This window comes from Thalia democratica, chromosome 6 (assembly GCF_965202585.1).
Source record: "Thalia democratica chromosome 6, ktThaDemo2.hap1.1, whole genome shotgun sequence".
In the NCBI taxonomy this organism is placed as follows: domain Eukaryota; kingdom Metazoa; phylum Chordata; class Thaliacea; order Salpida; family Salpidae; genus Thalia; species Thalia democratica.
In genome coordinates, this window is record NC_139170.1 from 60,733,095 (window position 1) to 60,854,990 (window position 121,896).

At 25.5% G+C, this 121,896-nt stretch overlaps 2 protein-coding genes and 51 non-coding genes across 53 annotated transcripts; 23 read left to right on the forward strand and 30 right to left on the reverse strand.

The window, feature by feature from the left end:
• Positions 1-22,285: 22,285 nt before the first annotated feature.
• Trnap-ugg (transfer RNA proline (anticodon UGG)) lies at positions 22,286-22,357 on the reverse strand. The gene has a single exon. It is a non-coding gene; the product is annotated as a tRNA-Pro (tRNA).
• Positions 22,358-24,501: 2,144 nt separating this feature from the next.
• Positions 24,502-24,574, forward strand: Trnak-cuu (transfer RNA lysine (anticodon CUU)). Its single transcript has one exon. It is a non-coding gene; the product is annotated as a tRNA-Lys (tRNA).
• A 522-nt stretch (positions 24,575-25,096) lies between these two features.
• Trnag-gcc (transfer RNA glycine (anticodon GCC)) lies at positions 25,097-25,167 on the reverse strand. Its single transcript has one exon. It is a non-coding gene; the product is annotated as a tRNA-Gly (tRNA).
• A 1,087-nt stretch (positions 25,168-26,254) lies between these two features.
• On the forward strand, positions 26,255-26,325 carry Trnag-gcc (transfer RNA glycine (anticodon GCC)). The gene has a single exon. It is a non-coding gene; the product is annotated as a tRNA-Gly (tRNA).
• A 403-nt stretch (positions 26,326-26,728) lies between these two features.
• On the reverse strand, positions 26,729-26,801 carry Trnak-cuu (transfer RNA lysine (anticodon CUU)). The gene has a single exon. It is a non-coding gene; the product is annotated as a tRNA-Lys (tRNA).
• Positions 26,802-27,270: 469 nt separating this feature from the next.
• Positions 27,271-27,352, reverse strand: Trnas-aga (transfer RNA serine (anticodon AGA)). The gene has a single exon. It is a non-coding gene; the product is annotated as a tRNA-Ser (tRNA).
• A 1,125-nt stretch (positions 27,353-28,477) lies between these two features.
• Trnap-ugg (transfer RNA proline (anticodon UGG)) lies at positions 28,478-28,549 on the forward strand. Its single transcript has one exon. It is a non-coding gene; the product is annotated as a tRNA-Pro (tRNA).
• Positions 28,550-28,632: 83 nt separating this feature from the next.
• Trnae-cuc (transfer RNA glutamic acid (anticodon CUC)) lies at positions 28,633-28,705 on the forward strand. The gene has a single exon. It is a non-coding gene; the product is annotated as a tRNA-Glu (tRNA).
• Positions 28,706-29,420: 715 nt separating this feature from the next.
• Trnav-aac (transfer RNA valine (anticodon AAC)) lies at positions 29,421-29,493 on the reverse strand. Its single transcript has one exon. It is a non-coding gene; the product is annotated as a tRNA-Val (tRNA).
• A 709-nt stretch (positions 29,494-30,202) lies between these two features.
• On the reverse strand, positions 30,203-30,274 carry Trnad-guc (transfer RNA aspartic acid (anticodon GUC)). Its single transcript has one exon. It is a non-coding gene; the product is annotated as a tRNA-Asp (tRNA).
• A 699-nt stretch (positions 30,275-30,973) lies between these two features.
• Positions 30,974-31,045, forward strand: Trnad-guc (transfer RNA aspartic acid (anticodon GUC)). The gene has a single exon. It is a non-coding gene; the product is annotated as a tRNA-Asp (tRNA).
• Positions 31,046-32,530: 1,485 nt separating this feature from the next.
• Positions 32,531-32,603, reverse strand: Trnak-cuu (transfer RNA lysine (anticodon CUU)). Its single transcript has one exon. It is a non-coding gene; the product is annotated as a tRNA-Lys (tRNA).
• An 83-nt stretch (positions 32,604-32,686) lies between these two features.
• Trnap-ugg (transfer RNA proline (anticodon UGG)) lies at positions 32,687-32,758 on the reverse strand. Its single transcript has one exon. It is a non-coding gene; the product is annotated as a tRNA-Pro (tRNA).
• A 1,074-nt stretch (positions 32,759-33,832) lies between these two features.
• On the forward strand, positions 33,833-33,914 carry Trnas-aga (transfer RNA serine (anticodon AGA)). The gene has a single exon. It is a non-coding gene; the product is annotated as a tRNA-Ser (tRNA).
• A 468-nt stretch (positions 33,915-34,382) lies between these two features.
• Trnak-cuu (transfer RNA lysine (anticodon CUU)) lies at positions 34,383-34,455 on the forward strand. Its single transcript has one exon. It is a non-coding gene; the product is annotated as a tRNA-Lys (tRNA).
• A 1,563-nt stretch (positions 34,456-36,018) lies between these two features.
• Positions 36,019-36,089, forward strand: Trnag-gcc (transfer RNA glycine (anticodon GCC)). Its single transcript has one exon. It is a non-coding gene; the product is annotated as a tRNA-Gly (tRNA).
• Positions 36,090-36,588: 499 nt separating this feature from the next.
• Trnak-cuu (transfer RNA lysine (anticodon CUU)) lies at positions 36,589-36,661 on the reverse strand. The gene has a single exon. It is a non-coding gene; the product is annotated as a tRNA-Lys (tRNA).
• Positions 36,662-38,264: 1,603 nt separating this feature from the next.
• Trnad-guc (transfer RNA aspartic acid (anticodon GUC)) lies at positions 38,265-38,336 on the forward strand. Its single transcript has one exon. It is a non-coding gene; the product is annotated as a tRNA-Asp (tRNA).
• Positions 38,337-40,085: 1,749 nt separating this feature from the next.
• On the reverse strand, positions 40,086-40,158 carry Trnav-aac (transfer RNA valine (anticodon AAC)). Its single transcript has one exon. It is a non-coding gene; the product is annotated as a tRNA-Val (tRNA).
• Positions 40,159-41,455: 1,297 nt separating this feature from the next.
• Trnar-ccu (transfer RNA arginine (anticodon CCU)) lies at positions 41,456-41,528 on the reverse strand. Its single transcript has one exon. It is a non-coding gene; the product is annotated as a tRNA-Arg (tRNA).
• A 2,318-nt stretch (positions 41,529-43,846) lies between these two features.
• Trnav-aac (transfer RNA valine (anticodon AAC)) lies at positions 43,847-43,919 on the forward strand. The gene has a single exon. It is a non-coding gene; the product is annotated as a tRNA-Val (tRNA).
• Positions 43,920-44,229: 310 nt separating this feature from the next.
• On the reverse strand, positions 44,230-44,302 carry Trnak-cuu (transfer RNA lysine (anticodon CUU)). The gene has a single exon. It is a non-coding gene; the product is annotated as a tRNA-Lys (tRNA).
• An 82-nt stretch (positions 44,303-44,384) lies between these two features.
• On the reverse strand, positions 44,385-44,456 carry Trnap-ugg (transfer RNA proline (anticodon UGG)). The gene has a single exon. It is a non-coding gene; the product is annotated as a tRNA-Pro (tRNA).
• Positions 44,457-46,285: 1,829 nt separating this feature from the next.
• On the reverse strand, positions 46,286-46,358 carry Trnar-ucg (transfer RNA arginine (anticodon UCG)). The gene has a single exon. It is a non-coding gene; the product is annotated as a tRNA-Arg (tRNA).
• A 5,501-nt stretch (positions 46,359-51,859) lies between these two features.
• Positions 51,860-51,975, reverse strand: Trnal-caa (transfer RNA leucine (anticodon CAA)). Its single transcript has 2 exons — positions 51,938-51,975; positions 51,860-51,905 (listed from the first exon to the last, which is right to left on the reverse strand). It is a non-coding gene; the product is annotated as a tRNA-Leu (tRNA).
• Positions 51,976-56,976: 5,001 nt separating this feature from the next.
• Positions 56,977-57,049, forward strand: Trnar-ucu (transfer RNA arginine (anticodon UCU)). Its single transcript has one exon. It is a non-coding gene; the product is annotated as a tRNA-Arg (tRNA).
• A 1,007-nt stretch (positions 57,050-58,056) lies between these two features.
• Trnai-aau (transfer RNA isoleucine (anticodon AAU)) lies at positions 58,057-58,130 on the forward strand. The gene has a single exon. It is a non-coding gene; the product is annotated as a tRNA-Ile (tRNA).
• An 8-nt stretch (positions 58,131-58,138) lies between these two features.
• Trnad-guc (transfer RNA aspartic acid (anticodon GUC)) lies at positions 58,139-58,210 on the forward strand. The gene has a single exon. It is a non-coding gene; the product is annotated as a tRNA-Asp (tRNA).
• A 2,870-nt stretch (positions 58,211-61,080) lies between these two features.
• Trnar-acg (transfer RNA arginine (anticodon ACG)) lies at positions 61,081-61,153 on the reverse strand. The gene has a single exon. It is a non-coding gene; the product is annotated as a tRNA-Arg (tRNA).
• A 5,897-nt stretch (positions 61,154-67,050) lies between these two features.
• Trnar-acg (transfer RNA arginine (anticodon ACG)) lies at positions 67,051-67,123 on the forward strand. The gene has a single exon. It is a non-coding gene; the product is annotated as a tRNA-Arg (tRNA).
• A 2,100-nt stretch (positions 67,124-69,223) lies between these two features.
• Positions 69,224-69,297, reverse strand: Trnai-aau (transfer RNA isoleucine (anticodon AAU)). The gene has a single exon. It is a non-coding gene; the product is annotated as a tRNA-Ile (tRNA).
• A 999-nt stretch (positions 69,298-70,296) lies between these two features.
• On the reverse strand, positions 70,297-70,369 carry Trnar-ucu (transfer RNA arginine (anticodon UCU)). The gene has a single exon. It is a non-coding gene; the product is annotated as a tRNA-Arg (tRNA).
• Positions 70,370-75,118: 4,749 nt separating this feature from the next.
• On the forward strand, positions 75,119-75,234 carry Trnal-caa (transfer RNA leucine (anticodon CAA)). Its single transcript has 2 exons — positions 75,119-75,156; positions 75,189-75,234. It is a non-coding gene; the product is annotated as a tRNA-Leu (tRNA).
• A 625-nt stretch (positions 75,235-75,859) lies between these two features.
• LOC145839282 (E3 ubiquitin-protein ligase CCNB1IP1-like) lies at positions 75,860-77,382 on the forward strand. The gene is made up of 4 exons (XM_082946879.1): positions 75,860-75,969; positions 76,227-76,237; positions 76,860-77,056; positions 77,371-77,382. The coding sequence occupies exons 1-4, from the start codon at positions 75,860-75,862 to the stop codon at positions 77,380-77,382; spliced, it is 330 nt and encodes a 109-aa protein (XP_082803005.1).
• A 2,603-nt stretch (positions 77,383-79,985) lies between these two features.
• On the forward strand, positions 79,986-80,058 carry Trnar-ucg (transfer RNA arginine (anticodon UCG)). Its single transcript has one exon. It is a non-coding gene; the product is annotated as a tRNA-Arg (tRNA).
• Positions 80,059-81,912: 1,854 nt separating this feature from the next.
• Trnak-cuu (transfer RNA lysine (anticodon CUU)) lies at positions 81,913-81,985 on the forward strand. The gene has a single exon. It is a non-coding gene; the product is annotated as a tRNA-Lys (tRNA).
• Positions 81,986-84,003: 2,018 nt separating this feature from the next.
• On the forward strand, positions 84,004-84,076 carry Trnar-ccu (transfer RNA arginine (anticodon CCU)). Its single transcript has one exon. It is a non-coding gene; the product is annotated as a tRNA-Arg (tRNA).
• A 693-nt stretch (positions 84,077-84,769) lies between these two features.
• On the reverse strand, positions 84,770-84,842 carry Trnav-aac (transfer RNA valine (anticodon AAC)). The gene has a single exon. It is a non-coding gene; the product is annotated as a tRNA-Val (tRNA).
• Positions 84,843-85,800: 958 nt separating this feature from the next.
• Trnav-aac (transfer RNA valine (anticodon AAC)) lies at positions 85,801-85,873 on the forward strand. The gene has a single exon. It is a non-coding gene; the product is annotated as a tRNA-Val (tRNA).
• Positions 85,874-86,581: 708 nt separating this feature from the next.
• Positions 86,582-86,654, reverse strand: Trnak-cuu (transfer RNA lysine (anticodon CUU)). Its single transcript has one exon. It is a non-coding gene; the product is annotated as a tRNA-Lys (tRNA).
• Positions 86,655-91,772: 5,118 nt separating this feature from the next.
• Positions 91,773-91,845, forward strand: Trnav-aac (transfer RNA valine (anticodon AAC)). Its single transcript has one exon. It is a non-coding gene; the product is annotated as a tRNA-Val (tRNA).
• A 297-nt stretch (positions 91,846-92,142) lies between these two features.
• Positions 92,143-92,215, reverse strand: Trnak-cuu (transfer RNA lysine (anticodon CUU)). The gene has a single exon. It is a non-coding gene; the product is annotated as a tRNA-Lys (tRNA).
• An 84-nt stretch (positions 92,216-92,299) lies between these two features.
• On the reverse strand, positions 92,300-92,371 carry Trnap-ugg (transfer RNA proline (anticodon UGG)). Its single transcript has one exon. It is a non-coding gene; the product is annotated as a tRNA-Pro (tRNA).
• Positions 92,372-95,091: 2,720 nt separating this feature from the next.
• On the reverse strand, positions 95,092-95,164 carry Trnar-ucg (transfer RNA arginine (anticodon UCG)). The gene has a single exon. It is a non-coding gene; the product is annotated as a tRNA-Arg (tRNA).
• A 2,437-nt stretch (positions 95,165-97,601) lies between these two features.
• LOC145839283 (E3 ubiquitin-protein ligase CCNB1IP1-like) lies at positions 97,602-100,210 on the reverse strand. The gene is made up of 5 exons (XM_082946880.1): positions 100,093-100,210; positions 99,044-99,240; positions 98,485-98,615; positions 98,412-98,421; positions 97,602-97,835 (listed from the first exon to the last, which is right to left on the reverse strand). The coding sequence occupies exons 1-5, from the start codon at positions 100,208-100,210 to the stop codon at positions 97,602-97,604; spliced, it is 690 nt and encodes a 229-aa protein (XP_082803006.1).
• A 598-nt stretch (positions 100,211-100,808) lies between these two features.
• Trnal-caa (transfer RNA leucine (anticodon CAA)) lies at positions 100,809-100,927 on the reverse strand. The gene is made up of 2 exons: positions 100,890-100,927; positions 100,809-100,854 (listed from the first exon to the last, which is right to left on the reverse strand). It is a non-coding gene; the product is annotated as a tRNA-Leu (tRNA).
• Positions 100,928-105,738: 4,811 nt separating this feature from the next.
• Positions 105,739-105,811, forward strand: Trnar-ucu (transfer RNA arginine (anticodon UCU)). Its single transcript has one exon. It is a non-coding gene; the product is annotated as a tRNA-Arg (tRNA).
• A 3,060-nt stretch (positions 105,812-108,871) lies between these two features.
• Positions 108,872-108,944, reverse strand: Trnar-acg (transfer RNA arginine (anticodon ACG)). Its single transcript has one exon. It is a non-coding gene; the product is annotated as a tRNA-Arg (tRNA).
• A 2,810-nt stretch (positions 108,945-111,754) lies between these two features.
• On the reverse strand, positions 111,755-111,827 carry Trnak-cuu (transfer RNA lysine (anticodon CUU)). The gene has a single exon. It is a non-coding gene; the product is annotated as a tRNA-Lys (tRNA).
• An 870-nt stretch (positions 111,828-112,697) lies between these two features.
• Positions 112,698-112,779, reverse strand: Trnas-aga (transfer RNA serine (anticodon AGA)). The gene has a single exon. It is a non-coding gene; the product is annotated as a tRNA-Ser (tRNA).
• Positions 112,780-115,703: 2,924 nt separating this feature from the next.
• Positions 115,704-115,776, forward strand: Trnar-acg (transfer RNA arginine (anticodon ACG)). Its single transcript has one exon. It is a non-coding gene; the product is annotated as a tRNA-Arg (tRNA).
• A 2,001-nt stretch (positions 115,777-117,777) lies between these two features.
• Positions 117,778-117,851, reverse strand: Trnai-aau (transfer RNA isoleucine (anticodon AAU)). The gene has a single exon. It is a non-coding gene; the product is annotated as a tRNA-Ile (tRNA).
• A 1,005-nt stretch (positions 117,852-118,856) lies between these two features.
• On the reverse strand, positions 118,857-118,929 carry Trnar-ucu (transfer RNA arginine (anticodon UCU)). Its single transcript has one exon. It is a non-coding gene; the product is annotated as a tRNA-Arg (tRNA).
• Between the last annotated feature and the right edge of the window lie 2,967 nt (positions 118,930-121,896).

Here is a 121,896-nt window from a genome sequence, read left to right on the forward strand (position 1 = left end):
CTTTTACTTTTACTCTAGATATTGTAATTACGTCAAATAAATTTTGTTTATACAACTCTAAATTGAAATGACGCAAACGAGATTAAAGATGTTTAAATTCTGCATTTTTTTTTTCTAATGCTGTTAAAAATAAATACTTTTTGACATTAAAAAAAGGAAAAATATATGCTAGTTTAAGGTTTAAAAATTTTTATAGAGTAGTTTTATCATTTTATTCAGCTATTATACATTTTAAATAAGTAAATAGATGTTTTCTATAGCATTTTTTATACCTAGAAAAAATTTTATAAAATGGTTTTGACCATATATTTTAAATTGAAAAGTACTTAATATAAAGAAAAAAACTTAAACTACTATGCTAGACATTTATATGTAAGAAGGTTAAACTTTTATTTAAAAAAAAAATCGATTTAAAGAAGTTTAAAAGCTAAGAAATAGCTTTTTATATGTTATTTAAGTTCAGCTTTGAAAAACTATATTAATTTTCAATATGTTATACATAATTGATTTAAATATAAGTAAAACTTTCACAAAATTTGTTAAATCTAAATTATATTTTAGTTTTTTTTATAGTTTTTAACAAAAAGCTTAACTCAAATGTAGGTTGTATAAGTTTTTTTGCAAAAATAATGGAACATCTTTACCTTTGAATTTAATAAACTTTTTTTGTAATTAAAATAAAGAAGTCTTAATGATAAATTTTTGCTTTTTAATATTAAAAACTATGATTTAAAGCCAAGTCTTATAGCTTAATAGCTCCGTCTAATTTATTAAAACATATTAGCATGCATTGATAATCAGAATCATAAAATAAATGTTTTTGAAAGTTGTGAACATTATTGAGGTTTTAAAGAATTAAATGTTAAAAAACAACATTTTAAATGTAATGAACTTTGACTAATTTTATTCAGCTTGATTTTAACTTTTACTATAATATACTTTTTGTTCGTGATAAAAACTACATTTTTTGTTTTAAAATAGAGATGAAAATGAAAAGTTAAAAATTTTCAAAACTTTCTTTTTTATACATGCGTTTTATCGTTTGAAAACACACTGTTGAACTAGTTTATTCTATTTATTTTAAAAGATGCTTAGTAACATAATTTAAATATTTTTGCTGTTATATTTTACAAAAATACAAAAGTTAAGAAGTTAAATTATTTTGTTTAACTTTTATTAGTAATATTAATTGAACAACTGTATAATAAAGTATTTAACTAACTAACTAACTATTTATTTTACAGTGTATTGTTTACAAGCAGTTTTATTTTTATACTATTTGTTTTTATTTGCTTTCTCATAATAAAATTTGTTTATGTTTTGTTTAGCGCTTTGCTCACAGCTGCTTAAAACTTCTTATGTAAATTTAAAACAGAGAATATACTTTTTTGTTTTCATAATAAACAAAAAAGTTGTTTAAAAAACTGTACTGACTAAATTAGCATTTTATGCTTAAAAATGTTTAAATGATTATATTAGAACTTAAATTTTAGAATTGAGTTATAATTTATGTTAAACAAAGTTTTTAGTTTTAAGTATTTCAGTAGAGAATTAAAGTTTTATTAACTCTTTTTCTTTAATAACAAGTTTGTTTTTAATTTATTACTGCTTTGCATTCGAAAAGATGTTGTTTTTACATTTTTCAAAACTAAACTAACAATGCATATGGTATTGCATACTTATGTAAATTAACAAAGAAATAAACACATCCAGATTAACAAAATCAAAAAAATGAGTTATGATCAGTTTAGTCCTAGAAAGGAAATAATTCACACCCCAAGTGTATGCGAATCGTTACTTTCTGATCCTGCAAAGTATGAAAAACTTAAAAAATTAACTATTTTCGAATTTATCGAAAAACAAAAAGAAAAAGAATTAATTGATTATGAGAATGACTATGTTACTGTATTAAGAAATTGTATTAAAGATGAAAGTAATATTGAAAAGAAAAGCAGCCCTGAAAACGGGAGAAGTATTGAAAACAGAAGTAGTGATGAGAATGATAGTAAAAATGCTAATAAACCATTTAAGAGTATCAAAAACATTAATTTATCGAGATGTAGAAGAAAAAGAATTCTTTGTGTTAAAATGCGATTAGAATTGCCAGGAAAACATCCTAAAAGTATTATGCTTCGTAAAGCGAAAACCCATGGTGTAAGTTGCTTTTTTTTTAATACTATTTGATAAAAATTTTAAGCTTCGTTAGCAATGGCTCTATTGTTTTTTACATTGAAAACAACTAACAAAACTTTTCATATAAACAAATATACGTATACAAGTAGACAATTAACTAAAGATGTGTTTACTTTAATACAACATAAATTAATCTATACTGTTCTTAGTAAAACAACTTTTAAGTTAACTGTTTATCTTCTAACTACTATTAATTACAGCCAAGAATATGCATCCTAGGCCTCATTTATTTATTAGTAGGATTAGTTTGGTGGGATTGTTCAAAAGAATTATCATCTTTTATTAACTGTCTTGCTATTGGCTTATACGTGAGTTTTGAAGGTTTAAACTTTTAAAGAAACAAAAATATAGTAGCAAAGTTTATGTGTGGATTTAAAAAATATACTCTGCTTTTCATTTAAATAAAAAACAAAAATAATAAAAAAATTTAATAAATCACTATTTTTTTAAAGTATTTGAATTTAATAAAGTTTGTATTCACTTATTATTTTTAAAGTATTCAACTTTTACAAGTTTTGTTTAATTCATTAAATAGGTCTTAAACTTTTACATCTTTAAAAATTTTTCGAAATACATTCAAACTAGACAATGTATTTTATTGAAAGCATATATTTAACTATTTAATACAATACAAAAACTCATTTAGAAATTTTTTTTTTGTTTAAAGCCTTTTTATATTTATAAATATTTTATTTTCTGCTTAAACGTTTTTATTTAAAATTTATTCAACTTAATTAATTCAACAGCTTATCATAATTGGATATGGAGCAACTTTGTATTCAAAAACCGAAATCAAAAAAGGCGTTAGTTATTTGAAGAATTAAAATTTTGGTTTCATTATTCATTTCGTTGTACCACTACTGTACTTACTTATAAACTGTTATAAGTTTTGACGAGTTTTTGAAAAGACTTAAGTTCCTTAGTTTAAAAACTTTATCATAAAAAAGTATGTGTGTTTTAATTTGATGATTTTGTTTATGTAGAAGCTTTATTTTTTAATGAAAATTAAAAACTTTAGATTTAAATTACTTTATTTTTCTATGTTTACATTTTTATAATATCAAATTAAATGTTTTACTTTTATAATAAATCCTTTAAATACTTGATGTACTTTTGTACTAATACTTTACTTTTACTTTTTTATGCATAATAACACTTTTAAGGTGAAAAAGAATAATACATTTCTGAAAAAACGTGTTCTTCCAATCACACAAAGATACTTTATATTTGATGTAAGTTTACTATAAACGCTATTGTATTGAATTAAAATAGTTTTTATAAGTATTATAAAAGAAACTAATATTTTTACAAAATATAGCTTTACAAAAAATACTCTTGTTAAAAGTTTTTATATTTTCAAGTTACAAATGATAGCATAAAAAGTATTTATAAATTAAAAATAACACTAATGCTTATTACTAGCTTGCTTTAACAAAGTAGTTCATTAATTTAAATATTGAACAAAATATTTTTTAAACAAAATTATATTTGTATTAACACAAAATGAAATCAAGCTTGGTATATTTTACTAGTTAATTTAATCGAAAAAAAAATTAGTTATAAGAAATTTGTACAGGTTGTAACGGCATTAGCTATGACTGTTGGATCACTAGTTTGTCTGGAAATTATGTTTATTTATGAGTTTGTTGCTTGGTGCAACTTTAAAACTACACCATGTCATCAGATTAATGTTAGTTAGATTCTATATGTCCTTTATTTGTCTATATACAAGTTATTTTAATGGAAAATTACCATAGCTTCAAAAATTTTAAATTTTGGTTGGTTTTTTTTTATAAATAATTTAAACGTTGCTGACTTAGTTTAAATTTAAACAATAGATAATTTTGAAAGTGTTTTATATCAATAAAGACCAACTAAAAGATTAAAACACGAGCAAAAAACTTAATTTTTATACATTTTTAAGAATTTCAAAATTATTGTACAAATAAACTTTTATCAACTTTTTTAACAGACGTTTTTTATTGACAATGACATAGTACGAAACAGTATATCTTGGATTATCCTTCTTTTTTCATCGTTCATTTCACTTGGATATTTAATACATATTGCTTCAAACTTGTTGAAAATTGAATTACTAATATGGGTTCGTGATTGTTACTTATTAATAACATAAAACTAGTTTATGTGGAAATACAATTTTGAAGTATTTTTAGATTTAAAACACGTCAGACCATTATAGCTGATGGTTGTACTTAAATTATTATTTAGGACTAAATAATTTCTAAACAATTTTTTACTTGTATTATTACAAATTACATTAAACAAAAATGCATTAGTGTTTAAAGTTTACTATTGAAACATTAGTAACATTTTTGCTTCTTACATTAACGAGAAATATAAAATATAAGAAATAAATAATAAATTATAATATTTAGTTTTTTTTTTATAACAGCAAATGGATGGTATTTTAAATAAAACTGATTGTAAAAAGAAAACTAAAAACAATTATAACTATATAATAATAAACTAATAAATTACTAGATAAGCAACTGAGCTAAAACTTTTAAAAACAGGACCAAAAAAATAAAGCGGAAAAGAAGTTAAAAAGAAAAAATGAAGAAAAATTGAACGAAAAACCAAGAACAAATAAAAATGACAAAAGCACAAACAATCTTCTGATGAAGCCAAATAAAAAGACCAAACGAGATATGTTTAGAAAATCATTTATTGAGTTAGTTTTTTTATATTTGCAAACATAAAACTTGTTGTAGTAAATTTTAACTAAGATATAAAAAAGGTATTTCTATTTTAAAGCACAATTAAGAATACTAATAACAGCTGTTTGATGTAGATTAAATGCTTTAGTTAGCTCTGATATTATTAGAAACAAATTCTATATTTAAACCTTAAATTTTCCTTTTTGTTTTGAAAATTAATACTGTTTTTAGTTCATATTCTAAACAGAATAATAGTACATGGATAGAATAATAAATTTTAAAAGAACTTTTAATTTTATACTGTTTGAAAAGTTCTAATATTACCAAAAGTTGTATGTTTTATATACAGCCACAGAAGTAGCAAGCAAAGAGAAGTTGAAATATCTGAGTTCAAGTACTCTAACGTTTGAAACTCAAACATCTGAATTCAACTACTCTGATGTTTAAAACTGAAACATCTTATTCCAAGAACTCTTTTGTTTAAATCATTCATTTTGTTTTTTATCATGTTCAAATTTTTTAGCGAATCATAACTTATGTGTATTGTGTTTGAGTTACTATGTTTTGTTTTTCTGTCTACATTTTACTGCTTAAGCAGTTGTTTTTAAAAATTAGCTTCATACTTTTACAGACTTCAGCAGAAAAATAAAATTTACTCAGTTTAAGCTTCTACTAGTTTGTACAGTATGGTGTTTCTTAAAGTTATACTTTTATGTTTTTTCAAAATCTTGATAGTTTAAGAAACTGTTTAGTCTTTGTAAAAAAAAAAGTAAACGTTAATCATTCCGGTTAGAGCATTTTTTATTGCTAGTTTTTTTCGTGTTTTACTATTGCCTTTATGAAGCGTTAGTGCAGCTAAAAATTCATTTGTTAAATAAACAATAGAACGCTGCATAAAGCATACTTATAAAAAACTTCTTTGAATTACTTTAATTGTTTATGTTTAAGAAAATTTTAACCGAGCTTGACTTATAATAAATAGTATTGAGAATATCTAAAAGTATAAAGATTTGATTTAGTGTGAAGTTATTAAATCCTTTTTTAGATTATAAATATATAACATGTAAAATAAAAACAAATTATACAGTAATCTTTATTTATTCTACCAACATATGTTTCTGTGTGTCAACGAATCAACACACTTCAACTGGGTTGTTAATAGGAAAGATAACTCTCCTATTAATTTTATCTTTCCTATTAACAACCCAGTTGAAGTGTGTTGATTCGTTGACACACAGAAACATATGTTGGTAGAATAAGGAAGATTACTGTATAATTTGTTTTTATTTATATTCCAGTGAAGTTACTTTACTAGGATCTTTTATTAGCAAACAATTAAAACTATATTTTGAACAGTTATTATGTAAAATACTTATTTAAATATTGTTTTTGTTACTTTATTTTGAAAAAAAAAGTTTTAAAACTTTTATTCAAGTTAAAATATGCAAACTTGAAAGCATCCTCAAATGATATAACAAAACTTTAAAAGTTTGTACAAAATTTGTTGAAAACTACTTCTGTTAACAAAAATCAATTTAAGTTAATATTAAAAGAAAAAATGTCAACAAATTTTAAAGACTAAACCTTCAAGTTTCGAAAACTAATGATGGTAAACACAGACAAAAAAATCTATTGAATCTTAACTATTAGTGTAGTGGCTTGTAGGTTTTGATAAAATCTACATGTGTTTTTTTTTTCAAATTTCTAACACTTTTTGAGATATAGTGTTTTAAATATTTTCAAAAGAATTTGAATTGTCGGAACTTGAGTCGTCCAAATTTGAACTGTCATGGAAGCCAAAAAAACAACTGTTATTATCATCTTATAAATACTATTTGAACATTTTTGAATGTTATTCGATTTATAATCTTTATTATGTATGTTTAAGCTGAAGCATATCTTATCTGCCCAGTTTATTTAATCAAATCATGGTTTAATTTATGACTGTGTTATATTTTTATAAGAAATAGGTTTTGAAGAAAATAAGAGAACAAGCAGCTAATTTCTACAGTAAATCCTAAAAAAGAGTTAATTTAATGTTTAAAAAGTAAGTTACTTGTATAGAAGTTTTATTAAATATACATTAGAGTAGTTTTGATATAGTAAATAAAAGCATTTATAAAGCCTTCTCGTAAATTTTTACTGAATAGCTACTAATTTATTTAAAAAACATGTAATTGATGATTAAAAACTGAGCAAAATAGGTAAACTAATTATAAGAAGTTTTAAAATAAATTTAAAAAGTTCCATTCAGCTAATTACCATGACAGTATACCTACCCTAAATAATGGGAACGGGTCAAAAATGCACGAAGACGAAATTACACGATGTTACTAAATTGTACGAGGGGACTAAATTGAACGAAGCCAAAATTGCACGAGGGGACAAAATTGCACGAGGGTATAAAATTGCACGAAGACAAATTTGCACCAAGGGTCAATTTTGAAAGAGTTACAATTTTGCACGAGAGTAAAAAAAAACAGAAAAAGTATATATATATATATATATAAAACTAAAAGATAAATTAATAAAAAAAAAATAAAAATAAATAACTGACCGAGGGTAAGGGTTAGGGCAGGGGTCGGCAAACTGCGGCCCGCGGGCCAATTGCGGCCCGCGAAGGGTAAATCTGCGGCCCGCGAGCACGTTATTTTTTTGAATGAAATGCGGCCCGCGAGAGAAAATTTTGTGGCCCGCGAGCATGTAAATGTGGCCCGCTGAGCAAAAATATATTTCAAGTTAAATTTTTTTCGGTAATTCGATTTAACATGATTAGTTTGGTTTTAAGTCTCTGTATAACATTTAAAAATAATTAGAAGAAGATACTGCTTTAGTTAAGTAATTATCTGAAAAAAGAGTGTAAAGAGTGTTTGAATTTAATAAATTAGTTAAATAATACCTATTTATTTAATAAACTAAATGCAAATGTTTTTCATTTTGTACAAAAGTAATGCACATTAATTAACTAAAGTGTCATTTCTTTATAGCTTAGATATTCTTTTTCAACATGTTTTAAAACAAAGTTTCTTTTATAGATTTTTATTTGTAAATGTTATATTTTAGAGTAAAAGCATTTAAAATAACATAGTAATAAGAAATAAGGTTTATTTAATTTTTGTTTTTACAAATTTTAATTATTTAGAAGTTTTCTTTGCACTTAAATTAATTTATATGCACAACAACTTAAAAAGATGCTCATATTTTAAACCGCTTTTTATTTAATACTTTAGTTAATTTAAGTTTAGTTTATGCATAATTTTCTGACATTGTTGTTTCTACATGTGATATCTAAATTTGTACAGACACATTTAAAACAGTATATATGACATAAATTAATAAATTTTTTTTAGGTATAAATTTTCATTTTTCATACATTGTTTATGTCAAACTAAGTTAACTTTTATGCCTTGCATATCAATATACATATTTGCTGTTTTTTGGAGCTACCTATTTAATATAGGTTTAGAGATGGTAAATTTGTCAAGTTTGTACATTGTTAATCAAATTAGTTCAAATTTAAGCAAATAAACAACTAAAAATTGACACACACTCAGACTATCACTATTTGAAGACTTCAAATCTCAGGCCAATTAAGTCTTTTTAAAATTTTTTGGCTAGAATTTTTTTTTGTATACAAAAATATCAGGAATGTTTTTGTTGACTCAGGCTGGCTTTTTTGCTTGAAAGAGTGGCAAATTAAACTTATGATGTAAGTTTTGCTCAATCCACAGTTTTAGTTTGAGTTATAATATATGTTAAATTTTAAGTCTTGCAGCTGATATAATTCAAAATATTATTTGTATTATTGTGTACATTTAAGTGTGAACAATCAGTGTTGCAAAAAAAAATTGAATCCCGGAAAAGCTTTGAACTTAAAAATTTATGCTTAAATATTCAGGAAAAAAAATTGAATTTTTGAATTTTTGAAAAAACCTAGAATTTCAAACAACTTTTACATGTAAAGTAATAAAATTTCTATTTGACACAAAAAATTTAGCAAATAAAATTTTCTTTATTGAAATATATTAAAGTAGCTTAACAGTGTTTTTTAATATTGATATATTTTTTAAGACACTTTTTAAACTTTAGTTAAACTTTGTACTAAAAATAAAAGAAGGAATTGTACTTCTAAAAACTTTGTATTTGTGCATTGCACCTTTACTTGTGAAATTTCACCGATTGGTGTGCTTCATGTTGAAACTAAACCAAGAAATTCTACTAAAATGTCAAAGTTAGTAAAAACATCTTTAATAAAATTTCTCAGATGAGCAATAGTTTTTCTATCAGTGCTCTCATGTTAACATATTGATTAAAGTCCTAATTTGATTTATGCGAATTTATAACCTTAATGCATTTCCTAAATATAACATTTTGATGTCGTTGAAGAAATAAACAAAAGTTTTTCACTACTGCCAACATAATTTCTTTAAAAAAGTTTTCAATTATAAACGGTATCTCATTTTAAATAATAAATTTTGCTACTTTATAACTTGCTTTAACAACTTTTTCTGATAATTCTATAGTTACTAAAGATAATCATGTGCTTTGTTTAAATTGACTTTGGTGATTTGTTTTTTTATCGTTTTTCGCAATAAGTCCTAACTAACGTTGTTTTATTTTTGGAGCTCGTCTTATATTTTACAATTAATATTTTTAAATGCAATATTCTTATTGCAGATAAAGAATTGCTTTAATGCTAAATAAAAAATAAGTTTTTATATTTCGCTAATGACTCAATAAAGTTTTATACTTTTGTTAAAATTGTTTAAGAAACTTAATTGTCCATTCAAGCTGACTTTTACTTTTTTTGGCATGTAATTTATTTACTGTTAATAACTTTCGTTATTTCTTTATGTTGTGAACTTTGTTTTAACTAGGTTGCTACACAAACAGGCTATTTTAAAAGTTGGAAAACTCAGGTGTGTGTGAAAATTTTATTTTAAACACTTTAAAGAAATCTTTTAATTCCCAGAATAGTTTTTATGACTGTAGTGTAGTTTACTAATTGTAGTTTTTTCTTGTTTTCTTACACTTAGTGTACTTTTTTTGATGATGATATTTTTACTAGGTATTTAAGCTTGTTTAAAACGATATATTAGCTTTTTAAAATTTTAATAAACTTAGACTGGTTTGATACAACTCAGACATTTTTGCTTTTAAACAAGGCAACCATGTAAAAGACTAATTACTAATAAGATATTTTATTTAAGTATTCGAGAATTAATTATGTTAAAGAATTTGTTCTAGCTTTCTGGAATACACACAGGTATTAATCTTATTAAGTTAACTAAATTTTTAAATGAATGTAAACTATTTAACACGCAAAAACTTTATTTTGAAGTAAATACTCTTCAAAATTTAAAAAAAGGGTTGATAATATAACAAATATATAAAATTAACCCATAAATTGTCTTTAAAGTTTGGTTTTTATAAAGAGTTAGGTTGTAAGTAAAACTACAAAAGTATTAAGTTTAACTTATTAAATGCTTGTGAAAATACATAGTTTATTAACACTTAAGTATATTAGACATAGAAAATTTTATTCTAATAAATATTAATTTAAATAGGCATTTTATGTATATCTAAAAGTCATTTAAAATGATAAGGTGAATAAAAGTAAAACTTTTTTCTAGTGTGACTAAAACTAAAAGTTTATCAAATGTCACTAAAACTAAAACTGCGGCCCGCGAACACTTTGTACACTTGAAATTTGGTCCGCGACCACCAACTGCCTGCCGACCCCTGGGTTAGGGTAATAGTAATAGTAAAAAAAAAGAAACAAAAGTTGATATTAAAAAAAAAGCTAGTGACCGAAGGTAAGGGTTAACAGTGATAGTAAAGTAAAAATAAAAAAATAACGAGAAAAAATTATTGTAAAAAAAAATTAATTAAAAATAATAAATCAACTAAGATAAATCAATTATTAATAAATATAAATAAATATAAGTTACTGACCAAGGGTTAGGGGTAACAGTAATAGTAAAAAAAGTTTAAATTAAAATTAATAAAATAAATATTAAAAAAAAGTTTAACCCGTGAAAAAATGTCTTCATGTAAAATTTTCTGTTCGTGCAAAAGTTTCTTCGTGCAATTTTGTACCCTCGTGCAATTTTGTACGCTCGTTAAAATTTGACAGCTACCCCTAAGTAATATGTTCGTTCTTTTGCACTTACCTGACCTGAAAACTTTAAAAAACATGATTTTTCGCATCAACTTTATAGTAATCTCTTATTTTTTTCTAAGATAAAAAACAAACTATACTTTTTTAATTGCTCTATACGTACCTTAGGTTGTATTTCTGTACATTTAATTTAATGTTGTTGTATGGGGTTGTAGAAAAAATATAAAAGGTAAAATAAGCAATTTAAATTAATTATTTTAATTTTTATATTTTAAATTTATTTTTTTTAAGAATTATAACTAAAAAACTTATTTATTTACAGGTTATTTACAAGCTTTATTTGGTAATAAAATCAAGTGCTTAATTTAGAGAAAGAAAATTTCAGTATAACTTTCATTAAAATTAGTTATATATAGTCAAATTAAATACTTGGCGACTTGTTTGTTTGGTAAGAAAACTAAAACTAACAACTGAACTGTTTACAATTGGCAGCAAGATTATAATTTAAAAAAAAACTATATAGTCATATGATGCTCTTTTTGTTTATAATTTATTTTTTAGTTATTTAAGTCAAGTATTTTTTCTTTGAGGCTTTGTTGTTTGAAATATGATTGTTTGAGTTTACTTCGAAAGTATACAATGTGACATTTCACAAAGTTTTTTTCACAGTATTTTTAAGATTAGTATTTGTTACATTTGTTTAAGTTGGTTATTAAAGTTCTTCAACTTTCGTAAAAAAAGCTAAAACTTTGTTTTTTTATTTACTATGTGACAGCCTAAGATTTATTTGTTACTCAAGAAACAATACTTATGTTATCTTTCAGCTAAACAAAATCATAATGTAAAAGCAGTCTAAATTACTTTAAAACTAGAACATTTAATGAGCTTTTAATATATTCAAATTTTCCCAAAAGTTATATAAAAGCATAAACTTCTATATTTTTTTAGAATGCGTTTAAAGTTAAAATAGTTTTTATTTTAAGTTAGATAAAAGAGTTTTCCAGACACAAAACTAAAAAAAATAACTACATAAAATGTTAAGTATTATTTTTCTTATAAAAAAATATGCTTGATGCATGTGTAAATTACCTGTACATAGACATTTTTATTTTTTTGAAGTTTATAAAGTTCAATTTTCAGAAAGGTGAAAAATATTCAAATAAAATGAATTTGGAATACATGTTTAAACCGGAAATTAATAAATACCGGTTTCGTCTACGAGCCTATGACAATTATTCGGAAGATATATTGGGTTTTTATGAATTTTTGTTTGAACATTATACTCGAATTTTACCATCACTTGTGCATAAAAACAAACTCAAATGTAATTTGCTTTTAAAAGCTAAAAGGCAAGGAGTAAGTAATGCTTATAAATTCAAACATTTAAAGAAAAACAAAGTTTTTAGTTTTTAAATAGTTTTTTCATTAACTCTAAAAACTTTGTAGATGTGTAATTTATTCAATAAAACAATTGAAGGTTTAAAAATTTTATAATTAGTTTGAATATTTTATAAAGATGAAAGCTTAAAACAGCTTTTGCCTTCCTAAAAACTCAAGTATTCTAAAATGACATAGTATTTTTGTAACATTAAATGTGAAACTTTATTTTCAAAGGAAATAAAAATATTTCTTTGACTTAAAACATAAGTTTTATTTAAAAATAACTAAGCAATTAAAAATAAAATTTATATACTAAAGTTGATTAAAAAGTATATTGTTTTTAATTTTATTTTTACATTATATTTTCATTTTCAGGAAGTATTGTTTTCATTGTCTTTCATTTACGTTCTACTAGGCTTATTTTGGTGGGAAAGTTCAAAAGAATGGAGATCTTTTATTTGTTGTCTTATTTTTGCTTCACTTGTGAGTTGCATTTAATTACAGTATAGACAGATGCTTATCATTTTATCATTATTAAAAGTTGTTATTGGTTTTATTAACGGTTTAGCTATTAGTACAAAAACAAATAACTATGTTTGTAAAATTCGTTTTGTTAACTTATGCTTCAAAATTACAAACTTATAAGTATAAACTGTTTTAAATTTCTATGAACAAAGATCATTGATTTTTAATAGTTTAGTCTACATGGATCGAAAATTAAGCTTTATTATTTTATTAGGGAACTAATCTTTATACATGTTTGCTTTAAAACTTTTGAAACTAAACTTATATATAATTTTTTTAAACTAGAATTTGAGCACCAAGTTTTATACTAAGGTTTACAAGCTTTAAAAGCGGAAAGTTTTACAATAATAACTTTTCACCATTAACATATTATTTGGAAGTTAACAAATTTTTTACAAATATTTTTTAGTTAACGACTACAGAAAATGATAACTTTATAATCTTTTGATAATTGCTTAAGATATTTAATATTAATTATTTTCAATTTGAAAACGTTATTTTCTTGCTATTTCAATGTTTCTTTTTTGATACTTTGTGATGTTTATTAGTTTTAATCTAATAAAAGTTCAGACCGTAGGACAAAATGTAACTTTTTTACTTTTTTTTCAGCCACTCTTAGTCGTTTGGTACTTTACAGTTTATGAGTTACAAAAGGAACTGAATAAGAAGGTTTATTTTTTAAATACAATCTAAGTTTATATCAAAATACTTAATAGAAGTGTTTCAAAATTTTTAAATTCTGAAGCATAAACGTTGTTCTAGCTTGATACTCTGTTTAACTTAACATTTTGGTAAAAATTAAAAAAAATATGTAAACAAAATAAACAATAAATTCTACACATATAAAACTAAGTAAAACTATATACAAAGTTCTCATAATTTTCTAAAATTATATTATTATGTAAAAAGCGTTTTATTTATTTTTTTCTTTTTGTTTTAGATTTATGTTGATTTAACCCAAAGACGGCTAAAATCGAAGAATGTAAGTTAAAACAGTTTTTAGTTTCCTTGAATTTTTCTGAATGTAATTAAATTGAAACACATGTTTAAAGTGTTAATTTAGTATTACTTACAAAAATGCACTAATATTGTTATGTATACATTTTAAACAAATTTTTTTATTTCAAGTCTGTATAGCATGCCATATTTGTGTACAAATTCTTTTTTATATATGATAAGTAACTATTTTTAATTTGTTTTTATTTAGAACTCGACCTATGATTTGTTTACTTTTAAATATCAAATAACGTAAGCCGTGATAAACTTAAAGTCTTGAATATTTGGAATATACAAAATGATTATAAGTGCTTTTTTTTTTTGACTAAAATGCTTTTACTTAATTTACTTTATCTACACTTTAATGCTTGTAACAAAACTCAAAAGCATTTATTTTAGTTTTAATTAAAGCCTGTAAAAAAAATTATCATAAAAAAATAACTTGTTAGTCAACATGTGAAAATATATTTAGCACTAGTGAGCTAAACTTTTTTTTTATTGTAATCGGCTTTAATTATTCTTTTTTATATTTGAATGTTTTATAATAACAGGACATCCTTCACAATTTAAGCGGTGTTATCATTACGCTTTGTTCCATAGGTGTTTTCTTGGTGGATTTTGTTATATGGTACAATTTAAAAACAGATCAAGATAATGAATTTGATGTAAGTTTTTTTTAATTTAAATTAACATATAATTTACTACCTTAGCATACTATTTATGGAAAACGACATTTAGTTCTTGAAGCATCTTAAAAAGTTAATCATATAGTTTATTGAATAACAAAAAAAGCGCTCAAAATTACTGGTCTAAGGACTTAGTTCAAAAAAAACCTTTCGGTCATCGAGTCGCCCACCACGGGTACCTTTTAACGTCATGTCCAGGACAATCAACTTTAAAATACTCTTATTTACAATACTTTTTTAATACTAGGATTTAGCATTTTTCTAGTTAAAATTTGTTTTAATAGACTATTAACCGGCTAATAATACATCACATGTATTGGTAATTTAAATATTTAACATGTATTCAGTACATATACCCAACCATACTGATAGTATATTGCTACAAAATTTTATAATAAACAGTTTGCATATTCGAACGACATTTCAAAACTATTGTTAATTTTTTTATACATATCTATTACGAAAGCTAAAAATAAAACCGTTTTGTTATACAACATTTAAGTCTATAAAACGTTTTTTTTTAATAGGTGAAATTTAAGACTATTATTTCAAAAAAAAAAAGCTTAAAAATAATATTTAAATTAGTTTAACTTAATTTTCAAAAAAAATAAATAATTAGTAGTTCTTTTGGAACTGATTAAGTTTCAACTCAAACTTTGTAACAAAACTAGTTTGTATCTTGTAAGTTTTCAAACCTCGAAGTATACAAAAATTAATTTTCTCAACTTTATAGTTAAAACATTTTTATTAAGTTGTAATAATTATTACAGCTGGTAGTGATACTCTCTGACAACAAAATGGTTCGAAACAGTTATGCTTTGACAGTCTTGCTTATTTTATCAGTAATTTCATTTGGTCATCTGATGTATATTTACATTAAATTACTTAGATTGGAACTCAGAATATATAAAATGGTTTGATTTTTGTATTGAATTTTAAGTCGCTAATAAATACAAAAGTCTTATAAGTTATAAATAAAATGGACCAGTTTTATGTTACCTTTAACTAACAATTTTATGAAATTTTGCTTTTCTTAAAAAACTAACGATATTTTTCCAATTTTGTTTGTTTATCATAAGTTTAAATCGATGAACAAAAATTTTATAATTAAATATTATTACATTTGAAACTTTATAAAATGCAAACAAAAAAAAAAGTAGTTGTAACAACAAAAGTTAATTGTAAGGTTTTATAAACTGCTTGTTTTTATACAGGAGTTAAATATTGAGGATGTAGAAAAATTGGTAAAAGAAAACAACGAAGTAATGATAAATACAGAAGTAAATTCAAAAAACAAATAAAACTAAAAATTTTCCTGATTGAGCTCTTGAAAAATGTTTGTAGAAAATACTTGGACAAGGTGTCTGTAAAGTTAGTTTGTTAAAAACATGTTCAAGAAAACTTTAAATTTAAACTACAAAAGTAAATCAAAAACTTTCTTTTATATAACAAATTCAAAAATCATTTTCAACTATATGTTTTTAATTTTTTTATTTTTTGTGCTACCTAACTCCTTATTAGAAATAATAAAAATTTTTTTGAGAATTTGAGTAAATAAAAATGCTTTAAATTCAAAACAGATCTATAAACGTGAAATAGTTGTGATTTAAAGTTACAAATGGTTTTTGTATACAACAAAATTCTTTGCGACAAACAATATTGTAAACTATTTATAAACAAAACTTATTTTACAACAGGCTTTATTTAGTGTAGGTTTAAATCTTTTTTTTTCAGACTACTTTTACTGATAGCTTTGTTTTTAATGAAGTACAAAGTATTACATTGAACATATTTTATTAATTGAAAACTACTTATAAACCGAAAATACGTTTGAATAACTTCAATAACTATCGTTTACTGGTAATATTTTACTTTGTCTTGAAATAACTTAGTTTTACTTTAAGAAAAATGGCAAGGTCTTATTTTTAGAATACTAAAAGTAATATTGTTCAACAGAAAAAGCAAAGAAAAAGAAACCACGACACCAAATTCTGAATACTCTATTGTTTAATAACTGTTACAAAAATCAAACAGTTAGCTAGTTACATGTGTTTTGAGACATATTCTAAATTTCTTTTTTACGAAAATATTTGATTATTTTTTAAATTAATCACAGTGAAAAAAAAACAAGTTTTTGCAAATTACATGTTTGTTTTTTCGAGAACGTTTTATTCTATTTATATTTTAAATGTTTTTTATTTGTTTACAAAATAACACTATGCTTATTTTTAAAAAAACAACTTGATGTTTACTTTCGTTTTTGACAAAGTCATGAGATTTCATGTGATGTTAATATTTAAATATGTTTTTTTTATTGTTTATACAAACTTGGTTGATCTAAAACACATTTTATCACATGCTAAACTTTTTACATTTTATTTGTAGCATAAAAGAAAAAAATAAATACTTTAGTTTATTAGAAAGCGATTAAACATTTTTTAGTTGCACTGTCTTTTTTTCTAGTTTCAATTTTTAACCTAATGTGAACAAAAATGTATTTAGTTATAAAATAACCTTTTTTTTAAATCTTTTATGCTTTAATAAAACAATCAGTTTAGATATTAAACAAACACTCTAAACTTGTAATAGTTTTGTGTAAATTAACTGATATTTTTAATAAAAAATGTAAAATATATAGTAAAGAAGCTAGAAATAATCTGTAATGCAATTAAAACATTTTCAACTGAACCTTGAAGTCTACGAGACTGTAGTCAAATGTATGTACAATAACTAGTTTTTTTTTAATTAAAATTATAAATTTTTCAAAACTAGAAATTGCTTAAAAAATTTCTTGATAAAACATTTTTGAGTTAAAAAAATATATCACATAAAAAGAATGTACTTTAGAGTGAGTTAAACTTTCAAAAATAGTTAACCGATTTAAACTTAAAACCCAAACTTATAGCTATAAAGTATCAATAAGTTTAAAAGTTTTTTTAAGAACAAAAATAAAAGGATGTAAGTAGTAAAATATTTATTAAAGTATTAAAACAACAAATTGAGTGAAAAAGTTCTTATATGTATTTTAGTATGTCTTGTGCTAAACCTTTAACTTTATAAATCTTTATCAAAATTTTATCGGTCAGTAGTCAGTGATGACATATCTAGTTTCTGTAAACGTTTAAGAATTAAATAGTTTGTTAACATCTAACCAAATTTAAATCATGTTTTGATACTTTTTTGTTATATTTTTTTCGAGTTAGTAAGAGCTTTAAAAGTAATCTAACTAAATAAAATTTAATACTTAAACATAGATTTTAGTATTAAACTTTTCACTCAGTAAGGTGGGCAATTTTATAGCAAGCAGATCATACCAACTAAAAAAATGTTTTGATAACTTAAGCGAGCAAGGTTATTTAGAACATTTATCATATAAAAAAGACTCCTTAAATTCAATTTTAAGGCAATAATATTTTAATATACTGTACTATATATTGAAATTTAAAGGTGTGTATTATATAATAGCTTTTTTTTTTGTTCAAACTTTTTTCAAGCTAAAAATATACATAATGAGTGTCAAAGAGTAATTATGTCATAATATCTGGGACACTGGTATAAACAAAAAGTATTTCTTAAAAAATCTAATGTGAGAAGTCTTAAGGTAAATTCCCGGACAAGTTCAACTTTGAGGTAAGTGAATGCATTACTACGTCATAACATCGTCACAAAGGCTTTATAAAGTGAACTATGTTTCCGATATAGCTATATAATTTGCACCTTTACCAGGTAAAATTATATTTTCACTGATTTGTTCTATTTTCAATTCTTAAGCTTGAATGGAAAAATTTTTATTAAAAAAACTACCTTTGTTTTAAGAAAACTGACACTTTTTAAAAGTTACCGCTTTCAAAGTAAAAAACTACTTTTTTAAATCTATGTTGTATTCTTTTAGTGTTGCTATAGTAGATAAAGTAATAAGAACTATTTCATAAAATGTTGAATAAAGTAGTACCGACAAAAACAATTATTTTCAAAGTTATCATGTACTTCAAGTTACAAATATAGTTTCATTAATTTGTAACCTAATGCGCATTTAAGCACAGCTTGTAAATTTGAAAAACTGTAAAATTGGAGCTGTACATAAAACACTAAACACACTAATTTTGGTCAAAATGGTCTTTTTGAGTATGTCTTGAGTTGAACCTTCTGTTTTAAAAACTATGTTATAGATAAACACAGGCTGCATGTATTTAAGTACATGCATTCTGTAAAAACAAAGAAATATAAATACTTATTGTATGTTAACGTTTAAAAAAAGTTTAAAACTAATCGACATCAAATTTGTTTCTAAATAGAACAGATTTGAGTCTAAGCATATTTAACTTTTAACAGACTCACATTACCTGTCAAATATACTGTTTTCGTACAAATTTTCATTAATAAAGTATTTATAAGACATATAACTGATAAACATTTAATTATTTTGAAAAAAATGTACACAGTATACATCAATGCATACTAAAGGAATTCTTTACAGTTTTTTAAAGCTTAATTAACCCTAGTAGTATATTTTAGATCATTTAAATTAAAATAAATTGTCTCTACATACTGATAAAACAAAATTTAAAACTATATTTATATGAAGACATTTTATAATAAACCAAAAACTTAATTTTGTATATTTTATAAAAAGTAATTTCAGTTCAGTTTTGAATGTATAAAAGCTTATTGTAAGTCAGTCATTCACTTAAACCAATAAAATCAAACTTGAGCTGTTTTAAAATTTATACTACTAAGTTTTAAGCCTTTAATAAACATGGGAAATTCTTTTTAGAATACTTTTAGTTTAATCCGAAAATGGTATTAAGAAGTTAATTAAAATTTAATACTTTTCTTTATACAAGTTTAAAAGACCCATACATGGTTAACTTCTTAAGTAGTATGTAAATCAAAACAAATGCACTAAAAAAACTTGACAAAATAAAATTATAAACATTATAACGCACTTCCACATGTGTGTGTAACCATGGATAGCTTTCGTTGGTTCTAGGGATCATACGTCGTGAGTATTTTTTTTGTATAGTAATGGGGAAATTTATATAAGCTAAACAAAAAACAAATTGTAAAAAAACTCGTCAACTGGAAATGTTAGAACTCCCGGACTCTAATCTAAGACAATCTTTCTTGTAAGCCAGTAAATGCATTATTACGTCATAAAGGCTTTATAATACCAACATTGTTCATTTTCAACGCTCCCGGCTAGCCCAGTCGGTAAAGCGTTGGACTTTTAATCTAACGGTCGTGGGTTTAAAGTTAACTTTCAATATAATTTTTTTAGCAACAAGTCAATATACTTGCCTTGTTTACGAAGCTTTCTTTGTCAAATTGATAGTATTTTTCATTTTACTACCTAAAAAAAGCATGCTTTGAACGCATACCTAAATTAACCAGTATAAGAAAAATATTAGGAACCCAATAAGTTCAGCACTTTGACAAAAAATAAATATTTAAAGTTTTAAATAAAGTATTTGCAACACTGTTTTAGCTTTAAAATATAAAGACTTTGCTAATCATAATTCTATTTAAAACAAAATTGCATTGTCCAGGAATCGAACCCGGGCCTCCCGCGTGGCAGGCGAGAATTTTACCACTGAACCAACAATGCTTGTGGGGTGTGGGCATTGTTGCATTTATAAATTTAAAGTGCTTGTAAACTTGACATTTATCAACAGAATTTTTTAGCTATCTGTAATTGTTCATTATACTTTTATGATTATATTACATATGGTCTTTATATATAAAGTTGTGTAATTTATTTTGTAAACTTATCACTTCTTTCTTTTTTAGTAGTTTAAAATCTTTAGGTATGTTACATAATTTTCAATTTTGATGCGAAATACAAAAGATTTTATAACGAAAAACTTTTAATAATGTAGCAGCACATAGTTTTATTTATTTAAGAATTCTTAACAAAAACAATTAACGTTAATAAAATAATTTATTCAGCAATTTTTTTATTAAATCAGTTGTGCTTTGTTTCAAGTCAAAAAAGTGTACAATGCAATAAAAATCAATTTATCTGTAAGTTAAGAGTATGTTCAAAAAAAAAACATTTAGTACTTTATGTAAATCAACAAAAGTGCAAATATGAATAATTACAATATAACTAATAAAACATTTATGTTGCAAAAACAAATTGCACTTTTATAAATAAACTTATAATAACTTAAACCTTAATTAGCAGCACTTAAAAAAAAGTTTAAGTATTACCTGGAATGAAAAATTAAAAATATTGACATTTATAAAAAAGTTTTTAGTAATATCATTTTAAAGTAATTTTCATTTAAATTGTTTAATTTATATTACTTACGTACTCTAAACTATCAAAATCCTTATAGTCATGTAAACTTAAAATTTTAAAACTTACTACCAATAAAAATAAAAAAGGAAACCTTAAACCAAAATAATAATTGCACTGTACAAAAAAACTGAAAATTAGGTTTGTATATTTTCAAATAACTTTTTTACTTTTTATCATTTTCTCCAACTTTACCTTGTGTCTTGTAAAAAAAATATTACTAATAAAACTTTAACTTATATAAATATTGCTTTTGATTTTTAAAAGAAAGTATGTTTTCCAAAATATAAAATCAACAAAGTATTTGTATAGACACCAAGGTAGCAGCCTATCTTAAACAAAGTTGCATAAATTAAAAAAAAAATTAATTGCACTGCAATTTTAACAAAAAGTTTAGAAAAATAAAAGACTTACTACAATTCAACCAATTAAATTTTACTAGTGCATATAAATTTAATTTTACTAGTGCATTTTATAACTTAAAAACTGCGGTATATTAGAAAATATATTTTTTGACTATTAAACTGCAATTTTGCATAAACAATTAATAGAATTAAAATAATTCTAGTTATTTTTTGCACTTTAGTAAATAACCAGAAAAAAATAGAATAAAATGTTATTGTTCAAATGAAATAATCATCTTAACTTTTACCAACAGTTAAAAGCCTGTCAAGATAATTTTTGAAATAAATTTATGCCATTTACTTTCAGTATAACTGCAGTAACTTTTTTTAACTAAGACTTTCTAAGTAAATTTGCTAGATAATTCTTAAATTTATGAAAAAAGAGAAATAATAGCGTCTTCGTCAGATTTATCATGAGCATCTAATACTGTATCATTTTTAGTATTTTCCATGAAAATATCGAAATTTGGAAAATTTGTCTTATTCGGATCTGGATCTAATGATGCAACTTTCGCAATATCTGAAAAATATTAAATGAAATTTTTTTAATACAGGTAAATAAATTATTTTTTGAAAACTAATACTTAAAGTAACAGTACCTGTAACTTTGAAACATTGTCTTACATTACAAGGGCAACTTTGTATAAAAAGTTTGGTTTTTACAAAATCGTTCAAAAAAACTACGTTAATAAAACTAATTTCTTACGTTTTAAAAACAACTAGTTATACTGAGCTACCTTTCTTAAAACTTTTAAAAACTACTACTGTATAACATCCTCAAATAGTTTGTAACAACGTGCCTTAAAAGATAACTTTGAATTTACTATTTAATCCATTTACTGTCTAAGAAAGTTTGAAATGTTTAAAATGTCCTACAAATTAAACTAAATGCACAATTGAAACCTTGAAACTTTTCCATTAAGGACCAAAAAACAACCAATTAGACCACAAATGTCAAAAAGCAAGTCTTTTAAAATAGTAGAATTGCCCAAGTCAAAAAAGACGGGCTCGTCCGGGATTTGAACCCGGGACCTCTCGCACCCAAAGCGAGAATCATACCCCTAGACCAACGAGCCACTTGTTAATACTATCGACGCACGGTTTATATTCTTACAGGTATTATGACGTAATAAAGAGGATACATTCGAAAAAAAAACACTTGTTTCATTGTGGCCTGAGTCTTATGCTTAACATCATTTAGCTAGTCAGGTTTTAGTTGTTATGGGTTTAATATTACTCATCATTCTTTAATCTTATACAAAGGTTAATGATTTATTAATACTGATTTATTTCTTAAACTAACAAATTGAAAGGTTTTAAGTTTTATATATTCAGTTTATAAAAATAATATTTTTCAAGATATCATGATTGAAAGGATCTAAAAAATATAAACACTCAAAATTTTAAATAAAGTATACCACACATACTAATTAAACTAAAATCTTTTAATTTAGTAGTGTTTTCATGTACAAGTTATATTTTTAAAAGATAAAAAGTATATTTTAAGTTTGTAAAAATTCTAGAATCAAAATCTACATAAAAGTAAAACTCCATAAAACTAATATACCAAAAATTTTAGTATAAAAGACTTTTATATTCAAAAAAAGTTTAATACATCACAAAATATTTCACAGAGTCAATTAAATAAGTAAACTTTAGCTAACTCTCTTTCTATAATACTAAAGAAATATGAAAAATTAGCTAGTTAAAATACTGAAATGTAGTTACTTGCAAATTATTACCTATTTAGAAGTTTGCTAATTTTACCTTTATTAAAAACTCAAATATTAAAAGGTCTGGGAAAACATATGTAAAAACTTTTAGTAAAATTAAATTATAAAAATGTTTGAACGAACTTAGATATACAGGAGTATTCTGAAAATAAAAACTTTAATTTCAATATTTTTTTATTTTTTGCATTGTTAGTAAAAATATTTTAATGCTTCATATATACTTATCATTTAACTATCATATATACTTAAAAAATAACTGAACCTTCAACTCAAATAATAATTTGTTTGATAAATTTTTACCAATATTTTAAATACATAATTCAAGCATAACCTGCCTAAATTCGTGCATATACAAAATTTTAATTAGTGAGCTACTTACAAATAATAGCTCTATAAACGCTTATATATGCCTCCACTCACAAGTCAGACTATTTTCCTTATCAATTAAGCTAAAGTTTTTTTGAGTTTTTTACAGTTATTTCTATGTGCGTTCCATATTATAATGAACTATTTTAGTCTGGCCTACATATATCTCTTTGCACTTTGAACATTGGGCAGAATATTCTCCATAACTTTTACAAGCCAGACTAAAAATATTTTTAATGTAATATGGAACGCACATAGAAATAATTGGAAAAAACTCAAAAAAAATTAGCTCAATAGGAAAGGAGTAGAAACTGCCTTATTCAAAAACTACTTTGAGAATCATCTTGCTGATATTGAAAGTATAGGAATGGACAGTGCTTACAAGATATTTTTTAGAACACCCTGAATTCAAAAGTTTAGACTACAAAGAAAGTTTAAGAATAAAACGACTAAAAGTAAAAACTAACTTAAACAAAATAATTTATGAGGATAAAATATTTTAGATCGTGGTATTTTACGTTTATTGTGAAAAGAGAATTTCTGTACATGATGTTTTAGCTTGTTTACTTGTATGCATTTTTGAGTTGTTAGTTGTTAAAATTTTAGTTTTTGAAATTTATTTGTATTTATGTACTTATTTGTTTTATTGTGGAATAAACGTTTCACAGTATTATATAGCCCAAAAAGTCTAACTTTTAGCTTTAATTTTGTTTACTTTATAAGTTTGTTACTATCAATTTTAAGCATTTTCATTTATTCACTTGAAAATGTTTTTAATAAAACGAAAGTACTTGTGAAATAAAAAGCGTGCATGTGTTCAGGTTAAAAACTGTTGAAGTAACATCGCTTTATTAAAACAATTTTGTTATTATATATATTTACTTATACACTTAATTGCTAAGAGGCTAGTTAAAGTAAGGGCTACATGTTAAATATCAATTACAATTGTTTTTAGATCTTTAAAATGTATTTTATCAAGTTACTGGTTGGTCTGAGAGAATGTTATGCAAGGGTCTCAGGTTCAAATTTCGGTCGAGCCCTTTTTGACGTCAGTAAATTCATTATTACGTCATAGCATCGTCAAAAAGGCTTTATAAACTCAACAAGTACTTATCCAACGTGCCCGGCTAGCTCAGTCGGTAGAGCGTTGGACTCTTAATCCAACGGTCGTGGGTTCGAGCCCCACGTTGGGCGCACCTTTTTTGTCTTAATATTTAAAGATAGTTTTCATTTCTCCATATAGATTTTTTAAGCAACAAGGTATTATACCTACTTTTTCAAAGCGTTTTACTTGTAGATTCTTTATTTTTCACTACTGACTTGAGTTTAACAGCCATGCAAAACTTTTACAATGTTACTGAAGTCAATAGTAAAGATGGTTGTTTTTTATAATGAAATCTACATACGTATATATATTAGGGTGATTACGTTTACAGCCACTTTTGATTTTCCGGCTGGATAAAAATTTATGCTTCGGAAATATCATAAAAAGACCCTGTGCAAATTTTTAGAAGAATTGAAGAAACTTTTACCTTGGCACCAACCAATTTTCTAAAAACCACCACGATACAAAATGTGTTGAATCCAAAAAATGCCATTTAAAAGTATATAAGTACTCTATATTTAAACTTTTCCTTGCAAAAATAATTTAATTTTTTATTATAGTTACCCCATCAACTTACTAAACAGTTTAAGTCAAAAAGTTAGTAACGAAAATGCATTGTCCGGGAATCGAACCCGGGCCTCCCGCGTGGCAGGCGAGAATTCTACCACTGAACCAACAATGCTTGTGAAGTGAGGGCATTGTTGCGTTTATAAACTAATAATGCTTTTAAAATTGGCATCTGTCCTGTAAAATATCAGCTTTTAAGTACAACTTTTAGCTTAAATTGCTTTTGTTCCTTTTAACTATAAGTGCTTTTGTCTTAAAAAGTTGTTTTGTACTACAACCTAACCTAAAATTACTAAATTTTATACGGTAGTGGTTGTACATATCATGTATTCAGTAAATTACCTCAAAATTGTTTTTTAACAAAATAAATAATTCCAATAAAGTAATAATATGTTAACGTTGCGTGTGTACAAATACTCTTAAAATTTCAAAGTTTTAAAGGGTATCATAAGTAGTTCAATAGTAGTGTAATCTAAGAAAACTTATTTGAAATAAAAAACAGAATAAAATATTTTTATAATAAGTGAATAATAAAATAGAAGTTATCTTTTATAAAACATAAAAAATACTTCTGAAGGAGAAAAATAATGCAATTTTAGAAATAAATAAAAAATGTTAGTATAATTAGATGTAAAAAACATAGTATTTACAACTATTATATACCAAGAAAAATATTGACAAACTGTATTGGCTCAACAAATGGTTTAAACTAAAATTAACACATATAATTAGTGCCCCAACTAAAACCAATAAAAAAAATTGTATGGAAGTTATATCCGTTATAATCTAAGCTGGTAAACTATTAATCATTAAGAGAAAAGAAAATTATAAACATAAGAAAATCTTATTGTACTTATAAGTAAGATAAATAGAAATTTATAAAAAATTACGTACAAAAATATGAAATGATTTTACATGTTCACAATTTATAGAGTAGTTTTTTTCAACTTTTGGTTCCTGTCAATAATTCGACGAATATTTAGTTTAGAGCTATTATTAGTTTTTAGAAATAAAATTAAACAAAAGTTATGTGCTATAACTATAAAAGTTGGATAATAATGCATAATTTAATTCTAATACAACCCCAAAACAACAGAAATTTGAGCAAAAAAAACTGGACTTGAAAACAGATGCTTTGAGGATAGATGTCAATTTTACAAGTAGTTTAAGTTTATAAACGCAATAATCCATATATATAACAAGCACTGTTGGTTCAGTGGTAGAATTCTCGCCTGCCACGCGGGAGGCCCGGGTTCGATTCCCGGACAATGCATTTTTGTTACCAATTTTCTTAGTTTGATTAATTTATCAATAAAGCCGATCGTAGACTAAAACTCCATTTACCCGTTAACGATTTAACGAAACTTTTGAAACGGTATATGCACGTTTATTTAAAAATGATAAATAACTATTGTTACAATTTTTAAACACATAGTGCACAGTTTGTAAGTTTAAAAGCTTAGGCAACCCTAATCAAACCAAAAATAGTATAAACTAATTAGTAAATATTTGTAACTTTCTTATCAAACCAATTCAAAAATATTTTATAGGAGAATTTCATTGAAAAAAAATCTAAACCACATCTTTTTTAAATGAATAAACCTTAGAACAGATTTAAGTTGGTTGTGGTTAAAAAAGCAATAAGAGTTAATTTTATAAACATTACAAAAAAGATGCGCCCAACGTGGGGCTCGAACCCACGACCGTTGGATTAAGAGTCCAACGCTCTACCGACTGAGCTAGCCGGGCACGTTAGAAATGTACTTGTTGAGTTTATAAATCGTTTGTGACGATGTCATGACGTAATAATGAATTTACTGAGGTCAAATAAGGATCGTATGAAATTGTAATACAAAGCTGTAGGTATTTTCAACGGTTTTTTTATGGGTTCCCTAATTGTAGCAAAATTTTGCAAAAACGGCTTTAGTTTTTTTTTTAATTTCTGACGTATTTTTAAAACTTTTTTGTATAATTATTTAGCTAAGGTATTTTTAAAGATACTTTTTTCTGAACTATTCAATTTTATTTTTACATGACGTTGTTTTTAAAACTTTTTTGTTAAACTTGTTAAACATTGTATGAATTCTATAGTTAAGCAAATGCTTTAGCACATTGTTTACCTTTTAAATAGTAATTTTGATTTTAAGAAACAATTATCTCACAATAACCTAAAACAAAACTACCCAAAGTTTCATGATTAACTTAAATTATAAAAATGCGTCGTCGGCAGGATTCGAACCTGCGCGGGCAGAGCCCAATTGATTTCTAGTCAATCGCCTTAACCACTCGGCCACAACGACTTGTGGAGAGAAAAACATATTAGGGTTTATAAAGCTATTATTTATAAATTGCTTAACAATAATTTTTGTAGTTATAAGCAAGTTTTATCAAATTTTAAGCTTTATAGAGGTTGTAGAACAAAAAAATTCCAACTAAAATTTTGTTTGGAAATTGTTGTTAATCAGGTTTTTGTTTTTAGAATTTAATTATTTATTACATTATTCTTAGAATGCATCTATGCAACTTGTTGTTACAGAATTAAATAAATACTAGTTATCTCAATTTCGTATTACAGTTTTTAGTGATCGGTAATAAAGCATTTTAAGAATTAACTTTTAGTTAAAACCATTAATTTGTTTCGAGTAATTTAGTTTCTGTCAATCACTGCTACTTACAGGTTTCTTAATTTTCATGTTTAACATATGAACAACTTCATATGCATTATGATTTTTCAAAAAAAAAAAAAACGTAACTAGATTCCCAGTGTGAGTGAAATTTTATTATAAGATATCGTAACAATATTCATTTCAATTTACATCTGTTAAATTAGACTAAATATAGAAATAAAATTTTGTCAACATAACAAAAAAGGTGCGCCCAAACGCCTAACACTTGAAATTACTTGTAGAAAAACTTTTTATATTCACAATTACATAGCATTAGAAGTATAATAGAGTACAAGTACAAAGTTCGAATAATTAGCACAGTATAAAAATGATGCACTCACGACCACTGAAAGCAAGTTTTAATTTTTTTTTTTACTTTCAAAAAATACTTGACCAAAAAATCTGGTAAATTTTAGTTTTCATTAGACAACACACGTACAAGAAATTAAACGATAATCATCACTTTACAGAATTCAAAATCAAACTACCATATATATATATATATATATATATATATATATTACCATATATATATATATATATATATGGTAATATATTTATTAAGCAATCAATTAATAATGAAAATATACACAATCGTTTTTAAACAACGTCTACTACTTTATTAACATTTTAACTAAATTGTATTAACTTCAAATACTGTTAAACAAACAGTTTTGTAAAACGTAATCACAACATACTAGTTGTTACATCATGATACCAGATATGATTATAAACCGAACATACCTCATTTTTACAAGTGGCTCGTTGGTCTAGGGGTATGATTCTCACTTTGGGTGCGAGAGGTCCCGGGTTCAAATCCCGGACGAGCCCATTTTTTGACGTGAGTCAATGCATTATTACGTCATTGCATCGTCACAAAGGCTTTATAAACTCAACACGTACATTTCTGACGTGCCCGGCTAGCTCAGTCGGTAGAGCGTTGGACTCTCAATCCAACGGTTGTGGGTTCGAGCCCCACGTTGGGCGCACCTTTTTTGTTTTTATGTACCTTGTACCTTTTTTGTTTTTATGTACCTTTTATCAAAATCATACTAACAACCAATTTTTTGCAGCCTTTTACAGCTTTTCTAGTCTGCTAGACATTTCTCATAAGTTTAATTGTTATACATATGTAATTAAACAATTCACACATGAAATCCAAGTATTTTAGACATTGTTTTAATCTTAATTTTTGGTTATAGTCGGTAGACTAAAAATGCTTTGAAAAGATGTTTAATTATTTCCAAACAAATACATCGTTGACTGAAATTTTAATATTAAAAAATAGTTATTCAAGCACTTTTGATTTATTACTGAAATTATTTTTTTGTTAACAACAACTTAAGTATATAGATTTGGTCGAACTTTAAGTAATGTTATACGTTTTAGCTGATGGTTGTAGTTTAATTTGTTCAATTATTTTAACTTCTTTAGATTTTTATTGCTAATGAAGGTCCTAATGTATTTTTCCATTGATTTTAACATACTAATAAACGTTTTCAAATAAGCTTTGCTGGTTGTTGACTAACTCATAAATAACTTGATTCAATAAGTTAACTAAGAGCTAAGATATTATTTTTTTACAATAAACAACCTATGTAAACAATGTAAAATAATTTCATTTCATTTTTTTTTCATATAAATAGCGATTAGTATATTGTGTTTAGAAGGGGTACCTAAAAGTAAGAATTTACAATAAAAATGTTTCCGCCCGGGCTCGAACCGGGGACCTTTCGCGTGTTAGGCGAACGTGATAACCGCTACACTACGGAAACTTGTGTTGAAGAGCAGTATGTTGTGTTTATAAACTTAATAAGTGAGTTAGTACTTGACTGGCTTTATATGAAGCTTACATAGCATTAAGAATGGTATATTGTAGTTTTATAATAAATATTTGCATATCTGCAGAATAAAAGCATTACAAATCATTAACAAAATTTAAAACATTTCGAGTTTATATATATTTTATTTTTATCACTAAATATTTTTTTTTGATGTTTATGTTATTTATTAGTTTTTACTAATTATAATTATTATTTTTGCAGTTTTTTAAGACTAAAATAGTTTTATCATAAACAAGAAACTATAAACCAATTAAAGGTTTTTTATGACGTAGATTAGACTTCTTATTTATCAAACATTTTAATTGATATATCTACGTCACAATAACAACAGTTTTGTTTGAAAAATATTGTAACTTTTATACATATATTACTACATTGACAAACTTAAAAGCAGTAAAAATTTAAAGTTTAACTTCTTTTTCTAAACTTATTATATACCTAGACTAAGACTATACTTGAAAAAACAGTTTATATTTATTTAAATTACCATAAAGTAGAACAGCATATAATGTTATTTTATTATAACAAGTGTAATTATTTTTCCATTGCATTTTTTAAACTGTATAGAGGTGTAAAAGTAAAATGTTATTTCAAAAAATTCATACATATTAGAATAGCACATAATATTTTATAAAAAGACCTCCCCGTCGGGGAATCGAACCCCGGTCGCCCGCGTGACAGGCGGGAATACTCACCACTATACTAACGAGGACTTGTAGCATGTTCATTTGTTCAGATTATAAACTTAATATGCTTTAAAATTGTACTTAAGCTTAATCACACTTGTTTACAAAACAATAAGCACTGAGTTGGCTTGTATGGCTTGCTGTTTTAAATTAGTGAACTTATTTTGATTTCTTTTTGTATAAATTCAAACTGTTTTTATACTTTAACCTTTTGAAATGTAACTATTTACAAATTTTAAAATGTTTGAATAAAACAAGCAAGCTATATATAATTTAGTTTTTTGTTAAGGTTGATGATTGCTTCAAATTAAAACAACTTAAGTCAGCTGTGGTACAAAAGCTAAAAGTATTTATTAAACTAAAGTATTTTATTTTTTAAAAGTATTTAAAAAACTAACTAAGGCTTTTAGCTTTTGTACCACAGCTGACTTAAGTTGTTTTAATTTGAAGCAATCATCAACCTTAACAAAAAACTAAATTATATATAGCTTGCTTGTTTTATTCAAACATTTTAAAATTTGTAAATAGTTACATTTCAAAAGGTTAAAGTATAAAAACAGTTTGAATTTATACAAAAAGAAATCAAAATAAGTTCACTAATTTAAAACAGCAAGCCATACAAGCCAACTCAGTGCTTATTGTTTTGTAAACAAGTGTTCTTAAGCTTAAGTAAAAACTTTCAAGCCCATCAAGTTTATAATCTGAACAAATGATCATGCTACAAGTCCTCGTTAGTATAGTGGTGAGTATTCCCGCCTGTCACGCGGGCGACCGGGGTTCGATTCCCCGACGGGGAGGTCTTTTTATAAAATATTATGTGCTATTCTAATATGTATGAATTTTTTGAAATAACATTTTACTTTTACACCTCTATACAGTTTAAAAAATGCAATGGAAAAATAATTACACTTGTTATAATAAAATAACATTATATGCTGTTCTACTTCATGGTAATTTAAATAAATATAAACTGTTTTTTCAAGTATAGTCTTAGTCTAGGTATATAATAAGTTTAGAAAAAGAAGTTAAACTTTAAATTTTTACTGCTTTTAAGTTTGTCAATGTAGTAATATATGTATAAAAGTTACAATATTTTTCAAACAAAACTGTTGTTATTGTGACGTAGATAAATCAATTAAAATGTTTGATAAATAAGAAGTCTAATCTACGTCATAAAAAACCTTTAATTGGTTTATAGTTTCTTGTTTATGATAAAACTATTTTAGTCTTAAAAAACTGCAAAAATAATAATTATAATTAGTAAAAACTAATAAATAACATAAATATCAAAAAAAATATTTAGTGATAAAAATAAAATATATATAAACTCGAAATGTTTCAAATTTTGTTAATGATTTGTAATGCTTTTATTCTGCAGATATGCAAATATTTATTATAAAACTTCAATATACCATTCTTAATGCTATGTAAGCTTCATATAAAGCCAGTCAAGTACAAACTCACTTATTAAGTTTATAAACACAACATACTGCTCTTCAACACAAGTTTCCGTAGTGTAGCGGTTATCACGTTCGCCTAACACGCGAAAGGTCCCCGGGCGGAAACATTTTTATTGTAAATTCTTACTTTTAGGTACCCCTTCTAAACACAATATACTAATCGCTATTTATATGAAAAAAAATGAAATGAAATTATTTTACATTGTTTACATAGGTTGTTTATTGTAAAAAAATAATATCTTAGCTCTTAGTTAACTTATTGAATCAAGTTATTTATGAGTTAGTCAACAACCAGCAAAGCTTATTTGAAAACGTTTATTAGTATGTTAAAATCAATGGAAAAATACATTAGGACCTTCATTAGCAATAAAAATCTAAAGAAGTTAAAATAATTGAACAAATTAAACTACAACCATCAGCTAAAACGTATAACATTACTTAAAGTTCGACCAAATCTATATACTTAAGTTGTTGTTAACAAAAAAATAATTTCAGTAATAAATCAAAAGTGCTTGAATAACTATTTTTTAATATTAAAATTTCAGTCAACGATGTATTTGTTTGGAAATAATTAAACATCTTTTCAAAGCATTTTTAGTCTACCGACTATAACCAAAAATTAAGATTAAAACAATGTCTAAAATACTTGGATTTCATGTGTGAATTGTTTAATTACATATGTATAACAGTTAAACTTATGAGAAATGTCTAGCAGACTAGAAAAGCTGTAAAAGGCTGCTAAAAAATTGGTTGTTAGTATGATTTTGATAAAAGGTACATAAAAACAAAAAAGGTACAAGGTACATAAAAACAAAAAAGGTGCGCCCAACGTGGGGCTCGAACCCACGACCGTTGGATTAAGAGTCCAACGCTCTACCGACTGAGCTAGCCGGGCACGTCAGAAATGTACGTGTTGAGTTTATAAAGCCTTTGTGACGATGCAATGACGTAATAATGCATTGACTCACGTCAAAAAATGGGCTCGTCCGGGATTTGAACCCGGGACCTCTCGCACCCAAAGCGAGAATCATACCCCTAGACCAACGAGCCGCTTGTAAAAATGAGGTATGTTCGGTTTATAATCATATCTGGTATCATGATGTAACAACTAGTATGTTGTGATTACGTTTTACAAAACTGTTTGTTTAACAGTATTTGAAGTTAATACAATTTAGTTAAAATGTTAATAAAGTAGTAGACGTTGTTTAAAAACGATTGTGTATATTTTCATTATTAATTGATTGGTTAATAAATATATTATATATATATACATATGGTAGTTTGTTTTTAAATTCTGTAAAGTGATGATTATCGTTTAATTTCTTGTATGTGTGTTGTCTAATGAAAACTAAAATTTACCAGATTTTTTGGTCAAGTATTTTTTGAAAGTAAAAAAAAAACTAAAACTTGCTTTCAGTGGTCGTGAGTGCATCATTTTTATACTGTGCTAGTTATTCGAATTTTGTACTTGTACTCTATTATACTTCTAATGCTATGTAATAGTAAATATAAAAAGTTTTTCTACAAGTAATTTCAAGTGTTAGGCGTTTGGGCGCACCTTTTTTGTTATGTTGACAAAATTTTATTTCTATATTTAGTCTAATATAACAGATGTAAATTGAAATGAATATTGTTACGATATCTTACTATAAAATTTCACTTACACTGGGAATCTAGTTACGTTTTTTTTTTGAAAAATCATAATGCATATGAAGTTGTTCATATGTTAAACATGAAAATTAAGAAACCTGTAAGTAGCAGTGATTGACAGAAACTAAATTACTCAAAACAAATTAATGGTTTTAACTAAAAGTTAATTCTTAAAATGCTTTATTACCGATCACTAAAAACTGTAATACGAAATTGAGATAACTAGTATTTATTTAATTCTGTAACAACAAGTCGCATAGATGCATTCTAAGAATAATGTAATAAATAATTAATTTCTAAAAACAAAAACCTGATTAACAACAATTTCCAAACAAAATTTTAGTTGGAAATTTTTGTTCTACAACCTCTATAAAGCTTAAAATTTGATAAAACTTGCTTATAACTACAAAAATTATTGTTAAGCAATTTATAAATAATAGCTTTATAAACCCTAATATGTTTTTCTCTCCACAAGTCGTTGTGGCCGAGTGGTTAAGGCGATTGACTAGAAATCAATTGGGCTCTGCCCGCGCAAGTTCGAATCCTGCCGACGACGCATTTTTATAATTTAAGTTAATCATGAAACTTTGGGTAGTTTTGTTTTAGGTTATTGTGAGATAATTGTTTCTTAAAATCAAAATTACTATTTAAAAGGTAAACAATGTGCTAAAGCATTTGCTTAACTATAGAATTCATACAATGTTTAACAAGTTTAACAAAAAAGTTTTAAAAACAACGTCATGTAAAAATAAAATTGAATAGTTCAGAAAAAAGTATCTTTGAAAATACCTTACCTAAATAATTATACAAAAAAGTTTTAAAAATACGTCAGAAATGAAAAAAAAAATAAAGCCGTTTTTGCAAAATTTTGCTACAACTAGGGAACCCATAAAAAAACCGTTGAAAATACCTACAGCTTTGTATTACAGTTTCATACGATCCTTATTTGACCTCAGTAAATTCATTATCACGTCATGACATCGTCACAAACGATTTATAAACCCAACAAGTACATTTCTAACGTGCCCGGCTAGCTCAGTCGGTAGAGCGTTGGACTCTTAATCCAACGGTCGTGGGTTCTAGCCCCACGTTGGGCGCAACTTTTTTGTAATGTTTATAAAATTAACTCTTATTGCTTTTTTAACCACAACCAACTTAAATCTGTTTTAAGGTTTATTCATTTAATAAAGATGTGGTTTAGATTTTTTTCAATGAAATTCTCCTATAAAATATTTTTGAATTGGTTTGATAAGAAAGTTACAAATATTTACTAATTAGTTTATACTATTTTTGGTTTGATTAGGGTTGCCTAAGCTTTTAAACTTACAAACTGTGCACTATGTGTTTAAAAATTGTAACAATAGTTATTTATCATTTTTAAATAAACGTGCATATACCGTTTCAAAAGTTTCGTTAAATCGTTAACGGGTAAATGGAGTTTTAGTCTACGATCGGCTTTATTGATAAATTAATCAAACTAAGAAAATTGGTAACAAAAATGCATTGTCCGGGAATCGAACCCGGGCCTTCCACGTGGCAGGCGAGAATTCTACCACTGAACCAACAATGCTTGTTATACATATGGATTATTGCGATTATAAACTTAAACTACTTGTAAAATTGACATCTATCCTCAAAGTATCTGTTTTCAAGTCCAGTTTTTGCTCAAGTTTCTGTTGTTTTGGGGTTGTATTAGAATTAAATTATGCATTATTATCCAACTTTTATAGTTATAGCACATAACTTTTGTTTAATTTTAATTTTAAAAACTAATAATAGCTGTAAACTAAATATTCGTCGAATTATTGACAGGAACCAAAAGTTAAAAAAAACTACTTTATAAATTGTGAACATGTAAAATCATTTCATATTTTTTGTACGTAATTTTTTATAAATTTCTTTTTATCTTAGTTATAAATACAATAAGATTTTCTTATGTTTATAATTTTCTTTTCTGTTAATGATTAATAGTTTACCAGCTTAGATTATAACGGATATAACTTCCATACAATTTTTTTTTATTGGTTTTAGTTGGGGCACCAATTATATATGTTAATTTTAGTTTAAACCATTAGTTGAGCCAATACTGTTTGTCAATATTTTTCTTAGTATATAATAGTTGTAAATACTATGTTTTTTACATCTAATTATACTAACATTTTTTATTTATTTCTACAATTGTATTATTTTTCTCCTTCAAAAAATATTTTTTTGTTTTATAAAAGATAGCTTCTAGTTTATTATTCACTTATTGTAAAAATATTTTATTCTGTTTTTTTATTTCAGACATGTTTTATTAGATTACACTATTATTGAACAACTTATGATACCCTTAAGCACTTTGAAATATTAAGAGTATTTGTACACACGCAACGTTAACATAGTATTACTTTATCGGATTTATTTGTTTTGTTAAAAAAAACAATTTTGAGGTAATTTACTGAATACATGATATGTACAACCACTACAGGATTAAATTTATCAATTTTAACTCAGGGTTGTAGTACAAAACAACCTTTTTTAACAAAAGCACTTATAGTTAAAAGGAACAAAAGCAATTTAAGCTAAAATTTGTACTTAAAAGCTGATATTTTACGGAACAGATGCGAATTTTAAAAGCATTATTAGTTTATAAACGCAACAATGCCCTCACTTCACAAGCATTGTTGGTTCAGTGGTAGAATTCTCGCCTGCCACGCGGGAGGCCCGGGTTCGAATCCCGGACAATGCATTTTTGTTACTAACTTTTTGACTTAAACTGTTTAGTAACTTGATGGGGTAACTATAATAAAAAATTAAATTATTTTTGCAAGGAAAAGTTTAAATATAGAGTACTTATATACTTTTAAATCGCATTTTTTGGATTCAACACATTTTGCATTGTGGTGGTTTTTAGAAAATTGGTTGGTGCCAAGGTAAAAGTTTCTTCCAATCACCAAAAATTTGCACAGGGTGTTTTTATGATACTTCCAAAGCATAATTTTTTATCCAGCCGGAAAATCAAAAGTGGCTGTAAAAATAAGCACCCTAGTATAAATACGTATATTGCTTTCATTATCAAAAACAACCAGTAACATTGTAAAAGTTTAGAATTGCCGTAAAGCTCAAGTCAGTAGTAAATAGAAATCATCTTTAAGTAAAACGCTTTGAAAAAGTAGTTATAATACCTTGTTGCTTAAAAAATCTATATGGAGAAATGAAAACTATCTTTATTTAAGACAAAAAAGATGCGCCCAACGTGGGGCTCGAACCCACGACCGTTGGATTAAGAGTCCAACGCTCTACCGACTGAGCTAGCCGGGCACGTCTGAAATGATTTTGTTGAGTTTATAAAGCCTTTGTGACGATGCTATGACGTAATAATGAATTTACTGACGTCAAAAAGGGCTCGACCGAAATTTGAACCTGAGACCCTTGCATAACATTCTCTCAGACCAACTAGTAACTAACTTTAAACAATTGCTTTCAAGGGTATACTATCAAAATCCACCCGATTATGTGAAAACCATTGAGAGCTCAATAAATAAGCGAAAAAACCATAACTGACATGCAAATGTTATTTATTACTAACTAATATACTAACTCTAGTCAAGATAAGTTGTTGTTTGAGTTTTTTATTTACCTTATATTTTAAATGATAAAATATTTAATTTGAAAGCACTTGTTAGCTGACGTAAACTCTAAACGTTGTAAAAGGCTTCCCTCCTAAATACATACTAATCAAAAGATTTCTCTTGTTATTAATAGTGTGTTATCAGAACTAAATTGATGAATATGTAAACTTTGTTATTCTCTAAGCAATTCTTACTTAAGAAAAATATACTACCCTAAAACAACACTTTACAAAGTTTTATGAACTTTTCAAAACTCTGTAACTTAATATTTAATGTAAAACTTAAAATTTTTTATTGCTAAACCAAGGCTATCTTAACTTCTAGACAAAAAGTTTAAAATAAACTTAAATTTTAACATCTTACTAATAGCTGAACTTTATTAAATTTCTTTTTCTAATATTCAAATTATCTAAATAAACTATTACAACCAGTTATGATACAAAATCATATAACAAAGGCAATTTTCAAATCATAACTTGCAAAAAAAAGTTTTTTAATAATAAAATATCCTGTCTAAAAAGTTAGTGATATAAATAGTATTGTAATTATCTTCAAATAAACATTACTAGGTATCACTATTTGTATATTAAAATATGAAAATACAACAAACTAAAAATTAATGAAAACATAGGTATAAACTAAAATTTAAACTTGGCCTTTAATTATTATATTTAATTTCTTTTTTTAAACTTAATAGTTTTAAATTTAATTTTATGGTAGTAAAATTTTATTTATTGAACTTAAATTTAAATATTCACTTTCGTATACAAATAGAATTACTATAAAAATTTTAAGTAGAAAACAAACATCATGAATGGTTATTGTTTTCATTAATTCCTCTAAAAAGTAATCAGCTAGGCAGCATTAATTTTTAATAACATGATAATAAATGTAAGCTTTTCTATTCAAAAAAATCACTATAGATTTTTTTAAATAGAAAAAACTTAATAATTTTTAAATAGAATTAAAAGAATACAAGAAAAAAAAGTTCAACGCTTTTTTTTAACTAAAATCAAATTATTGTATTTTTGATAAATTATCATTTTTAAAGCTACACTAAATAATTTGAATTTAAACACATTAAAGTTCTAATAATATGAATAATTCAGATAACAATACTGTAATAAAAATAAATTACCATAAACCACACAAAATCAAACTATTCGTGAATACAAATTTAACCATACACAGCCAACTCAGTGCTTATTGTTTTGTAAACAAGTGTGCTTAAGCTTAAGTACAATTTTAAAGCCAATTAAGTTTATGATCTAAACAAATCGTAGTCTAACAAGTCCTCGTTAGTATAGTGGTGAGTATTCCCGCCTGTCACGCGGGCGACCGGGGTTCGATTCCCCGACGGGGAGGTTTATAGATTTTAAATTTTGTTAGCTACTTTTTTCATTTAAGTATATTCTGTAATAACTTACTATTACATTAGTTTAAAATTCGATATAAAAAAATAATTAAACTTGTTCAAAAACTGTATATAAATATAAATGACTTATATACTGTTCAAGTTTATGGTTCTAGTTTAGTTAAGTTTAATTTGTATATATATATATATATATAATACATATTAATAAAACACTAAGTTTTATAATACAATTGTTTTACCAATCTATTAAACAGAATAAGCACTTTAGTTTGTTATTATAATATAGTATTTAAAAATAATCAAAATGTGCACAAAATTGAGCAAAAATTTAAGGATTGTTACGTCAAATATACGTTATCTAAATAAGTGGAAGACAATGAGAAAAGTTTATAAATTAATTTATTTTATTTTCAAATTTATACAGCTAAACTATTTCATATATGTCAGTGTAACAGCAGTTTATTTTTTTCTTTCTTACAATTTTTCGTGTTTTGATATTCTGCAAAAATAGTGAGCTAAAATTTGTTCTACAAATTTGACAAAATAAAAAATATACAATAATACTATTACATACAATCGAATGTTATTCTATAAATTTTGTCATAAGTATATTAAAAAATATTTTTATTAAATACATACTTTTACATATGTTTAAGATTTTAAAATATTTTTTTAAACGTTTGTACGGCGTTTAAAATCATGTTTGAGTTTACAAAAATAACAATTTACTACTTGGTGTGAGTTCCTATAATGATATCAGTAAAACTCTTCTATGCACTTAAAACACTGTCAATGCTCAATATTTAAACAAAATAAAAACAGTGTAATTTGACTGCATGGTCAGATTTAAGAGACTTTACAAAAGCAATTTTATCAATTAAAAATCAGAGTTAACGTTGTTGTCACATGTATAAGAAACACGTTTGAAAATTGACTACACAGATTTAGGTAACAATGGGCAACGTACGGTCTGCCAATGTTAACAAAAATTTAGTGAAATCCTGCGAAAGGTAAAACTGCAGCCCGCAAAAGCATGTAAATCTAGCGCATGAAATTCATACTATATTTTCTGAGATTCGAAATGAATAGCAAAAAAGTTCTTAGGTACAACTTATGGTAGATTTTAAACTGACACTAGATATAGTAAAAAAACTACATAGAAATAGTTTTGTCAAAACGAATTGGATAAATTTTTTTGTGAAATAAACGAAATTAAAATGCTCAGGCCCGCCAAGGACTAAATTTTTTTACATCTGGCCCTCAAACTGAAAACGTTGCTAGACTGAAGTTTACAGGTACAACAATTAATGGTCTTTTGAAAAATGTAAAATATTTCTCATGAGATAATTGTTTAGCTATTTATTAACCGTTTGAAAAAAAACTGTTGACGATCATACAAATATTTGTATTCTAATGTTTTCATTTAATTATTCTTTATTTCTATCTTTATGCGTCCTAGTTGATAATGATAGTTAAATCTGTTCAATTATTTAAACTTTTATTTATTGTTACCTTGCAGGTCTTAATGTAGTTTAACATTACAATATATTTAATAAAAACTATTTTCAAAGTTGAGTATAAAATAATTTGACACATAGATTGTCAATTAAAGTTTAAAACAGGGTCTCTATAGAGTTATGAAACAAATAATCATCTATTAAGTTATAAGAGTGGCTGTCTCAAATTAGGCCATATTAATTTACCTCATTCTATTATTGATGGCTATATCAAACAAAAGTGTTTCCGCCCGGGCTCGAACCGGGGACCTTTCGCGTGTTAGGCGAACGTGATAACCGCTACACTACGGAAACTTGTGATATGAAGCAGTATGTAGCGTTTATAAACTGATTAAGTGAGTAAGTTTGTGCTTAGAGCTTTTATGTGAAGCTTACATCGCATCTATCATGGTAAATTGTGTTTTGTTTGCATATCTGCAGAATAAAAATTAAATCAAGCATTAAAAAAACTAATTGTTTTGCAGTATTTATATATATTAGAGTGCTTATAAATACTTTGGTGACCTTTGTGTTTACAACTAATTTTTTTTTCATTTGGCAAATATCACAAAAGCACCCTGTGCAAAGTTTTAGATAATAATAAAAAACTTCCATATTAGCACCATCAAATTTTCTAAAAACTACCCATATTCAATCTGTATGGGACCAAAAAGTACGGTCTTAAAGTTTTTAGCTGGAATTTTTTTCTGTGCAAATTATTATTGAAAAACATTTTGCATGATTGAAGACAATTATTTTTCTATTAAAGCAGTTCTTGATTTTTTGAAAAAAAAACCTGAAATTTAAAACTTCCTCAAAAAATTACATAGAACCATGTTTTAATGATAATTGCAACTAGAAAAAGTTTCCCTTAAAAACTTTAAGATCTTATTATTTGAAACAGTTTTATTGAAATAACCATCAATAATAGAATGAGGTAAATTAATTTGGCCTAATTTTAGACAGCCACTCTTATAACTTAATAGATGATTATTTGTTCCATAACTCTATAGAGAGCCTGTTTTAAACTTTAATTGACAATCTATGTGTCTTAAAAGTTAATATTCAACTTTAAAAATAGTTTTTACCAAACGTATTGTAATGTTAAACTACATTAGGACCTGCAAAGTAACAATAAAAAAAAGTTTAAATAATTGAACAGAACTAACTATCCTTATCAACTACGACACATAAACATTATTTTATATCGATTATCTAAAATTGTTTAAAAGCAAATAAGCAGGTAGATAGCTTAATTTCTAAATAAAAAGTACCTGAAGAAATTTTTACTAATTAAATACAATATTTTAATAACAAAACTTAATTCAGCAATGTATTTGCTTATTTATAATGACTGTAAGTTCAAATGGTTTTCTTTTAGCAAGAACAACAATAAATTAAAAATCAAAGTTAGTATGAAAACCTTCACAAACTTTATCATGTAGAACACTTAATAACTAAAACATAGTTAGAAAAAAACGAATACAAGTGCAAAAATTTTGACTACGTATGTGTAGGAAGTAAGATTGTTATAAATTTTATTTAAGAAAAAAACTTTTCTTTAAATAATTAAAATTAATTAGCTCTTATTGCACTTAAGATAAAAAAGGTGCGCCCAACGTGGGGCTCGAACCCACGACCGTTAGATTAGGAGTCCAACGCTCTACCGACTGAGCTAGCCGGGCACGTTAGAAATGAACTTTGTTGATTTATAAAGCCTTTGTGACGGTGCTATGACGTAATAATGCATTAACTGACGTCAAAAAAGATTCGTCAAGGATTAGTAACTTAACATTAACTGTTGACGAAACTTTTGATTGTAATTAATAAAGGTAAAGATAAAAACGTTTGTACTATTTTAAATTAGGTCATAAAACATATTAAGAAAAATTTTGGTTTTGTGTAACACGAGGTAACGCATACACTTTTAACAATATGCCTGAATTATAAAGTTAACATTTGTATATTTCTTAACATAACTCCGGATAGAAAATAGACTACTAATAAAATTCTGTACTTGAAACTAAAAAAGTTTAAAAATACTTAAATTAAGATGCATTTAACCTAATACGCCCTTTTGTTACTAAATTCGACATGACTTTAAAAAGTTCAAGACAAAAAAAACTAAAACTTAAAAATAATGGATTGCTGAATTGATTAAAAAGTTCTAAGCTTGGAAACAGAATTATATATTTATTGCATTAGTTGTTTATAATATGAAGCGTATACTTTTTTTGAAGATTAGTTTTCTGAAATTTGCTTAACCGCTGATTTGTTTAGTTTCTAATTAACTTTTATTTAATGTTTAAAACAGTTAGTAAATTATTGAATTCAACATTTGTTTTTATTAACGTAACCTTGACTAAATAAATAAGGAGGCTTTTAATCTGAAGTTTGTGAAACATTCATAACTATTTCTTTATTATTTTTAAATTCTTACTTAAAATTTTTATTATTAAATAATACTTAATTGTTTATCCTAAAGAAACTTTCAGTTATTCAATATTATTAAAATTATCAATATAGTATACTAATAATAACACTTTTTTACAGTAAATTATTTAAATTAGTTATAAGAAGTAATTCTGAATCATGAACTTTTAACTTTATTGATTACTTAGCAAAAAACCATAAAATAATCTTTATGATCAAGCAATCTTAAGCTACTTGGTAATAACACATAGTATTAAGATTATCTTTGTAAATCTAATGTAGAAATACCTTGTTATTTATTTTAGTATGTTGTGTAGTATCTGTAAAAAACAACGAATTAAAACAAACAACTAAACTAAGAACTTGATTTTTATATTTATACACTACTTAATCATGGTTACAACTATGACATTTGTATAGTATAAAAGTCATTCTTAATTTAGTTGTTTGTTTTAATCCGTTGTTTTTTTATCACTAATTTACATGTTTTTGTTTTCTTGTACAGGTGTTTCAGCGCACTACATGCTTTCATCGGCAATATTTGTGTTCAATAGAAAGCAATATAAAAATAATTTAAAAAGATGTATATATATATAGAAAATAATGTGGTTAAATAAACTTCAACACTTTCCACAGAACCCACTTGAAGGGCTTTTAAATAATTTAATAAGAAATATAAATTTTTAAAAAACAGAACATACGCTTCATAAAGCTGAATGCTTTAATCTTCAGCTAGTACAGCTTGAAATAAATAGCTAAACAATGATACAACAGATATACAAAAAACAAAAAACACTATGACGTAGTTATTAAATAAGTTCAGTACAAATATTAAGTGCAGAATTAATCTTCATCCGAAAAAACAATGTCACAAATTATATTTCAATTCACAAGTTATATTTCAAACTACAATTAAGTGACTATGAAATACTTTTATAAGTTATTGTATTTCAAGAGGAAACTTTTTTATATGTCGACAAAACGGTATAAATTCACTTCTCTTATTTAAGCAACCTTCTTTTTTCAACGCATACACAACGGCCGTTGATTCTTTTAAGCACAGCCTACAAACAGGCTTATTACCATCTGCTATTGGCTGTGCTCTTTTTATCACTTCCAACGTTATTCTAAAATCAATGTTTTTGCGCTTTAGGTCACAAACATACTTTGAAAGCTCAGTCTCATTTTCATATAAATGATTAGCATATCGGAGTCTGAACTGAGTTGAGCATAAGCCAACGTAGAACTTCTTTTCAAGGTCAGAGTTAACTGTTGCCTTGTAAATAAAGTTCCCAAAACGGCAATTGCCCCCCTTTCAAATTACATTTGCAGCCACCAGAGCAATTGCATTGATTCTATATTAGCTTACTTATAAGATATACATATATATTTATATATACATTAAAACCGAAAATGTTTCAAGTTTGGTCAGGATTTGTATACCAATAATTATTAAAATAACTACAATATACCATAGCTAAACAGTATGCGAGCTTCATATAAAACTAGTCTTTAACCAGCTCACTCATTTATACAGTTCATTAACGCAATATACTGTTTGCTACCACAGGTTTCCGTAGTGTAGCGGTTATCACGTTCGCCTAACACGCGAAAGGTCCCCGGTTCGAGCCCGGGCGGAAACATTTTTGGGTGAGCTTATTATCGTTAATACCAAATGTTACATTAAAAATTATATCATGTTAAAAAGCTTTTTTAAGCACAGAGAAATATTTATTTCAATTTTGTAGTATGATTTATTCTTTATACCTCCAAAATTAAAACAATCATAAATTAACTTTAGAGTGTTAAACTTTTTATTAAAATGTTAATCAAAAGTATCGAAAATTTAGAAAGCTGTTTTGAAAATAGGTAATTGTATACTTAAAAACTAGTTGCTGGTATAACTATGACAAAATTAAACAGTATCTTATTCCAGATACCTAAAAGAAGCTGCGCCCAACGTGGGGCTCGAACCCACGACCGTTGGATTAAGAGTCCAACGCTCTACCGACTGAGCTAGCCGGGCACGTTGGAAATGAACTTGTTGAGTTTATAAAGCCTTTGTGACGACGGTATGACGTAATAATGCTTTAATAGACACAAAAAATGGGCTCGTGCGGGATTTGAACCCGGGACCTCTCGCACCCAAAGCGAGAATCATACCCCTAGACCAACGAGCCACTTGTTAAGAAGCATGTAGTCAAGTTTATATTATGCTATATTTGCTGTCTATGACGTAACAATGTGAGCTCAATGTTCAGCTGCTAGTTATTCGATTGCTATATTTATGGTTAAACTTAAGGTTTTACTTGATCAGTTTGAAATGCGCTTGTGTGCTGTTGACTTCATTGTCAATATTTATTTATTTTAGCTTTACATAAACTATGTACATCATTTCTGAACAATAATTGATTTGATACTACAATATTTTTAATATACTATTTACAACTTTGTACTGGAAATTCAAGAGCCAAAACAAGCTTATTTCATGCATTTTAAATGCCAATACTAGCTTAAAACTTTCAACAATTTAACCCACTAACCATTTGTGCTTCTGGCGAAATTTGCTTGTGGGTAAATAATTTTCTTTCTATTCGGAGTGCTATGTTGTCCATTACTGCTACATCCTAATAAAATACTTTGATTTAGTTAACAAATGTTTTAATTATATAAAAGCTCAACCGAACAAAATAAACAAAAAGCTGTTTCAATAAAGAAAATAAAACGTTATTTATAATTTTAATGAGTTTTATTTAAATAATGTCGCATCATTAAATGTTCTGACATAAAAAAAAACCTTACTATTAATACTAAAAATTGAAAGTGGTTAATTTTTTACAAAAAAAATACTTATAAAATACAGTTGAAACTTTTAAAATAAGTTTATAGAGTTTTTTATTTAAATAAAAGTAAAAAAATTACAAATTGCTTAGTTCATGTATTTTTACTTAAAATCTATTAAGCTTTAAAAACAATTTACAAAGGACATATAGTTTTTAAATTTACTTTCTGATATTTATATTAAATATTAATAATAATAAATTCAAGTTATTCTTTAAAATTACAATTCTTGTATTATAATTAAGTGTATTTAAAATAAAAAGAAGACATTGTAAATATATGAAATTGTACTTTATGTTCATTGCTCATGTACATAATTTCATTATAATTCAGTTTCAGACTGACAAAACTTATAATCAAAAACCTGTTACATGTTTAAATTTAAATTTTTTTAGCAATTAAAAGATTTGTTTTCCACCTATTAAAGAATGTCAACTCTTACAACTATTTGTAAAACTTTATGTCACTTATTTGTAATAGCAAAAGAGTAACCATAACAGATTATAAATTTTGTAACACATATACATAATATAATATTTTGTGTTACATATACAAACAAATAATCAGTTTTGCCTACTTATGATTAAACACAAAAAATTTTACTTAGTTTTAGTACTTCACACTGACAATAATAAGGTTCAGCCAAGAATATTGCATTACATTAGTATTTAAATTAGCAGATCTTCAGGCACAAGTAAACATATTTACAATAAAATCATTTATATAACATAAATCAATGAATAGCAAACTACTATACTTATAAATTGTAAATATTTTTACAACTAGGTATATACAACGACAAACAAGCAAAAAGTACTCAAAAGTTATTTGGTAATAAGTAGAACTAAGTAAAGTATACTTTTCAATTAAAAATAAACTTTTTTAAATATTTTTAATTAAAATATATTATAAGCAACAAAAATACAAACACAGCACAACGAAAACAAAACATGTTCTGGACTTGGATCGATTTTATATAAATAACTACATTAAAAACTATCAGAAAACATTTATTTGGATAAAATTATGATAAACAAATTAAAGGGAATATAAGTCTTATTTTGACAAAAACAATAATTATCTAAACATTTTGTTATATATTTAGAATATGATCATGTGAAAATGTTTTCTGTTATTAATGTACTTATTGAAAATAAAAACAAAAAGACGACCATGACGGGACTCGAACCCGCAATCCCTCGATTCGAAGTCGAGTGCCTTATCCATTAGGCCACACGGCCGGTCTATTGAGATTGGACATACGCGTATATAAATGCGCTTGTTTAGCTTAACACTCTCAAATAAAGCTCTGCGTAGCAAATTGCTGTGAGAAATTTTTTTTTCAATTTCTCTCTTATTAAAGCAGCTTGCTAGCAATGCTAAGTTTGCTGTTTCTCTATATGGTTGAAGAAATAAAATCATTTCTTAAATTTTAAATTAAATGTTATGTAAGGCATTATTGTGTTTAAAATATAACCAATTTATTAATTTTTAAAGATAGTATGTTAATACTACAGAAAAAACCTTTAAGTAACTTTTCAAACTTGATGTTTTCAATATACTCTTCTGATAGAACTTTTTTTTTTGGAATTCTTTATATCAAATATAAAATTAACAGTTTTAATTTTACTATACAGTCTTTAATGAACTTACTTTTTTTTTTAATTCTGCTTAACTTAAATTAAACTTATTAGCTGATATTATAAACTTTTTAAAAAGCAACACTTTTTTAATGTTTAGGAAGTATAAGTTAGTAGTTTAATTTTTATTTTTTTTAAATATTTATTATACTTCTTCATACAATTTTCTAATTCAAATTTGCTTCTATTGTAAAATTAATTACAGCTTCATATGTTAAAAAGCTTAAACTTTACATAAAACTTTTTAAACTTATTTTATATTTATTTGTTTATAGCTTATTTTACAATTCAAAATTGATAAAAGTTAACAACAATAATAAACTAAACATATATCAAAAAGTTGAAAAATTGTATATGCTATGAATATGATCAGATATGTTTAACAGTAAAATAAGTATAAAGATAACTGCTGAAAACAATCTTTTTAAGTAAAGTCAAACATATAGCTTTTTTAGTAATAAGTGTTTTAACTTTATAAATTAACATCTTAGCAATCAAACTTCAATAGAAAGGAAATAATCTACTTTGTTGTAAGCAAAACATTTATAGCAAATAAAAAGCAGAATAATTTTAACATAGAAGGTATAAAAATTAAATAACTTAAAAATTAAAGTTATTTAAATATACGTAAAGATAAAACACATAGCATTATAAATTGAAACAAACAAGTTTAATTTAGTTTAGCAGTTATAGTTAATAAAATCGCAACTATTATTTTTCGATATATTTTTAAATAAAATAAAAGTTAGATTTTCTTAAAGAGCTACTTTTAAGTAGAAACAAAACTGTAAGAAAAAAACTGACTGTATTAGTTTACTATATATACATATATATTACTATATACAGTGTTTCAGCTACAAAAATCACTAGAATAACTTTCTAATTTATTCATGAACAACTTTGTTTCAAACAGCAATGTTTGTAGCATAAAACCCAAAATAAAGAATTAACTTTTTATGTCAAATTTATGTTCTTGTAAAAAATATATAAAACATTGACAGCAGAGTCCCAAGACAATTTATTTAAAAAACTATAACAGCATGGAGCTATTTGTATGACATTTTATCTTACTCTACACAAAAAGAATCTTTACTATAATGTATTTTTCTCAAAATACTTATATGCAAGTAACATTAAACCTTGAAAATTAATTTAGCTTAATAACCTTAGTTAATCTATACAAACATCATTGCATAAAAAAGAATTTAGGCTAAAATGAATACTTTAAATAATAATTGCTTAATTTATCAATTACATATACAATAATTAAATTATTACAACTGAAAATATAAGCTTTTATAGGTTCTCATTAAAGTATTTTACTTTTTTTACGATTGGGATGAAGTTACAACATTAAAACGTTAATAAAAAGTAATACTAAAATTCGCATATATAAAACACAGGGTTGCCACTCTTTGAGTCAAAAAATCTTCCCTGAGTGACCAGAAACTTCCCTGAGTAACCTTAAACTTCCCTGAGTTTCCCTGATTTTTTTTCAAACCCTTAAAATTTTTTTTATTTATTAAAAAATTACCATTTTAATTCTAAGAATATTGAAGAACTTGCCGCTTGGCTTACAATTTTTAAATAAGCACTTAAAAATGAATAAAATAAACTTTTATGAACAAAATATTGAAACTGGATTAACTGTATCTCATTCTAGATCTAGAAAAAAATTCCCTGAAATTTTTAGAAAAAACCAAAACTGCCCTGAGTTTCCCTGAATTAAAAAAAGAGAATCAAAATTCCCTCAGTTTCCCTGAGTCTCCCTGAGATTTTCTACAACTTTAAAATTCCCTGAGTTTCCCTGAATTCCCTGAGTTCCCTGAGTGTGTGGCAACCCTGAACACAACAAAATCGTACCTAGTACGTTGTAAGCAGGTTCCTGTTGAGAACACACAAATCTTCTGTTCTTGAAGTGGTTGGTGATGCTGGGTGTTCTACTGTGCAGCTTGCTAATATGAGGTGACTGGTGCCTACTGTGAAGTTTCATGTGAGGACTAACTTGCCTACTGTGGAGTTTGTTCCTCATCTTCTGCGTTGTGAAGTTCATCTTAAGTTTTTGAAGTTCCCTGTTCTTCTCACCCACTGATGCCAGTAACTGCATGAATGAAACAGTTAAAAACTCATTAACAAAAAACGAAAATAAACGGTTTGGGTACTAATGTATAAGTAGATAAAAGTAGTTTATAAAAAATATTTTTGTGTATTTTTTAAAAAGGAAAATAATATTATCAATTTTTCCAGTAACTGTTTAATGGGAATGGTTGTAGATTTTTTTTAAACAATATATAACAGTAGTTTTCAATCTTCTATAAATCATTTGATTTGTGTAAACCAAAAAGGTTTTAGTTTTCAGACTTTATTTAGTTTATATTCTTTAAAATATTCATATTTGGATATGTTTAAACCAACTAATATTTCATATACAAAGAAGATTTATATGTATAAGACAAACATTGTTAAAATTTTAGATTTGTTAACCAATAAATTATTTAACCACTATTTAAAATTCAAACATATTTAAAACTTAACTTAAAGTAGTTTAAAAAAACTAAGTGATACTTAAAAATAAAAACAAAATCAAGACAACAATTAAGTTTATCTATGACATGTTTTCTCATCATGATTTCAACTCTTATCTACTAAAATCATTATTTTAATTTATTTTTATTAAACACTAACCTCACTGTGGCTAGTTTTAACAGACTTGAGTTCTTTCGATTGATCAGTAAGTTTTTGTGACAGTGAAATATTTTCATCTTTCAAGCTTGTAAAAGCGTGAGCGTACTTCTTTTCTATTTGCTCTATTTTTTCCTTGTAACTTTCTATGATGTGGTCCTAAAAAAATGTAAATTGTTCAAGACATTTAATTCAAGAGACTTTTAAAATTTATAGAAATTAAATTTAATATTATGAATGTATAATATTCTGTACCTCTACTGTACAACCTATTATAAAAATTAGTCAACAGTAAAACATTTAAAATGGTTATGAAAAATTTGAAATACCAATTAATGTTTATAATATTTAAAATCACATATATGAGACTAAAATTAGCTAAAACTTCATTTTGTAAATTATTAAAAACTAATAACTCATTTGAAAAATTTTAACTTTTATGAATAATCACATAAATAAATAAAAAATTAAATAAAACAACAAATAAAATATAAGTATTAAAACTAGGTTCATTCAAACAAATTTTATACTTATTCAAAATGTAAAAACTAACATGTTGCATTGAATGTGTAATTTTAACAACAAACCTTATACAGGGAGTCTTGGGTGGTCTGGAATATCCAAAAGTTCATGGCTCTGGTGCAAATGTCCATGATGACATCTGGTTTGTGGCCAACCAGGGACATGGTCTTGTAACCCTCTGAAGGGTTGAGGTTGACACGGACAAACTCGTATTCCTCCCCCTTCATTATGTGACCACACACTGGACACTTGTGCTGTTGTACTGTTTGATTGTAAAAAGTATAGTTAAATATGTTATATATGTAGTACAAACTATAAACTACAATTATGTGCTGTTGTACAGTGAAATCATAAGAAATATTAATAAAATGTGGTTTTTAAATAATTAAATAAGTAATTGAACACTAACAGCCTAGAAAAAGCAACATGTGTGTAGTTTAAAAATATCACAATTAGAATAAGATGTAACAAAAGCAAATTTACAATGAATATAAGCTTTTTTTGCATATATAAGGTATAATAAAGCTTACAAAGCTAGTTTAAAATATTTGGTGGTGGAAATAAAGCCACATACAAAAATTTTAAACTACTTGGTGAAAAACTATACTTCTAAAAACAAAAGAAATCAGATATAGGCAAATATTTGTAGAGCTAAAGAAGCAGGTAAACAACTAGACAAAGTTAAGTTACTTCAAAACAATGTAAAACAACAACGTTTTGCATCTTTTTTTACTGTTATGCTTTAGCCAAAATTAAACAAATAGTTTTTCAATATGTAATACTTATTTTTATTTTATTTATACTAAAGCTTTTCACCAAGGAAAAGTTAGAATGCTTTTTGGAATAACCTCTATACAGAACATTTAGACGAAAAACCATTTTTTTATCTAAAATATAGATTCTAAACACTAAAATTGTTGAAGTAACGTTAGATTTATTTAATTTAAATACAGTTTGATTATCAACTAAGAATATACCCAACTTTAAAATAATTCACCTTAAAAATGTGTATACATTGGACAGCTCAAAGCTTTCAAAAATATAGTTTTTCAGAAACAAAACCTAAACAAAAATACTACCAAATTAATAATCATTCAGAAAACGCGCAATTTAACTCATGCTGCAAAGCACTGTAGTAAGTAGTAGCAATTGTATTTTCTCACCTAAAAACTTGTTGCCGTGCTCATTGCAGAAGATGTGTGAGCAGCAAGTCACCCAAGCGTGACCGTTTGACAGCGGCTTGCCACATTCTCTCAAATTGCACTTCAGTTCGCAGTCCATTGTTAAAAGTTAATTTTTTATTTGCTAGTTCTGTGAAGTAGCAAAATGTTAAAGGTTGCACTTAAAAACTGATGGTTTACAATGAAGTTTTTATTTGAACAGCATTTGGAGTTTTTTGATATTAGCTATTTAAATAAAAACATTTAAAATTTGCTATTTTTTAATTAATTTTTATAATTTTAAACATTTTTTTTTCCATTTATAAGTAAGCATTTGATTTTTCAACAGCTAAACTTGCGTAATTTCAAACAAACAAAATAAGCAGTATTTGCAAATTTGTAAATATTTGTCATTAATATTGCTTATTAAATTGATTTTACATAATAATTTCATTAATCTATGCTTAAAAAAGCTTAAATATATTATTTATTAAGAAGATGTTGAAACGTTTAAAACTTAAAAGTTGTTAAGTTTACAGTTAAATTAAGTATTCTAATATTTTTGTGTATTTCAACTTGTAATTAATTTAAGATAATGCACTTAATAAATTTAAGCTTAAATAATTATAAACTTTTTTACAAAAATTAATTTAAAAACTTTAAAGGTACAAAATACAATTTTTAAAGTTAAAACTTGTTAAAGGTATACTATAAACACTAGAAAAGTATATAAAAATGTGTCAGAAGTGGGATTCGAACCCACGCCCACAATTGTGGACCAGAACACTCAGCATTGCATGGCAATGAAGCATTACGCTTGAGTCTGGCGCCTTAGACCGCTCGGCCATCCTGACTTGTGATAGAGCCAAATAGTATGCATATATAAAGCATACTGCATTGGTAGCATACAGTTAATGTTAAAATAAACTTGCTTTTGGCCTTCACACAATTATATTGAATATTTTAAACTTGTTTGAACAGTTGTACTTTTACTAGGATAGGGTATGTTGTTTGCAAAATTTAAAACTTAACTTATGAGGTATAAATCTAATATATAGTTTTAAAGTCATTATCTTTGAATTACAATTAAAAAAAACTTTCACTTCAAATATATGTTGTATTTTATTTCAAAAATGACTAGTGAATAATAAATTAAGCACAGTATACTTTTTTTTTTGATTAAGTATTTAGGTTATAAAGTTGTAAACTTCAAAATGAAATTTGCATAAGAAAGTAATTTTAGATATGGTCAATAATTTCAAAAAGATATGTTATGACAAAAACAGATAGTAAATTTTTTGATATTATTGTGCAACAGAAAGCATATCACTAAAATTTTTAATAACCTATATAATTTAATGACTATATAATTTAAATTAATGCTTAAAATTAACAATTTTGCAGTTCATTTGAAAATTTTAATAAAACACTTTATATGAGAACTCTAAACATTTTAATAAAAAATGTGTATAGATAATTTTATATTTTGAAGATAAAAATCTTTTAAATATGAAAATTATACAAAATAAACATTTCAATTCTTTTTCATGCACAAAAATGTTTATACCAATAACCTTTTTTTAAGACTAAGAAGGTATAAAAGTAACTATTTTATGAACAGGTTTTTAAAATTAACTTTAAAAGGACTTTTTACGACAAATATAATATATTTAAAATACTATTATGTTACATAGGTTTTAGATACTTAATATTCAATATGACACACTAAAATGCTTAAACCTACTTGTCAGATCTTTTGAAAACTATTTAAAGTTTTTATATATGTAGGAGTTTTCATAATATAATTAATTTGTTATGTTTTAAATATTAATGGACTTAACTTAAACTAATTTAAGCAAGTTTGTTTCAAAAAAAAGTTATAAACTAAAATATTTCTTTATGCCATCTTGTTAAAAAACTAGAAAACTATGTATATTTACTTATTAAAGCTTACAAATTTACCATAGATTGTTTAAAAATATACATGAAATAGTACACTTTAATTTTATAGTTGAGATTGTATAAATTTAAGCTTGTTTATATTTTTTATGTGCTTCCGATTTAACATGTTACACCTTTTTAAAATTTGCTTACAATTTATTTAATTTGCACAAAAATAGATGTAATTATCATCTTGTAAAAAATTGCAATACTTTTTTAAATTTGTCTAGAACATATTTTTTTATGAAATTTTTTCAAAAATGTTTTTTATACCTTTTCAAGCTAAACATCACTTGCTCATAAGTGAAAAACCATTTAACTGATGGCATCTTTTACATTAGCCTCACTCTACACAAAAAATATTTTCTAAACGTTAAGTTAGTTAAAGTTTGTTAGTTACAACATGTGTTAATCTACCTGCCAGTTCAACAACTAAGGTCATAGGGGTTCTACATTTTTTATTTTTCTGTTTGATTAAGAGAGGTTACTGGAAGTTGATCATAAATTGTAATTTTCTATATTAGCTATCAAAAGCTTTTTACCCCTTAACAATATTCATAATATTTGGATACAAGCAATCAAAGCTAAAGACAGGGTTCGTGCGCAACTTTTTTTTTTTTATTTAGCCTGACTGAGACTAGTTTAGCCTGACATTTTTTCAAAGTAAGGAAAATCCCCTTTAGAAGTCAATTTGGGTATTGGGTAGGTCTTGATTAGTACCATTGTAGTCTCCGACTTCAACCAGCTTTATATCAAAAATATTTTCAGCTTTAAAATTCTGCAAAAAGCAACTTATAGCTTAGTTACAACTGAATAAAATAAGACTAAATTGTGAAAAAGGTGATTGACAACCAACCAAAAGGTGAAAAATGAATTGTACCTAAAATTTGTAATCCCACAAAACTTGGTACTTATATCTTAAAGCTAAGTTTTAGTGTTGTGAATACCTCTAATAACTTAAAACAAACAGTAAATCTATGAATAAACTCCTAAGAGTTTTAATCTAAAAGTATTTGGTATAAAGCATTCAAATTAGAAATTAAAACAGTTCAACCAACTAAGCTCTGAAGAACATAGCTGATTTAAACAAATTTAAACAAACAACTAAGTTGTTGAACTAAACTGTAATGTTTAAACTGTATTTTTTTATAAACTTTCATAATTATGACAGATATCATCTACTCAAAATAAAATAATGAAGATTATTAAAAAAAATTAGAGATTCAACATAAGGTTTTTAGCATTTATTATAACAAATACTGACTGATTTTGTCTTTAATAACAAAAACTTTATTTAGAAATAAATTCACATATCAATTTGATCTAAAAAGATTTCTCAATTTGTTTTAATCAAAATTTTCAAGCATTTGAACTGAGAAAAACTGAGATTCTCAAATTTTTAATTAAAAAAACTGATTTAGCCTGACATTTTTCAACTTTTTTCAAAAAAACTGATTTAGCCTGACTTATCCTGATTTAGCCTGACGCGCACAAACCCTGTAAAGAGTTCAATAAGTACCTTATGACAGCAAAAAAAGTATTTCATCATAATGATAATCTATTATGTTTTTTTTTTGAAATTTTTGCATCTCCCATAAGATTCCTATCGTTGCCTCTGACTTTGACTGCTATATCTTCAAATTTATTTTGAATTTTTTAAATCTGTTAAAAGCATTATGTAGCTGAGCAAAAACTTTATAAAATAAGATCAAATCGTGAAAAAAGTGTTTTACCACCCCCCTATGCCTTCAAACTAAAAATTAGAATTTTTTACACCACCTTTAATTCTGCTTTTATTTATTTTTTTTTAAATACATAAAAATTGTAACACTACATATATTTCAAACATTTAAAATAATATTGTCTACACATTTGGTGTTTATGCTGAAAAACAAAAAGGTAAGTTTTTTTAAGGAAATTGCATTTTAAAAAATACAGTTGATCCATACCTTTGTATTGGAAACTTTTTACATACATGACTACATCTCATAGTTATTTACCAATAAAATCTATCTCCTTCTTCATTTTTTAAGCAATTTTCTTCAAATTTTCAAAGAAAGTGTATTATTAAATTTTAAAAAATTAAATGCAGGAATTTTTTTAATTCTTTTAAATATTTTTTTATTAAAAACAAACCACCTTTTTTTTTTGTTTTTTTTGATCTAAAATTTTTATTTTTTAATATTTTTAAAATTCCAACATTTAAAGTCTATTAAATTATAAAAGGAAAGTTTCCTAAAAGTTTGAGCTCAAAAATGGAGGAGATAATAGATATTAGTGTTTTTTTAATTTCTGAGAAAATTGACCTTAAAAAACTTGCGGTCCATAAGTTTGTATTTAAATTTTTTTATAAAGATTACAATATCTTAAAAGTTAAATAAGATTTTCTAATTATATAAAAACTGGCTTGTGGTTTATATTTTAAGCTTTCATATAAGATCCAATGATATTTTTAGTAAAAAAATGTCTAAACCCCCCTATGCCTTTGACAACCTACAAATTTTCTGTGCCCAAACAAAGTTATAAATTGAAATGCAGCTAAGTTTCTTTCAGGTTATACATATAAAGATAAGCTATTACCTTATAATTTATTTCAAAAACCAAGCAAGTATTAACCATTATTTTAGCTAAGTCAGAATTTTTATATTCATTAAAAAAACAATACTTTTGGTATTCTTTGACCAACTTGCTAATATGTTCCTTTTTATTATTCATTGAAAAAATAGTCATCAATGTGTTAACCACTAATCAAAATATATCCTTTAATAATTATTATATTTGGAACAATTTATTCAGTAATTTATACATGATATTTACTACAAAAAGATTGTGAAACTAGAAAGTTGAAAAGTTGTCAACAACTTACTTAATACTCCAGTAGCATTATTTAGTATTACAGTTTAGTAATAATTAGTAATTAACATTCTTAGGTAAGTATTTGTTAAAGTCTTATTTATAAACAATTGAAGAAATACAAAAAAGTGGTCACTCACAACTATGGTCAAGGGATTGGTGTTGAGATATACTTTTTGCTCATCAAGCTACACAACATCTAAGTAGAATTGTTATGTTTGTTTTACCTTAAAATGTATATTAGAACCAATATAAATTTTAGTCAACAGTTTATACTAATTGTATGGACAAGAGACACAGTATTTTATTAAATTGTATCTGTTGTTTTTTTAAGTAATAAAGTTTTTTCATTTCATTTGCTCATTGTGAGCTTGTGTGTTTACCTCTCCGCCCAACTAAGCTAATGTTGCCATATATTATAATTAAACTTTTGTTGTTATATATCAGGGGTCAAGGTTAGTTTTATGAAAGTAAATCTAAAAGCTTATCAACAATAGATATATGTTAATTGAACGAAGGAAAAAAAGCGCTCAAATATTTGGTCCAAGGACCTGGTGTACGAAAAAACCTTTCGGTTATCGAGTCATACACCAGGATACAGTTTAAAGTCATGTCAAGGACAATGGTTCAATAGTAGATATACTACATTTTTAAAAAAAGATAAGCAAAAAAAATTAAACCAATCTTATTAAATTAAAAATATCACTTGTTTTTAGATGATGAAAAACTTTAGCAGAAAAAATTTCAAACCAAGTTTAGCAAAAATTTACATCAACCACTGATGCTTATTTTTATAACAAGTAAAAAAGGCAGTAAGCTAAACAAATTTTAGTTTATCAAAAATTATATTAGTTTATGAAAAATATATTATTAATACTTTTAAAAGTATTTAAAACTACACATCCTACAAAAACTAAAATCATTAAAGGTTTTTCAATCCAAAAAACATTGCACTTAAAAAACAACACAAAAGTTTTGAACAGCTCTAACGCGTTAACCCGCAATAAAGACTATTCTTTTTTTTTTGGTATAAATATTTACTATTTGTTATTTCTTCAAGTGTCTCCGTAGCGCAATGGATAGCGCGCTGGACTTCTAATCCAGAGGTTCCGGGTTCGAGTCCCGGCGGAGATGCGCATTTTTTTTTATATTGCCTTTTATAGTCAAGTTTAGTACTTAAAAGTCTAATAATGTTGGTATTGACCAATCAAGTTTTAGTATTGCTATCTACTTTAATAAAAGTTTTCGAATAGAAAACTAAAGGTGCTTTTATAAGTAGTTAGAATTATAAAACTTATATAGCTTGTTTTGAATAACAACTAAGATTTTTGTATACTTTTGTTTTAAGTGTAACAATTAAAGTTTTTAACTTACATTAAAAGAAATAAATACAAATAATTAAAAATAATAATTTACCCTGTAAGAGATTTTATTATATATGTAATGTTTAAAATTCTAAAAATGAAAAAAGTACGGATAATAAGTTTTACCAAAAATTTAAAACTAGTAAAAAGTAATAAACAGTTATAAACTACTAACTAAAAGAATATTGTTCAGAATTGTGAAAAAAATTTCAAGGTTAAAATCTAATTAGATAAACTATTTTTAGATATAAACAAAATTAGATAATGAAAACGACAAACTAAGGTTACAAAAACTTGCAAATAAAAACTGGTAAACATATGCATTGTCAGGTAAAACTAAAATTAGTTTTATGAAACTACCAGGAAACTAAACTGTTAAATGTACTTTCTATTTAAAAAAGATTATTTTGTCATTAATATTAATTTTATTGGCTAAAATATAATACTATAAAAACATTGCAAACTTTGAATTTGAAGTACAACTTTCCTGTTTTTATATAAAGTCTACAATAATAAGATAGTCATATATTTACATCTAGTACATTATTTCCGTTAAAATAATTTAAGTTGCTAAGTGTGAGTTCATAAAATGAGGGCAGGAAAAAGTTATTCATTTCATTTTTTATCGCTAAAACTGTTACCCAAAAACTGCTTAGTGCATAGAAGTGTAAATTGCAAAGCTTCAATAAAATACTTAATATGAAGGGCTATTGACAATAGCAGCGCGAAAAAGAACAAATTAACTTTATATAGCATAAGTTTAGCCTACTGACGTGTGGCCGGTTAGCTCAGTTGGTTAGAGCGTCGTGCTAATAACGCGAATGTCGCGGGTTCGATCCCCGTACTGGCCACATATCCATCCTCGTTAGTATAGTGGTGAGTATTCCCGCCTGTCACGCGGGCGACCGGGGTTCGATTCCCCGACGGGGAGATTTTTATGATTTTTATTATACTCCAAGTCTAAATAATTTTAAAAGCATTTGAAACCTAATTATATGTTTTTTTTAATTGAGCTGTATTTTTATTGAAGGAACATAAAAAGATATATAGAAAATTAAAAAATGTTTATGATATGTAAAGTATCATATTTGTAAATGTATACCAAGTTATTGACCATCTAGCCTTTATTAGTTACTTTATAAAATTTGTCTTATAAAGGCAAAAACAATTAATCTAAAAGTATATAAGACTACAAGAAAGTGAACTAAATAAATTAATAAAATTAAAACAAAAGTTTTATTTCATTTATTAATTAGCAAATGATTTAAATTCCCAAACCTTTTTCTACTTTATAGGAATATCTTAACTTGCAAATGAAACTAAAAGTGTAACCAGTTATTAAAAGTTTCAAGTTGTTTAAAAATCTAGTTGTAAAACTACTTATTAGTTAAGCTTTAAAAATGATGTAAATAACTAACTTTATAATAATGTTTTCAAATATTGTTTAACAACAAAAATCATATATATTTATTAGCAAAAGAACTGCAAGCTATTTTTTTCTTAAATACAGATCTAAGAGTTTAGACAGTTGTAATTTATCACACAAAAAAAATTGATTAACAATATAAATTTGTTTTTTCCAAGTTTTCTAAGCTTTTGACTACGAAACATAATTAAAAACGATAATTATACTTTTTATTATAGCCAAATAATAATATTTAGGACTGGGTTGTCTTATTTATGATTCTTACAGGCTTCAAAACTATTTTGTGATGCAACACAATTTTGTTTTAATTATTAAAAAGTGATTTTATTACTTTAGAACTTTTATAATTTAATTTGTTTTATTGATGTTTAATTGTAGACTCATATTGAATGAAGTAAAGCAAAGTAAGTATCATTAAGTTGATATTCAAAAATTTCCATTTCATTTTAAAACACAAATAAGTGCCTATATGATTTAATATGTAAACTATTTCATAGCTTTGACTTTGTTTTGATTTTATGTACTTTCTAAGTTTTAAAGAAACAGTAGCTTACCTAAATTGAATAAAGCTAATAATTATTAAACTAATTGTTGTACAAGTAAAAATATTGAGTTTAATTTAGATGATTAGTGGTATCATTTAAAAAGTAGTTGTGTTTAATTGTAAGCTAAGTAAAGAAAGTAATAATTATATTAATAACTTACTAAACCAATAAAGGAATTATATATTGTAATATTTAAGAGATAGATTAGTTCATGTACATTTATTTATAAAAAATAGAACTGTAAAACCATACTATATAATTACAGATTGATTACTAAAAAGGACATAATCAATTAAACATTAAGATGTAACAGTTTACGATAAAATGAAAGAGGTCGAAATTTTAATTTAAGATTATAATTTAATTTAGTAAATACTGCAAATTAAACCAATATAGTATTTAGTAAGTAGCATGTTATGAATTTTTATAACTTTAAACTCTTCTAAAATGTTCAGTTTCTTTGACAGCTTTTCCATCTTTCGAAAACTCGCTCCTCTGTTTATATTATTAAAATGTTAATCAATAAATATTAAACTATGTGTATATTGACAAGAAAACTAACTGCAATGTATTCATCATTGCCGAAGTTACCTATTCTATGACGTCGTTATTAATTGTGTTATTTATATTACACGAAACCAAAATATATATTAATAAATACAGTAAGCTCTCGCTTATTTACGCACATTGTGTCCACAGAAAAAATGCGTAAAGGTACGAGAGATCGTAAAGATACGAGAGGTACCAAATATACTTACTATAATGTCTGTTTTTTGATATTGCTTCTAGTTCAAAGCAGACTGGGGACTTTCATTTTCTTTTTTTGTTTACTTTATTTATAGATATGAAAACAAAAGATAAAACTATACATATATTAAAAAAAAAAGGATTTAAATTTATATTGTACTCTACTTAACAAATTAAATTTATAATTAAGCATTTGTTTACAATTAAGAAATGGTGTGGTTTCTATTTTAAATTTTATTTCTATAGCCTTTTACAAAATTATGCATTTGGGGCTGTAATGGATTTTTTCTATCGAACAAAAACATATAAAATCTAAAAAAAAATGTTTAATAAAAGTTATTTATGTTACTACAACTTTTTTTAAATTTTATCTCTTATTGTTAACAAAATTTCTGAGGTATAACTAAATGTTTATCAATTAGTCGAAGAACATAAGTTTACAAAGTCTAAAGATATAGAGAAGTAAGTTAGCATTAAAAAACATATTCTAAATTAAAAATATAGAATATAATTAATTTCTGCAATATTAAAAAAAATAAAGTTTTTGTTTTTTAAACTTTTGGAATTCTAAAATGTGTAACTAAACGAGAGTGCGTAAAGATGCGAGAGGTTACTGTACATAGTTTATCTAACTTTATTTACGTATACTAACCGCAATGTATTTATCATTGCCCAAATATTCTCTTTTGTGACATCGTTATATGTATTAATTATTTTACTTATGTTTAACAAACAAAAAATATATTTTAATAAATACATATTTTATCTAACTATATTTACACATACTAACTGCAATGTACTCATCATTGCCCAAATATTCTCTTTTGTGACATCGTTATATGTATTAATTAGTTTATTTATGTTTAACACACAAAAAATATATTTTAATAAACACATATTTTATCTAACTTTATTTACGCATACTAACTGCAATGTATTCATTGTTGCCCAAGTATTCTCTTTTATGACGTCTTTTTATTCCGTTCATTTCAAATTCCGCCCACCCGTCAACAAATTCCGATCGTTTCAACTGAAAACAAAATAAATAACTAATGAAATATTAAGTAACAAAATTAAAAAGAATGACCACGATGGGACTCGAACCCACAATCTTCCGGTTCGTAGCCGGACGCCTTATCCATTGGGCCACGCGGCCGGTCGAGTGATATCTTATATCAGCGTATATATTTTAAAGTAAACGCGTAGTCTGTTACGTCATAACGCAATTTGCATTTTGGTCGCACATACAGCTTGATGAACTTGTTGTTGTATACTTTTGGTTGTAAGTGCAGTTTTTACAATTTTTAACTCGTATTTATAGAAAATACAATTATTCTATTGAAAAGAATTTTTTTACTGTATTGATATCCAGTTACAATTACTGTCTTATTCAATTGGAATACTAATGCATTAAAATAGATCCTTTTTGTGTTTTGAAATAGTATAAATATTTCCTAGTTATGTAATATAGTAATTGCTATCAAATCAATTGTTTTTTAATTTTTTTATGTAGTGGTTAAAATACTTATTTTATTTTTTGCTACAAATACTCATTTTAATTACTATTCGGCAGAACTTTCAGAATTAATAAAAAAGAGATTTGTTTGTTTAAACTTAAAGTCTATGGTCAAGTAGATATGTGGCAATTTGCTAATAGAAATCCAGCAGTTTTGCTGTTCTACAAAGTTGCCGTAGTTTTTTTTTTAAGTTTAAGTTTGTAAGTGTCATGCATGTGATGAGCTAAATACAAAAAAAGTATAAAATTTAGGGCACTTAATTAAAAATAATTTTTTTCTATAGGTTTTGATTTGAACTGACTACGAAAACCAGTTAAAATCAAAACTATACTGTTGGGTATTATATATAGTATACTACATATAGTATGGCTAAAATTTATTTATTCTCATACTAATATTAACTTGTTTTCTATCCTGAAACTTAATTGTGACGTCATCACTGTTGCTGGTAGTAACAATAGTGTACCCGTCTTTCTTCAAGGTTTCCACGTAGCAACCATCACCCTTATTTTCCATGGTAACGGTAACCTTGGCATCCTCCTTGTGGTATTGTTCAAAAACTGGTAATTAATATTAGAAAAAAAGATAACATAAGAAGTTTATGAATTTAGAATAATGCAGGTGTTTTCATTTTCTACACTGAAAACTACTACTAATAATGGCGGTATTAATATACACTGAAGTTTTACGATTAAAGATTGTAATATTATCTTCTAAAATCAAGTAATGTTTACATTGATTTTAAAATTTTGCTTAAATTCATATGTGCAAAGTTACTACCAACAGTTTTGAAATATTAATCTACAATAAGGTGTTTACTTAGACTATTTATTATTTTCTGAAATAAGTGATTTAACTTTTAAACTGCTTACTTATATCTAAAATATAACAAACATACAGAAAAACAAACCAATCAACCTGTAGACTTCGCGTTTACCTTCAAATTTGTACCTTTCAAAATCACCCAATGGAGGACCTTCCATATTTGATTTGTGTATATGTTAAGATAATTAATATTATAAAATAACATGTTTATTTTCTTGTACACATGTTTATTTTCGTACACACATAATTATTTTCTTGCAAACATGTTTATTTTCTTATCATGACATCTTCATCTTTTTGTGCACATGTTTCTTATGTTGTGCAGCGCTCAAATACTTTAAAAAAATATATTTTTAATGTATACGTATTTTATATTTTTAGAATGTAAATAGTATTATTTTGCTTACTTTAAAGAATACCAACAGACTGATTTAAAACGAAAGAAGTACAGTGCTTATTTACTTATCCGGACTTCACTTATACGGACGCTCGTTTATCCGAACAGTTTCGGCTGTGAAAAGAGCTCAAAAAATTGTTATCAAACACAAACATTTTTTTCTGGTAAAAATATTTAAGTATTCACACTGTAAGCAATTTTTTAAATTATTCAATTCCGTGAGTTTTCTGAAATAACTACAAAACAAACGTCTGTTCTTTAATTTATTGGTGTGATATGTTTCCTTAAAATTGACTTTAAACTTGGTCAAAGTTTATCGATTTTGTTTAAGTCTATTTTGTTTTTTGTTTGTCTAAAAAAGTTTATTTTTCATTTAAAGAGGTTTACATAAATTTCATTTCGTTTTTAAAGAAATTTTTTTTTAAACAATAAATATTTCTTATAATTAAAAGTTAGGACAAGTTGAACTACAAATGATGAGTTTTACTTTTTTGACCCTCGAAAAACGTATATCGTTGCAGAGGGTTAATGATTTTTATATTTTTTTGCCTTAAAAATTTGTTTTTAATAAATTAATCGGGAAGTTATTACTCATTACTATTATTTATTGCAAAATAACGCTTTAATTGTTTGTTAAGAATTGCATAATAGACAGTATTTATATTACTTTTTAAAAAAAAATTGATATTTTTTACTTATCCGAACATGTTTACATAAAAATCTTGCCCAAAATGTCCAAATAAGTGAATAAGCACTGTATAGTAAAAATTTTTCATTTAACTTAAAATAGTTACATAACAATTGAAAATCCGACAATTAAAATTCTTTAAAAAATGTTATAAATTACCATAACTCAAAAAGCAATATTGTTTTTTTAAATAGTTGTACATCTAATTAATACGATTATGTTAGCAAGAAGTAAACTGAAAATAATTACTTTTAAAAAAGAAGTTTTAAATCACTTAAAATTAATATATTTCTTAACTAAGTTTTGCCGTATTTCAAAAAGTATTAAAAAAGTTTTGATCAAAAAAATGTTCTGTAAGTATTAACTATAACCTAAACATGTATTTTTAATTTTGTTAAATTAATTTTACTTTTTGATTAATGGCCGTTAAAAAAATAAAAATTTGAATTTTCAGAATTTGAACTGTCCGAATTTAAATTGTCGTGCACTTATTTAATATACACACGATTATTCATTGTAATCATCGTCAATTAAATGTTATATCAGTTTTAGTTTTGTCATATTGGCGCAACTTTTTAAAACAGCTGTTTTAAATTTTGTGACTTTTTCAATCTTTTATGAAAACTTTTTTATTCAACAGATTTTATAATACACTGTTCGCGAAAACTGAATAACTATAAAAGTAAATTTATTACATCATACAAAGCTCATAAAGTTACTTAAACATGTGATCATCTGTTTACTATTAACAACATAATTGAGAAAAAGTGTAAAGAAATCGATTCTCGCCAGTTGGCGCTATAGTCAGCCGAAATTGTGTACTTATTTCGAGATTGCTCATTAGCTTAATAGCTACGCGCAGCTATTTGTTGCTGCTTTTTTGAGCTGCTTTCGTTGTATTACTATGTACAGTTTTTGCATAGTGTTAATTCATTTATGTAGATAAAATTAAGTTAAAAACCATGCAAACTTATTTTAAAAGTTTATAATTAGTCTTCAAGCACAAAATATCTTAATTTAATAAGTAAGTTCATTTAGATTTATTAATAAACATAGTCTTCAGTGGATCTAGTAATAAGGTACTAATAAGGTGTTACCTTCAAAAACATAGAAATTTATAGTCACATAAACCAGGCCCGCGTAAGTTTAATAAGTTAGCTAATACCCTATTTGGTATAAAAAAAAACACTTGAAACTGTTGTACAAATAGCTTTTTTTTAAGCTATTTATGACACTTAATGACAGTGCTCAGTACAGGTTTTATATACTACCGTACAATTAGTTTTTTATACTTATTTAAATTTATCTAATTTTATCAATTTTTGTTGCATTATGATAGACATAAGTTAAATAGCAAGTATGTTTAATTTTTACTTAAGATTAATAAATTAAACTTAACAGATTTTTAATTAACACGACATCAACGTGCACTAATTATTTTGCATTTATGCACCATTAACAAAATTGTGTTTGTTTTATTTGTGATGTAATTTTTTATGTGTTTTCATATTTATCTTATTTCGATGATAGTTTTGTGTAGAATTTTGAAAAAAAGAGTATTTTTGATTTTAAGCTTTCGTTAACACATTACTATATGTTAATTTGAAAGTATTGAAAGTGTTTTTCCATGGTTTTTAATTTAAATACAGTATATTTTTCTTAATCATTATCAAAAATAAAAATTACTTAACATTTGTGAAGAAAACAGTTCAACTTCAGATAAGTACAACAATTTTGTAGGACAAAAACATAAACTAAAAAAAGTCTCTTCAGCTTTTAAATTGTTTGTTTAAATTTCAAAAACACTTAGCTCAACTTTAATTTAATGTAATATTTGCTTTTCTTATCAAAATTTACAACAATTTAATAAATAAGTTACCTCTAAGTACAGGTATAAGTATGCGTGTTACAGTGCTTTAAACATACATTTTAATGCATAAGGTCGTTTTGTAGTTTATGTATTAATTCAAAAATAATTTTAAAAACACATACAAACATGAAACATAAAAACTATACTTATAGTAGTTAACACTAAAACAAACACACACTAGTTTGAAGCATCATTAACAGGTAGTGCTGTTGACAAAACTAGCAAGATTTTTTTTATTATGAGTAATTAAAACACATATAAGAATGGAAGGTTTATAACCTTTAGCCAGTTTTGTTGTTACAATTTAGTATATAAACGTTTATTATATATTTTTTAGCTTAACAATACATAAACACAAATCAAATATGGAAGTACCTCCGTTGGGTGATTTTGAAAGATACAAATTTGAAGGTAAACGCGAAGTCTACAGGTTGATTGGTTTGTTTTTCTGTATGTTTGTTATAATTTAGATATAAGTTAGCAGTTTAGAAGATGATTCTATTATTTCAGAGAATAATAAACAGTCTTTTTGTAGATTAATATTTCCAAACTGTTGGTAGTACACATAAATTTAAGCAAAATTTTAAAATCATTATAAACATTACTTGATTTTAGAAGATAATATTACAATCTTTACACGTAAAACTTCAATGTATATTAATACCACCATTATTAGTAGTAGTTTTCAGTGTAGAAATGAAAACACCTGCATTATTCTAACTTCATAAACTTATTATTTTATCTTTTTTTTCTAATATAAATCACCAGATTTCGAACAATACTTCAAGGAGGATGCCAAGGTTACTGTTACCATGGAAAATAAGGGTGATGGTTGCTACGTGGAAACCTGGAAGAAAGACGGGTACACTATTGTTACCACTAGTAAAGATGATGACGTAACATTTAAGTTTCCGAGTGGAAAACAAGTTAATGTTAGTATATGAATAATTAAATTTTTTCCTTAATATATGTAGTATACTATTGGTTTAATGTTTATTAAAAAATACCCAACGGCACAGTTTTAATTCTACTTGATTTTCGTAGTCAGTTTTTTTTTCAAAACAAAATTTATAAAAAGAAATTATTTTAAACCAAGTGCCCTAAATCATATACTATTTTTGTATCATATACATAATCATATACTAGTTCTTTACATGCATGAAGGTTTAAACACTGTAAACGACTTTTACAAACTTAAAGTTAAAAAAACCTATGGCGACTTTGCAGAACAGCAAAACTTCTAGATTTCTATTAGCAAATTGCCACATATCTACTTGACCATAGACTTTAAGTTTAAACAAACAAATCTTTATTTTGTTCTTTCTGAAAGTTCTGCCGAATAGTAATTAAAATGAGTGTTTGTGGCAAAAAAATTAATATAAGTACTTATTTTAACCATTACAAAAAAAATTAAAAAAACAATTGATAAGATAGCAATTACTATAAAACATAACTAGGAAATATCTATACTATTTCAAAACACAAAGAGGATCTATTTTAATGCATTAGTATTCCGATTGAATAAGACAGTAATTGTAACTGGATATCAATACAGTAAAAAATTTTTTTTCAATAGAATAATTGTATTTTCTATAAATACGAGTTAAGAATTGTAAAAATTGCACTTGAAACCGAAAGTATACAACAACAAGTTCATCAAGCTGTATGTGCGACCAAAATGCAAACTGCGTTATGACGTAACAGACTACGCATTTAACTATAAATTATATACGCTGATATTAGTTCTTACTCGACCGGCCGCGTGGCCCAATGGATAAGGCGTCCGGCTACGAACCGGAAGATTGTGGGTTCGAGTCCCATCGTGGTCATTCTTATTAATTTATTAACATTTCATTAGTTATATATTTTGTTTTCAGTTAAAACGATCGGAATTTGTTGACGGGTGGGCAGAATTTGAATTGAACGGAATAAAAAGACGTCATAAAAGAGAATATTTGGGCAATGATGAATACATTGCGGTTAGTATACGTAAATAAAGTTAGATAAAATATGTGTTTCTTAATATACAATTTTTGTTTGTTAAACATAAATAAAATAATTAATACATATAACGATGTCACAAAAAGAGAATATTTGGGCAATGATGAATACATTGCGGTTAGTATACGTAAATAAAGTTAGATAAACTATGTATATTTATTAATATATATTTTGGTTTCGTGTAATATAAATAACACAATTAATAACGACGTCATAGGAAAGAATACTTCGGAAATGATGAATACATTGCAGTTAGTTATCTTGTCAATATACATATATAGTTTAATATTTATTGTTTTACATTATATTAATATAAACAGAGGAGCGAGTTTTCGAAAGACGGAAAAGCTGTCAAAGAAACTGAACACTTTAGAAGAGTTTAAAGTTATAAAAAATCATAACGTGCTATTTACTAAATACTATATTGGTTAAATTTTGCAGTATTTACTAAATTAAATTATAATTTTAAATTAAAATTTCGACCTCTTTCATTTTATCGTAAACTGTTACATCTTAATGTTTAATTGATTATGTCCTTTTTAGTAATCAATCTGTAATTATATAGTATGGTTTTACACTTCTATTTTTTATAAATAAATGTACATGAACTAATCTATCTCTTAAATATTACAATATATAATTCCTTTATTGGTTTAATAAGTTATTAATATAATTATTACTTTCTTTACTTAGCTTACAATTAAACACAACTACTTTTTAAATGATACTACTAATCATCTAAATTAAACTCAATATTTTTACTTGTACAACAATTAGTTTAATAATTATTAGCTTTATTTAATTTAGGTAAGCTACTGTATCTTTAAAACTTATAAAGTACATAAAATCAAAACAAAATCAAAGATATGAAACAGTTTATATTTTAAATCATATAGGCACTTATTTGTGTTTTAAAATGAAATGGCAAATTTTGCATGTTAACTTAATGATACTCAGTTTGCTTTATTTCAAACTTTTTCTTTCAATATGAGTCTACAATTAAACATCAATAAAACAAAATAAATTATAAAAGTTCTAAAGTAATAAAATCACTTTTTAATAATTAAAACAAAATTGTGTTGCATCACAAAATAGTTTTGAAGCCTGTGAGAATCATAAATAAAACAACCCAGTCCTAAATATTGTTATTTGGCTATAATAAAAAGTATAATAATCGTTTTTAATTATGTTTCGTAGTCAAAAGCTTACAAAACTTGGAAAAAACAAATTTATATTGTTAATCAATTTTTTTGTGTGATAAATTACAAATGTCTAAACTCTTAGATCTGTAATTAAGAAAAATAATAGCTTACAGTTCTTTTGCTAATAAATGTATATGATTTTTGTTGTTAAACAATATTTGAAAACATTATTATAAAGTAAGTTATTTACATCATTTTTAAAGCTTAAATAATAAGTAGTTTTACAACTAGATCTTTAAACAACTTGAAACTCAAAATAACTAATTATATTTTTAGTTTCATTTGCATGATAAAATATTATTATAAAGTAGAAAAAGATTTGAGAATTTAAATCATATGTTATTTAATAAACTAAATAAAAATTTTGTTTTAATTTTATTAATTTATTAAGTTCATACTCTTGTTATCTTATATACTTTTAGATTGAATATTTTGGCTTTCATAAGACAAATGTTTTATTAAGTAAACAATAAAGGCTAGATGGTCAATAACTTGGTATACATATATAAACATGATAGTTTACACATCATAAAAATTTTTTAATTTCCAACTTCTATATATCTTTTTATGTTTTTTCAAAAATATACAGATCAATAGAAAAAAAAAACAATAATTAGGTTTAAAAGCTTTAAAAAGTATAATAAAACTCCCCGTCGGGGAATCGAACCCCGGTCGCCCGCGTGACAGGGGGGAATACTCACCACTATACTAACGAGGAAGGAGATATGGCCAGTACGGGGATCGAACCCGCGACATTCGCGTTATTAGCACGACGCTCTAACCAACTGAGCTAACCGGCCACACGTCTAAAGGCTAAACTTATGCTATATAAAGTTAATTGCTCCTTATTCGCACTGCCATTGTCAATAGCACTTAATATTAAGTACTTCATTGAAACTTTGCAAACTACACTTCTATGCAATGAGCAGTTTTTTTGGTTACAGTTTTAGCGATAAAAAATGGAATGAATAACTTTTTCATGTCCTCATTTTATGAACTCACACTTAACAGCTTAGATTATTTTAACGGAAATAATGTACTAAATGTAAATATATGTCTATCTTATTATTGAACAATTTATATAAAATCGGAAAGTTATACTTCAAAGTTTGCAATGTTTTATAATATTAAATTTTAGTCAATAAAAATAATAACTATGACAAAATAACTTTTTCAAATAGATAGTACATTTCACAGTTTAGTTTACTGGTAGTTTCAAAAAACTAATTTTAGTTTTACCTGATAATGCATATGCTTACCAGTTTTTATTTGCAAGTTTTTGTAACCTAAGTTTGTCGTTTTTAACTATTTAATTTTGTTTATATTTAAAAATAATTTATTTAACTAGATTTTAACTTTTATAAATTATTACATAATTTTAAACAATATTTTTTAAGTAAGTAGTCTAAAACTGTTTAGTACTTTTTACTAGTTTTAAATCTAGTTTGTTAATTATTGGTAAGCCTTATTGTCCATACTTTATTTTCGCTTTTTTTTCAGAATTTTAGACATTACTGAAAATATTTTACACGGTAATTTTTTATTTTAAATTGTATGTTTTTATCTCTTTGAATGTGAGTTAAAAAGTCTAATTGTTACACTTAAACAAAACTATACAAAAATCTTAGTTGTTATTCAAAAGAAGCTTTAAATAACTTTCATAATTTAAAGTAGTTGTTTTCGATTCGAAAACTTTACTTAAAGTAGGTAGTAATATTAAAACTTGATTGGTCAATACAAACCTTATTAGACTTTTAAGTACTAAAATTGATTATTAAAGGCAATATATAAAAGCGGCGCATCTCCGCCGGGACTCGAACCCGGAACCTCTGGATTAGAAGTCCAGCGCGCTATCCATTGCGCTACGGAGACACTTGCTAAGAAGCCAAATAGTAAATATTTATACCAAAAAAAGTAGAATAGTCTTTATTGCGGGTTAACGAGTTAGAACTGTTCAAAACTTTTGTGTTGTTTTTTTGATTAAAAAACCGTTTTAAAGATTTTAGTTTTTGTAAAACGTGCAGTTTTGATTACTTTTAAATGGTATTAGTCAAAAATATATCTTTATAAATTAACAAAATCTTTGATAAATTTAAATTTGTTTAATTGTTTGTCTTTTTTACTTGTTATAAAAATAAGCATCAATGTTTGATGTAAATTTTTGCTTAACTTGGTTTGAAAATTTTTCTGCTAAAGCGTTTTTAGCATCTAAAATTAAGTACTACTTTTAATTTAATAATTTTAGTTTAGTTTTTTTTTGCTTATCTTTTTTTTAAAACTGTAGTTTGGCTAATATTGAACCAATGTTGATAAGCTTTTAGATTTACTTTCATAAAACTAACCTCGACCCCTGATGTATAACAACAAAAGTTTAATTATAACATATGGCAACATTAGCTTAGTTGGGCGGAGAGGTAAACACACAAGCTCTCAATGAGCAAATGTAATGAAAAAACTTAATTGCTTAAAAAAATTAAAGATACAATTTAATAAACAATTGTGTTACATGTCCATTAAATTAATATAAACTCTTGACTAAAAATTATATTGGTTCTAATTTACATTTTAAGGTAAAACAAACATAAAAATTCTACTTAAATGTTGTGTAGCTTGGTGACCAAATGGTATATCTCAACACCAATCCCTTGACTATAGTTGTCAGTGACCACATTTTTGTACTTCTTCAATTGTTTATAAATAAAACTTTTAACAAATAAAGTTGTACTTACCTAATAATGTTAATTACTTATTATTACTAAACTTGTAATGCTAAATAATGCTACTGGAGTATTAAGTAAGTTGTTGACAACTTTTCAACTTTCTAGTATACTCACAATCTTTTTGTAGTAAATATCATGTATAAATTACTGAATAAATTGTTCCAAAATACAATAATTATTAAAGGATATATTTTGATTAGTGGTTAACATATTGATGACTACTTTTTCAATGAATAATAAAAAGGAACATATTAGCAAGTTGATCAAAGAATACCAAAAGTATTGTTTTTTAATGAATTATTATTATGAATAAAAATTCTGACTTAGCTGCAATAATGATTGATGCTTGCTTGGTTTTTGAAATAAATTATAAGGTAATAGCTTATCTTTATATGTTTTAACCTGAATGAAACTAAGCTGCATTTTAATTTATAACTTTGTTTGGGCACAGAAAATTTGAAGGTTGTCAAAGGCATAGGGGGGGGGGTCGGACATTTTTTTTACTAAAAATAACATTGGATCTTATATGAAAGCTTGAAGTAAAAATTGCAAGCCAGTTTTTATATAATTAGAAAATCTTATTTAACTTTTAAGATATTGTAATTTTTATAAAAATTTTCAGATACAAACTTATGGACCGCAAATTTTCAAGGTCAATTTTCTCAGAAATTAAAAAAACACTAATATCTATATTTTTGAGCTTAAGACCTCAAACTTTCAGGAAAATTTCCTTTTATAATTTAAAAGACTTTAAATGTTGGAATTTTAAAAATATTAAAAAATAAAAATTTTAGATCAAAAAAACAAAAAGAAATAGGTGGTTTGTTTTTAATAAAAGAAATATTTTAAAAAATTAAAAAAAATTTCTGCATTCAATCTATTGAAATTTAATAATACACTTTCTTTGAAATTTTGATAAAGATTGCTTAAAAAATGAAGGAGGAGATAGATTTTATTGGTTATTAACTATGAGATGTAGTCATGTATGTAAAAAGTTTCCAATACAAAGGTATGGATCAACTGTATTTTTTAAAATGCAATTTCCTTGAAAAAAAATTACCTTTTTGTTTTTCAACATAAACACCAAATGTTTAGACAATATTATTTTAAATGTTTGAAATATATGTAGTGTTACAATTTTTATGTATTTAGAAAAAATAAATAAAAGCAGAATTAAAGGTGGTGTAAAAAATTCCAATTTTTAGTTTGAAGGCATAGGGGGGTGGTAAAACACTTTTTTCACAATTTGATCTTATTTTATAAAGTTTTTGCTTAGCTACAAAATGCTTTTAACGTATTAAAAAAATTCAAAATTATTTTGAAGATATAGCAGTCAAAGTCAAAGGCAACAATAGGAATCTTATGGGAGATGCAAAACTTTCAAAAAAAAAAAACATGATAGATTATCATTATGATAAAATACTTTTTTTGCTTTCATAAGGTACTTATTGAACACTTTACAGGGTTTGTGCGCGTCAGGCTAAGTCCGGCTAAATCAGTTTTTTTTTTTTAAAGTTGAAAAACGTCAGGCTAAATCAGTTTTTTATTTAAAAATTTGAGAATCTCAGTTTTTCTCAGTTCAAATTCTTGAAAATTTTGATTAAAAAAATTGAGAAATCTTTTTAAGATCAAATTGAAATGTGAATTTATTTCTAAATAAAGATTTTGTTATTAAAGACAAAATTAGTCAGTATTTGTAATAATAAATGCTAAAAACCTAATGTTTAATCTCTAATTTTTTTTATAATCTTCATTATTTTGTTTTGAGTAGATTATATATGTCATAATTATGAAAATTAAAAAAAAAAACAGTTTAAACATTACAGTTTAGTTCAACAACTCAGTTGTTTGTTTAAATTTGTTTACATAAGCTGTGTTCTTCAGAGCTTAGTTGGTTGAACTATTTTAATTTCTAATTTAAACGCTTTATACCAAATACTTTTAGATTAAAACTCTTAGGAGTTTATTCATAGATTTACTGTTTGTTTTAAGTTATTAGAGGTATTCACAACACTAAAACTTAGCTTTAAGATATAAGTACTAAGTTTTGTGGGAGTACAAATTTTAGGTACAATTCATTTTTCACCTTTTGGTTGGTTGTCAATCACCTTTTTCACAATTTAGTCTTATTTTATTCAGTTGTAACTAAGCTATAAGTTGCTTTTTGCAGAATTTTAAAGCTGAAAATATTTTTGAGATATAGCTGGTTGAAGTCGGAGACTACAATAGTACTAATCAAGACCTCCCCAATACCCAAATTGACTTCTAAAGGGGATTTTCCTTACTTTGAAAAAATGTCAGGCTAAACTAGTCTCAGTCAGGCTAAATAAAAAAAAAAAATTGCGCACACACCCTGTCTTTAGCTTTGATTGCTTGTATCCAAATATTATGAATATTGTTAAGGGGTAAAAAGCTTTTGATAGCTAATATAGAAAATTACAATTTATGATCAACTTGCAGTAACCTCTATTAATCAAACAGAAAAATAAAAAAAGTAGATTTCCTATGATCTTAGTTGTTGAACTGGCAGGTAGATTAACACATGTTGTCACTTACATGCTTAACATTTAAAAAATATTTTTTTGTGCCGAGTGAGGCTAGTGTAAAAGTTGCAGTCAGTTAAATGGTTTTTCACTTATGAGCAAGTGATGTTAAGCTTGGAAAGGTGTAAAAAACATTTTTGGAAAAATTTCATAAAAAATATGTTCTAAACAAGTTTATAAAAGTATTGCAGTTTTTTACAAGATGACAAGTACACATATTTTTGTGCAAATTAAAAAAATTATAAGCTAATTAAAAAAAGGTGTAACATGTTAAATCAGAAACACATAAAAAATATAAACAAGCTTAAATTTATACATTCTCAACTTTAAAGTAAAGTGTACTATTTCATGTATCTTTTTGAACAATCTAAGGTAAATTTGTAAGCTTTGATAAGTAAATATAAATAAGTAAAGTAAATAAACATAGTAAATTAATTATGTTATGGAAACTCCTACAAATATAAAAACTTCAAATAGTTTTCAAAAGATCTGATAAGTAAGTTTAAGCATTTTAATGTGTTATATTAAATATTAAGTATCTAAAACCTAAGTAACATAATAGTATGTTAAATATATTACATTGATGTAAAAAGTCCTTTTAAAGTTAATTTTAACAACCTGTTCATAAAATAGTTACTTTTATACCTTCTTAGTCTTAAAAAAAGTTTTTGATATAAAAATTTTTGTGCATGAAAAAGATTTGAATAATTATTTTGTATGATTTTCATATTTAAAAGGCTTTTTATCTTCAAAATACAAAATTATCTATACATATTTTTTATTTTTAGACTTGACATATAAAATTTTCAAATAAAATGCAAAATTGTAAATTTTAATCATTAATTTAAATTATATAGTAAGTTATTGAAAAATTAGTGATATATTTTCTGTTGCACAATAATATTAAAATATTTACTGTCTATTTTTGTCATAACATGTCTTTTTGAAGTTATTGACTAAAATTACTTTCTTATGCAAATTGCATTTTGAAGTTAACAACTTTATAACCTTAATATTTAATTAGTTGTAAAGATGTATACTGTGCTTAATTTATTAATAACTAGTCATTTTTAAAATAAAATACAACATACATTTGAAGTGAAAGTTTTTTTAATTGTAATTCGAAGATAAGACTTTTAAACTATAGATTAGATTTATATCTCATAAGTTAAGTTTTTAATATTTGCAAACAAAATTAGTAACAACATAGCTTATCCCAGTAAAAGTACAACTGTTCAAACAAGTTTAAAGCATTCAATATAATTGTGTGAAGGCCAAAAGCAAGTTTATTTTAACATTAACTGTATGCTACCAATGCAGTATGCTTTATATATGCATACTATTTGGCTCTATCACAAGTCAGGATGGCCGAGCGGTCTAAGGCGCCAGACTCAAGCGTAATACTTCATTGCCATGCAATGCTGAGTGTTCTGGTCCACAATTGTGGGCGTGGGTTCGAATCCCACTTCTGACACATTTTTATGTACTTTTCTAGTGTTTTCGATAGTACCTTTAACAAGTTTAAACTTTAAAAATTTTATTTTGTACATTTAAAGTTGTTACTTTATTTTTATAAAAAAAGTTTATTATTATTTAAGCTTAAATTTATGAAGTGCATTGTTTTAAAACTAATTACAAGTTGAAATACCTAAAAAATATTAAAATACTTAATTTAACTGTAAACTTAACAGCTTTTAAGTTTTAAACATTCCAACATCTAATTAATAAATAATATATGTTAACTTTTTTAACCATAGATTAATGAAGTTATCATGTAAAATCAATTTGTTAAACAATTTTAATGACAAATATTTACAAATTTGCCAAGACTGCTTATTTTGTTTGTTTAAAATTGTACAAGTTTAGCTGTTGAAAATCAAATGCTTTCTTATAAATGGAAAAAAAAGTATTTATTAAATTAAAAAAATAGCAAAATTTAAATGTTTTTATACAAATAGTTAATATATATATATAAATAGTCAAAATACTCCAAATGTTGTTTAAATAAAAACTTCATTGTAAACCATCATTTTGTTAAGTGCAACAGTTAATATTTTGCCACTTCACAGAACTAGCAAATAAAAAATTAACTTTTAACAATGGACTGCGAACTGAAGTGTAATTTGAGAGAGTGTGGCAAGCCGCTGTCAAACGGTCACGCTTGGGTGACTTGCTGCTCACACATCTTCTGCAATGAGCACGGCAACAAGTTTTTAGGTGAGAAAATACAATTGCTACTATTTACTGCACATGTGTGCTTTGCAGCATGAGTTCAATTGCGCGTTTTCTGAATGTTTTTTAATTTGGTAGTATTTTTTGTTTAGGTTTTATTTTACAGTAGCTAGATTTTAAAAGCTTTGTGCTGTCCAATGTGTCTACTAGTTTTAAGGTGAGCTATTTTAAAGTTTGGTTTATTATTTAAATTTATCTAATGTTACTTCAAAGTCATTAGAATCTGTATTGTAGATTAAGAGTTGGTTTTTCATCAAAATGTTCTGTATAAAGGTTATTTCAAAAACCATTCTAACTTTTCCTTGGTGAAAAGCCTATCCTTTAAAGATAAGTATTACATAACATATTGAAAACCAATTCGTTTAAGGTACTTTTGGCTAAAGCATAACAGTAAAAAAAGATATGCAAAACGTTATTGTTTTGCATTTTTTTGAAGTACCTTAATTTTGTTTAGTTATATACCTGCCTTTATAGCTCTACAAATATTTGCCTAAATCTGATGTCTTTTGTTTTAAGAAGTATAATTTTATCACCAAGTAATTCAAATTTTTTATTTGTCTTTATTTCCACTTCCAAAATTTTAAACTAGCTTTGTAAGCTTTATTATACTTTATATATGCAAAAAAAGCTTATATTCATTGCAAGTTTGTTTTTGTTACATCTTATTTTAATTGTAATACTTTTATAATACACACATGTTGCTTTTTCTAGGCTGTTAGTGTTCAATTACTTATTTATTTGTTTAGTCACCAAATTTTTATGAATATTTCTTATAATTTCACTGTACAACAGCACATAATTGTAGTGTGTAGTTTTTCACTACATTTATAAAGTATTTAACATATTTAACTTTTTACAATCAAACAGTACAACAGCACAAGTGTCCAGTGTGTGGCCACGTAATGAAGGGGGAGGAATACGAGTTTGTCCGTGTCAACCTAAACCCAAGTGAAGGGTACAAGACCATGTCCCTGGTTGGCCACAAACCAGATGTCATCATGGACATTTGTACCAGAGCCATGAACTTTTGGATATTTCAAACCACCCAAGACTCACTGTATAAGGTTTGTTGTTTTTATTACATTTTCAATACAGCATGTTAGTTTTAACATTTTGAATAAGTATAAAATTTATTTGAATAAACCTAGTTTTAAAACTTATATTTTATTTGTTGTTTTATTTAATTTTTTATTTATGTAGTTATTCATAAAAGTTAAAATTTTTAAAATGAGTTATTAGTTTTTAATAATTTACAAAATGAAGTTTTAGCTAATTTTAGTCTCATGTATTGTATTTTAAATATTATAAAGATTAATTAGTATTTCAAATTTTTTATAACCATTGTAAATGTTTTACTGTTGAATAATTTTTATAATAGGTTGTACAGTAGAGGTACAAAATATTATACATTCTTAAAACTTAAATTTCAATAAGTTTTAAAAGTCTCCACAGCAGGCAAGTTAGTCCACACATGAAACTCCACAGCAGGCAAGTTAGTCCCCACATGAAACTCCACAGCAGGCAAGTTAGTCCCCACATGAAACTTCACAGCAGGCAAGTTAGTCCGCACATGAAACTCCACAGCAGGCAAGTGAGTCCTCACATGAAGCTTCACAGTAGGCAAGTTAGTCCGCACATGAAGCTCCACAGTAGGCAAGTTAGTCCGCACATGAAACTCCACAGCAGGCAAGTTAGTCCGCACATGAAACTCCACAGCAGGCAAGTGAGTCCGCACATGAAACTTCACAGCAGGCAAGTTAGTCCTCACATGAAACTCCACAGCAGGCAAGTTAGTCCTCACATGAAACTCCACAGCAGGCAAGTTAGTCCGCACATGAAACTTCACAGCAGGCAAGTTAGTCCGCACATGAAACTCCACAGCAGGCAAGTTAGTCCGCACATGAAACTCCACAGCAGGCAAGTTAGTCCGCACATGAAACTTCACAGCAGGCAAGTTAGTCCGCACATGAAACTCCACAGCAGGCAAGTTAGTCCGCACATGAAACTCCACAGAAGCAAGTGAGTCCACACATGAAACTCCACAGCAGGCAAGTTAGTCCGCACATGAAGCTTCACAGCAGGCACCAGCCACCTCATATTAGCAAGTTGCACAGTAGAACACCCAGTATCACCAACCACTTCAAGAACAGAAGATTCGCGTGTTCTTCTCAACAGGAACCTGCTTACAACATGCTAGGTATGATTTTGTTGTGTTTAGAAATATAAGTTTAATTAAATTGTCAAGAATATTAAATAGTTTTATTAAAACTTATAAATGTTTTTTATTACCGAATGTAATAATTAAATTGTTAATTGTTCTATCCGTAAGTTAGTAAATTAAACAATCGAAAACTGAAAATTTTATTTAACAAAAATCTTTTAATTAATTAAATTTGTGTTAGTTAGTAATAAAATTTTTCAAGTACTTGGTTTTATGTTCTTTACATATAAGTATTTTGAAGAAAATACTTTACCGTTGAGTTTATTTTGGTGCAGCATAAGATACTAGTTCATGAAAATTGTTCTGTGCTGTTATAAATTTATTTTAAAATTTTGTTATTGGACTCATGTTATTGTCAACATTACAAACATATAAATTCGACACTATAAGTTTATTCTATGTTTTGTGTTTCATGCTACTAAAATAGTTGTTTGAAACAGACTTATTTATAAGTAAATTAGAAATTTATTTTGTGATCTTTGTAGCTTGAAACACTGTATATAGTAATATATATGTATATATAAAAAACTAATAATGTCAATTTTGTTTTTACAGTTGTGTTTTTACTAAAGTGTGGCTCTTTAAGAAATAGTAACTCTTCTTTTATTTAAAGATATATAAAAATATAATAGTTGCAATTTAAGTAACTATAACTGCTAAGTTCAGATAAACTTGTCTGTTTCATTTTAAAAATAGTTTCTGGCTGTTTTGGTAAGAATTTTTCGTTTAAGTATATTTAAATAACCTCAGAATAGTTATAGTATACTTAAATTCTTCTAGTTATTTAATTTTTATGCTTGTATGTTAAAATTATTATTTTTATTAATTGCTATAAATGTTTTTGCTTACAACATAGTAGATTATTTCTTTTATATTGAAGTTTGATTGCCAAGACATTAATTTTATTAAGTGAAAATACATATTACTAAAAAAGCTATGTTTGACTTTATTTGAAAAGATTGAAATCGAACAATGATCCTTATACATAATTTTATTGTTGAATATATCTGATCATATCCATAGCATGTATAATTTTTCAACTTTTTGATATGTGTTAAGTTTATTATTGTGTTAACTTTTATCAATTTTGAATTGTAAAATAAGCTATAAAAAAATAAATATAAAATAAGTTTAAAAAGTTTTATGTAAAGTTTAAGCTTTTTAACATATGAAGCTATAATTAATTTTACAATAGAAGCAAATCTGAATAAGAAAATTGTATAAAGAAGTATAATAAATATTAAAAAAAAAAAAAATTATTCTACTAACTTATACTTTTTAAACATTAAAAAAAATTGCTTTTTACAAAGTTTATAATATCAGCTAATAAGTTTAATTTAAGTTAAACAGAATTAAAAAAAAGTAAGTTAATTAAAGACTGTATAGTAAAATTAAAGCTGTTAGTTTTATATTTGATAATAAGGTTTCCAAAAAAAAAAGTTCTATCAGAAGAGTATATTGAAAACATCAAGTTCGAAAAGTAACTTAAAGGTTATTTTTGTAGTAACAACTTTCAAAAATTAATTAATTGGTTATATTTTAAACACAATAATGCCTTAAATGACATTTAAATTAAAAACATTTAAGAAAGTATTTTATTTCTGCAACCACATAGAGAAATAGCAAACTTAGCATTGCTAGCAAGCTGTTTTAATAAGAGAGAAATTGAAAAAAAAATTTTTCTCACAGCAATTTGCTATGCAGAGCTTTAATTGAGAGTATTCAGCCAAACAAGCGCATTTATATACGCGTATGTTCATTTTCAATAGACCGGCCGTGTGGCCTAATGGATAAGGCACTCGACTTCGAATCGAGGGATTGCGGGTTCGAGTCCCGTCATGGTCGCTTTTTTCTTTTTATTTTTAATAAGGTACATAAATATCATAAAACAGTTTCACATGGTCATATTCTAAATACATGCACAAAGTGTTTAGATAGTTTAGTTTGTCAACATTAACTGAGGAGAGCATTATAGACTTATTTTTTCTTTAATTTGTATATCATATTTTTTCTAGTTTTTAATGTATTAACTTATATAAAATCTATTCAAAACATGTTTTGTTTATACTATGCTATGTTTGTAGTTTTAGTTGCTTTGATATTTTATAACTTATTTTTAATTAAAAAGTATACTTTACTTAATTCAACTTATTACAAATAACTTTTGATTACTTTTTGCTTGTTTTTCTTTGTATATAATTGATTGTAAAAGTGTTTATTAATTATTAGTTTAGTAATTTGCTAGTCATTAAATTGTAGTATACAAATGCTTTTATTCTAAATATCTTTTTTTGTGCCTGAAGACTTAGTGTTGAAATATTGTTGTAATGCAATTATATTGGCTGAACCTTATTATTGTTAGTGTGAAGTACTAAAAATAAATAATATTTTGTGTTAAAGTAGGTGGAACTAATAAAGTGATTATTTGTTTGTATATGTATTGCAAAATTTATAATCTATTATAGGTAGTTTTTAGTTTTAAAAGTAAGTGACATGGAAATTTTACAAGTAATTGTAAAAGTTGACAGTTTTTAACAGATAAATAACAAATCTTTAACCTGCTTAAATTTTTTTAAATCTAAATATGTATAAGGTTTTTTAGTTATGAATTTTGTCAGTTTAAAATTAAATTATAATGAACTTATACAGGAGCAAAACAACGTAAAGTACAATTTCATATATTTACAATTTCTTTTTTTGTTTTAACACACTTAAATATAATACAAAAGCTATAATGTTGAAGGATAATTTTAACTTTTTTATTATAGAACATAAATACAGAAAGTAAATTTAAAAACTAAATGTCCTTTGTAAATTGTATTTTAAACTTAAGTTTTTAAGTAAAAATACTAAAACTAAGCAGTTTGTGATTTTTTTACTTTTTTTTAATTAGAAAACTCTATCAACTTAATTTTAAAATTTTAACTGTATTTTATAAGTTTTTTTTTTGTAAAAAGTAAATTATTTCAATTTTTTTATATTGATAGTAAGGTTTTTTTTTATGCCAGAACATTTAATGATGCAAAATTATTTTAAGAAAAATCATTTAAAATTATATTCAATGCTTCTTTTCACTTCATTAAAACAGCTTTTTGTTTATTTGGTTCGGTTGAGCTTTTATATAATTAAAACATTCATTTAGTTGGCTGTAGCAGTAATGGCTGTAGCAGTAATGGACAACATAGCACTCCGAATAGAAAGAAAATTATTTACCCACAAGCAAATTTCGCCAGAAGCACAAATGGTTAGTTGAATAAGTTATTGAAAGTTTTAAACTAGTGCTGACATTTAAAATATTGTAGTATCAAATCAATTATTGCTCCAGAAATGATGTATACATAGTTTATAGCTAAAATAAATAAGTGTTAACAATGTAGTCAATAGCACACAAGCGCATTTCAAACTGATCAAGTAAAAACTTAAGTTTAAACCATAAATATAGCAATGTAATAAATAGCAGCTGAACATTGAGCTTATTACTGCATTGTTACGTCATAGACATCAGTTTTTGGGAAATATAATGTTGACTATTTGCAATCGTATAAGCTGCTCGTTGGTCTAGGGGTATGATTCTCGCTTTGGGTGCGAGAGGTCCCAGGTTCAAATCCCGGACGAGCCCGTTTTGTGTCTTTTAAAGCATTATTACGTCATAGCATCGTCTCAAAGGCTTTAAAAAGTCAACAAGTTCTTCTCTAACGTGCCCGGCTAGCTCAGTCGGTAGAGCGTTGGACTCTTAATCCAACGGTCGTGGGTTCGAGCCCCACGTTGGGCGCACTTTTTTTATTTTAAGTATCTGGAATAAGTTACTGTTTAATTTTGTCATAATTAAACTGGCAATTTGTTTTTAAGTAAACAATTACATATTTTAAAAAAGCTTTCTAAATTTCCAATACATTTAATTAAAATATTAATAAAAAAATTTACACTCTTAAAATACAATAACTTATTATGTATTGCATAGTCACTTAATTGTAGTTTGAAATATAATTTGTGAATTGAAATCTAATTTGTTTTTTTGGATGAAGATTAATTCTGCACTTAATATTTGTACTGTACTTATTTAATAACTACGTCATAGTGTTTTTTGTATAACTGTTGTATCATTGTTTAGCTATTTATTTCAAGCTGTACTAGCTGAAGATAAAACATTTAGCTTTATGAAACGTATGTTCTGTTTTTTTTTTTTAATATTTACATTTCTTAATAAGTTGTTTAAAATCCTTTCAATTGGGCTCTGTGGAAAGTGTTGAAGTTTATTTAACCACATTATTTTCTATATATATATATATACATTTTTAATATTTTTTTATATTGCTTTCTATTAAACACAAATATTGCCGATGAAAGCATGTAGTGCGCTGAAACACCTGTACAAGAAAACAAAAACATGTAAATTAGTGATAAAAAAAACAACGGATTAAAACAAACAACTTAATTAAGATTGACTTTTATACTATACAAATATCATAGTTGTAAGCATGATTACGTAGTGTATAAATATAAAAACCAAGTTTTTAGTTTAGTTGTTTGTTTTAATTCGTTGTTTTTTTTTAACAGGTATTACACAACATACTAAAATAAATAACAAGGTATTTCTACATTAGATTTACTAAGATAATCTTATTACTATGTGTTATTACCAAGTAGCTTAAGATTGCTTGATCATAAAAATTATTTTATAATTTTTTGCTAAGTAATCAATAAAGTTAAAAGTTCATGATTCAGAATTACTTCTTATAACGAATTTAAATAATTTACTGTAAAAAAGTGTTATTATTAGTATACTATATTGATAGTTTTAATAGTATTGAATAACTAATAGTTTCTTTAGGATAAACAAGTATTATTTAATAATAAAAGTTTTAAGTAAGAATTTAAAAATAATAAAGAAATAGTTATGAATGTTTCACAAAGTTCAGATTAAAAGCCACTTTATTTATTAAGTCAAGTTTACATTAATAAAAACAAATGTTAAGTATATAGCATAACTTTTTTATGACTATTACCAATTTGTTCAAATATTTCTAAATTTAAGTTTTAAATCATAGATAATTATTTTTGCTATATTTTCACGGGTTTAGTTTTTATTTGAGTATTTACACCAAACAATGTTTCAGTTGAATTACCAATTGTTGTTGAATTTAATAATTTACTAACTGTTTTTAATATTAAATAAAAGTTAATTAGAAACTGAACAAATCAGCGGTTAAACAAATTTAAGAAAAATAATCTTCAAAAAAAGTATACGGATCATATTATAAACAACTAATGCAATAAATATATAATTCTGTTTCCAAGCTTAGAACGTTCTAATCAGTTCAGCAATCCAATATTTATAAATTTTAGTTTTTTGTCTTGAGTTAAAAGTTTTTAAAGTCAATGTCGATTTTAGTAACAGATGGGCGTATTAGGTTAAATGCATCTTAATTTAAGTAATTTTAAACTTTTTTTAGTTTCAAGTACAGAATTTTTTTAGTAGTCTATTTTCTATCCGGAGTTATGTTAAGAAATATACAAATGTTAACTTTATAATTCAGGCATATGGTTAAAAGTGTATGCGTTACCTCGTGTTACACAAAACCAAAGTTTTTCTTAATATGTTTTATGACCTAGTTTAAAAAGTACAAATGTTTTTATCTTTACTTTTATTAATTACAATCAAAAGTTTCGTCAACAGTTAATGTTAATTTACTAATCCTTGACGAATCTTTTTTAACGTGAGTCAATGCATTATTACGTCATATCATCGTCACAAAGGTTTTATAAATCAACATAGCTCATTTCAGACGTGCCCTGCTAGCTCAGTCGGTAGAGCGTTGGACTCCTAATCCAACGGTCGTGGGTTCGAGCCCCACGTTGGGCGCACCCTTTTTATTTTAAGTACAACAAGAGCTAGTTAATTTTAATTATTTAAAGAAAAGTTTTTTATCTTAAATAAAAGTTATAACAATCTTACTTCCTACACATACGTAGTCAAAATTTTTACACTTGTATTCGTTTTTTTCTAACTATGTTTTAGTTATTAAGTGTTTTACATGATAAAGTTTGTGAAGGTTTTTATACTAACTTTGATTTTTAATTTATTGTTGTACTTACTAAAAAAACTATATTAAATTACAGTCATTATAATAAGGAAATACATTGCTCAATCAAGTTTTGTTATTAGAATGTTGCATTATATTTATTTAGTAAAAATTCTTCAGGTTTTTTTTTTGAAAATTAAGCTATCCACCTGCTTCTAAAATTTTTTAGGTAATCGATATTAAATAATGTTTATGCGTCCTAGTTGATAAGGATAGTTAAATCTGTTCAATTATTTAAACTTTTATTTGTTGTTACTTTGCAGGTCCTAATGTAGTTTAACATTACAATATATTTGATAAAAACTATTTTCAAAGTTGAATATTTGACACATAGATAGTCACTTAAAGTTTAAAGAGGGTCTCTATGGAGTTATGGAATAAATAATTATTAATTAAGTTATAAGAGTGGATGTCTAAAATTTGACCAAATTAAATTACCTCATTCTATTATCGATGGTTAACTTCAATAAAAATGTTTCCGCCCGGGCTCGAACCGGGGACCTTTCGCGTGTTAGGCGAACGTGATAACCGCTACACTACGGAAACTTGTGAGAGAAAGCTGTATATTGTGTTTATAAACTGATTAAGTGAGTTAGTTTGTGCTTAACTGCTTTTAAGTGAAGCTTACTTAGCATCTATCATGGTAAATTGTGTTTTGTTTGCATATCTGCAGAATAAAAATTAAGCATTAAAAAAACTAAGTGTTTTGAAGTGTTTATATATATATATATTAGAGTGCTTATACGGTGACCTTTGTGTTTACAGCTAAAAGTTTTTTTTACATTTGGCAATTATCACAAAAGCACCCTGTGCAAGGTTTTAACTAGTTAAAAAAAACTTCCATGTAAGCACTATTAGATTTTCTAAAAACTACGCCAATGCAATCTGTATGGGACCAAAAAGTACAGCCTTAAAGTTTTTAGCTGAAATTTTTTTCTGTGCAAATTATCAATAAAACACATTGTGCATGATTTAAGACAATTATTTTTTTCTATTAAAGCAGTTCTTGATTTTTTGAAAAAAAAACCTGAAATTTAAAACTTCCTCAAAAAATTACATAGAACCATGTTTTAATGATAATTGCCACTAGAAAAAGTTTCACTTAAAAACTTTAAGACCTTATTTTTTGGTCCCATACAGATTGCATTGGGGTAGTTTTTAGAAAATCTGATGGTGATAATATAGAAGTTTTTTTTTTATTGGCTAAAACTTTGCACAGGGTTCTTTTGTGATAATTGCCAAATGAAAAAAACTTTTAGTTGTAAACACAAAGGTCACCAAAGTATTTACAAGCACTCTAATACATGCATATATATATATATATATATATATATATATACTGCAAAACACTGAGTTTTTTTAATGCTAATTTTTATTCTGCAGATATGCAAACAAAACACAATTTACCATGATAGATGCTATGCAAGCTTCACATAAAAGCAGTTATGCACAAACTAACTCACTTAATCAGTTTATAAACACAATATACTGCATTTCACCACAAGTTTCCGTAGTGTAGCGGTTATCACGTTCGCCTAACACGCGAAAGGTCCCCGGTTCGAGCCCGGGCGGAAACATTTTTATTGAAGTTGGCCATCAATAATACATAAGGTAATTTTATTTGGCCAAATTTCAGACATCCACTCTTATAACTTAATTAATAATTATTTATAGATAATTATTTATTCCATAAATCCATAGAGACCCTGTTTAAACTTTAAGTGACTATCTATGTGTCAAATATTCAACTTTGAAAATAGTTTTTATCAAATATATTGTAATGTTAAACTACATTAGGACCTGCAAAGTAACAACAAATAAAAGTTTAAATAATTGAACAGATTTAACTATCCTTATCAACTAGGTGGCATAAACATTATTTACTATCGATTATCTAAAAAATTTTAGAAGCAGGTAGATAGCTTAATTTTCAAAAAAAAATACCTGAAGATTTTTTTACTAAATAAATATAATGCAACATACTAATAAGAAAACTTGATTGAGCAATGTATTTCCTTATTTATAACGACTGTAATTTAATATAGTTTTTTTTAGTAAGTACAACAATAAATTAAAAATCAAAGTTAGTATGAAAACCTTCACAAACTTTATCATGTAAAACACTTAATAACTAAAACATAGTTAAAAAAAAACGAATACAAGTGTAAAAATTTTGACTAAGTATGTGTAGGAAGTAAGATTGTTATAACTCTTATTTAAGAAAAAAACTTTTCTTTAAATAATTAAAATTAACTAGCTCTTGTTGTACTTAAAATAAAAAGGTGCGCCCAACGTGGGGCTCGAACCCACGACCGTTGGATTAAGAGTCCAACGCTCTACCGACTGAGCTAGCCGGGCACGTCGGAGATGAACTTGTTGAGTTTATAAAGCCTTTGTGACGACGGTATGACGTAATAATGATTTAACAGACACAAAAAAACGGGCTCGTACGAAATTAGAACCCGGAACCTCTCGCACCCAAAGCAAGAATCATACCCCTAGACCAACGAGCCGCTTGTAATAATGAGGTATGTTCGGTTTATAAACATATGTTGAGTTTATAAAGCCTTTGTGACGATGGTATGACGTAATAATGCATTGACTGACGTCAAAAAAGATACGTCAAGAATTAGTAACTTAACATTAACTGTTGACAAAACTTTTGATGGTAATTAATAAAAGTAAAGATAAAAACGTTTGTACTATTTAAATTAGGTCATAAAACATATTAAGAAAAAACTTTGGTTTTGTGTAACACGAGGTAACGCAAACACTTTGAACAATATGCCTGAATTATAAAGTTAAAATTTGTATATTTCTTAACATAACTCCGGATAGTAAATAGACTACTAATAAAATCTGTACTTGAAAATAAAAAAAGCTTAAAATTACTTAAATTAAGATGCATTTAACCTAATACGCCCTTCTGTTACTAAATTCGACATGACTTTAAAAACTTTTAACTCAAGACAAAAAAAATAAAATTTAAAAATAATGGATTGCTGAATTGATTACAGAGTTCTAAGCTTGGAAACATAACTATATATTTATTGCATTAGTTGTTTAAAATATGATCCGTATACTTTTTTTGAAGGTTAGTTTTCTGAAATTTGTTCAACCGCTGATTTGTTTAGTTTATAATTAACTTTTATTTAATATTAAAAACAGTTAGTAAATTATTGCATTCAACAACAATTGGTAAATTAACTGAAACATTGTTTGGTGTAAATAACTGATTACTCAAATAAAAACTAAATCCATGAAAGTATAGCAAAAATATTTATCTATGATTTAAAACTTAAATTTAGATACATTTGAATAAATTGGTAATAGTCATAAAAAAGTATGCCATCTACTTAACATTTTGTTTTTATTAATGCAATCTTGACTTAATAAATAAAGAGGTTTTTAAACTGAACTTTGTTAAATTTCAGAACTATTCATTCATAACTATTTTTTATTATTATTAAATTTTTACTTAGACTTATTATTATTAAAAATAATTAATTGTTTATTCCTAAATAAATTTTCAGTGAATTTTTATTCTTATAAATCAATACAATAAATATAGTATACTTATATTAACACTTTTTCACAGTAAATTATTTAAATTACTTATCAGAAGTAATTCTGAATCATGAACTTTTAACTTTATTGATTACTCAGCTATAAACAATAAAATAATCTTTATGGACAAGCAATCTTAAGCTATTTAGTAATAACACATAGTATTAAGATTACCTTTTAAAATCTAATATAGTTAGAACGGTAAAAAGCAACTTGAAGCTAAGTAAATACTCTATAAAATACGATTAACTTGTAAAAAACATGGCTGACCCCCCTATGACCTTAAAACAAAGAACTAAATTAAGAACTTGGTTTTTATATTTATATACTACTTAATTAATAAATTTTTACAAGAATGATATTTAAATAGTATAGAAATCATTCATAATAAGTAATTTAATTAATTTGTTGTGAACTAATCAGTAATACAGAATTTAATATACATAAATTTATTTAAAATCTAGCTTTTTATGTTGAATTATATTTTAATTGTTACTAAATTGAAATTTCTAAAACTTAAAATTTAAATATATATAAAGAAACTTTTAAAGTATAACTAATTCAAACTTCAAAAACAGTTTGGATATAGATAAAAGTTTGCATAAACATTTTAAAAACAAAGTATATTACAAATATTAAAAGTTCAAAATGGGCTTTAATCTTTTTTAAATCTAAGCTAAAAGAAATCGTTTTAATTTAGATCAATCGTCAATTTTGGCAAAAAATAAATCATTTAAATTTATCAAAAGTGCTACTTTAATATCTTAGATATTCAAATTAATTTAAGTTAAACTTTTTTAAAAGTTTGACAACTATACAACTAACATACACAAAAGATTATATTTAAACAAAAACTAATTTTACATACATTTGAAGTCTAAACTTATTTTAAACATATACAAACGACACTCAGTGCGAAATTCAGATAAATAATATATATTATTTTATATTTCACGGTATTTTCATCAGTGTACACACAGCAATAAATAAAGGATAAATTTAAATTATATAAAATCAGTAGTAATTATCATAAAGAAATATTAATTACATGTAAAGTTTATTTTAATACACAAAGCTAATCAAAATAGTAATTATTAGAGCTGATTAATTACAAACATATAAACACCAAAAGGAGCATTAAGTAAATAAAGCAACACTATAGTCAAAAATAAATTCATAAATGCTTACAAATTTTACCATACTAACTAATTCAAAACGTGTTGTATATGTGCTGATGGTTTAGTACAGTTTTCAAGCCAACTGACTTTATAAACTGAATAAATCAGTTTAATATAAGTCCTCGTTAGTATCGTGGTGAGTATTCCCCGACGGGGAAGTTTTTTGTATAAAATATTTAATTTTCTTTTTTACTTATCAATTTTTGAAATAACTATAATAAATGTAGTTCTGTAATAAAATACTATTATGCCTCTTTATAGTTACAAATTTTGCACGACAAAATTATTTACACTTTTTTAAAAACTAAACAACTTAACGTGCAGTTAAAGTCTATGTATAAATATAAACAGATTTTGTAAATATAATTTAGCATAAGGTACATAATATGGTTAAAAAAGCAATTATACTTCAAACTAATCACTGCTTTTTCAGCTTACCAAAGCAGTAACAATTGTATGAAAATTACAATATTTAACAAATAAGATTATTGTTATTGTGACATAATTTACTTAATTTACTGTAAAGTACAGGATATTTAAATATAATTATAAATGTACAAATTATCAAATTTAAACACTTTAATAAAAATAAACTCATTCTTGTATTAATAAACTGTCAAAACAAACAAAAAAATAATCATAACTTTAATAATTTTAAAAAATACTAATAGTTAATAATCAATATACATATAATAAATCCGAATTGTTTAAGTTTTTATTCTGTCAATTACATTTTTATTAAAAAAGTCTTTTTTGTCAAAACAATTTACATGTTTTCTATTTTAGCGCACTACATGCTTTCATCAGCAATACTTGTGTTCAATATAAAGCAATATAAAAAATATATAAACAACATGTATTTATATATATAGAAAATAATGTAATTAAATAAACTTCAACACTTTCCACAGAGCCCACTTGATGGGCTTTTAAATAATTTATTATGAAAAGCAATTTAAAAAAAAACATACGTTTCATAAAGCTAAATGCTTAAATCTTCAGCTAGTACGATTTGAAATAAATAGCACTTTGCTATACAATGATAAAAAAGTTATACAAAAAAACAAAAAGATTATGCATGGTTGCCACTGATCAAGCTGAGAAAAATTTCCTGACTTTTCCTGACTTTTTCCTGACTTTATAACAAAATTTTCCTGACTTTTCCAAAACAAACTCTTAAAACAATTTTTTTTTTTAAATACATAATCTAACACTTAAAACTATATAAAGCTTTCACTCCAATTTTAATACAGGTTAAAAACAACATTTTTTGCTGAATTCTATCATCAAACTTCCAGTACATCACTTAGACCATCTGTGTATGATTGATGTTTGTAATAAACAGCTCTATCAGCAAAATACTTGTATTATTACCTTATAAACACAGCTTGTTTGAAAAACGACACAACTTTTTAGCATTTCCTAGCATAAATGTATCTAGATAAACAAAGGACATATAAGGAACTTTTACAATTAAACCTTGAATTAATAACGAATTTTCACAACTAAAATCTAAAACAATAAAAATTTTTACAGTTGAAACCTTAAAACAATAAAGAACTTAATCAAATCCTGTTTTTTTAAATGTATGTACTTTGATAAAACACTTTGATTCTAAAATTATGCTAGATAAACTTTTGTGTATATACCACAGTTTCACTATGGAAGTGTCCTTGCTACAGATCATCAATACTAAAAAGCTTACAAAATCTGCTTGTTCAAGTAGGGTACTTGTTCAATATGTTAATAGAAAATTTTTGCAGTTTTATAAAGGATATTTTACTAATCTATACCAGATAAAGGCATTGGAAATAAAATTAAATATTTTTGTAATTTATAGGAAAATTTTGGAATTTTTTTCTGACTTTAAATGACTTTTAACTAATTTTTACCATTTGAAGGCTTTGGAAAACAAGGAACTTTGTAAATTTTAACTGACAAAATCTGACTTTTTTTTTTATTTTATCAAATTTCCTGACTTTTTTTCAAAACCCCCCATTTTTTCCTGACTTTTGTCATTTTTTTAAACTTTTCCTGATTTCCTGACTTTTCCTGACCGAGTGGCAACCCTGACTATGACGTATTTATTAAATATTGTACAGTACAAATATTCAGTACAAAAATTAATCTTTCAACCAAACAAAAATTAAAATTCACAAAACTACAATTACATGACTGTGAAGTATTTTACAATTTATTGTATTTCAATAGAAGCATTTTTATATGTCGACAAGACGATATAAATTCAGTCCTTTTATTTAAACAACCTTTATTTTTCAACGCATACACAACGGCCGTTGATTCTTTTAAACACAGCCTGCAAACAGGCTTATTACCACCTGCTATTGGCTTTTTATCACCTCAAAAGTTATTCTAAAATCAATGTTTTTGCGCTTTAGGTCACAAACATACTTTGAAAGCTCAGTCTCATTTTCATATAAATGATTAGCATATCGGAGTCTGAACTGAGTTGAGCCAATGTAGAACTTCTTTTCAAGGTCAGACTTAACTATTGCCTTGTAAATAATGTTCCCTAAACGGCAATTGCTTATTTTCAAATTTTACTTGCAGCCACCAGCGCAATTGTATTGATTCTGGATTAGCTTACTTATAAGATATATATACATATATATGTAAAAAAAAAAAGAAAATGTGAGCTCCATTTCAAAACAGTCAACTAGCTCACTCATTTATACAGTTTATAACCACAATATACAGCACCCTATCACAAGTTTCCGTAGTGTAGCGGTTATCACGTTCGCCTAACACGCGAAAGGTCCCCGGTTCGAGCCCGGGCGGAAACATTTTGGGTGTGCTTATTATCGTAAGTACGAAATGTTACAATAAAAATTATAAATAAGGTTTGTTGAGCACAAAGAAGTATTTATTTATATCAATCTGTACTAAAATTTTTCTTTACACCTCCAAAACTAAAACACGTATAAATAAAACTTTAGAGTGTTAATTTTTTATTAACATGTTAATTAATAGTATTGGAAATTTAAACGCTGTTTTGAAAATAGGTAACTGTATACTTAAAAACTAGTTGCTAAATTAAGTATGATAAACATCTTATTCCATATACAACTTAAAAGAGGATGCGCCCAACGTGGGGCTCGAACCCACGACCGTTGGATTAAGAGTCCAACGCTCTACCGACTGAGCTAGCCGGGCACGTTAGAAATAAACTTTTTGAGTTTATAAAGCCTTTGTGACGATGCTATGACGTAATAATGCATTGACTCACGTCAAAAAATCGGGCTCGTCCGGGATTTGAACCCGGGACCTCTCGCACCCAAAGCGAGAATCATACCCCTAGACCAACGAGCCGCTTGTTTAAGAGGATATATTCAACATTATATTTTTCAAAAACTGCTGTCTATGACGTAATAATCCAGTTGTAAGCTCAATGTTTAGCTGCTGGTTATTCGATTGCTATATTTATGGTTTAAACTTAAGCTTTTACTTGATCAGTTTGAAATGCGCTTGTGTGCTATTGACTACATTGTTAAGGCCATAGGGGGGGGTAGACCATGTTTTTTACAAGTTGATCTTATTTTATAGAGTTTTTACTAAGCTTCAAGATGCTTTTTACCGTTTTTAAAAATTCGAATTAGTTTTTGAGATATGACCAGCCAAAGTCGGGCCGCATAACAGGTTCCTTATGGGGAAGGAAAACTAAAACGGCGAAAAAAGACTAATTCATTCAAAATCTATCTCCTCCTTCATTTTTTAAGCAATCTTCTTCAAACTTTCACAGTCTATTCTTTATACAATAACAAAAAAACGTTATTTGTGACTTTAAAAAATTTCAAGTAAAAATACCTTTTTTTTGTAATTTTATGACAAAAATTAAAAAAAAAAGTGAATTTTCATCAAAAAAAATTTTTTTTTACAAAAAAAAGGTATTTTTACTTGAAATTTTTTAAAGTCACAAATAACGTTTTTTTGTTATTGTATAAAGAATAGACTGTGAAAGTTTGAAGAAGATTGCTTAAAAAATGAAGGAGGAGATAGATTTTGAATGAATTAGTCTTTTTTCGCCGTTTTAGTTTTCCTTCCCCATAAGGAACCTGTTATGCGGCCCGACTTTGGCCGGTCATATCTCAAAAACTAATTTGAATTTTTAAAAACGGTAAAAAGCATCTTGAAGCTTAGTAAAAACTCTATAAAATAAGATCAACTTGTAAAAAACATGGTCTACCCCCCCTATGGCCTTAACACTTATTTATTTTAGCTATAAACTATGTACATCATTTCTGAACAATAATTGATTTCATACTACAGTATTTTTAATATATTGTTTACAATTTTGTACTGGAAATTCAAGAGCAAAAACAAGCTTATTTCATGTATTTTAATAACCAATACTAGTTTAAAACTTTCAACAATTTAATCCACTAACCATTTGTGCTTCTGGCGAAATTTGCTTGTGGGTAAATAATTCTCTTTCTATTCGGAGTGCTATGTTGTCCATTACTGCTACAACCTAATAAAAAATACTTTGATTTAGTTAACAAATGTTTTAATTATATAACCGAACAAAAAAAACAAAAAGCATGTTTAATGAAGAAAAAACATTGAATTTAATTTAAAATGAGTTTTCATTAAATATTTTGCATCATTAAATGATCAAGCAAAAAAAAAAACCTTACCATCAATATAAAGAATTGAACGTATTTAATTTGTCAAAGAAAAGACTTATAAAATATAGTTAAAATTTTTTAAATAAGTTTATATAATTTTCATTTAAAGAAAGTTACAAACTGCAAGGTTCATGTATTTTTACTTAAAAACAATTTAAAAAGGACATATAATTTTTAAATTTACTTTCTGATACTTATGTCATATCATAAAAAATATTAAAATTGTTTATTTTATTATAATTCTTGTGTTATATTAAAGAGTATTAAAAAGAACAAATATAAACAAATTACGTAAATATATGAAATTGTACTTTATGTTGTATACTCAGGTTTTTGTTCATTGTAATTTAGTTTTAGACTGACAAAATTTATAACTAAAAAACCTGTTACATATTTAAATTAAAAAAAAAAATTAGCGATTTAAAGATTTGTTTTTTATTTATTAAAGAATGTCAACTCTTACAACTAGTACTTGTAAAATTTTTATGCATACTGCTTCTAATAACAAAAAACTAACTATAACAGATTATAAATTTTAAAATACATATACAAACAAATAATCATTTCACTTAGTTTTACCTACTTATGATTAAACACAAAAAATGTTATTTATTTTTAGTACTTCACACTGATAATAATAAGGTTCAGCCAAGATAATTGCATTACAACAATATTTCAACACTATAACAGATCTTCAGGCACAAATAAACACATTAAGAATAAAAGCATTATAATTCAATGACTAGCAAACTACTGTACTAATAAGTAATAAACGCTTTTACAATTAATCATATACAAAGACAAACAAGCAAAAAGTAATCAAAAGTTTTTTTATAATAAGTAGAACTAAGTAAAGTATACATTTGCATTACAACAGTATTTCAATTAGCAGATCTTCAGGCACAAGTAAACATATTTACAATAAAAGCATTTATATAACATAAATCAATGAATAGCAAACTACTATACTTATAAATTTTAAATATTTTTACAATAAATTATATACAACGACAAACAAGCAAAAAGTAATCAAAAGTTATTTGAATTAGTAGATTTAAGTAAAGTATACTTTTCAATTAAAAATAAATTATTTAAAATATATTCAATTAAAAAATATTATAAGCAACTAAAAATACAAACACAGCATAACAAAAACTAAAAATTTTCTGGACTTGGATAGATTTTATATAAATTACTACATTAAAAACTATCAGAAAACATTTATTTGGAGAAAATTATGATAAACAAATTAAAGGAAATATAAGTCCTATTTTTTACAAAAACAACTATTCAGCCTTTTCTATTTACTATCCCCAGTTAATGTTGAGAAACTAAACTATCTAATTATTTTAAATATGTATTTAGAATATGACCATGTGAAACTTTTTGAAAAAAACAAAAAGGCGACCATGACGGGACTCGAACCCGCAATCCCTCGATTCGAAGTCGAGTGCCTTATCCATTAGGCCACACGGCCGGTCTATTGAGAAGGGACATACGCATTTATAAATGCGCTTGTTTGGCTGAATACTCTCAAATAAAGCTCTGCATAGCAAATTTATGTGAGTAAAAGTTATTACTCACTTTTTTCAATTTCTCTCGTATTAAAGCGGCTTGCTAGCAATGCTAAGTTTGCTGTTTCTCTATGTAGTTGCAGAAACAAAATTTTATCTTAAATGATTTTAATTTAAATGTCATGTAAGGCATTATTGTGTTTAAATATGCCAATTTATTAATTTTTAAGGTGGAGATGTTATACTACAAAAATAACCTTTAAGTTACTTTTCGAACTTTTTTTTGGAACTCTTATTATCAAATATAAAATTAACAGATTTAATTTTACTATACAGTCTTTAACGAACTTACTTTTTTTTAATTCTGTTTAACTTAAATTAAACTTATAAGCTGATATTATAAACTTTGTAAAAAGCATTTTTTTAATGATAAGAAAGTATAAGTTAGTAGTTTAATTTTCATTTTTGTAAATACTTATTATACTTCTATATACAATTTTCTAATTCAAATTTGCTTCTATCGTAAAATTAATTATAGCTTCATATGTTAAAAACCTTTAACTTTACATAAAACTTTTTAAACTTATTTTATATTTATTTTTTGACAGCTTATTTTACAATTCAAAATTGATAAAAGTTAACATCAATAATAAACTTAACATATATCAAATTATTTTTTAAATTATACATGCTATGAATATGATCAGATATGTTCAACAATAAAATAAGTATAAAGATAACTGCTGAAAACAATATTTTTAAGTAAAGTCAATCATATAGCTTTTTTTTTTTTGCAATAAGTGTTTTAACTTTATAAAATTAAAATCTTAGCAATCAAACTTCAATAGAAAGGAAATAATCTACTTTGTTGTAAGCAAAAACATTTATAGCAAATAAAAAGCAGAACAATTTTAACATAGAAAGTATAAAAATCAAATAACTTAAAGATTAAAGTTATTTAAATATACGTAAAGATAAAATACATACCATTATAAATTAAAACAGACAAGTTTATTTATTTGAAAGCATCGGGGTAAAAGTACGCATTACTTATAGATCAGAAAAAGTAGGGAAATATTTCTCCCTAAAAGATTCAATAAGTAGCTTGTATCAGAGTTGTCTTGTCTATAAATTTATGTGTCCAGGAGATCTGAACAACCAGTACATTGGTGAGACAGAAAGACAATTTTTCGTCAGAATTAAAGAACATGTGACCCCAACCAACAGTGCGGTGTTTAAACATATTGAAAATTGTGTATTTTGTACTAATTGTAAAAATATTTATAATTGTTTCAAGGTTATAAAAACGTGCACTTCGTATAATGAATTATTATCTTCTGAAGCTCTACTCATAAAAAAATTCCAGCCAAATTTGAATAATCAGCTTGGTCCTGATAAAGGATCAAGAGTAACTATTAATGTGTTTAAATAATCCATTTTGTTTTAATTGTTTATAAAAATCCATTTTTGTTAATTACTTGTCGTTTTAATTAGTTGTGTTTTTTACAAATGATATAATTTCACTCAATTTATTTTGTCTTAGTTTAACTAGAGAGTGTTTAGTATTTTGATAAGGGAATATGGACATTCCGAAAGCGCTTAAGTTTTAATAAAGTTTATAATGAAAAAATTTGTTTGTCTTGTAGTTAAATGGTACTTAATTGCATTAAAAGGTCTAAATATATCTGAAGTTTATTTTAGTTTAGCAGTTATAGTTACTAAAATCGCAACTACTATTTTTCGATACATTTTTAAATAAAATAAAAGTTACATTTTCTTAAAGAGCTACTTTTAAGTAGAAACAAAACTGTAAGAAAAAAATGACTTTATTAGTTTACTTTATATATATATATATTACTATACATATTGTTTCAGCTACAAAAATCACTAGAATAATTTTCTAATTTATTCATAAATAAGTTTGTTTCAAACAGCAATGTTTGTAGCATTGAAACCCAAAATAAAGAATTAACTTTTCATGTCAAATTTATGTTCTTGTAAAATATATATGAAACATTGACAGCAGAGTCCCATGACAATTTTTTAAATAAACTATAACATCATGGAACTATTTGTCTTACCCTACACAAAAAAATCTTTACTATAATGTGATTTCCTCAAAGTACTTATATGCAAGTAACATTAAACCTTGAAAATTAATTTAGGTTAATAACCTTAGTTAATCTAAACAAATATCATTGCATAAAAAAGAACTTTTGCTAAAATGAATACTTCAAATAATAATTGCTTAATTTAGCAATTACATATACAATAATTAAATTATTACAACTAAAAATATAAGCTTTTATAGGTTCTCACTAAAGTATTCTTCTTTTTTTTACAATTGGTATAAAATTACAACATTAAAACGTAAATAAAATGTAATACTAAAACAATCATCTAACACAACAAAATCATACCTAGTACGTTGTAAGCAGGTTCCTGTTGAGAACACACGAATCTTCTGTTCTTGAAGTGGTTGGTGATGCTGGGTGTTCTACTGTGTAACTTGCTAATATGAGGAGACTGGTGCCTACTGTGAAGCTTCATGTGAGGACTCACTTGCCTGCTGTGGAGTTTGTTCCTCATCTTCTGCGTTGTGAAGTTCATCTTCAGTTTTTGAAGTTCCCTGTTCTTCTCACCCACTGATGCCAGTAACTGTATGAATGAAACAGTTAAAAACTCATAAACAAAAACGAAAATAAACGGTTTTGGTACTAATGTATAACTAGATAAGAGTAGTTTATAATAAATATTTTTGTGTATTTTTTAAAAAAGGAACACAATATTTTTAATTCTTCCAGTAACTGTTTAATGGGAATGGTTGTAGATTTTTTTGTAAACAATATATAACAGTAGTTTTCAACCTTAAAAAAATTTTTTGATTTGTGTAAACCAAAAAGGTTTTAGTTTCCAGACTTTATTTAGTTTATATTCTTTAAAATATTCATATTTGGATATGTTTAAACCAACTAATATTTCATATACAAAGAAGATTTATATGTATAAGACAAACATTGTTAAAATTTTAGATTTGTTAACCAATAAATTATTTAACCATTATTTAAAATATAATCATATTTGAAACTTAATTCAAATTAAAATAAATATTAACAAATTGATACTTTGAAATTCAATAAATTTAACATAAACATCTAACACATGATTAAGTGATTTCTCATCAAAATATAAGTTTTAATGCCTTTAAACCTTATCTACTAAAATTGTCATTTTGTTTGATTTTTATAAAACACTAACCTCACTGTGGCTAGTTTTAACAGACTTGAGTTCTTTCGATTGATCAGTGAGTTTTTGTGACAAAGAAATATTTTCATCCTTCAAGCTTGTAAAAGCGTGAGCGTATTTCTTTTCTATTTGCTCTATTTTTGCCTTGTAACTTTCTATGATGTGGTCCTGAAAAAATGTAAATTGTTCAAGACATTTAATTCAAGAGACTTTTTAAATTTATTGAAATTAAATTTAATTTTATGAATATATAATATTTTGTACCTCTACTGTACAACCTATTATAAAAATTAGTCAACAGTAAAACATTTACAATGGTTATAAAAAATTTGAAATACTAATTAATCTTTATAATATTTAAAATCACATATATGAGACTAAAATTAGCTAAAACTTCATTTTGTAAATTATTAAAATCTAATAACTAATTTAAAAATTTTTTAACTTTTATAATAATCACATAAATAAATAAAAAATTAAATAAAAAAACAAATAAAATATAAGTATTGAAACTGTGTTCATTCATATAAATTTTATACTTATTCAAAATGTAAAAACTAACATGCTGTATTGAGAATGTAATAAAAACAACAAACCTTATACAGGGAGTCTTGGGTGGTCTGAAATATCCAAAAGTTCATGGCTCTGGTGCAAATGTCCATGATGACATCTGGTTTGTGGCCAACCAGGGACATGGTCTTGTACCCTTCACTTGGGTTTAGGTTGACCCTGACAAACTCGTATTCCTCCCCCTTCATTACGTGGCCACACACTGGACACTTGTGCTGTTGTACTGTTTGATTGTAAAAAGTATATTTAAATATGTTATATATAAAGTACAAAATTATACACTACAACTATGTGCTGTTGCACAGTGAAATTATAAGATTTTGAAATACTTCTATTATAATATATTTCTATTGATGTTATAAGAAATATTTCAAACAATTAAATAAGTAATCGAACACGAATAGCCTAGAAAAAGCAACATGTGTGTAGTTTAAAATATTATAATTAGAATAAGATGTAAAAAAAGCAAATTTACAATGAATATAAGCTTTTTTTTGTATATATAAGGTGTAATAAAGCTTACAAGGCTAGTTTAAAATATATGGAATGGAAATAAAGCCAAATATAAAAATTTTAAATTACTTGGTGATGAAATTATACTTCTAAAAACAAAAGACATCAGATTTAGGCAAATATTTGTAGAGCTAAAGAAGAGGCAGGTATATAGCTAGACAAAATTAAGGTACTTCAAAACAATGTAAAACAACAACGTTTTGCATATCTTTTTTACTGTTATGCTTTAGCTAAACGTACTTTAAACAAATTGTATTTAGATGAAACCAATTCTTAATCTAAAATTTAGATTTGAAACACTAAAATTGTTGAAGTAACATTAGATATATTTATTTTAAAAACATTTTGATGGTCAAATAAGTTTATACCCAAATTTAAAATAGCTCTACTTTTAAATATGTATACATTGGACAGCACAAAGCTATTTTAAAAATATAGCTTTTCTAAAACAAAACCTAAACAAAAAATACTACCAAATTAAAAATCATTCAAAAAAAGCGCAATTCAAATCATGCTGCAAAGCACACATGTGTAGTAAGTAGTAGCAATTGTATTTTCTCACCTAAAAACTTGTTGCCGTGCTCATTGCAGAAAATGTGTGAGCAGCAAGTCACCCAAGCGTGACCGTTTGACAGCGGCTTGCCACACTCTCTCAAATTGCACTTCAGTTCGCAGTCCATTGTTAAAAGTTAATTTTTTATTTGCTAGTTCTGTGAAGTGGTAAAATATTAACGGTTGCACTTAACAAAAGAATGGTTTACAATGAAGTTTTCATTTAAACAACATTTGGAGGTTTTGATATTAACTATTTAAATAAAAACATTTAAATGTTGCTATTTTTTCAATTAAATAAATACTTTTTTTCCATTTATAAGTAAAAATTTGATTTTTCAACAGCTAAACTTGTACAATTTTAAACAAAAAAAGTAAGCAGTCTTCGCAAATTTGTAAATATTTGTCAGTAAAATTGTTTATTAAATTGACTTTACATGATAATTTCATTAATCTATGCTTAAAAAAGCTAACATATATTATTTATTAATAAGATGTTGAAATGTTTAAAAAGTTGTTTAAGTTAACAGTGAAGTCTTTTAATATCTTTTATGTATTTCAACTTGTAATTAATTTTAATACAATGCACTTCATAAACTTAAGCTTAAATAGTTATAAACTTTTTTATAAAAATAAAGTAAAAACTTTAAAGGTACAAAATACAATTTTTAAAATTCTAACTTGTTAAAGGTACTATTAAAAACACTAGAAAAGTACATAAAAATGTGTCAGAAGTGGGATTCGAACCCACGCCCACAATTGTGGACCAGAACACTCAGCATTGCATAGCAATGAAGCATTATTCCGCTTGAGTCTGGCGCCTTAGACCACTCGGCCATCCTGACTTGTGATAAAAGCAAATAGTATGCATATATAAAGCATACTGCATTGGTAGCATACAGTTAATGTTAAAATAAACTTGCTTTTGGCCTTCACACAATTATATTGAATGCTTTAAACTTCTTTGAACAGTTGTACTTTTACTGGGATAAGCTATGTTGTTACTAATTTTGTTTGCAAATATTAAAAACTTAACTTATGAGATATAAATCTAATCTATAGTTTTAAAGTCATTATCTTTGAATTACAGTTTAAAAAACTTTCACTTCAAATGTATGTTGTATTTTATTTCAAAAATGACTAGTTAACAATAAATTAAGCACAGTACACATCTTTACGACTAATTAAATATTAAGGTTATAAAGTTGTAAACTTCAAAATGCAATTTGCATAAGAAAATAATTTTAGTTATTAATTTCAAAAAGACATGTTATGACAAAAACAGACAGTAAATTTTTTAATATTATTGTGCAACAGAAAATATATCACTAATTTTTTAATAACTTACTATATAATTTAAATTAATGCTTAAAATTTACAATTTTGCATTTCATTTGAAAATTTTATATGTCAAGTCTAAAAATTTTAATAAAAAATGTGTATAGATAATTTTATATTATGAAGATAAAAATCTTTAAAATATGAAAATTATACAAAATAAACATTTTAATTCTTTTTCATGCACAAAAATTTTTATACCAAAAACTTTTTTTAAGACTAAGAAGGTATATAAGTAGCTATTTTATGAACAGGTTTTTTAAAATTAACTTTAAAAGGACTTTTTACAACAAATATAACATATTTAAAATACTATTATGTTACATAGGTTTTAGATACTTAATATTCAATATGACACACTAAAATGCTTAAACTTACTTGTCAGATCTTTTGAAAACTATTTAAAGTTTTTATATATGTAGGAGTTTTCATAATATAATTAATTTGTTATGTTTTAAATCTTAATGGACTTAACTTTAATTAATTTAAGCAAGTTTGTTTCAAAAAAAAAGTTATAAACTAAAATATTTCTTTATGCAATGTTGTTAAAATACTAGAAAATTAAGTATATTTACTTATTAAAGCTTACAAATTTACCTTAGATTGTTCAAAAAGATACATGAAATAGTACACTTTACTTTTATAGTTGAGATTGTATAAATTTAAGCTTGTTTATATTTTTTATGTGCTTCCGATTTAACATGTTACACCTTTTTCAAATTTGCTTATATTTTTTTTAATTTGCACAAAAATATGTGTACTTGTCATCTTGTAAAAAACTGCAATACTTTTTTAAACTTGTTTAGAACATATTTTTTTATTAAATTTTTTCAAAAATGTTTTTTACACCTTTCCAAGCTTAACATCACTTGCTCATAAGTGAAAAACCATTTAACTGATGGCATCTTTTACACTAGCCTCACGATTCACAAAAAATATTTTTTAAGTGTTAAGCATTTAAGTTACAACATGTGTTAATCTACCTGCCAGTTCAACAACTAAGGTCATAGGGGATCTACTTTTTTTATTTTTCTGTTTGATTAAGAGAGGTTACTGCAAGTTGATCATAAATTGTAATTTTCTATATTAGCTATCAAAAGCTTTTTACCCCTTAACAATATTCATAGTATTTGGATACAAGGGGTCAAAGCTAAAGACAAGGTTCGTGCGCAAAATTTTTTTTATTTAGCCTGACTGAGACTAGTTTAGCCTGACATTTTTTCAAAGTAAGGAAAATCCCCTTTAGAAGTCAATTTGGGTATTGGGGAGGTCTTGATTAGTACTATTGTAGTCTCCGACTTCAACCAGCTTTATCTCAAAAATATTTTCAGCTTTAAAATTCTGCAAAAAGCAACTTATAGCTTTGTTACAACTGAATAAAATAAGACTAAATTGTGAAAAAGGTGATTGACAACCAACCAAAAGGTGAAAAATGAATTGTACCTAAAATTTGTACTCCCACAAAACTTAGTACTTATATCTTAAAGCTAAGTTTTAGTGTTGCGAATACCTCTAATAACTTAAAACAAACAGTAAATGTATGAATAAACTACTAAGAGTTTTAATCTAAAAATAATTGGTATAAAGCCTTTAAATTAGAAATTTAAACAGTTAAACCAACTAAGCTCTGAAGAACATAGCTGATGTAAACAAATTTAAACAAACAACTAAGTTGTTGTACTAAACTGTAATGTTTAAACTGTTTTTTTTTTAATTTTCATAATTATGACGTATATAATCTACTCAAAACAAAATAATGAAGATTATAAAAAAAAAATTAGAGATTCAACATTAGGTTTTCAGCATTTATTATTACAAATACTGACTAATTTTGTCTTTAATAACAAAATCTTTATTTAGAAATAAATTCACATTTCAATTTGATCTTAAAAAGATTTCTCAATTTTTTTAATCAAAATTTTCAAGCATTTGAACTGAGAAAAACTGAGATTCTCAAATTTTTAAATAAAAAAACTGATTTAGCCTGACGTTTTTCAACTTTTTTCAGAAAAACTGATTTAGCCTGACGTACACGAACCCTGTAAAGAGTACAATAAGTACCTTATGAAAGCAAAAAAAGTATTTTATCATAATGATAATCTATCATGTTTTTTTTTTTTGAAAGTTTTGCATCTCCCATAAGATTCCTATTGTTGCCTCTGACTTTGACTGCTATATCTTCAAAATTATTTTGAATTTTTTAAATCTGTTAAAAGCATTTTGTAGCTAAGCAAAAACTTTATTAAGATCAAATTGTGAAAAAAGTGTTTTACCATCCCCCTATGCCTTCAAACTAAAAATTAGAATTTTTTACATCACCTTTAATTCTGCTTTTATTTATTTTTTCTAAATACATAAATAATGTAACACTACATATATTTCAAACATTTAAAATAATATTGTCTAAACATTTGGTGTTTATGTTGAAAAACAAAAAATTATTTTTTTTCAAGGAAATTGCATTTTAAAAAATACAGTCGATCCATACCTTTGTATTGGAAACTTTTTACATACATGACTACATCTCATAGTTAATTACCAATAAAATCTATCTCCTCCTTCATTTTTTAAGCAATCTTCTTCAAATTTTGAAAGAAAGTGTATTATTAAATTTTAAAAGATTAAATGCAGGAATTTTTTTAATTTTTTAAATTAAATTTTTTATTAAAAACAAACCACCTTTTTTTTTTTTTTTTTTTGTTCTAAAATTTTTATTTTTTAATATTTTTAAAATTCCAACATTTAAAGTCTTTTAAACTATAAAAGGAAAGTTTCCTGAAAGTTTGAGGTCTTAAGCTCAAAAATGGAGGAGATAATAGATATTAGTGTTTTTTTTATTTCTGAGAAAATTGACCTTGAAAAATTTGCAGTCCATAAGTTTGTATCTAAAAACTTTTATAAAAATTACAATATCTTAAAAGTTAAATAAGATTTTCTAATTATATAAAAACTGGCCTGTGGTTTATACTTCAAGCTTTCATATAAGATCCAATGTTAATTTTAATAAAAAAAATGTCCAACCCCCCTATGCCTTTGACAACCTACAAACTTTCTGTGCCCAAACAAAGTTATAAATTGAAATGCAGCTTAGTTTCTTTCAGGTTAATACATAAAAAGATAAGCTATTACCTTACAATTTATTTCAAAAACCAAGCAAGTATCAATCATTATTTTAGCTAAGTCAGAATTTTTATATTCATTATAAATACAATACTTTTGGTATTCTTTGATCAACTTGCTAATATGTTCCTATTTATTATTCATTGAAAAAATAGTCATCAATGTGTTAACCACTAATCAAAATATACCCTTTAAGAATTATTGTATTTTGGAACAATTTATTCAGTAAACTATACATGATATTTACTACAAAAAGATTGTGAGTATACTAGAAAGTTGAAAAGTTGTCAACAACTTACTTAATACTCCAGTAGCATTATTTAGCATTACAAGTTTAGTAATAATTATTAATTAACATTACTAATTAGAACAGGTAAGTACAACACTATTTGTTTAACGTTTTATTTATAAAGAATTGAAGAAATACAAAAATGTGGTCACAACTATGGTCAAGGGATTGGTGTTGAGATATACTTTTTGGACATAAGCTACACAACATTTAAGTGTTTGTTTTAACTTAAAATGTAAATTAGTACCAATATAATTTTTAGTAAAGATTTTATATCTATTTAATGGACATGTAACACAATTGTTTATAAAATTGTATCTGTTTTTCCTTTTTAAGCAGTAAAGTTTTTTTATTACATTTACTCATTGAGAGCTTGTGTGTTTACCTCTCCGCCCAACTAAGCTAATGTTGCCATATGTTATAATTAAACTTTTGTTGTTATATATCAGGGGTCAAGGTTAGTTTTAGGAAAGTAAATTTAAAAGCGTATCAACATTGGTTCAATAATAGATAAACTACAGTTTCAAACAAAGATAAGTAAAATAAATTTACAATAAATTATTGAATTAGAAATAATACTTGATTTTAGATGATAAAAACGCTTTAGCAGAAAAATTTTAAAACCAAGTTAAGCAAAAATTTACTGATGCTTATTTTTATAACAAGTAAAAATGACAAAGAACTAAACAAATTTAAATTTATCAAAAATTTATATGATTAATGCCATTAAAAGTATTCAAAATTGCACATTTTACAAAAACTTAAATCATAAAAACGGTTTTTCAATCCAAAAACATTGCATTTAAAAAACAACACAAAAGTTTTGAACAGCTCTAACGCGTTAACCCGCAATAAAGACTATTCTACTTTTTTTGGTATAAATATTTACTATTTGGTGCCCCTCCAAGTGTCTCCGTAGCGCAATGGATAGCGCGCTGGACTTCTAATCCAGAGGTTCCGGGTTCGAGTCCCGGCGGAGATGCGCCCTTTTTATAGTGATTTTAATTATCAAGTTTTGTTCTTAAAAGTCAAATAAGGTTTGTATTGACCAATCAAGTTTTAATATTACTATCTACTTTAACAAAAGTTTTCGAATAGAAAACTAAAGGTGCTTTATACAACTACTTTAAATTATGTAAGTTATTAAAAGCTTCTTTTGAATATCAACGAAGATTTTTGTATACTTTTGTTTTAAGTGTAACAATTAAAGTTTTCAACTCACATTCAATGAATTAAATACAAATAATTTAAATTAATAAATTACCCTATAAGAGATTTTCAGTAATGTTTAATATTCTAAAAAATAAAAAAAGTACGGACAATAAGGCATACAAAAAATTAACAAACTAGATTTAAAACTAGCAAAAAGTACTAAACAATTTTAAACTACTAAAAATATTTTATTGTTCTAAATAATGAAAAAAATTATAAAAGTTAAAATCTAGTTAAATAAGTTTTTTTTAAATATAAACAAAACTAAATAGTTCAAAACGACAAACTAAGGTTACAACAATTTGCAAATAAAAACTGTTAAGCATATGCATTATCAGCTAAAATTAAAATTAGTTTTATGAAACTACCAGTAAACCAAATTGTTAAATGTAATTTTTGTAAAAAAAAAATTTGTCTTTATTATTAGTTTTATGGACTATAATCTAATATTATCAAAACATTGCCAACTTTGAAGTATAACTTACCGATTTTTATAGAAAGTTTGAAATATTAAGACAGACATATATTTACATCTAGTACATTATTTTATTTATTATATCTAAGTTGTTAAGTGTGAGTTCATAAAATGAGGACAGGAAAAAAGTGTTCATTCAATTTTTTATCGCTAAAACTGTAACCCAAAACTGCTTAGTGCATAGAAGTATAATTTGCAAAGCTTCAATAAAGTATTTAAGTGCTATTGACAACAGCAGCGCTAAAAAGAAGCAATTAACTTTATATAGCATAAGTTTGGCTTTCAGATGTGTGGCCGGTTAGCTCAGTTGGTTAGAGCTTCGTGCTAATAACGCGAATGTCGCGGGTTCGATCCCCGTACTGGCCACATATCCATCTTCGTTAGTATAGTGGTGAGTATTCCCGCCTGTCACGCGGGCGACCGGGGTTCGATTCCCCGACGGGGAGTTTTTTGTGTTTTTTCTTTAAACTCCAAAGTCTAGTTGATTTTAAAAGCGTTTAAACCTAATTATTTATTTTTTTATTGATCTGTATTTTTATTAAAGAAACATAAAAAGATATATAGAAAATTGGAAATTAAAAAGCTTTTGTGATGTGTAAAGTATCATGTTTGTAAATGTACACCAAGTTATAGACCATCTAGCCTTTAAAATTTACTTAATAAAACATTTATCTTATGAAAGCCAAAATATTCAATCTAAAAGTATATAAGATTACAATAATATAAACTTAGTAAATTAATAAAATTAAGACAAAAGTTTTATTTAGTTTATTAATTAACATATGATTTAAATTCTCAAATCTACATCTACTGTATAAGAATAACTTTACATGCAAATAAAACTAAAGATATAATCAGTTATTTTAAGTTTCAAATTGTTTAAGTATCTAGTTGTAAAACTACTTACTAGATAAGCTTTAAAAATGAAGTAGATAACTTACTTTATAATAATGTTTTAAGAAAGTGTTTAACAACAAAAATCATACATTGTTAATAGCTAAAAAACTGAAAGCTATCCTTTTTTTTAAAAACAGATCTTGGAGTTTAGACAGTGGTAATTTATCAAACACATAAATTTTATATTCAATGAATTTGTTTTTTCAAAGTTTTCTAAGTTTTTGACAACGAAACTTAATTAAAAACGATAATTATACTTTTTATTATAGTTATTTAATAATATTTTGGACTAGGTTGTATTATTCATGATTCTTACAGGCTTCAAAATTCTTTTCAATGCAACAAAATTGTGTTTTAATTATTAAAAAGTGATTTTATTACTTTAGAACTTTTATGATTTATTTTGTTCTATTGATGTTTAATTGTAGACTCACTTTGAAAGAAAAATTTTGAAGTAAAGCAAAGTGAGTATTATTTAGTTAACATGCAAACTTTGCCATTTCATTCTAAAACACAAACAAGTGCCTATGATTTAAAATGTAAACTATTTCATAGCTTTGACTTTGTTTTAGCTTTATTACGAACTTTCTAAGATTTAAAGAAACAGTAGTTTACCTAAATTGAATAAAGCTAATAACTGTTAAATTAATTGTTGTACAAGTAAAAAAATTGAGTTTAATATGGCTGCTTAATTTCAAAATAAAAAGTAATTGTGTTTAATTGTAAGTTAAGTATAAAAAGTAATAATCAAAATAATAACCTAATAAACAAAAAAGAAATTATAGATTGTAAACTTTAAGATATTAATTAAATCATGCATATTTATTGATAAAAATAAGAATGTAAAACCACACAATAAAAAAACAGATTGATTTCTAAAAAAGAATCAATTAAACATTAAGATTAAACAGTTTATGATAAAATGAAAGAGGTCGAAATTTTCATTTAAAATGAAAATTTAATTTAGTAAATAGTAAATACTGCAAAATTAAACCAATAAAGTATTTAGAAAATTAGCATGTTATGGTTTTTTATAACTTTAAACTCTTCTATAGTCTTCAGTTTCTTTGACAGCTTTTCCATCTTTCGAAAACTCGCTCCTCTGTTTATATTAATAAAATGTTAAACAATAAAGATTAAACTATATGTATATACTGACAAGCAAACTAACTGCAATATACTCATCATTGCCCAAGTATTATCTCTTATGACGTTGTTATATGCATTAATTGTGTTATTTATATAAAACAAGACCAAAAAATATATGTTAATAAATACATATTTTATGTAACTATATTTACATATACTAACTGCAATGTGCTCATCATTGCCCAAGTATTCTCTTTTATGACGTCTTTTTATTCCGTTCATTTCAAATTCCGCCCACCCGTCAACAAATTCCGATCGTTTTAACTGAAATAGTAAATTATTAGTAAAATGTTAACTAATTAAAAAGAATGACCACGATGGGACTCGAACCCACAATCTTCCGGTTCGTAGCCGGACGCCTTATCCATTGGGCCACGCGGCCAGTCTATCGAAAACTAATATCAGCGTATATATTTTATTGTTAAAAGCGTAGTCTGTTACGTCATAATGCAATTTGAAATTTTTTCGCACATGCAGCTTGATTAACTTATTGTTGTATACTTTTGGTTTTAAGTATCATAACTATAATTCTCAACTTTGGTTGAAAAAGGTACAAATATTTTATTTTAAAGAATTCTGTTATAAAACAACGTTTGACTGTATTAGAAATGTTCAGTTAAGTTATAACTAAGTTCTTATTCAAACAGCTAATTTATACTTTAAAAAAATTTTCGTTTCCTTTTAAAATCATGTTTCTTAGTTTAGTAGCAAACAGTTAGCTTAATGGCTATTAAAGTTCTTAATGATGTTAGGTGTGCATAATCTATACAAAAACAGGTTTGAGTATTTAATACTTGTTATCATACCAGTGAAAGGTTTTTATTATCTTTGATAGAATTAAAGTGTTTACTTTTATTTATATTGAAAATACTTAAACTCAAAACTGTTTGACAGAGTTGCCACAATTAAAAAAAATATGAATACTGAATAAACATTTGTTTGTTTCACTTAAAATGTAATGCTCAAAAAACTGTGTGGCGATTTACCGATAAAAATCTAGAAACTCTCAAGATAGAATTTGTTAAATGCACTGATTACATAATAGTGTCCATACTTACATTAATTAAATTAACAAAATATACAGTTTAAATAAATTGAATAAAGCTTTAATATCTATTCTACATAACATAAACTTGTTTTTCATGCGGGAACTTAGCTGAAGTTTATTAATTTTGTTTAATAATTTAAAAATAAGTTACATAAAAAAAAAAACAAGATGCCAGTTAGTTAAATATAGTTACAATAAAATATTGTTTTTACAGTTACTTTAGTATATTCTTTTTTAATTGATTTTTAATTTAAAGATTTCATATTAAATAGTTTGGGTTGTATTTTATTAAACTAAGTGAACTATTTATATAAGTAAAACATGTTTTAAGTAAATACTTTTTATTGTTAGTTATTTTTTACTTCTAGGTTATTTTACAACTTATATGCTAAGTCTGACTAAACTTTACTTTTTTAGTTAGATAAATAGCTTATTACTGGTAAAGAGTAAATTTATTTTTCCTATTAAGGTGTTAGATTAGAATTATTTGTACAGAAAACTATTACTTTATGTATTGGGTTTTCAAACTCAGACTAACCATTATTATTTTTATCAGATCAGTATATAATTGTTTTTTTTTATATTTTAATTATGCCAAAGTTTACATATTTTAAGAATTCTTATATGAAAGTTCCTAATATGTCGTTTGTTTATCTAGATACATTTATGCTAGGAAATGCTAAAACTTTTTCAGACAAGCTGTGTTTATAAGGTAATTATACAATGCTGATAGAGCCGTTTTTTACAAACATCAATCATACACAGATGGTTTAAGTGATGTACTGGAAGTTTGATGATAGAATTCAGCAAAAAACTGCTGTTTTTAACCTGTATTAATATTAGATTGAAAGCTTCATATAGTTATAAGTGTTAGGTTATGTATTTTACAATAAGTTTAATTTAAGAGTTTGATTTAGAAAAGTCAGGAAAATTTTGGTAAAAAGTCAGGAAATTTTTCTCAGCATGATCAGTGGCAACCATGTATACGGTAGTTTGTTTTTAGATTTTATATTATCGCTTAGTTTCTTGTACCTATGTTGTGTAAAAAAATTAAATTTTACCAAAAGTCAAGTATTTTTTGTAATTAAAAAAATAATTTAAAACGTTTAAAACTTGCTTTCAGAGTCGTAAGTGATATTCATTCGAATTTTGTACTTGTACTATACTCTACTTCTGATGCTAAGTAAATATCTGTTATAATCTAAGCTGGTAAACTATTAATCATTAAGAGAAAAGAAAATTATAAACATAAGAAAATCTTATTGTTTTATAACTAAGATAAATAGAGATTTATAAAAAATTACGTACAAAAACATAAAATTATTTTACATGTCCACAATTTATAGAGTAATCTTTTTAAATTTTGGTTCTTGGCAATAACTCGACAAATAGTAGTAAAATGCTATATTTATTTTGTAAAACGATATTTAACAAAAGTTATGTGCTATCACTATAAAAATTAAACAATAATGCATAATTTAATTCTAATACATCTAATGATTTAATTATGTGCTATCACTATAAAAATAAAACAAAAATGCATAATTTAATTCTAATACAACCCCAAAACAAAAAAATTTGAGCAAAATCTGTATATGAAAACAAATGATTTGTGGATAGATGCCAATTTTACAAGTAATTTAAATTTATAAACGCAATTAACCTTATTCCAGCAGAAGCATTGTTGGTTCAGTTGTAGAATTCTCGCCTGCCACGCGGGAGGCCCGGCTTCGATTCCCGGACAACGCATTTTTATTACCAATTTTCTTTGTTTAACTAATAAATTAATGAAGCCGATCATAGACTAAAATTCCATTTACCCATTAAAGATTTAACAAAACTTTTGTAACGGTATATGCACGTTTATTTAAAAATGATTAATAACTACTGTTACAACTTTTGAAAACATAGCACAGTTTGTAAGTTTAAAAGCTTAGGCAACCCTAATCAAACCAAAAATAGTATAAACTAATTAGTAAATATGTGTAACTTTCTTGTCAAACAAATTCTAAAATATTTTATAGAATAATTTTATTGAAAAAAAATCCAAAACACATCTTTTTAAACTGAATTAACCTTAAAACAAAATTTAAGTTGGTTGTGATTAAAAAAGCAACAAGAGTAATAATTTTACAATAAGGGTGCGCCCAACGTGGGGCTCGAACCCACGACCGTTGGATTAAGAGTCCAACGCTCTACCGACTGAGCTAGCCGGGCACATTTGATATGCTTTTGTTGAGTTTATAAAACCTTTGTGACGATGCTATGACTTAATAATAAATTTACTGACGTCAAATAAGGATCGTATGAAATTTTAATAAAAAGCTGTAGGTATTTTCATGGGTTTTTTTATGGGTTCACTAGTTGTAGCAAAAAAAATGCAAAAAACTCAACTTTTTTCATTTCTGACGTATATTTGAAATTTTTTTTGTACATTTATATTGGTAAAGTGTTTTCAAAGATAAAATTGTAAAATTATTCAATTTTATTTTCACATGACGTTATTTTTCCAACTTTTTTTAGAGAACATTTTATATATAAACAATTTAATTATGGGCTCCTTAGTTTAGCAAATGCTATAGCTTATTTTTTACCTTTTAAACTGTAAGTTTTAATTGTAAGCCCTGATTTGATTACTTTCTATGTAACTAAAATAACAAACAACCTAACAGGGCATTTACATTTTAATATACTATGATTTAGCCTTTTGTTATTGATATTTTTAATCAATTTTATTTTAATAATGAAACATTTATATTACATTTTCAATTGTGGCTTAAAAAAGTTTACCTACCTTCAATATTTAAAACTAGAGCATTACACTTATCTATTAAACAGTAGTGACATAATAAACACACATACTTAATCCTTTTAAGTTTAGTCTAAAAATGTACTTAAAATGAACAACAGAGTACTCTAAAACTTAAATAAGAAATTACTATGGAGTAGCAATAATGAACACTATGTTTTTTAAAACCAACTTTTATCACACAAAAACTTAATTTTTATCATAGTTATTCTTAAAACAAAATATTTTTCACTTATACAAAGTTTTAAGATTAACTTAAGTTATTACAAAATAAAAAGCGTCGTCGGCAGGATTCGAACCTGCGCGGGCAGAGCCCAATTGATTTCTAGTCAATCGCCTTAACCACTCGGCCACAACGACTTGTGGATGAATACATGTATAAACGTTTATAATGCTGTTATTTGTAAATAGCTGGTAATTTTGTAGCTATACACAAGTTTAATTGAGTTTTAGGCTTTTCAAAGCTTGTAGAAAAAGAATATTTTAAACTATAGTATTCTTGAGAAATTGTTGTTAATCAAGATTAGCTTTTACAAAAACATCAGTAAGTTTTAAACTTTTCCAATATCTATAAATTATATATACATAGTAATTTCTTAGATTGTTGTTAGATTGCTTCTATGCAGCTTGTTTTTGCAGAATTTGTTAATTTTCTCAATTTCATATTACACATTTTATTCAACATTTTTTGCTATCAAAATGAAAAAAATAGCAATTATCAAGATATTTGTTTTAAGAAAATTAAGAACGTAATATATATATAAATGCATTAGCATCAAAATTGACTATCTAAATAAACTTTGTTTAATACCTCATAATGTATATGTTTGTAAAATTTGTAAAACTTAATTCTATAAAATTTATTAGACCTAATTTTATAGACTTTATTTTGCTTTGATAATCGGTGGAAATAACACCCAAACTATTGTAAGCAAATTTACATAAAGTTATTTATTTTACTTTAAAATAAATAGTTGTGTTATTTTAAGACTGTGGTTTTCTTAAGATACAGTTGTTTCCCCATCCTAGTAAAACTAAGCTAAGGTTGCCAATTTTTTTCTAGGTCTTCAAAAATTTTTCCAGGTTTTTAAAATTACTCGTTTTAAGGTCTATTTTTACTTTTATTTAAAATTAAAGTAAAAAACTATGCTAAAGAGATTAACGACATTGAAAAGATTTCTTTTGGCTTCTTTATATATGTCTTTTAACAAAATACAAATAGCTTAAAGTTTAGTTAAAACCGAAATGTGAAAACAATTTTCAACAATTTCAGATCTTTTTGAAGCAATTATTACTCTATAAATAGATTTAGTTTTCTATCTCTCTTACAAAATTCATCGATACTTTTTAGAATATGTCCCTTTACAAAAAAGGTACGCCCAAACGTCTAACAATTACAATTACTTGTAGAGAGACTCTTTATATTTACATTTACTTAGCATCAGAAGTACAGTTTAGTACAAGTAAAAAATTGGAACGATTAGTACTTATGACCACTGAAAGCAAGTTTTAAACGTTTTAAATTATTTTTTTAATTACAAAAAATACTTGACTTTTGGTAAAATTTAATTTTTTTACACAACATAGGTACAAGAAACTAAGCGATAATATAAAATCTAAAAACAAACTACCGTATACATGGTTGCCACTGATCATGCTGAGAAAAATTTCCTGACTTTTTACCAAAATTTTCCTGACTTTTCTAAATCAAACTCTTAAATTAAACTTATTATAAAATACATAACCTAACACTTATAACTATATGAAGCTTTCAATCTAATATTAATACAGGTTAAAAACAGCAGTTTTTTGCTGAATTCTATCATCAAACTTCCAGTACATCACTTAAACCATCTGTGTATGATTGATGTTTGTAAAAAACAGCTCTATCAGCATTGTATAATTACCTTATAAACACAGCTTGTCTGAAAAAGTTTTAGCATTTCCTAGCATAAATGTATCTAGATAAACAAACGACATATTAGGAACTTTCATATAAGAATTCTTAAAATATGTAAACTTTGGCATAATTAAAATATAAAAAAAAACAATTATATACTGATCTGATAAAAATAATAATGGTTAGTCTGAATTTGAAAACCCAATACATAAAGTAATAGTTTTCTGTACAAATAATTCTAATCTAACACCTTAATAGGAAAAATAAATTTACTCTTTACCAGTAATAAGCTATTTATCTAACTAAAAAAGTAAAGTTTAGTCAGACTTAGCATATAAGTTGTAAAATAACCTAGAAGTAAAAAATAACTAACAATAAAAAGTATTTACTTAAAACATGATTTACTTATATAAATAGTTCACTTAGTTTAATAAAATACAACCCAAACTATTTAATATGAAATCTTTAAATTAAAAATCAATTAAAAAAGAATATACTAAAGTAACTGTAAAAACAATATTTTATTGTAACTATATTTAACTAACTGGCATCTTGTTTTTTTTTTATGTAACTTATTTTTAAATTATTAAACAAAATTAATAAACTTCAGCTAAGTTCCCGCATGAAAAACAAGTTTATGTTATGTAGAATAGATATTAAAGCTTTATTCAATTTATTTAAACTGTATATTTTGTTAATTTAATTAATGTAAGTATGGACACTATTATGTAATCAGTGCATTTAACAAATTCTATCTTGAGAGTTTCTAGATTTTTATCGGTAAATCGCCACACAGTTTTTTGAGCATTACATTTTAAGTGAAACAAACAAATGTTTATTCAGTATTCATATTTTTTTTAATTGTGGCAACTCTGTCAAACAGTTTTGAGTTTAAGTATTTTCAATATAAATAAAAGTAAACACTTTAATTCTATCAAAGATAATAAAAACCTTTCACTGGTATGATAACAAGTATTAAATACTCAAACCTGTTTTTGTATAGATTATGCACACCTAACATCATTAAGAACTTTAATAGCCATTAAGCTAACTGTTTGCTACTAAACTAAGAAACATGATTTTAAAAGGAAACGAAAATTTTTTTAAAGTATAAATTAGCTGTTTGAATAAGAACTTAGTTATAACTTAACTGAACATTTCTAATACAGTCAAACGTTGTTTTATAACAGAATTCTTTAAAATAAAATATTTGTACCTTTTTCAACCAAAGTTGAGAATTATAGTTATGATACTTAAAACCAAAAGTATACAACAATAAGTTAATCAAGCTGCATGTGCGAAAAAATTTCAAATTGCATTATGACGTAACAGACTACGCTTTTAACAATAAAATATATACGCTGATATTAGTTTTCGATAGACTGGCCGCGTGGCCCAATGGATAAGGCGTCCGGCTACGAACCGGAAGATTGTGGGTTCGAGTCCCATCGTGGTCATTCTTTTTAATTAGTTAACATTTTACTAATAATTAACTATTTCAGTTAAAACGATCGGAATTTGTTGACGGGTGGGCGGAATTTGAAATGAACGGAATAAAAAGACGTCATAAAAGAGAATACTTGGGCAATGATGAGCACATTGCAGTTAGTATATGTAAATATAGTTACATAAAATATGTATTTATTAACATATATTTTTTGGTCTTGTTTTATATAAATAACACAATTAATGCTTATAACAACGTCATAAGAGATAATACTTGGGCAATGATGAGTATATTGCAGTTAGTTTGCTTGTCAGTATATACATATAGTTTAATCTTTATTGTTTAACATTTTATTAATATAAACAGAGGAGCGAGTTTTCGAAAGATGGAAAAGCTGTCAAAGAAACTGAAGACTATAGAAGAGTTTAAAGTTATAAAAAACCATAACATGCTTATTTTCTAAATACTTTATTGGTTTAATTTTGCAGTATTTACTATTTACTAAATTAAATTTTCATTTTAAATGAAAATTTCGACCTCTTTCATTTTATCATAAACTGTTTAATCTTAATGTTTAATTGATTCTTTTTTAGAAATCAATCTGTTTTTTTATTGTGTGGTTTTACATTCTTATTTTTATCAATAAATATGCATGATTTAATTAATATCTTAAAGTTTACAATCTATAATTTCTTTTTTGTTTATTAGGTTATTATTTTGATTATTACTTTTTATACTTAACTTACAATTAAATACAATTACTTTTTATTTTGAAATTAAGCAGCCATATTAAACTCAATTTTTTTACTTGTACAACAATTAGTTTAACAGTTATTAGCTTTATTCAATTTAGGTAAACTACTGTTTCTTTAAATCTTAGAAAGTTCGTAATAAAGCTAAAACAAAGTCAAAGCTATGAAATAGTTTACAGTTTAAATCATAGGCACTTGTTTGTGTTTTAGAATGAAATGGCAAAGTTTGCATTTTAACTAAATGATACTCACTTTGCTTTACTTCAAAATTTTTCTTTCAAAATGAGTCTACAATTAAACATCAATAGAACAAAATAAATCATAAAAGTTCTAAAGTAATAAAATCACTTTTTAATAATTAAAACACAATTTTGTTGCATTGAAAAGAATTTTGAAGCCTGTAAGAATCATGAATAATACAACCTAGTCCAAAATATTATTAAATAACTATAATAAAAAGTATAATTATTGTTTTTAATTAAGTTTCGTTGTCAAAAACTTAGAAAACTTTGAAAAAACAAATTCATTGAATATCAAATTTATGTGTTTGATAAATTACCACTGTCTAAATTCCTAGATCTGTTTTTAAAAAAAAGGATAGCTTTCAGTTCTTTAGCTATTAACAATGTATGATTTTTCTTGTTAAACTCTATTTGAAAACATTATTATAAAGTAAGTTATCTACTTCATTTTTAAAGCTTATCTAGTAAGTAGTTTTACAACTAGATACTTAAACAATTTGAAACTTAAAATAACTGATTATATCTTTAGTTTTATTTGCATGTAAAGTTATTCTTATACAGTAGATGTAGATTTGAGAATTTAAATCATATGTTAATTAATAAACTAAATAAAACTTTTGTCTTAATTTTATTAATTTACTAAGTTTATATTGTTGTAATCTTATATACTTTTAGATTGAATATTTTGGCTTTCATAAGATAAATGTTTTATTAAGTAAATTTTAAAGGCTAGATGGTCTATAACTTGGTGTACATTTACAAACATGATACTTTACACATCACAAAAGTTTTTTAATTTCCAATTTTCTATATATTTTTTTATGTTTCTTTAATAAAAATACAGATCAATAAAAAAATATATAATTAGGTTTAAACGCTTTTAAAAGAAAACTTTGGACTTAAAAGACTTTGGAGTTTAAAGAAAAAACACAAAAAACTGCCCGTCGGGGAATCGAACCCCGGTCGCCCGCGTGACAGGCGGGAATACTCACCACTATACTAACGAGGATTAACATGTGGCCAGTACGGGGATCGAACCCGCGACATTCGCGTTATTAGCACGACGCTCTAACCAACTGAGCTAACCGGCCACACGTCTAACGGCTAAACTTATACTATATAAAGTTAATTGCTCCTTTTTAGCGCTGCTGTTGTCAATAGCACTTCATATTAAATACTTTATTGAAGCTTTGCAAATTATACTTCTATGCACTAAGCAGTTTTGGGTTACAGTTTTAGCGATAAAAAATTAAATGAATACTTTTTTCCTGTCCTCATTTTATGAACTCACACTTAACAACTTAGATATAATAAATAAAATAATGTACTAGATGTAAATATATGTCTGTCTTAATATTTCAAACTTTCTATAAAAATCGGTAAGTTATACTTCAAAGTTGGCAATGTTTTGATAATATTAGATTATAGTCCATAAAACTAATAATAAAGACAAATTTTTTTTTTACAAAAATTACATTTAACAATTTGGTTTACTGGTAGTTTCATAAAACTAATTTTAATTTTAGCTGATAATGCATATGCTTAACAGTTTTTATTTGCAAATTGTTGTAACCTTAGTTTGTCGTTTTGAACTATTTAGTTTTGTTTATATTTAAAAAAAACTTATTTAACTAGATTTTAACTTTTATAATTTTTTTCATTATTTAGAACAATAAAATATTTTTAGTAGTTTAAAACTGTTTAGTACTTTTTGCTAGTTTTAAATCTAGTTTGTTAATTTTTTGTATGCCTTATTGTCCGTACTTTTTTTTTATTTTTTAGAATATTAAACATTACTGAAAATCTCTTATAGGGTAATTTATTACTTTAAATTATTTGTATTTAATTCATTGAATGTGAGTTGAAAACTTTAATTGTTACACTTAAAACAAAAGTATACAAAAATCTTCGTTGATATTCAAAAGAAGCTTTTAATAACTTACATAATTTAAAGTAGTTGTATAAAGCACCTTTAGTTTTCTATTCGAAAACTTTTGTTAAAGTAGATAGTAATATTAAAACTTGATTGGTCAATACAAACCTTATTTGACTTTTAAGAACAAAACTTGATAATTAAAATCACTATAAAAAGGGCGCATCTCCGCCGGGACTCGAACCCGGAACCTCTGGATTAGAAGTCCAGCGCGCTATCCATTGCGCTACGGAGACACTTGGAGGGGCACCAAATAGTAAATATTTATACCAAAAAAAGTAGAATAGTCTTTATTGCGGGTTAACGCGTTAGAGCTGTTCAAAACTTTTGTGTTGTTTTTTAAATGCAATGTTTTTGGATTGAAAAACCGTTTTTATGATTTAAGTTTTTGTAAAATGTGCAATTTTGAATACTTTTAATGGCATTAATCATATAAATTTTTGATAAATTTAAATTTGTTTAGTTCTTTGTCATTTTTACTTGTTATAAAAATAAGCATCAGTAAATTTTTGCTTAACTTGGTTTTAAAATTTTTCTGCTAAAGCGTTTTTATCATCTAAAATCAAGTATTATTTCTAATTCAATAATTTATTGTAAATTTATTTTACTTATCTTTGTTTGAAACTGTAGTTTATCTATTATTGAACCAATGTTGATACGCTTTTAAATTTACTTTCCTAAAACTAACCTTGACCCCTGATATATAACAACAAAAGTTTAATTATAACATATGGCAACATTAGCTTAGTTGGGCGGAGAGGTAAACACACAAGCTCTCAATGAGTAAATGTAATAAAAAAACTTTACTGCTTAAAAAGGAAAAACAGATACAATTTTATAAACAATTGTGTTACATGTCCATTAAATAGATATAAAATCTTTACTAAAAATTATATTGGTACTAATTTACATTTTAAGTTAAAACAAACACTTAAATGTTGTGTAGCTTATGTCCAAAAAGTATATCTCAACACCAATCCCTTGACCATAGTTGTGACCACATTTTTGTATTTCTTCAATTCTTTATAAATAAAACGTTAAACAAATAGTGTTGTACTTACCTGTTCTAATTAGTAATGTTAATTACTAGTTATTACTAAACTTGTAATGCTAAGTAATGCTACTGGAGTATTAAGTAAGTTGTTGACAACTTTTCAACTTTCTAGTATACTCACAATCTTTTTGTAGTAAATATCATGTATAGATTACTGAATAAATTGTTCCAAAATACAATAATTCTTAAAGGGTATATTTTGATTAGTGGTTAACACATTGATGACTATTTTTTCAATGAATAATAAATAGGAACATATTAGCAAGTTGATCAAAGAATACCAAAAGTATTGTATTTATAATGAATATAAAAATTCTGACTTTGCTAAAATAATGATTGATACTTGCTTGATTTTTGAAATAAATTGTAAGGTAATAGCTTATCTTTATATGTATTAACCTGAAAGAAACTAAGCTGCATTTCAATTTATAACTTTGTTTGGGCACAGAAAATTTGTAGGTTGTCAAACATTTTTTTTATTTAAATTAACATTGGATCTTATATGAAAGCTTGAAGTATAAACCACAGGCCAGTTTTTATATAATTAGAAAATCTTATTTAACTTTTAAGATATTGTAATTTTTATAAAAGTTTTTAGATACAAACTTATGGACTGCAAATTTTTCAAGGTAAATTTTCTCAGAAATAAAAAAAACACTAATATCTATTATCTCCTCCATTTTTGAGCTTAAGACCTCAAACTTTCAGGAAACTTTCCTTTTATAATTTAAAAGACTTTAAATGTTGGAATTTTAAAAATATAAATTTTAGATCAAAAAAAAAAAAAGGTGGTTTGTTTTTAATAAAAAATTTAATTTAAAAAATTAAAAAAATTCCTGCATTTAATCTTTTAAAATTTAATAATACATTTTCTTTCAAAATTTGAAGAAGATTGCTTAAAAAATGAAGGAGGAGATAGATTTTATTGGTAATTAACTATGAGATGTAGTCATGTATGTAAAAAGTTTCCAATACAAAGGTATGGATCGACTGTATTTTTTAAAATGCAATTTCCTTGAAAAAAATTACTTTTTTGTTTTTCAACATAAACACCAAATGTTTAGACAACATTATTTTAAATGTTTGAAATCTATGTAGTGTTACAATTTTTATGTATTTAGAAAAAATAAATAAAAGCAGAATTAAAGGTGATGTAGAAAATTCTAATTTTTAGTTTGAAGGCATAGGGGGATGGTAAAGCACTTTTTTCACGATTTGATCTTATTTTATAAAGTTTTTGCTTAGCTACAAAATGCTTTTAACAGATTTAAAAAATTCAAAATAATTTTGAAGATATAGCAGTCAAAGTCAGAGGCAACAATAGGAATCTTATGGGAGATGCAAAACTTTCAAAAAAAACAAAAAACATGATAGATTATCATTATGATAAAATACTTTTTTTGCTTTCATAAGGTACTTATTGAACTCTTTACAGGGTTCGTGTACGTCAGGCTAAATCAGTTTTTCTGAAAAAAGTTGAAAAACGTCAGGCTAAATCAGTTTTTTTATTTAAAAATTTGAGAATCTCAGTTTTTCTCAGTTCAAATGCTTGAAAATTTTGATTAAAAAAATTGAGAAATCTTTTTAAGATCAAATTGAAATGTGAATTTATTTCTAAATAAAGATTTTGTTATTAAAGACAAAATTAGTCAGTATTTGTAATAATAAATGCTGAAAACCTAATGTTGAATCTCTAATTTTTTTTTTATAATCTTCATTATTTTGTTTTGAGTAGATTATATACGTCATAATTATGAAAATTAAAAAAAAACAGTTTAAACATTACAGTTTAGTACAACAACTTAGTTGTTTGTTTAAATTTGTTTACATCAGCTATGTTCTTCAGAGCTTAGTTGGTTTAACTGTTTTAATTTCTAATTTAAAGGCTTTATACCAAATACTTTTAGATTAAAACTTTTAGTAGTTTATTCATACATTTACTGTTTGTTTTAAGTTATTAGAGGTATTCGCAACACTAAAACTTAGCTTTAAGATATAAGTACTAAGTTTTGTGGGAGTACAAATTTTAGGTACAATTCATTTTTCACCTTTTTGTTGGTTGTCAATCACCTTTTTCATAATATAGTCTTATTTTATTCAGTTGTAACTAAGCTATAAGTTGCTTTTTGCAGAATTTTAAAGCTGAAAA

Coding starts and splice junctions, on each gene's coding strand:
- LOC145839283 (XM_082946880.1), bottom strand. CDS start 100,210: ATGGACTGCGAACTGAAGTGCAATTTGAGAGAGTGTGGCAAGCCGCTG. Junction 99,241..100,092: donor GCACGGCAACAAGTTTTTAG/GTGAGAAAATAC, acceptor ACAATCAAACAG/TACAACAGCACAAGTGTCCA. Junction 98,616..99,043: donor CCCAAGACTCCCTGTATAAG/GTTTGTTGTTTT, acceptor ACATTTTTTCAG/GACCACATCATAGAAAGTTA.
- LOC145839282 (XM_082946879.1), top strand. CDS start 75,860: ATGGACTGCGAACTGAAGTGTAATTTGAGAGAGTGTGGCAAGCCGCTG.